The 144179-nt window shown below is 38.5% G+C and overlaps 2 protein-coding genes across 4 annotated transcripts; both read left to right on the top strand.

The window, feature by feature from the left end:
• The first annotated feature begins 27389 nt into the window (after positions 1-27389).
• On the top strand, positions 27390-36877 carry fst.L (follistatin L homeolog). 3 transcript variants are annotated; one of them, XM_041576408.1, is made up of 6 exons: positions 27390-27849; positions 29830-30021; positions 31430-31648; positions 32582-32806; positions 34846-35076; positions 35183-36877. In XM_041576408.1, exons 1-6 carry the CDS (start codon positions 27765-27767, stop codon positions 35200-35202), a joined length of 972 nt encoding a protein of 323 aa, XP_041432342.1. In that variant the 5' UTR covers positions 27390-27764; the 3' UTR covers positions 35203-36877.
• Positions 36878-61563: 24686 nt separating this feature from the next.
• ndufs4.L (NADH:ubiquinone oxidoreductase subunit S4 L homeolog) lies at positions 61564-130473 on the top strand. The gene is made up of 5 exons (XM_018266156.2): positions 61564-61712; positions 76118-76196; positions 126764-126936; positions 129741-129814; positions 130259-130473. Exons 1-5 carry the CDS (start codon positions 61633-61635, stop codon positions 130360-130362), a joined length of 510 nt encoding a protein of 169 aa, XP_018121645.1. The 5' UTR covers positions 61564-61632; the 3' UTR covers positions 130363-130473.
• Positions 130474-144179: the final 13706 nt, after the last annotated feature.

Below are 144179 nucleotides of genomic sequence, written 5' to 3'. Positions count from 1 at the left end.
CTTGTATCACTATATTTTATTTAACATTTACTGAAAAGTGAAAAGATTGTAAGGCCAACTAAAATATGTTATAATTTAATTAAGTGTATGTGGTTTTCCTGTGTATCCACTAGAGGTCACTATAATGTTATGTATATAAAGGTGAAATGCAGGTGCTACTATGTAGCTTAAAAAAAAAAATAACCTTACTGCCTTCTATATACTGCACCAGGTACTTTCCTTTTCTATTTAGTGCTGAACTAAAATAACTTAAACAGTGAAGGGGGGAAATGCTTAGATACAAACTAATAAGATAATATTGAGTAAGGTCAACTGGCAATGTTCAAGATGGTACAAATCTCTTCTCCAGTGGACAAAACTTTAAGTGTTTACTTGTTAATGAACAGAATGAACAGAATGAACAGAATGTAGCTGCTGCTTTCTTCAACCTCCCTTATCAACTCCTGCAAGTGAGGTCCAATTAAAAAAATGAAAGGTCTGAGGCATTGTCTACATTAGCAGATGTGAAAAAATAAGCACTTCAACCTATTCACCTAATATCTAATATAAGTAATTCTAAAACAACTGGACGTGCTGAGTAATCATTGAAGACGTGTCACTACTCATGCGAGCAGCTTCTTCAGTTCAACTGATGTTGTACAACTTTTGTCGCTACATAAAGAAAAGCAGAGAAACTGGGATCTGATTAGTAAACAAAAGTGGTCAAAAGGACTGAGTGCTAATATATGATATTTGAGCTGATTTATTAAAATATGAGATTGCATTTTTTCCACATTTCAATGAAAAAAATTGCAATTTATTAAAGAAAAAAAAATTTGAATGCAACACCTTTGCAGTGTCGGACTGGGACACCAGGGGCCCACCAAAAAACTTAGACCAGGGGCCCACCAAAAGTTTTTAGACCAGGGGCCACTCTCAGTACTATTTTCTTCCTCTCCTCACTCAACCTCTATTCTACTAGTCTCTTTTCTTTACATACTATAATCTATTATTGCACCTATTTAGCCACTTTGTTCTCATATAAATAGGGAATGGCCATGAAATAAGCCAAAAGTTTAGCAGCATGAGGGCCACTGACACCTGGGCCCACCGGGAGTTTTCCTGGTATCCCGATGGGCCAGTCCAACACTGCTGCTAAAAGCTGATGAATTTCGTTAGAAGTCAATGGGACAAATCTCATTGCAACTTTATTTTTTATTTTTTATCAAAACATTTGAGATTTCCCAGCACCGTTGATATTTCTGGAATTTAGGAATGCCAGCGTGCATCAATTACTCTCAGATCTTCAATGGACCTATAACATGTTGGTGTTGATGATTTGCAAAGCAATTGAATGGAAATCCACCTACAGGTGAAGATGTGGCCATTTCAAGTACAGCTATGGGATCCATCATCTGGAAACCCATTATCCAGAAAGCTCCAAATTACGGAAAGACCACATCTCATAGACTCCATTATAATCAAATAATCCAAATTATTAAAAATGTTTCCTTTTTCTCTGTAATAATAAAACAGTACTTTGTACTTGATCCCAACTAAGATATAATTAATCCTTATTGGAAGTAAACCAGCTTAGTGGATTTATTTAATGTTTATATCATTTTCTAGTAGACTTAAGGTATGGAGATCTAAACTACAGAAAGACCCATTATTCTGAAAACCCCAGGTCCAGAGCATTCTGAATAACGGGTCCCATATCTGTACCTTGTAATGCCATGCGGGCCTTGCAATATACCAGCCACATAACAATAAAGTTTAAAGACTTTCTGCATCACTTTGTTATTGTGTTTCATGGTATTCTCAGTTCTCTTCAACCGTGGATGAGCAAAGCTCTAGATCTTTTCCAGGACACAAACTCCTAGATAGAATGCCAAATCTAACAAATGTGGATTCAAAAACGCTCCCTCCTGACAATAACTCACCAAGAAACTTAAGGGGCCTATTTATAAAGCTGTGTAAAATATTTTACGTCAAAGAAAGGTCAAAGGTTGAAGTTTACACCACCTTGTAAATATAAGGTGTATTTATAAACTGGTGTAAAATGTTTAGTAAATAGAGGCAGCACGCAACATTGAATTTCCCATAGCTTTTCTCTAGCTAAGTTTTATGTGCAAAGTTTTGTGCTTGTCTAAACATCCACATAGAATTTTTACACCGCTTTTACCATGGCGCTGTCTGTGATTTTGTACATTGGAAAGCCTGTTTTATAACATACCCTACTTCTATATAAGGTGATAGGAATTGATGGAAACAGTGGCGGAACTACCAGGGGTGCTATCACACCAGAGCCCGCATCCCCTCAGACACGCCGGTAGTTCACGGGAACGCAAATCCGCCAAAAATATCTCTTTCAGAACCTGCACCCAGGCCCCTCTAGTTACGTTACTGGATGGAAACCATTGCAGGGGTTTCCAAAATTCCACAAACCTAAAAAAATCTAGGTGGAGCATTTTCTTATAAAACTATGAGGCTCATCAATAGGATGACGATAACGTTGTTACGTTGTTATTTTTTGTTTTCAGCTGCAGTGCATTTAAACCCCTGTCACCAGAATATACTTCCAGTTTCCATCAACACCTTTGTAAGGTAAGAGAAGAAGAAGGGTTCTTCCTATAGTCCAGCTTTTGTGCTGGACTATATTTACATTGTTCGGATATGTTTCCAATACACACTAGAGTTCAAGTGAAGCCCAGAAAAAAAGGGTTGTGTTTAAATTGTCTTCCACCTAAAGTTCTAGTTAAATAAAACGATAGGATCTTCCAGGATGCACACCTTGATATGGTTTCTATTTAGACAAGCTGCATCACTATGAAATACATTGATTTGATATCCTTGCTACAATGCACTTGACTAAACAATACAGTAGTTGATGGCTCTACAGACAGACAGATATATTTGATAGATAGATAGATAGATAGATAGATAGATAGATAGATAGATAGATAGATAGATAGATAGATGATAGATAGATAGATAGATAGATAGATAGATAGATAGATAGATAGATAGATAGATGATAGATAGATAGATAGATAGATGATAGATAGATAGATAGATAGATAGATAGATAGATAGATAGATAGATAGATGATAGATAGATAGATAGATATTCCCCAGAAGCAATTGTTCTTCATAGTCCCTTTACACCATGCCATGATAATCCAGTCCATCACCTACTGCTCTCCTAAATGGAGCCTATATCTGGGGACATTGCTCATCTAACAAGTCAGACAAATAGATCAGATAAACAGTTTCTAATTATGTTACTTTATTGTTCGGAGACAAATTGAGACAGGATCCAGGACATTACCTTACTACAATAAGAACACTAAGGCAAAATGGGAGAAAGAAGGCGAAGCATGACTGCAAATCACAACTTGGGTTGTCAAAATGGATCACTGTTGGACTGCCATCACCAAAACAACATTGTGTTTTATAAAGCAAAGGCGAGAACTCAGAAAGTGGTCTTTTGATCAAAATTGACATCTCTGTTGTCTAACTGCTTTACTCTCATGCTTGGCAATCTATTTTGTTGTCAAAATGATTTGTGGGCAAGCAACAAAATACTGGTATTTACTCCTCAATCATCCTGGTGCCAAATTTTTGAACAATAATCCAAATTTCTATTTTTGCTAATATTTGGTAATAAAAACCGTTTTGTTTTTTTGGAGGTAATGGCAGCAAGAGGGGACAAGCATCATTTTCATACTTTGATAAAAAGTACCTTCACGCTAGTCCATAAACTGATTATGTTTGTGTCATTTGTTTACAGCATACAAATGACCTTCATGAATACCCAACCATGTCCATCAAATATACAACAGCTTCAAATATAAGCATGTGATACCATGCAAATATATATTCTAGGGCTTCTGCTGCTAATTAAAATAATAGTTCTGCTCCCTTCTGCTTCAATGAAACCATATCTCATTTCTGTAGGATCTATTCTAGTGCAGATCACAGATAAAATTGCCTCCTGAAAAAGAAGTGTTGTTATCAATACTGTATTGAAATACCATCATTTCTAAGCAAGACCAAAAATGGTAGAACCCCTACAGCATATGATGTTGGTGGCATGTGTGTTCCATGATATGGCTGCTGTGATTATTGCAAACCCTTTTCTAACAGCACTCTTCATTTCAACCTGGACCGGATAAAGCCTTGACTAAAGGAAAGAGCTTTTCTTTATCTTCACTAATCAGCTTATCTATCTCAGCTTTCAAAGGCCCAATACTCTGGTGTATCCCACCAATATTTATTTGAGGTACTTCTTAGTATATCACCTACTCTTTTTTAAATGACAGTTGCTCAACACAATTATTTGAAATGTCAGTTTGTGTTGTTTTTGGAGGGGGATTCCAGTAAATGCTTAGTTAAGTATTTTTTTAAACAGCGTTTCAATAATATTGACAATGGAGTTATTTTTGTTTGGCTACTCTTCTCATGCAATGACATATAATAAAGAGAAAACATGATTTATTTCAAAGAAACTCTAAGCAGAGGATGTTAGTATTATTTACGATCAAGTAATAAAAATTGTTTTAATTCGATAATGTTTAAGCTCAGTAAAAAAAAGACAATCTCAAACAAAAAATCATCATTATTCCATTCAATTTAATTTAATAAGGCTCCAGCTGCTTTAAAAATCTAAAAAAAAAAAAAAATGTAATTCAAAGTTGTTGCAACATTTTGTTTAATAATTTCCAAAAATTTAAGCTGGAAAGAATTTGCAATACTAGTATAAATTCAAGATTGCATTTTGTTGCAGATACTTTCTTGAATTTTGGAAAAAACGCAATCACGAATTTTAATACATTTGCCTCATGGTTTTAAAAATCACCCTGATCTTGTAGGCAATGATGAATATTATATGGTATCTCACTACTAGCTGCTAACCTCCTCACTTACTAACTTTCAGTGTGAGCAGAGAATTATAGACGAAAACAGACCTGATGGATGAACAGTTCACTTTATGCTGCTTCCTCTGCCAATAAAAAATAAATCTATATAATATAAGAATAGTAGAAGACATCTTGGCTTTCTGGGACTTAAAAGCATTTCACCTGCCACAAGTTCAGTTGTGGTAGCACAACTTTAGCCACACTTGTTGCGTGATTATCCAAGTTCTTGCATCTCAGAGACATGGCAGCCTTCTTCCTCATGTTGCAGATTGTGGGCAAGTGTGCCTATTGATGCAGGAGAACCCTGGTAGCTCCAGGGTTCCCAAAGTGGCCTGCATAAATTGAGGCAGTGTACTGGCTATTATACAATCAGGTGCAGTCATCATATTGATGCCAAATTCTGAAAAATTACATCAACAGGATTAACGCATCAGCCGCAATTGCATCAGAAGCACTGCCATCAACGACAACCCTTTATGAAAAGAAAATGTATTAATGTAATATAAATAACTGAGTGGTTGTCAGGAACTGCAGGTTTAGGATTGGCTGGCTTAAGCCCATATGATGGAACTGTAGTATAAAGTTGCAGTTGTTATACTAGTTTGAAAGTATTGTGAGTATTAGCTAACAACTGAACCTGACATTGAGCATAGAAACTATTGTCATAACTCAAAATGAAACAGGTCAATGGTCAGGGTAGTAGAGGTCAAGACAAGCAGCAGTCAATAGGCAAATGCCAAAGGCCAGGGGCAGGTGGGAGGAAGATGCAGAATATGGAGAACAATGTCTGAACCAGGTAATCCACAGAATAAATGCAAGGACCAGGGAAGGAACTCAGGACCAGGTTAAGGGCCAAATTTACTAAAGGCAGAATTTTCGCTCAGGAAACATTGCCAAATTCGTCGGAAATTATTTGGCAGCGAATACGCATATTTTTCAATAAGCAAAGTTTTGTCTCTGCAGATGAACGTTGGAGAAGTTTTGCTTGCGGAGATTCCACCAATCCTGCCTAGGGCGGAAGGATTTTATTTGTTCAGAAACACTGGGAAGGCAAAGGAGATACGATAGTTTTTAAAATCTCCTGTACACCAATCCCCATTGCTCTGGTCCCAATTAGTGATGGGCAAATTTGTGCAGCGAAATTCGCAAATAAATTCGCAAAATGGCAAAAAATTCGCGAAACGGCGCCGGCGTCAAAAACGAGCCCGTTTTTGGCGCCGGCACCCGTTTTTGGCGCCCGTTTTTTTCAAAAAAATTTTTTGACGCCGGCGGATTTTTTTCGGGCGGATTTTTTTCAGGCAAATATTTGCGGGCATTTCACAAATTTATTCGCTGGTGGCAAATTGCGCAAATTTGCCGCAAATTCACGCCTGGCGAATAAATTCGCCCATCACTAGTCCCAATGATGAAAATTTCATTGAATAAAAGGGAGGGGACTGGGTGGCGAACAACAGCGGTCCTAGGGGCGTCTGCTATGTAAATCCGGCCTTGCTGGCGACACATAGTCAGCATGAACATTTCTAACCACTTCTAAAGATTTTTTTTGGCATACAGGATATGATGTCACTGACTATAATTGTATGTAGAGGATGCTTTATCTGATCAATTCGCCAGGTATAACCTGGCAAAACAAACTCATGCGAAAAGGGTAACGGATTGGAAAGTTCGCACTTTGAAAAATCTGAAGAGTAATTATTGTTCACCTGCGCAAAAATTTACCTGGCGAGACAGCGTGAAAGCTCTCTAGTGCTGAGCTTTTTTGCTAGCGAATTGTTTGCTTCGCCTTTCAGTAAATTGACAATGTCCCTGAGAATTGTCATTTTGGCAAATTATCGTTAAAAATGCCCACTTCTCCCATTAGTAAATCTGCCCCAAAGTCTTGCTTGCTAATCCTGCTGTTCTTAATGGGATTGCAAGTGTGTGGGGATTGTTTCCATAGAATAGTATCTCTCAAAATGTGAGGCTGAAGCCTGGTGGAGGAGGCAGCCTCAAGACCTCAGTTGTAGGGGTAAGATTGGTGGAGAAAGCTTACTGGCTCTCCAAGATACTCCTGGAAGCCCTGCTTAAAAAGCAGTGAGGACAAGATTTGGTGCCCTTTACATTCTTGGAACTGTTGCTGTATGTTTGAAAGACACCCTCCTGTTATGAATAGTGATGGGTGAATGAATTCGCCTGGCACGAATTTGCGGCGAATTCCCGCGTTTCGCCACCGGTGAATAAATTTGTGAATCTCCCGCGAAAATTAGCCAGTGAAAATTCATCAATTTCTGATTTTCACCATTTTTTTTGTGAAAACTTTCAAATTGCTAGATTTTTTTCGTGAAAAGGTTCGAATTGCTCTATTTTCGTGAAAACGTTCGAATTTCTTGATTTTATAGTGAAAATGTTCGAATTGCTCTAATTTTTAGTGAAACATTCAAATTGCTCAATTTTTTTTGTGAAAACTTTAGAATTCCACTATTTTTCCGTAAAAAAGTTTGAAATTCATGATTTTTTTGTGAACTTTCTGATTTCACGCTTTTCGCAAATTGTTTGACGTTTTGTGAATTTTGTGTGAAATTCATGAATTTTTCGGCGAAACAGGAGAAGTTCACTAGTTATGAACATGCAAATGGTAACTTGCTATTTACTATTCATTCTGCAATGCCACTGCTCTATATATTCAGCTAGGCCCCACATTTTATGATGTGTTATCCTTAGTTTCCAGGTAGGCATAATCAATTCAGCTCTCCTTAATCAGACCAAAAGTGCTCCGACTTAGCAATCTGCCTGCCAATAAAATCATCAGTTTTGAGCTCAATCATTGCCTGTTGTAGGTAAAGTTATCTTGTTCCTAGATTGCTCCTGCTGTGTCTTGCTTCCCTAGTCTAGTCCCTTGTGTAGACTTCTTGGTTATGTTTATATTGTGTTTTTGAGTTGCCTCATGACTCCACGGCCTGTTGAATGATTCTAGTTTTGTCCTTTCTGACTCCTTCTCTGAGTTTACGTTTGGCTCCCTTGCTTGCCCCTATGGGAGTCCATTGCTCCTATGGGAGTCCCCTGGGGATTAGGTTTGCCTTACGAGACAGATACCTAAAACTCATCCTTACTTTTAAAAAATTAAAAATTAATATAAGCTTCTGCATACTGAAGTAAGAAACTTTCTAAATACGATAAATTAAAAAGTAATCATTGTTTCTGTTATATTCACTATTCCTCTCTAAGTATTTGTTTCTCCTCATTCTGTCTTCATGCAGCAGTTGGGTGTCAGATGAATGATCCAATATATGTTATGGGGTGGGCTTCCTTTCCTAGCATATATATTAGAGCTCACTCAAATAACCGATTCCAGTACAAACAAAATCTAACAAAATAACTGCCTTTTGCACAAATTCTGCATGTAGAGAGACATGATGTCTGGTGACTTTAATAGAGTGAGCTCTAATACATCTTCTAGGCAAAAGGAACTCCCCTATAAGATATATTGGATCATTCATCTGACACCCAACTCCTGAATGAAGACAGAATGAGGAGAAACAGATGCTGAGAGAGGAATAATGAAGATAAACTTGATTATTTCAGAAACAGTACAGAATTTTTAATTGATTGTATTTAGAAATATATATACAATATTTTATATATAGCAGTGGGTTTTGATTTGTTTATTACTGTGCCACGTCAGTCTAAGAACCAGCAAACAGTAGTTATTGATTAGTAATTAGCAAACAGATGTTGTGTTTAGTTATGATGATTGTTGGATCAACTGAGTAAGATAGAGAGACCAAGGAGCTATAAATTATGTACCTTTGGCATTTCTATTGGTAAACGGTAGACATCAAAAAATGAAAGTGTTTTAAAGGATAGACAATATAGGAGGTTATTTATCAAAAAAACTTGACTTGGTATTTAATATAAGAAAATGCTCGAATGGGAAAAACCCGATTCTGTGAGGTCGAACCCTGAAACCCGAAAACATTTTTAAAAATGTTTTGAGTTTTCAGGCTGTTAACATCTTCAAATGGTTCAAGGGATCTCTGCCATTGACTCCTACATGACCTTAACATACTTTAGATGGTGTATTTACGGATTCTAATTATTTCCATGGTCGGGGTATAATAAATCTTGAAAAATTCACGTTTTTTTCTTTATGTAGTTTGCTGCAGAAAAACAACTATAGTTTATATAAACAAGCTGCTGTGTAGCCATGGGGGCAGCCATTCAAGCACAGGATAGACAGTAGATAACCAATAAATTCTGAAGAATCCCATTGTATACTACAGAGCTTATTTGTTAGATGTTGTGTAACCTGTGACTTTTCTCCTTTTTCAACTTTGAATGGCTGCCTCCATTGCTACACAGCTGCTTGTTTATATAAACTATAGTTGTATTTCTGAGACTAACACACCAGTTTTACAAGTGCAGCACAACAGTACCTTATATTTACATTAATTTAGGATACTTTTAATTTTTGGTGTTACCGTTCCTTTAATTTCGTTGTACCCAATGTTGACTTGCAAACTAGTCCATTGTTTACATAGTGAAATAGAACATTTAAATGGCTCAACATGAAAAAATGTGCTAATATTTAGTTCCTAAACTCTTCATTTCTTTATCTGGAAACAGTATTTCGGGAACAGAGATTTCTAGTTTCCGAAAAAGCTCGGTGACAAAACTGATGTTCCTTTGTTAAACTGGGGATTTTGTACTACTGGAAAGCTACAGTATGTCATGTTCAGTTGATAATATTTCCGGTTAACGTGAAACTGGACTTTTAGTTTTTTAAGCCAGTGAAATAAATCAGAAGCTAAGAAATTCTTCAATTTTGAAACACACACAATGATTTAGCTTATTTCATTTGTGGATCCCCCATGTTATTTCTCTGCACATGGGGCTTTTTTTAAATACACGGCAATTCTTATTTTGGCAACATGTTTCAAGTTAGCTTCAGATTCAGCAGCCTACCCACTCAGCATTTTAGTTCTTTTACTGTTGTGTAAGCACCACTTCTAATCACATTCTCATCTGTGTGTCTGCAACTTTTAAGTGGACAGAGCTAGACCTAATCTGTAAGCATTCAAGTTTGTACATCTTACACCTTGTCAACTTTCTGCTCCTTCAGACACATCAACAGCATGTGAAGTAGAGACTGTCCTTAGCAACAGTTCAACATTTTCCACTACTTTATTTAATCATCCTAAATCATGAGGAAAATTTAGTGTGTGTGACTAAACTGAGCAAAACATTTAACCCAACAATTGGTAAAAGGGCAGGTTGATCATAGACAACAACAAGGTATATAGACAAACCTGGTTGACACGTGGGCATACTAGTTTTTGAGTGAGTTACTCAGATCAGTAAAAGAGAATTAAACTGTATCATCTAGGACTTCCTTATTGGAACTGTTTCTATGCCATAATTTAGTAGTATCCCAATAGTTAAATGGAAGTGTCTAATACTATCCGTTACCCATACAAATAAACATGGACTCTTAGGGGGTTATTAATTAAATTTTTAATTTTTTTGGTCAGGCTTTTTGGGGCAAAACTGACATTTTTCAAGGGAAAAAAACCTGAATTTTTTAAAATGTATTATACCCCAATGCTGCAAAAAGTCTGAATCTGAAAATCCGCCTTCTCAGACCTGTCTAGGTATTGTATAAGTCAATGGGAGAGGCACCTATCCCAAATTGAAGCTATGGTGGTCTTCGAGTTTTTTACCAATCCGATTAAATCGAGTTGATTTATTAATAAATACACCAAAATCAGGCATGGGAGTTCAGTTGCACTTTTCTAAATGGAACAATGAGATAAATTTGGATTTTAGTAAATAACCTCCTTAAACTTTGGGGTGAGCCCCTGCGGACTAAGTGGAGAGTGTAGCACAATTTCAACACTTAGGTTGATTAAATCAATTATATGCCAGTGGTTCTTAGAACAAATTATAACTCTTTATTTACAGAAATATAGCACAACCTCCAAAAGGATAGTACACAGCAAAAAACACAGCCAGTGTTTTACTCATCAGGGTAAGTGAGCTCAGACATGTTCAATACCAAGTATCAAGCCCTTCAAGTGGAACCCAAGCAAACTACAGTAGTCAATAAGTCTATACAATTGAATCCCTACTGATTCGTCTAGGTGGAGCTTCAGGCTGCTCACTAGATAACCTGAACCTATCCCTTTACTCTTGGAGTAAGTTATTATGAAACTAACCTCAAGCTATTTACACGGGTCTACCTCCACCCAGACACTGGAGGCAGAACACATGTTGACTTCTACTTTTATAAAATAGAACTATGACATCTACTGGCCAGTTACTGAACTGCCAGGAAAATACTCTAACCCCGGATGAGGAAACAGCTTCCCTTCCCAAAAGTAAATGATGACTCACTTAGCTGGCCAATCTTTAGGGGACTGTCTGAATAAATCTTCAGTTCCCTAAATTGTTAAGGACCTTCCGTTACACATATGTGGGTTCCTCTGCATTTTAGTTGTGGCACTACTTGCGACTTTTCACAAATTACAATTTGCTACTAAAATATCACCGTAACAGTATTAGTCTTGGAATGCTGCACATGGTAGTATCGTCTGATATATTAAAAGTCTTTTTACTGAGGCAAACTTTCACTCTGGAGACCTCCAGATATTTTTGTCTTGGAGACAAAAGGGCGTGACTTTTCCATAGCATCAAATCGTTGTACCTTTTTACTGCAGAAGCAGCAGATGAACAGTGGGATTTGTAGCCTTGGAGTGCAAGATAAGGATTCACACTGTTTTTGGCTTCATTGCACTTTTAAGGATTTGCCACATCAAGCTTTCCACTAATATCTGCTTGCATATGCTGCAATTTCTCTCTCTCTCCCTCCTGTGTAACATACATAGAAGCCAGATGAAGAGAAATATTTAAATGACAAAAACAGGCCTTTTTGAGGAACTATGTCCAAAATGATGAGGTCAATCTGTACACAGAGAAAAAGACATAAAACTTTAAAAAAATGGCAATAATGTAGTGCCCTAATATTTAAAAAATGTGCATCTTGCATTCTGTTGGAATCATAAAACAGGACAAATCCAAATCTCAGAGAATTGGTTGGATCTTATCTCTGCAAGAAGAGGGTGCTTAGTTTTTATTTCTGTAAGGATCTGGGATGCTATTATTAAATTACTACCTACTTATTATAATACCTGTATTAAAGCTTATACTTTGGTTTGTTATTTCTTTAAATAAAAGACCCAGTTTTCATATATGCGTTATGTTTATTTTCAGTGGTTTTGTTTGCACTGTTTCAGCCTCCTTCCATTATTCTCAATTTTTTGTACAAGACATGCAACTCTTGAGCTTGTGCGACCATAACACATGGCGATTTGCGCAATTGTTTTAGCTGTTTGACCCTTACACCATTTTAATAAATTAGACTTAGGGGCAGATTTATTAAGGGTTGAGTTGTGTTTTCCTTGAAAAATTCGAGTCTTCCAGGTTATATTTTGGTGTTAAAAAAAAAAACTAGTATATTTCTAGATTTATATACCCCAAACATAGAAATAGCTTGAATCTGAAAATACACCATCTAAAACCTGACGAGGTCATGTAGAAGTCAATAGCAGAGGTCCCTTGAACTTGATTCAAGTTTTTCCATTTGAGTTTTTTCTTAAATTATAAACTATTCGAGTTGTGAGATCATTCGAGTTCATCGAGTTTTAAAAAAGTTTACATAACTCTACAGTTCGACCTTTGATAAATAACCCCCTTCGTGTAAAATAGCAAATTATTACATTTGGTTTTTTTTTTTTTGCAACTAATTAATTTGTTTTCTAGGGGGTTGCAAAGGGGGTGTAATGCTTGCTCCTTCCAAAACCTGTTCCAACACTAGTAACATATAAGAAAACTGTTGTAGCATCTACTGAGTAGAACAACACAATGTAGGCAAAATCTCAAGATCTGGTTTGCTTTCATATATGATGTATTTCTGACCTGAGTAGGCCAACCTGATCTGTTACTAACTTTTACACCTAATATCATAATGTCAATGATCCACACAAATGAGTATATATGAATTGATGGTCTATATTGGAGGCCAGCAGCCTCCAGGGTCCTGCTGAATGTTAATAGATATCCCAGTGAGGCAATAAGTCAAAACAATTATAAAATGATTCACCAAGGAAACTTTCCTATAAACTGAGACAGGTACCAAGGGTTATAAAAGGCTGATTTACAGTTCTTTCCAGAAGGCTAATCTTATTGAGCAAGAAGCAGAAACAAGTTAAGACTGAGAACTAAAATATTCCCAATTAAATATAGCAGCTATTGGCAGCTAAACTAACTGGGCCAGCACTAGCCCCTTCTAATAAAGTACGCAAACACTCATAGTTACATTTGTCACAGAAAGATCCTAAAGAAATATTTGTTATCTTTGGGGGAAAGAAAAACAGTAACTGAAACAAGCAGTCTATACATGGACAAATCATTTGCCACATTACTATAAAAATGATTTACCAGTTAAGAGAGGCCCACATAGAGCCCTGTGATACATTCGATGTGATGTTTATTCTTTTTCAGAGGCTTTCCAAATTGTTAGGTTGTTTGAGTACAGCTCTGTCGATGAGCTTTAACACCCACACAAATGAATTGACTTCAACTGTTCAAAGCTGTCAAATTAATTCCGATGATTTGGCACATTTAAAAAATACAAAATGTCAGGTTCTTATAACACTTTCCAAACTGTCAGCAATTTTTTCTTAAAGGAAATTGTTAATAGATTTGATTAATTGGACCAGTGTTGTTAGTGGAGTACTGCAGGGATCTGTCTTTGGTCTTTTTATTTATAATTTGTTGATTAATGACCTCGAGGTGGACATTTTAAGCACTGTCTCTATTTTTGTTAATGATACTAAATTGTGTAAATCTATAAGTTCCGTGCAGATGCTGCCCCTTAGCAGAAAGATTTGACTGCCTTGGAGAACTGGGGAGCACATTGACAAATGAGGTTCAGTGTTGACAATTGCAAGGTTATGTGGGAAAAATAATATAAATGCTAGTTATATACTAAATAGTATTGTGCTGGAGGCCTCCATCATTTAGAAGTATTTGGGTATGTTTGTGGATAACACACTGTATCATTATAGGTAGGGTCACTGAGTGACTATAAAAGCAAAGAAAGTACTGTCTTGAATAAAATTTAGTCAAGAGATAAAAACACAATTTTGCCTCTTTATATGTCCTTGAGTATGCATTCCAGTTTTGGAATAATAATAATGGAAGGATAATAATGAGCTGTAACGAGCATATAGACGTGCAACTAAGCTGGTAAGAGGAATGGAAGAATTAAACTATGAGAGAAGGTTGGGGTTGTTTCTCTGAAGAAAAGGAACTTGCAAGGAGATATAATTACTCTTTACAAGTGTAGACAGATAACTGGTGATCTTTTTTTCCATAGAAAAGAACCAGAGGCCATCCCTGTAGACTAGAGGAACAGAACTTTCAGTTGAAGCAGGTGGATCTTCTAGGTGAGGAAAGCGAGGTTAGGGAATGCCCTGCCGGGTGTTGTTGTGGCGGCAGATTCTGTTAATGCCTTTAAAGGAGAATTCAATCCCCATATAATAAAACCCACTACCCCCTACCCCACATAGTCCCCCCTCCCTGCTCCCGCCCGCACAGGTGATAACTCCAGCAATTGCCCCTAATCCTGTAATTACCCCTTGTTGCAGAGTAAGTGTAGCAGAGCTCACGGGCGCCATCTTCTTCTCTTCAGTAATCTTTTGGTCTTCTTCCTTCCCTTCGGCTATTTCCGTCACTTTCGGCGCATGCTGGTCCTGAAAGAGGTGTAATAACAGGATTGGGGCAATTACTGGAGTTATCACCTGTGTGGGCGGGAGCAGGGAGGGACTATTGGGGAATGAAATAAAAGTAGGTAACAGAAAAACTATTCACAATGCAAAAAATGATGCCTTTGTGCCAACAAATTTGCCTTTGCGTGAATTTTATATAACTGTATAGCGACCACTTCCGACGTGGGAAGAAGGTTTGCAAATTTTATAATTTGTACCAGTGTTCAGTGAACGTAATAACATTTTTTACTGAAAAAGTTGTGTAGGGGAGAAGAGAAATCCTTCCCCTGCTTTTCTGTCTGTGACATCATTCAGCCCAGTAACAGGCTGGAGAGCGACCTGATTGGCTGGAGACCGCAGTGCATCCTGGGAGGAGAGGGTGTGCCCGACTGTGAAGCTGTGTGTGTAGGCCCTGCTGGATCTGTGAGGTGTGTAGGAGTGCAGAAAGAGGCTGTCTGACCCTGCCACGCTGCTAAAGCTTCAGAGGAGGAAAGTGCCATTGGTGAGAGTGATTCTGGAGAAGAGTTATTTGTGATTCCAATGTGATTTGCCTCTGAGAGAAAGCGCTGAGTAAATCCCTTGAAGAGAGGATTTGCCACAGGAAGACAGGCCTTGTGTAATTTTGCCTGCTACGTGGGAAGCTGCTATTTTCCAAGGGAAAAGGTACTCTGGGAAAGGTAGCGCTACCAGGGGAATAAGAGCTCTGGGGAAAGGGACATTGCAATTTGAACTGTGTGCTTTTAACCCTTCCAGACAAGTGGGACTGTGATACTATAAGAACTGTGTTGAACAGATAGTTAAAACCTAATAAGGATTTAGGTGGTGTCCCTTATATTCCCATACAGGCGTGACTTTTGTATTAGTTACTACTTTACAGTTTATATAAAGTTAAATATTGTTATCCGCAAAGTGTGTGTTTATTATTTCCTAGGGGATTCCTCTGAGGTAAGTTCCTCAGTGCTCCCTAGGTGGAGGCACTGCGCTGTGATTCCTAGTTCCCAGTACTTTTCGACTTGCAAAAGGGACTCAGGGCCCCTGAATTGCCAAGGAAGCTATTATTTAAAGGGACAGTAACCAAAATAGCGTTACAGTTGTTATGTTTGCTCCAAAAGATTACGACACCTTCAAGCTCTTCTTAAAAGTGGGCAATGTGCTATTAAAATTCGCAATGCAATAAAAGTTTAGGAAGAGTATTACATTGCGAAATGTGAATTTTTATTCTTATTTGTGCAAATTGATTTGGTCTTTGCGACTTTTATTACATTCCCCCAAATGTAAGGTTATTACATTCCCCCATAAGTAATTAGGGGGTAGAGGGTTTTATTATATGGGGGTTTAGTTCTCTTGTAAGCATGGCTTGGATGATTTCTTGAACAAGCATGTTATCCAAGGCTATAGTGATCTCAAGATTTACAGTTAGTTTTGTATAAGTACGTTTATATATAATTTATATATGTGACTGTATTGATAGGTCTGTATTGATTTATGTTTATATATCCACTGGTGGTCATTTGGAGGGGTTGAATTTGTATATATGAGCCCAAATGTTTTCATTTCTTTGATGCCATTTAAGTGTTATATTGTCATATTGTCTCTTTTTCTGTACAGGATGTTTCATTTGAATTTTGAATTTGAATGTAAACATTTCCTATTCACTTATGCAACTACAAATATACAAGAAAGGAATATGTACAAACATAATGACCACCCCAATCATACTTGACTGTTTAAGAGAAACATTTAGCCCTAATTACAATAGAACATATCTTTATAATATGGCTAGCAGGTACAAAAAAATTTACGTAAAAATCTGGGCCATATACAATGTGGTTTTCAACCTGCATACGCTAATAAGACAGCAACTGTAAATGATGTTCAGGTGGCAAAAGCAAATGGTGTAGACCAATGCTATGCAACTTTTACATATAGTGCAGTGTTGGACTGGCCAACTGGGATACCATTAAAACTCAAATGTATCTAATTATTTTAAAAGGATAATGTCATGGGGAAAAAAATTTTTCAAAATGAATCAGTTAATAGTGCTGCTCCAGCAGAATTCTGCACTGAAATCCATTTCTCAAAAGAGCAAACAGATTTTTTTATATTCAATTTTGAAATCTGACATGGGGCTAGACATATTGTCAGTTTCCCAGCTGCCCCAAGTCATGTGACTTGTGCTCTGATAAACTTCAATCACTCTTTACTGCTGTACTGCAAGTTGGAGTGATATCACCCCCTCCCTTTTTCCCCCTAGCAGCCAAACAAAAGAACAATGGGAAGGTAACCAGATAGCAGCTCCCTAACACAAGATAACAGCTTCCTGGTAGATCTAAGAACAACACTCAATAGTAAAAACCCATGTCCCACTGAGACACATTCAGTTACATTGAGAAGGAAAATCAGCAGCCTGCCAGAAAGCATTTCTCTCCTAAAGTGCAGGCACAAGTCACATGACTTGGGGCAGCTGGGAAATTGACAAAATGTCTAGCCCCATGTCAGATTTTAAAATTGGATATAAGAAAATCTGTTTGCTCTTTTGAAAAATGGATTTCAGTGCAGAATTCTGCTGGAGCAGAACTATTAACTGATTCATTTTGGGAAAAAAATTTTTTCCCATGACAGTATCCCTTTAAATATATAAATTCAGCCTAACTCCCTACCATGATTTGGTTTAATTTACTAAGAAATCTGAACGAAAATGTTATGATAAAATCTTTCGACAATTCAAATTGTATGACTTTTACGATTTGTCATCCAAAAACCACAAATTTTTATGATTTTCTAATGAAAACCAGCATCAAAAATGCCCTTGAAGATCATGAAGACAAGAAACATCTTCCAATTGTTAAAGGTTCATCTGCCAGTGACTTCTACATGATGAGTTTTAGCTGGAGTATTTTCAGATTCAGATTTTTAGCAGTTTTGGAGCATAAGAAATCTTTAAAAAAAATTCTGTTTTTTTTCAGATTTTTCCTCTAAAAATTCAGTTTTCCCCTTAAAAACTATACCAGAAAAATAATAATAATAATTAAAATAGTGCTATGTAGTATAAGATAGAGTATGAAGGAGGTTCCTGCCCCACAGATCTTACAAATTTTAGTGGGATTACATGAGTGCTAAATTGGCCAAGCGCAGTAATCTATATCAACCAAACAGAACTTTGTTTTCATTTTCTAACATGTAGTAGTTTGATATTTAAAAAAAAGTATTATGAATTATTTTAAAAAAATCATTTGTGTTTTCTGTGCTTACAGGAAAGAGTAAAATAAGGTTACCAGACAACAGGAACATTCAGAAACACCTCTAATAAATGCCTGTTGCAGGACTGCATTTATTAAATTGCAATCAATGCTGCCCTTAAAGGGGTTGTTCACTTTCCAACACATTTTCAGTTCAGTTGGTTTCAGATAGTTCACAAGAATAAAGACATATTTCAGTTACATTCTATTTGATATTTGTAACCATTTTTCAAATATTGAAGTGTGTCATTTTTTACCTTCTTAAGCAGATCTTGGAGAGGGGTCGCCGACTCTGTAAAACAGTTCTAAATTGATATTTTTAGTTGATACATTTCTTATCTTTGTCCCTGCTGAGCAGAATCTCTGGGGTTCATTAAAAGCAGCTGTTAGAATTGATACAATAGTTGCTAATATTCTACAGAAGCTGCTGAGAAATGCAGCAAAATGGAGCAACTTGTAACAGTTCAGAATCTGCACCAGGATTACTGAGCTGCCAGACTCAAACACCAGAGATACGGACATTCAACTTTAAACTTAGATTTTGTGAAACCAGTCAAAAATGAAAAATGGAAAGAAATTGAAAAAAGTCTTTATTTCTGGCGAACAATCTGAAAACTTTAAAGGGGACCCGTCAGCCAAAATTTTTTTTCAAAATCCTATTTTATCACATAAGTCAAGCAAAATGATCTTTAATTGCACTGTATACATTTTTTGAATCTTGTTACCTTCTGTCTGGGAATTCATAATTACAGCAAGCAGGCAGGAGCCATTTTGTGGACACTGTTATTAAGACAAGCCTTGTATCATCTCAGAATCTTGTTTGTGCACCAGAATGGGGGACCTGATGTCCATCCCCATGTCCTGGCTACACAATTAAATGGTGAAGAGAATGGGGGAATGTGGGGAGAGCAGCGACATCTAGGAAGTGCTGAATGGAAAGTGAAAGTAATTGTCTAAGTGATCCCCAACCAGTAGCTCGTGAGCAACATGTTGCTCTCCAACCCCTTGCATGTTGCTCCCAGTGCCCTCAAAACTTATAAGCTTCAGGAGCTTATTTTTGAATTCCAGGCTTGAGGTAAGATTTGGTTGCATAAAACCAGTTGTTCTGCCATACAGAGTCTCAATGGAGTTTGACAATCCACATTGCGGCTATCAAATGGCCAATCACAGCACTTATTTTTCATGCAAGTGTTGCTCTCCAACTCCTTTTACTTCTGAATGTTGCTCACGGGTTCAAAAGGTTGGGGATCCCTGGTCTAAGGCATAGAGGAGGGGCAGACAATATTTGATTGACAGCTGAGATTTTTAAATGAGCTTACAATAGCTATGAATGCTTTAATAAAAAATAGAAATTGGATTTCATGTTTAATTTGTAAAGGACTTTTATTATACAGATTTTTGTGTCTGGGTGAAGGGTCCACTTTAAAGTATAGTAACTCTGCAAACTGGAAAAGCAATAATCATGAGAGTGTATTAAAGGTTGTGCTTCATATTTAAGTATTTAACTTTTAGTATGTTAGGGAATGGCCAATTATAAGCAACTTTTTAGTTGGCCTTCATTATTTATTTTTTATAGTTTTTTAATTATTTGTCTTCTGACTCTTTCCAGCTTTCAAATGATCCCATCAAAAATAAAGGCTCTGTTGTTGCTACTTTTTATTACTCATCTTTATATTCAGGTCCTCTCCTGTTCATATTCCAATCTCTCCTTCAAATCAATGCATGGTTGCTAGGGTAATTTGGACCCTTGCAACCCGATTGCTGAAATGACAAACTGGAGAGCTGCTAAATAAAAAGCTAAATAACTCAAAAACCACAAATAATAAAAAATGAAAACTTATTGCAAATTGTCTCAGAAAATCACTCTCTGCATCATACTAAAAGTTAACGCAAATATGAACAGCCCCTTTAAGATCTAAATGTATAAATACATGACAATCATTGCAAATATTCAATTCAACCAATGAACAGCAGCCCAGAGTAGTATCCACCGCTGAAATCTATTCCATACCAACAGGGCCTGAAATGTATTTGAGCTGTGGATATTGCTCTCGGGCCCAGATTTGTGGGAAGGCCACATTGGGTGGCATGATTTTAGGGGCAACATGCCTCCCAGTCGAATTCTAATTTTTTAGAGAGCACTCAGCTCTTTAAATCTCCTGTGAGCCCAATACCCAGTGCTCTGGAAGGGACCTGTGCATGCTCGTGCTCAAGTTCGGGAGGGGAAGGTGGGTGAATGCGATGAGTGTAATGGGCGAATATGACTCATTCCACCAAAATGCATTTTTTAAAGTACATTTTTTCACCCATTGGAGTATATGGGTGTCATTTTCTTGGCTAAACTTGTTGAAAAATTTTGCTCATCACTAGCGAGGATCCTCTGGTCTAGGGGCAGCTAAATTAGAAATCCTGCAAATCAGCTCTGTTAAGCATATGCCTGGGAATTGTTGTGTGTGTTTTTGTCTCCATATTCGCACTTTGCTCTTGTGATCATAAATGAGACTTCTGATGAACTTTAGTACCTTCAAGTGAAAGCATTAATGCAAGAGTATTACTGTCAGCCTGGAGATGGCAGTTATTTCTTGGTTTCCTTAGAAATTGCATCATTAGGCACTACTGACTTGTGCCAAGTAAATCCAATTCTGTGCAAATTGTGTCCATTGCAACTTGCGAGCGTCTTGCAATGGAAGTGATTTAGTTCATAGTTATAGTTACATAGTTAAACTGGGTTGAAAAAAGACAAAGTCCATCAAGTTCAACCCCTCCAAATGAAAACCCAGCATCCATACACACACCCCTCCCTACTTTTAATTAAATTCTATATATCCATACCTATACTAACTATAGAGTTTAGTATCACAATAGCCTTTGATATTATGTCTGTCCAAAAAATCATGAAATTCTGGGGGGTAACCAAACATGGTGATCTTGTGGGACCAAAATAACACTGGAATTCACTCAATAGCAAAAAAATAAATCCTCTTACTGTGCCTCATTTTAAATGAACTGCAATGCCAATTTTAACACAGCTCAATAAAATAAAGAAAAAAATAGATGTTATTATTTCTTTAGACATGTTTGTAAACAATAAAAATGTGTCAATAGAAAAAGTGCAGTAGGAGTGAAGAGACAGTAGGAGACAGATACATATCACTCATAATGAATTGGAAACATAGCTCTAAGGTTTCCAAGTGTTCCCAAGTGCTGCAATCTGTGAGTACAGCTTGGTGGGAGTAGAGCAGCTTAAATGCAGACAGGGGACAGACTGAGAGTTAGCATTCACTTTACTGTCAGTGAAATGTCATTGATGAATTGTATGTAAATGGCGGCTATATTTAGTTTAGATGCCTTGGAGTTGCTTGTTATTATCTTTCCACTGTATCTAGGTCAGCCATTTTGAGGACTTTCAAGGTTAGAGTGAAAAATTACATGTGAGTTTTTCTTATATTGGAAGAGGAAACATTTTCTCTATTGGGGCTTGCATTTTAGAAGAGAAAATGGGTGGCATCCGGCTCCTCGTCCCCATAGAAAATACTGGTATTGAGGATCATGAATAAATAGCCAGGGTGGAGAGAAATAGATTTCCATACCGCTAGGTAGGATAACATAAGCTAAATATGTTCTCCGGGCCAGGCTTACAAAGTTAAATGCATAAAGATATAATATGTCATTCTACACAGTTTTCCAATATTCATGCACTAAAAATGGTTCTATGGTTATTTGTCAATGTAAATACTACAGTAAACAGTATCCCTCTGCCCCTTGCTATTCACAGCACTGCTGGTTCTAACTTTTGACACAGTTGAGCAGAAGGCAGATGATTAACAGACCTGTCTTGGTTACAGAAATTGTTTTAATAGTCAGAACAAGGAGTGCAGACAGGGCCAGACAAATATTGCTTTCAGTGGCGTTATTAAAGTGCACTGGAAAGTTGCTTAGAATTAAGGGGCAAATTCACTAAAGGGTGAATTTTCACCTCGGAAGGCTTCGCCACACTTCATGCCACTTTGTCAGATGTTCATTCTCAGTACACATACTAATTCATCAAAATGCTAAGTTACATCTTGGCAGCTACATTCGTCAGCGCGAGCATTTCATATCAATCTTTCACTAATGTTCATTTCTGCCAAGCGAAACTTCATCAGTACACTTATGCTTAGGTCCAAGGCCAGAACTAGGGAAAGGCAGAAGAGGCAGCTACCTAGGGCGTAATCAGGGCAGCCATCAGGGGGGGACAGGGGGGAGAGTTGTAGGGGGCCCCGTGGGCCACGTCGCACTTTCTTGATTAGCCGGGCCCCCCTGCTTTCTAAGAGCTACTGACTGCGGGAAGGCAGTGCGGGAGCACAAGGGGAGGTATTTTCTGTCCATTACTTCCCTTATTGGTAACTGAGTTTAAGTCCCGGTTGAGTTGCTCAGGGATTGGATAGCTGAGGTTTGAACTTCTCCTCCAGCTCATCCAATCACCATGCAGCATTACTAGGACTTGAAATTCTGTGACTAATATGGGAAGAAAATGCTGTCACTGGAAGAAGATGCAGCCACCTCCTCCCTTCTGTAGTTGGCAGCTCACTGACAGCAGGTGGGCCACACTAATGAAGTAAGTGTAACATAGCAGGCCCCCCTAAAGGTAACCCTTTGTGGTCCCTGCTGTGTGGTGGGGCCCTGGGCACCAAATTTTTTTTAAACTTCTGGGGGGGCAAGTTTTTTTCATGGACGTTTAAGGGGGGCCCTAGCCACCAATTTTCTTATAACGTGGGGGGGCCTGGCCGCCATTTTTTTTCCCCATGTGGTCCTAGCCAACAATATTTTTTAATGGGGGGCCCTGACCACAAATGTTTTTTTTCAATGGGGGGGCCCTGACCACCAATATTTTTTTATTAACATGTGGGAACCATAGCCACCAAGGTTTTTGTTTTTTTTTAGTGTGTGGTGGGGGGTGCACCTCGGGGGTGGGCGGACCTGGGCGTAATGATAGGGGACATTGGGCAGCTACCTCTAAAATAATCTTCGTCTACCCCTAGTCTGTGTTTGCACCCCTCAGTCATACTCCCCTCTGTCACCCACCCCTCCGTCGTTCTCCTCTCTCTCCTGTCACCCTCCCCTCCATTGCTAATCCCTCCCTCCCCTCCATCATCCCTCTCCTCCGTCGCTCTTGCGGAGTTAGGGCAAGGGCACACAAAGCTACTGGGTGAGATTAGTAGCCCAGCGACAAACCTTCTTCAGACAACTAATCTCCCCAAACTGCCTCTCCTCTGGCTAGAATCTAAACTGCTGGCGGCAGGCCCGGGCCAAGTCAGCCGGGCACCCAAGGCAACCGGGGCAACTAATCTCCCCGAACTGCCTTCCCCTCCCCAGGGTTGTACTGGTAGGCCTGGGGCCCACGGGGGCTGCTGTTCAGGGCCCCCCTGCCATGCAATCTCCCCGCTACATGCCTGTGCACAAACGAGCACTCTGTATTACAGTCCGCCGTGCATGTGCGCTTGTGCGCAGGCATGCACACACACTATATTTTTCAGACATTTGAGGCAGGAAGAAGAAGCAAATTGAACAGTCGGGGTGTGGATCTGGGCTGGTGCGGCCCACAAGAGCCGGGGGCCCACCGTGTTTTTTCCCGGTGTCCCACTGGCCCAGTCTGACCTTGCCCCTGCCTTCCTGTCAGAGGCGGGCCATGCCGGCCGGGCGCCCTAGGCAACCCAGCCGGTCAGCTCGCCCCCTCCTTCTCCTGTGGATCATGGCGCGGTGACATTCGACAACTCCTTCTCCTGTGGCTCGGTGACATTGCACGCGTATGGGCTGTAACATTTTATGCGCAGTGACGTCACACGCGTGTGCTCGAAAGGGGAGCAGGCAAGCTGGGTGTAAGGTGCGTCCGATCTAGGGGTAGGCAGAAGAGGCAGCTGCTCAGCGCCCCTCAATGGTTGCGCCCTAGGCAGCTGCCTCTTCTGCCTACCCCTAGTTCCGGCCCTGCTTCCTGTCGGCTAGAATGTAAATCGCCAGCGGGATGGCACTGGGAGCGCTTTATTTTCTGAAGTCATCTGAATTTTCTTTGTGAGACAACTTCGGGAAAACAAAGTTCTCCATGTGTCATCCCGCTGGCGATTTACATTCTAGCTGGTGGGAAGGCAGTGGAAGGCAGTTCGAGGAGATTAGTTGCCCCAGAGAAGACAAGTTTTGTTGCCTGGTGACTAATCTCCCCGGATCTGACTGTGTGTCTCTGCCCTTACCCTTGCCTGAGCGAAAATTCATCTGGAGAAAGGACGAGGAATTTTGTTAGCAGATAAAGGTGACTGGCCTGTGTTCTTTTGCTCTGTACAAACATTCCTCGGTGGAGGAGGCAGGATCCCCTGATAGTGAATAAGAAGAGATGAATGAAGTCACGTTGCTGTGCGAGATGACAAGACAGGTTTAGCAGTGCGACTGATGTGACTAATCGCTGGAGATGAGAGCATTTGCTTTGCAATGTTACAGAGCAGGTGCGATGGCCAAGACTCGTGTTATTGCTCTGACCTTGCGGCGGCTGGAATGTTAGTGGTGGCAACGTGTTACTAGTACACTGGGCTCACTCGCCCCCTTCACAACAAACCCAAACAAAGAGGAAATGTTCCACCACTGAAGCACATGGCATGTGTACAAATGGCACCGAATCAGTTAGAAAGAATAAGAATAAAAAGTCCCAGGATAAATAGGCACCTAACCCTTTGCAGGATTTATTCCAAAGGGATGTGCTGGTGACAAGAACCAATTCCTCTTCCCCACATTGCCCTGCCAGTGACCCCAACCCTGACCTGCAGAGGCCACTCTCTCATGGGGTGACAAGCAATGCAGTCTGCTACCCCCTTAATGATGTGTGAGTGCGAGTTTTATGATGTGACACTGGGCTACTGTCCGCTGGGGCCCGAGCACACGCCACAAATTTTCATTTCACATGAGACAGATTTGAAGAACGCGGGTGAAAGGGCAGTGCTTTTTGGCCATAAGTCAGTCCTGCTTCTTGTGAATGGAATGAGAACAGGAAGGCAAGTGTGTGAAACGTTCCAGAGCTGTGACCCTTCACTTCCTAATCACAAATGGGTGACAACAATAAACCCCAAGTTGCTGCACATTTCCCTCTTGGCTGCGCGCTTGATGATTGCCAAACGCATTGAGTTGGGGTCATTTATCAACACTGGGCAAATTTGCCCATGGGCAGTAACCCATAGCAACCAATCAAATTGCTGCATTCATTGTTCTACTTGCAGCTGGCTTTAGGGTCAGGGCACACAGGCAGATTCAGGGAGATTAGTCTCCTGGCGACAAATCTCCTCTTCTTCGGGGTGACTAATCTCCCCGAACTGCCTCCCGCCAGCTAGAATGTAAATCACCGGTGGATGGCACTCGGAGCGATTTGTTTTCCGAAGTCGCCCGAAATTGCCTCACAAGGAAACTTTGGGCGATTTCGGAAAACGAACAGCCCTGAGTGCCATCCCGTCTGCGATTTTCATTATAGCCGGCAGGAAGGCAGGGGAGGCAGTTCGGGAGATTAGTTGCCACGATGAAGAGGAGATTTGTCGCTGGGTGACTAATCTCCCCGAATCTGTCTGTGTGTCCTGACCCTTAAAAAGCGAATCACTTATTGGATCAGTGTCGGACTGGCCCATCGGGATGCCAGGAAAACTTCCGGTATGTCCAGATGTCAGTGGGCCTTTTGCTTCCAACCATTTGGCCCAGTATAGTACTGGGCCGGCGGGATCCTGGAAAAAAACCTGGTGGGCCCCAGGATTTTGTGGGCCCTGCCGGCCCAGATCTTAGTGGCACCACCCCTCTTTGTCAGGGTTCGTGATGAAATAACAATTTGCGCATGCGCACTGACGGCGCTCCCTGTGCGTACGTACGTACGTACGTACGTACGTACTTACATAGCTGGCACTGCGCGGGTATGGACATACGCAACGCCGTGCTCCGGAGCAGCAAGGGGGGGAAGGGGGGCCCCTGGGGAAGTAGCCCCAGTGGGCCCCAAGCCCCCCTGTCCAACCCTGATTTGGCCTATTTCATGTTCATTACCTATCTGTTTATGGGAAGAAAGAGGTTTAATAATGGAAGAATAGAGTATAGTATGTAGACAATATAGACTAGGGGAATAAAGAGTTTGAGTGAGGAAAGGAGGTATAATCATCTGGAAAGTGGGCCCTCAGGATAAGATTTTCTGGTGGGCCCCTGGCATCCCAGTCCGACATTGATTACTATAGGTAACTGGCCATTGGCAAATTTGCCCAGTGTAAATAAATGAGCCCCAGCTGTCTCACTGTTTATGTTTGGACTGGAGATTACACAAACAGGAGGATTTTGAAATGAGGAAAGGAACTATGAAATGAGGAAGGAATTGTCTCATTGTTGCTATTAATTAAAGATGTTGTCTGCCATTAGAGGGCACTAAACAACCTTGTATTTATCCTGAAAATAGGAGGGGTGGAGAAAGTTAAAGGGAAGGGAGCTTTGTGAAGTGAGCAAAATGCCCCAGATGTAGAAAGGGCGACAACAAGGGAATGTAGCGGGTCAATCATTTACCAGTGCGCTTTAATGTGCGCTTTAATGTGCGCCTGCAGGTGGTGCCCCAGACCTTTTGTACTCGCCCCACAGAGAAGCCTAATGAGAACAGGAGACTGAGGGGCCCAAACAACTGTCTTCTAATATTAGCACGCCTGTATTTCTGCATCTATTATAGTCCTATCCCATTGTAATGGGATCTTTTATTAAAAGATTAGTACTATCTCCTGCAGTTGCTGGAAAACAATCTGTTATCGCTGAGTTATTTGCAGTCCAAGTCTGCGGCGATACAACTGCGAGCGACCTGCCAGTGTCCAGGAATGCAGTCTGCATACTTCTCTGTCTGTTCTCCTCTGGGCTCGGGGGGAAAAAAGAATAGAAAATGTAGAGGGAGAGAGAGAGAAAAAAGAGGCTTTTGAACCAACAATGCCATTTTTCCCGTGAAGTATAAAAAAAAAGGAAATATCGCCTACTCGCTTTCATTCAGCTGTGCCAAAAAAATGTTAGAAATGAGCGGCCGCCAAGACTGGGCTTCATAATAAAGGGGCCCTATACAACAAGTTCATTATCGCATGGGGCATTATTATATGAAAGGAGACCGCCTGCCTCGCCCCTGATACTCCAGACACTACTGAGACAGTCACTAGTTGTAACAAGGGATGAAGAGGAGGAGGAGGGGGACTTTAGGTATTAAACCTGTATGTGACTCTCAGCTGCTGGTACTTTATTTGTATTCTAAAAGACACTTGGGTGAGGGAAAGTCCTCTGTAGGTATTGAGTGTCTGTTCTGAGAAGGTGAAGTGGCCAATATTATGGATATTATCCTGCTCACTCCTCCAACAAGGCAGCGACTGGGAGAGGTCACGTCATTGTCCTGAACTTCCCACTTACTCTGCGCTTCCCACTTACTCTGCTGCTTCACTTCCCCACCAGCTCCTGCACTAGTTTCACTCTCTCTCTATCTCTCTCTCTATCTCTCTCAATCTCTCTCTCTCTACACTCCTCTCTCCATTGTATCCAGGACCTACCTACCCCCCTCTTGTTCATTGGGAAAGGTTTTCCAGAAGGTGGAAAATGTCACCTGATTCACTCTGAAACATTTTTTGTTTCCCCACCCCCAAACACACACACACACATTAGGAGACCGCCCACCGCAGACAGCTAAGACCCCCTTATAGATTTAAAGAGAGACTGCATGAGAGGCTGCTGTTCATTCAATAGAGTCCGGACTTGTGCCTGGTCCATTATCCCATCTCTCTCCACTTGAGACTCTGCTCGTCCCACTCCCAGCACTGAGGATGTTAAATGAAAGGATCCAGCCGGGCATGATTTTCCTCCTGACTGTCTCCCTGTGCCATTTCATGGAATATCGCGCAGTCCAAGGTAAGAACCTTCTTCAGGACTTTTATCCTCTTTTTGGATTTTTGTTTATTTTTTTTTCATATCAGGACAGAATTCATGAATGGCAGGAGAACTGTGCTGGATTAGGGCTACTACTTGGCATCCTTATTCATTAATGAACGATATATATATAAATGTATATTATTATTATTATTATTGTTACTTGATATCAGTGGCTACAGTTATGTAACAAAAGTCAGAGCAAGTGGGGCTAGTTACAATGTATTCAGTATCTGTTTCTTACTACACTACTTGTGCTCCAGTTTTATTGGTAGCCAGATCCCTAGAATATGTATGTCGCTAAAGGCGCATTCTGACGCAGACAATTGACGCAATGTGCCCTGTGCTTAATGCTGACTACTTGCAGTGTATTTCCAAGCTGGACTGGTTGTAGTGGGTTGTCTAGTCCTCATTGGCATTCCTAGATATGACTGGGCTCCACTGCAAATTATTTTTCAAGCCACCCAAAATGTCTAGAAGTTTTACCAATATTTATTGAAATAGTATATGAATTAGGGGCCCTATTCCTCCTGCAGCCGCAGTGTCTGCTCCCTCTGTAGTTACCCCTGTAGCCCTTTTACTTTAGAGCTTCTCTGTCCTCTTAACTTAAAAAAAAAGGAAGGAAAATCAGCGTGGGAGTGGGTAGAAAACACGTTTCGAAATGGATTAGTGTTGCTTTGAGCTGTTCTGAGAGTGGCTGGATTGCAACATGGGCTTGGAAGTCATTCTGGATAACTGACGCACTTGATACTGTAATACTGTAATACATAACTGGAGCAGGCTTTTATGCGCTGCTCATCTGAAAGGGGTTGTTCACCTTTAAATTAACTTTTAGTATGGTGTAGAGAGGGATATTTTAAGACAAGTTGGGATTGATTTTCGGTTTTTTTTTTTCATTATTTGTGGTTTTTGGGTTATTTAGCCTTTTATTCAGCAGCTCTCTAGTTTGCAATATCAATAATCTGATTGCTAGGGTCTGAATGAGCCTAGCAACCATGCATTGATTTGAAAAAGTGGCCGGGATCTGAATAGAAATAGGAGTTATAAAAATATACATTTGTAGCTTTACAGAATCTTTGTTTTTTGATGGGGTCGGTGACCCACATTTGAAAGCTGGAAAGAGTTGTGGCCATACACAGAGGGAATACTAGTTGTGGCCATACACAGAGGGAATACTAGTTGTGGCCATACACAGGGGGAAGACTAGTTGTGGCCATACACAGATGGAATATTAGTTGTGGCCATACACAAGGGGAATACTAGTTGTGGCCATACACAGAGGGAATACTAGTTGTGGCCATACACAAGAGGAATACTAGTTGTGGCCATACACAGGGGGAATACTAGTTGTGGCCATACACAGGGGGAATACTAGTTGTGGCCATACACACAAGGAATACTAGTTGTGGCCATACACAGGGGGAATACTAGTTGTTGCCATACACAGGGGGAATACTAGTTGTGGCCATACACAAGAGGAATACTAGTTGTGGCCATACACAGGGGGGAATACTAGTTGTGGCCATACACAAGAGGAATACTAGTTGTGTCCAGCATTGAAAGCTGGAAAGAGTCAGAAGAAAGATACAGATCGTTCAGAAACTATAAATAAAAAAGTCCAGTTGAAAATGTGCTTATAATAGGCCATTCTATAACATACTGAAAGTTAACTTAAAGGTGAACCACCCCATGTAACATCTGTGAGTGGGAGGTTGTTTAACTGTATGGTCCCTTAACCCCTTGGTGTATCCTGAGTGTGTGGAAGCTCGGTGGCAAGCTCTGGAAGGGTTAACGTTACAAGTGTGAGCAGCCAGGCTGGGGAGAGACTGTTGTTACTAGAGCAGGTTATGAAAGAGGACAAATAAAAGTAAACAGTCTAGTGGAAGTGAGGGCAGAGCACACGTGTTGTGTCTGGGTCACTGCTAAGTGACACTGATATGGTTGGGCCGCTGTGTTTTACAGCTGGGAATTGCTGGCTGCAGCAGTCGAAGAATGGCCGATGTCAGGTTCTGTACAGGACTGAACTGAGCAAAGAGGAATGCTGCAAGACTGGCAGACTGGGCACCTCATGGACAGAAGAAGATGTACCCAACAGCACCCTCTTCAAATGGATGATATTTCATGGAGGGGCCCCACATTGCATCCCCTGCAAAGGTACCTGATTTGACATTTGCGCCTGATCTTTCAACTCACTTAGAGGGTTAAATCCCTTCCTCTCTTACACTAAAAGTTGTTTCTAGGGCTTTAACATGACACGTTGTAGGAATACACCGCTGTGTATATTTCATATGACCTGTGCTTCCATCAAACCATATGTATGAAGCTGCCATATGTATTTATATAGGCGCAGACTTTACATAAATATCCTAAACTGCTTTTGCCATTATTTTTGTATAGGAGTCTCATATGTGTGCATAAGTATATCTGTGTGTGTGCAACAATAATCTCACCCAGCTCAGTCTGCAGGAGACTCTGCTAGTAGATTCTGGCCACCTACACTTGCTTATTAAGTGTTATTTTTCACGGAGGGATTTATTAAAGTGAAGGGGGACATCTGCACTCAATTTTGAGTTCCCTTTCTGGAGGAACTTTTGTTCTCTCTCTCCATAGATACTGTGTGCTGTTTTAGCTATTAAGCACAGAGGGGAAATAATTTTTCTTGTGCAAGTAAGTTCCCAGTGTCAGGAGCCTGGATGAATATTGTGCAGATATGGATAGATAGATAGATAGATAGATAGATAGATAGATAGATAGATAGATAGATAGATGCACTTATATATAGATATATATATATCTGATAAAGGTCCCAGAGGTGGATCGAAACGTCGATTAAATAAAAACAGACTCTGAAGAAAAAAGCCCTGTGTGCACCAGTATCTATCTATCTCTCTCTCTCTCTCTCTCTTTCTCTCTCTCTCTCTATTAATTTCTCATCTGTCTTCCTCTTTCTCTCTCTCTCTCTCTCTCTCTCTCTCTCTCTCTCTCTATTAATTTCTAATCTGTCTTCCTCTTTATCTCTCTCTCTCTCTCTCTCTCTCTCTCTTTCTCTATATATTATCTATCTTTCTATCTATCATCTATCTATCTATCTATCTATCTATCTATCTATCTATCTATCTATCTTCTCTCTCTCTCTCTCTCACTCTCACTCTCTCTCTCACTCTCTCTCACTCTCTCTCTATCTATCTATCTATCTATCTATCTATCTATCTATCTATCTATCTATTATCTATCTATCTATCTATCATCTATCTATCTATCTATCTATCTATCTATCATCTCTCTCTCTCTCTCTCTCTCTCTCTCTCTCTCTCTTTATCTATCTATTATCTATTTATCTATCTACCTATCATCTATCTATCTATCTATCTATCTATCTATCTATCTATCAATCTATCTATCTATCTATCTATCTATAGAATTTTCATGGAATGGCACAGGCACATGTGTCCCTGAAAGTCTAGACGTGCTGCTGAGATGTGGGGCTATTTTCTCACATTCCTAGTAATAATATTTCTTGAGTACTTTGCCCACTGGCTAATTAAACTTGTTGCACTTACAGAAACATGTGAGAACGTAGACTGTGGCCCTGGGAAGAAATGTAAAATGAACAAGAAGAACAAGCCGAGGTGTGTCTGCGCTCCGGATTGTTCCAACATTACTTGGAAAGGTTCAGTGTGCGGAATTGATGGCAAAACCTATAAGGATGAGTGCGCTTTGCTCAAAGCCAAATGTAAAGGGGTCCCGGAGCTGGATGTGCAGTACCAAGGAAAATGCAAAAGTAGGTTGAACAGTGGGGGGCGTTAGGGATCCTCCATTAGATTATTGGGATGTTACCTAAACCTGATGGGTGGGCAGCATGGGGAGAGGGATCTCAATGGGTGGCTTTTTAGTGGCCTCAAAGCTTTTTTTTTTGGTATTCAGTGGCTAGACGGTATACCGGGTAACAGTGTGCCAGAAATGTATATACAAAATACAAGTAGAGTATATGGAACTAATATGGCAATTGATAATGATCTTGTAGTGATATCAGTCTCTTGGTCGTGCTGTTAATGTTAACCACCGAAAAGAAGGGGGATAAAAAATATGGTGATGGCTCACCACGTGGAACAGGTGGTCCAGGTGCCCCAGACCTTGAGCTTAGGCAGCGGATAAACCAGCAGAGAGGGGTATCAGGCACTCAAAAAGACTCCACAAGGGACGCCAAAAAGAAAGTCAAAAATGTGATATTTATTATAGATTCGTTAAAGAAAAGGAACAGCATCTCAACTGGCTCATGACTAAGTGCCCTGTAAGGGGGGCAATGGAGATACTGTTCCTTTTTTAACGAATCTGCAAAAAATATCACTTTTATTTTTAGATACATTTTTATTTTTTATTTTTTTCAAGCAAACAGCAAACAATTTGCAAAGAAAATAGCATTCAGCGGTTTTATACATTTCCAACAAGAACACAACTTTTTTGTGCATGACATCGGGATTTACATCTCATTGGTACTGGCTGGTCACCATAACTTTGCTCCCCCATGAAGACTCCAGTCAAAAAGACTCCATTTGTAACTTTATTTTTGGAAGCTCTTTTTCAGTGTCCGATACTCCTTTTCTTGAACTTTGCGTGCTGTTAATGTATCATTCATAGCTTCTTATACTAATGGCTGTGCGCTCTTGCGCCTTATACTAATGGCTGTGCGCTTTTGCGCATCTTTCTTTTTCAGAGACTTGCAGGGACGTGCTGTGTCCAGGGAGCTCCTCGTGTGTGGTGGATCAGACCAATAACGCCTACTGTGTGACATGTAATCGGATTTGCCCGGAGCCTACCTCCCCTGACCAATATCTGTGTGGGAATGATGGAATAACCTATGGAAGTGCGTGCCACCTGAGGAAGGCTACCTGCCTGCTGGGCAGATCCATTGGATTAGCCTACGAGGGGAAATGCATAAGTAAGTGTGTGGTATCTGATTTACCCCACGAGAAAGTCCATTCTGGGTAGCATTCTTTTTCCAAACTGCTTTGATGAGAAGAAGACACTCATCACTATGGTGCAAAAGAAGAAACTTATAATTAGGGTTGGTACAAAATGATTTCGGTCAGTTTGAAGCTTGCTATAAGTTTCCTCCTGGCCCAAGCAGGACAGAGTTACCCAGTAAAAGTGTTTTTATTTATACTTATTTAATTATGGCGTTTGGCTTTTGTTTTACAAGAGGAAGTGGTTTTGATCCAAAACTGGAGAAGGCTGATTTTATCCTGGCCTCTAGATTTCGGGTTTACGCAGTGAAATTAAAATGAACTATAAAATATATCAATAATTCTCTGCTGACAATAGGAGGTTCATGGCATTTTTGGCATCTCAGATGTATGGGCTATATCTATGTCTTATGAAGCCTATTTCCACTCCAGCTGCTGATACATCTGTGGCTATGGCACATATCTGTACCCTGTATATATACATGATCTGCTGATATGTCTCAGTAGAAGGTTATATGCATTTCCACCTATGATGAATACGTTAATATGACAAATACTAGCTCTTTTGACATTATATTTTGATATTAGCGCAATTTGCTCCCTCACTTTTGCCAGTATGCTGGATATTAGCACCCTACCAATGGTACATCTGTTAGAATAAACTTGATTGCCCCTTAACAGTGGTGTATATGCCAGTATGATAAGGATTAGCACCCTGTCATTGGTGTAGTTAGGTTATTATGATGCTATTGTAGCTTTGCCTGTTTCTATAGCTAACAGTACGAAGGCTATTGTAGCCTTGCTCATTCTATATCTAACAGTCTGAATACTATTGCAGCCTTGCCTATTTCTTTATCTAAAAGTATAAGCTCTTGTAGCCTTGCCTGTTCTATATCTAACAGTGTGAAGACTATTGTAGACTTGTCTAACATATGTAACAGTATGAAGACCATTGTAGCCTTGCCTATTCTATATCTAACATATCTAACAGTATGAAGGCTATTGTAGCCTTGCCTATTCTATATATAACAATATGAAGACTATTGTAGCCTTGTTTTTTCTATGTCTAACAGTATGAAGACTATTGTAGACTTGCCTATTCTATATCTAACATATCTAACAGTATGAAGACTATTGTAGCCTTGCCTATTCTATATCTAACATATCTAACAGTATGAAGGCTATTGTAGCCTTGCCTATTCTATATATAACAACATGAAGACTATTGTAGTCATGTCTATTCGATATCTAACAGTATGAAGACTATTGTAGCCTTGCCTATTCTATATCTAACAGTATAAAGGCTATGGTAGCCTTAACCATTCTATATCTACTAGTATAAAGGCTATTACAGTCTTGCCTATTCTATATCTAACAGTATGAAGGCTATTGTAGCCTTACCTATTCTATATATAACAATATGAAGACTATTGTAGCCTTGCCTATTCTATATCTAACAGTATGAAGACTATTGTAGCTTTGCCTATTCTATATCTAACATATCTAACAGTATGAAGGCTATTGTAGCCTTGCCTATTATGAAACTGTGTATTATCATATTTATTGTATGGTGACTTAATAAACCCCTGGTATATAATCTTTTTTACACTCATTCCTGGTGTTACTTTTGTATCCTTTAAATGTGATGTATTGGTCTGCTAGTAGGAAGGTCGTTTATACTATGAGCTGTAGCTTGCCTGTTAAAAGGGGTTTATTTTCACTCTTGCCCATGAATACGTTAACAGGAGGTCTATCTTCACCCTGTTAGTAGGAGAGCTAACTTAAACCTAAATAATTACAGAGAATAAACAGATTATGATTTTCTTTCCAGATAGACATAAATCTCATTACAGATGATAAATCTATGCGTTTACGTTTTTACGATTAGTTGCTGTTTTGGCATCTGTGTTCTTTGCTTTGTACTGACATGTCATGCCCTGCTGAGAGTAAGATAAAGAGCGATCACTGACTGATAACTTTATATGTTAAAAGCCCTGGCTCTTTTCCCTTGCAGAAGCCAAGTCTTGTGAAGATATTCAGTGCAGCGCTGGAAAGAAATGCCTGTGGGACAGTAGAGTGGGTAGAGGTCGCTGTGCGCTGTGCGATGATCTGTGCGGAGAGAGCAAGTCAGACGATACAGTGTGCGCCAGCGACAACACGACTTACCCGAGCGAGTGCGCCATGAAACAGGCAGCCTGCTCCACGGGGATTCTTTTGGAAGTGAAACACAGTGGATCTTGCAACTGTAAGTGAATTACCGCAACGCAGAGTAAGATTTCTAAAGGCAACCCCTCGGTAATGAAGACTTTAAAGCAAAATACTTTTTTTTTTTTTTTTTTTTTTTTTCTAAGGGAATTCCAGCACTATTTGATAATAAATGTACAACTTTCCAGTGGCCTCAGTTAAAGCTGCCTGCAAGATTTTGGCATTTTTTGCAGGAAAAAAAAGCCAAGCTATTTACAAGGGGGTTGCCTGAGAATATCTTTCCTTCTATTTCTCTAATTTGCTTCTATGTGCTTCGCTGATTGCTTCATTAACGCTTTGAGTGACCTAACTCCATCCAAGTACCACTAGTAGCTTTGGGTTCTGTCCCCGGGCAGAAGCCTCTACTAACTCTGAGGACACAAGCAGTACACCTAGAACACGAGCGCTTTTTGTCTGATTACAGGAATCTGCAATAACAGCCTGATCCATTGGTTCTTCAGAACTTTAAGACTTCATAGATTATGTATAAAAAAAACAAAAAAATAAAAATAAAGTATTATTTATCAGGTGATGCCAAGCAGCATCCCCTGCGAGTCACATGCAATGCAACGCTGTATTATGGCTGGTCAGAGGGCTTTGAGAAACATGCACTGAGCTTCTGCGCTGTTGTTGTCCTTATTTAAACAACAGCTCCCCTATATTCCCCCATATAGCCATTGTTGAAGATACAGAGGAGGAAGAAGAGGAAGAGGAACCGGACTACAGTTTTGTCATATCTTCATGGTAACAGCTCCCAAAACTGTTGGAACAGCCTCTGGGCAAGAACACATGTCCATACTGTAAATAGGTGTATGCTTATTTATTTTGGGAAAGAAGAAAAAAAAAACAAAAAAAACAAAAACAAAGTATACATATAGTTGAGTCTGGTAGACATTTATTTATACTGTCATGTTTTATAATTTATACATAAAATGTCTGGTTTTTGACTGTACACCTTGTTTTGAAGAAATATATTCGTCAAAGGAAGAGCAGTGTTATTTATTGTGAAATATCTTCTTCGCTTGTAAAGTCCAGCTTTTCTTGTAAGTCCATTCCTTAGAGGTGATTGACGGTACTACTGTCCACTCTGAACCCCTTGAGTAATGGAGGAATGCGCGGTGCCAAGAGAGTCGGTGGCGCGTTACGCATAGTTATCGCGTTACGCATGGCGCGCAGGGGGTTCGGCGCTTTTCTTTCCATGAACCCTGCATGTCAGTTTCTAAATGTTTATTTATTGGATTCTCTCCTTTAGTGCTGTACATACATCCTTCGGGTTTTGTTTACAAGGAATCTTGACTGACCAAAAGAGGCTGCAACATAACGTAAAAACAGAAAATATACATAAAAAAAATATATATATATATATATATATATATATATATATATATATATATATATATATATATATATATATATATATATCAAAAAAATGGTTGAAGTGGCTGTGTTTCAGGAAATGTCCCAGTTTCCACTATTCTGTCATACTGGATGGATAATTTCCCAAAAGACTTTTTGTGGTTCCTTCCCACCTATTTGATACAAATACTTATCATTTCCATCGTGCCAATTCAGTGTATTTCGACTTTTTATCAGTCCAAGTTTCTTGCGTTTTTTCATAATACACTTTTTTTTTTTTCCTCCTGATTTCTATTTTATATTTTCAAACATGGCAAGTTAAATATAAATTCATTTAAATATATAGTTTTGTACTTTTTTTACCATGTAAATGTGTAATGTATATAAAAGTTATAATGTGTATTTGTAAATAAATTATGGGTGAACAATAAAATAAATGGAATTTGCTTTATGCATTTCTCTTGTGTGTTATGTAATGAGGTGCTGTTCAAATGGATGCTTAGTGAAGGCACTCAAGTTATACTGATTGATGGCAAACAACACCTCCAGTTCATAGAATGAAAATACAGTATATGCCCTGGCACTTTATACCGAAACCGCCAAATGTTTGCTTAGTATACAGATCAATTCCATTTGCTATTTCCTTCTAGCATCTCTCAGGAGACAAACCCCCCTTCCCTCTTGCTCCCTGTCTGGCACTCTTCGCCTTTCCCAGTCTTATCTAGTTATCACAACAAGCAGCTCTTCAGAAGTGACAAACCCAAACATCACAACTATATCTAATTACTCTGCCAAATTTAAGGGTGAAACTTAAGAAATAATCAAGTCATAGCAAAAAAAAAAAAACAATCTGACAGACGATTTTTAATTGCAATATTCAGGTGTCAGCCTTGTTGCTTGTATATCCCCAGTTCATTTTAAATATCAAGACCTTATATGTTGGAACTTTTTTGCGTGAGTGCTTTAAGTGAATTTAAGAGCTAAGTGATTTGATTGTACCCATGAACATTTAGATATGTAGTTTAGCATAGCTGCCCTTATGTTTGTATATTGAAACTGAGAAATGCATGTTAGGACTCTTACTCACTTAGCTTATGTGCTGAAGTGAGTGCATAGATAAGTCTATATAGTTATTTGCATATAGGTGCACTGGGGTCCCTTTGAAGTGGCTTTACTTGCTGAACCTTGGTCCAAACCCAAATTAACTATACCTAACATGGCAACTTGTCTTCCCAAGTGTTGGCTGTTTTTACTGTTTTAAGGCAAACTGGGGACTGTACCCACAAAGCACATTTACTTAAAAATAAAATTGTGAAAATGGCAGCTGTTACAGTAGAACCCCCATTTAACATTTTTTCAGGGGACCAGGGAAAAATGATGCAAAATCAGGGAAATGTGTTAAAGTAACTTTCTTCAAGTACTGAAAGGATATAAGCACAGGAGTCTGTTTTACTTTGAGATACAATATTTATTGTGTTAAAGAAAAACTATACTCCCAAAATGCAACAGATAGTTTATATCATATTATGTGGCATATTAAAGAATCTTACCAAACTGGACTATATATTTAAGTAAATATTGACCTTTTACATCTCTTGCCATTTTGTGATGGTCTGTGTGTTGCCTCAGAGATCACATGACCAGAAATACTGCAGCTCTAACTGTAACAGGAAGAAGTGTTGAAGCAAAAGACACAATTCTGTCTGTTAATTGGCTCATGTGACCTAAGAAGTATAGTTTGTTTGGTTTGTTTGTGTGCACAAGTGATTGGTGCAGGACTGTATAAGGGGCAGGCTAATTGCAATTGACCATTTACAGGCAGAACCATGGCAAAATATACATCTGGTTAGTATTTTAAACCTCTTTATTTCAGAAATAATAACATTCATAGAGGGGAAAAAAAGCAGTTTTTGGGTACATCAGGACAAAATTTTGATGTAAAATCCTGGAAAACATTACTTAAAATCAGGGAAATGCATTTTAAATGGTGGGACCACAAATAGAAAATGTAATATGCGGGAAAACGTTAAATCAGGGGACTTAAAATTGAGGTTTCACTGTATCTGCTTTGTGGCTTTCCAACTGCTGCTTTTGCACTACAAATTTCCATCAACCCACAACAGCCTATGGCTGGGATACTGAGAGTCTGGCCTCACACCAGTTATAGACCCACTATCTGAAATCTGTTATCATTAGAGTAAAGCAGATGATCCCTAAGTGTAGACCTAGTAGTTGATATAGAGATATGGTATTGTTACAGAAAATCAGTTGACCCCTGAGTGGAGTTGTTGCTCCTGCTGGAAAGAGCTTTCAATTCTCAGACAACCTCTGCATTCCTGTAGTGATGGGAGGAGTACGGGCTGAAATATACAACCCCCCAAGCTCTAAGCATCACCAGATATGGAGTTTCCACACAGTCCCTGATGTATAACTACAGAGGGAGGCCAACCATCAGGGGATAACAGGATAATGTTTAGAGAGTTACAAAGTTTCACCTACCCCCAGAGGACTAGAGATTTCCCTTCCAAGAACTGCTGTGCATTAGTAGTGATCCCTCTAAACCCAATGCCATGGAGTCATGAAACTGGCCAATCTGCAGCCTTTCACACCAAGTGATAACCCACAAGGCTTATTTGTTTAATCATTAACTTTCTGCAGTAAAGGCAAGTGGTAGTTCTGTGTTTGCCTACCCTGGTGTTAAGTAATCAACATAAAACATCCAATCAATTGCCTATTCTCTTTGTAAGTGTAATGGGGTGTAAACACAACTGATTTCAGTAATGGGATTGTTTACACTTAATTACTGGTAATTGTCATCTGAAATATGAGAACCCCCCCCCCACACACACACACAGGTGAGATAGCCAAACACATTGCTCTTTGGGATGTATATTTTCTGTAAAAATGCAACTTTTGCTGGATCCCCATGCTGTGGTCCAGGCAACACAAAGCTAACAGACACATGACCTGATGTGCGTGAGGGAACATGGGGTGCTTTTGAAGGCTCAGAGTCTCAGTACCCTAATAGGGGCAGATTTAAGGGTTGAATTTAAAATTCGAGTTTTTTTAAAAAAAAATTATGGTCAAAACGCTCAAATTCAAATTGCGAATTATCCAAACTGGATTTGAGTTTTAATTCGTTTTAAAAATTATCATGCTCTGGCCCTTTAAGAACTCAAATTTGACTATTCTCCACCTAAAACCTGCTGAGTTCATGTACAAGTCAACAGGAGAGGTCCAGGGACCTATTTGGATATATTAGTAGCCTTTCTGACATTCAAGTTTTTTTCGGAGGAAAAAACTGGAATTGAATAATCTAATTTGATTAGAGTTTTTGAGTCAGTATAATTCGTCAGCGTTTTAGATATTTGATTTATTTTATAAATAACCCCCCAGTCGAATTTCGAGTATATTAGAGTTTAATAGTATTTTTAAAAAACACATGAATTTGAAATTCAACCTTTAATAAATGTGCCTACTCAGAGAAGAATTCCAAGTAGGTTTACATAAATTCATTTTTGGGGATTAGATCCTCTTTAATAGATACAGTGAAAAGGAGGACCCTGCCCCCCAATCTAATCTCCAATCTAAATCAGTAATCCCAATGGACTGTCTGTAGAACAACATATTGCTGAGCACCCCATTTGATGTTGATCACAGTGGCAAAGCTTAATTTTGAATTTCTGCCTTGTAGGTAAGTTTTAGAGGCAGAAAAACAAGTTTTCTGCCAAACAAAGCTCCCTGCAGGCTGGTAGTCCACAAGCTGCTACCAAATAGCCAATCATAACTCCTATTTAGCAATACCGGGAACATTTTATATGCTTGTGCAGCTCCCCAACACTTTTTAACTTTGAATATGGCTCACAAGTGAAAAATGATGGGGAACCTTAATCTAAGCGGGTTATTTACTAAAATCCGAATTTATCTCGTCCCAATAAAAAAAAGCTTGACCAAACTCCCATTCCCAAGTTTGCATTATTTATTAATAAATTAACTCAATTTAATTTAAAAAATGTAAAAAAAATCAAGCAAAAACCAGAATCGTATGATTTTTTTCGGACTTTTCTTCTGAAAATCTCGATTTTCGGAGTAAAACTAGCACAGACCACGATAACGTCAATTTGTGATAGGTTTCCTCTCCCATTGACTTATACGGGACCTCCACAGGTCTGAGATTCGGGTTTTTTGCAGCATCTGGATGTAAGTTTTTGCCTCAAAAAGCTTGATCAGCAAAATTCAATGTTAAGTAAATAACCCCCTAAGTGATTGTAACAGGTATACAATTATTTCCATGTCTATGTTAGAGCATAAAACAACACAGCTGACAAAATACTGATATCGGAAGTTAGTTAGCTAATCTTTGTTTACACCCTTTAAAGGGGAAGGAAAGTCTGTTTTACCTGAAACCCCGGGCCGGTGCTCCTATCGGCAATAAACTGCACCGGATCGGGTTTATACCAGTGAGCACCATGGAGAGATTTTCTTCCTGCTTCCTCTTTCTTCGCGCGGTTGCGCATGCGAAGTAGAGCGAAAACCCGAACTTTAACTAAAAAGTCGGCTATCTCGTTCTACTGCGCATGCGTTTGCCCCGGGAAATTTGAAGAAAGAAGAAGCCGGAAGATAATCTCTCCGTGGTGCTCGCTAGAAAAACCCTTCAGGTAAGTCAATACAATCACTTGGGGGTGCCTAACTTTTCTTCTCCTTTAAAGTATATATATATAATAGCAGAAACTGGAAGCACAAACGGCATAGAAAATAGTAGATTTATTGAAACTTTACATGGTCCCCCACAAACATGTTTCGCTTCTCCTTGAACTGTCGTCAGGATCCTGAAGATGGTTTAAGGAGAACTAAAACCCATCGATGTGGGGGACCATGTGAAGTTTCAATAAATCTACTATTATTCTATGCCCGTGAGTGCTTCAAGTTTCTGCTATTGTCTGATTTAGTTTGGGAAAGCTGTCGCGACAGCTGAAACATTAGTGATGGATTCTCAATAAATTATTAGTTGTCCTATAAGTCCTGTGAGTGCGGCTTCTTCAAGCAGGTGTATTAATTTCGGATGGTGGTGTGCACCCAGGAATGAAACAAGACTCTAATTGTGAGTGCTGATTCTTTGGAGTATATATATATATATATATATATATATATATATATATATATATATATATATATAAATATATATATATGGGTGTCTGGATGCCGGCACAACTCATGTAGAGGTGTAAGTTGCCTGGGTGCAAATAAAGCCCAAAAAGATAAGTATATACAATAAGGAGGCTCACACTCAAAGGTCTTACAAAGAAATAACGTTGTTTATTAGTCAAAAATAAGAACTAACGTTTCGGTTAGCACTCTAGCCTTTCTCACAAAGTGAAAGGCTAGAGTGCTAGCCGAAACATTAGTTCTTATTTTTGACTAATAAACACTGTTATTTCTTTGTAAGACCTGTGAGTGTGAGCCTCCTTCTGGTATATATATATATATATATATATATATATATATATATATATATATATATATAGATATAGATATAGATAGATAGATAGATAGATAGATAGATTTATAGATTTATAGATACATATATAAAATGTCCCACAGTGCCTGCACTCAAACTTGGTTGAAGCAAACAGATGAAAACCCAAAGAAACTTTTAAGGAAATGTGCTTAGTGCTCTACTTTTTATTTTTTTTGCTTAAATTGTATATTTTTAACCATTCACTCCACCTATCAGACACTTATTGCATTGAACACTGCAGAAACAGCACCCAGGGGTTAATATATAACTAAGGGGCTTCCCACTCAGAAGTCTTTGTGCAGTCCTCTGGTATTGTTATTGTGTCTGGTTAGGTTGGGACAAAGCAGCTTCCCCCAGACTCACACAGCACATGCAGAGCTTTAAAAGTCCTATAGCTGCTGGTATGTTTTACAGGATCTTTCTGAGATTAATGTGTCCATGCAACAAGACATGTTGTAAGAAAGTGGGATGGGGAGTTTGCTGCAGCTGTGTGAGGACTGTGCTTGCTGCTTTAGGGCTCTTACTGAGGAGCGGTTGAAGCTGCGCTCCCCTGAGTTCCGTTTTTATGCATTCAGCCGCAGGGGAGCGCAGGAATAGACGCATTTAGCTTTTTTCAATGGGGCTGTACTCATACAGGCAAGGGTAGGTGCCGAACGCAGGTTGAGGCGCAACATGTTGCATTTTTCCTGCGTTCGGCGCCTATACGCACCTGTGTGAGTACAGCCCCTGCGGCTGAACGCAGAAAAACGGAACGCAGGGGAGTGCAGCTTCTACCTCTTGTCAGTAAAATCCCATAAAGGGGTTGTTCACCTATAAATTAACTTTTAGGGGCAAATTCACTATAGCGTAAAGCGGCTAATGCTAGTGCAAATTCACCAGCGTGATGTAATTTCGTTACTTTGCCGATTTACTAACGGGGGCTGGCGTAAATTTGCAAGAGAAGTGGACCTACTCTAGCGCTACTTCGCACCCTTACGCCAGGCAAAGTTGAGCTATGGCGAAGAGACCTAACTACGCTAATTCACTAACTTGAGTAGATAGGGCTTGCTTCAAAAAAAGTTGACATTTTTTCTATGTCCCAAAAAATGCTGGTGTCTTTTCGTTTTTTAATTTAAGGGTGATAGGTTGAAAAAGATCGTAAATTATTTGGGGGGTGTTCTCCTTCCCCCCTACATTTCCTAACATATGGCACATAAACTATACAGTGGGCAAATGTATAGGGTAAAATAACTATATTTTATTTTATGAAGCTTTCCCAGGCTTGTGTAGTGTAATGTATTTGCTGCTACATATACGTCCATTTTACTTTAACTTGGCGTCTTATGCAAATTAGGCATCGCTAGCGTAACTTCACTTTGATTGACGAATTAATGCTAGCGCAACTTCGCTACCTTTCGCCTCCCTGAGTGCAACTTAGGATTTTAGTGAATTAGCGGCGCCCTGGCGAAGTGTGGCAAAGTGCGGCGAATGCGTCGCTAGCGTATTTTCGGCGCTTAGTGAATTTGCCCCATATGTATGATGTATAGAGTGATATTCTGAGACAATTTGCAATTGGTTTTCATTTTTTATTATTTGTGGTTTTTGAGTTATTTTGCTTTTTATTCAGCAGCTCTCCAGTTTGCAATTTCAGCAATCAGATTGCTAGGACCCAAATTACCCTAGCAACCACCCACTGATTTGAATAAGAGACTGGAATATGAATAGGAGAGGCCTGAATAGAAAGATGAGCAATACAAATAGCTATAACAATACATTCGTAGCCTTACAGAGAATTTGTTTTTTTGATGGGGTCAGTGACCTACATCTGAAAGTTGGAAAGAGTCAGAAGAAGAAGGCAAATCATTCAAAAACTATAAAAAAAAGAAAAAATGAAGACCAATTGAAATGTTGCTTAGAATTGTCCATTCTATAACATACTTACAGTGAATGTAAAAGTGAAGCACCCCTTTAAAATGCCTCTTCCCTTCCAGCCCCAGCTAGTATTATCGGGAAACTCAGTAGCTTATAAAACTGTAACGTGTGAAATAACTGTCACTATTTAATGCCTTATACAGTACAACTTCAATCTAGACATTTTAATTTTAAGAAAGTCTGAATGATTTGTGATGTCGTGTGGATGATGTATGGCTACATAACTCTTTTATGTGTTTGTGCTCAGAATCACACTGGTGAATTGGTCTAAGTAGGTTATTATTTTTCTTAACAAAGGACTGTACGGATTTTACGTCTTGGCTCATTCCACGTGGCCCCAGGAGGTACCTTTTGATTTCCCTGATTTAGAAACCAGAGGCAACTTTCATTTCACATACAGTGCAGCATTTATCAGACTTTAGGTCACTCTGCGTATGCCCTTAGTTTTGCTACTTCAGCTTTGTGTGCTGACATACACACATTTGCTAATAATGTATATGTTTATTACGTGTCAACATTTTGGGAAACGGATGGTTTATTACAAAGTGTATTGACAAAAATCCAATACACAGGATATGAGATAAAGTTTTTCCCCTATGTTGTACTTTAAGTTTACCTTGTGTGGATTCTGTGTTGTGCCTTCCAATGAGGACATACAGTATATACACTGCCTAGCAAACTGCCATCATCAGAAGAAACATGTTATTTGTGATTCTGGTTCACTCAGTGCTCACTACATATTTTCAGAAAATGGGGTGCAGCCATGTGCATAAATACTTTCATGCTATCACCAGATTCTCAGAAATGTATTTCACTGATCACACCATGAATTTGTATATTTCTTAGCAATTCATACATAAATAGCTTAGTTTGTTTCCTATAAGCTTGCACTTTGCCTAGTAATTAAAGGGGTGATTCACCTTCAGGCTAACTTTTACTATGTTCTAGAATGACCAATTCTAAGCAACTTTGGTCAAATTGTCTTCATTATTCATTTTCTATAGTTTATGAATTATTTGCCTTCTTCTTATGACTCTTTCTAGCTTTCAAAATGCTGTGTAAAGCTACATATTTATTGTTATTGCTACTTTTTATAACTCATCTTTCTGTTCTGACCCTCCCCTATTAATATTCCATATTCTCATTCAATTAAATGCACGGTTACTATGGTAATTTGGACCATAGCAACCAGGTTGCTGACACTGCAAACTGGAGAGCTGCTGAATAAAAATCAAAATAACTCAAAAACCGCAAATTATAAAAAATGAAAACCTGTCGGGCTTATGTAGAAGTCAATGGCAGGGGTCCCTTGGACCATTTGAAGCCTTCATGATGTTCAAGTTTTTTCTGTGGGTTTTGCTCGAAAACTTGATTAATTCAAACGATTTTTTGCTGAAAACCCGATCAATTCGAGTATTCAAGTTTTTCACCCCAACTACACCGATTCAAGTTTTTCACATTTGAGTTTTTTCATGCATCGGAAACCATTCCAGTTTATTCAAGGTATAAAAAAACCTCACAAACCGCTAAAACTCAATCTCTGATAAATACCTCCCTAAATGTACACAACAATCAGCATTACAAGTTATAAAATAGCATTTCTTTTTTATTATATCAGTGTGTCTGGGTTACGCATGTAATAATAATGTAGCAAGTCACCAACCATAACACCCCTTCTCCTTGACTGTACATCTTTTATAACATGAAGCACAGTAGCTGTATAACAGTCTCTGGCTCACTTCTATACCATGGCCTCATGTTATAAAAACACTCTAACTTCTGCACAATACCTTCATGTTATAAACACCTCACTTCTGCACAACTGCTTCATGTTATAAAAACATCTCTCTCACTTGTAAAAAATGGTTTAATGTTAGGACTATCACATATGGGATGGTTTGATTATCATTAATTCATCACAGGTTAGGGAGATCTGTGATGCTTCTAACTGATGTCCACGGGAAGGGATCTACAGCACACAGAGGGTGGTCTGTGTACCATGTATACTATTGACCTAAACGAATGCTCTGCACTAGTACTTTTTCATCTTAAAGGAGAACTAAACCGTAAAAATGAATATGGCTAAAACTGTCATATTTTATGTAATGACCTTATTGCACCAGCCTAAAGTTTCAGCTTGTCAATAGCAGCAATGATCCAGGACTTCAAACTTGTCACAGGGGGTCACCATCTTGGAAAGTATCTGTGACACTCACATGCTCAGTGGGCTCTGAACAGCTGTTGAGAAGCTAAGCTTAGGGGTCGTCACTAATTATCCAGCAGAAAATGAGGTTGGTCTATAATATAAGCTGATGCTACAGGGCTGATTATTAAATTCTGATGCTAGTTGCACTGGTTTCTGTTCTGCCATGTAATAATTATCTGTATTAATTACTAATCAGCCTTATAATACGACATTTCTATTCTATGTGTACTGTATATTGTGAGTGGGTCCCTAAGCTCAGTAAGTGACAGCAGCACAGAGCATGTGCAGCAAATCAGCAGATAAGAAAATGGGGAGCTACTGGGGCATCTTTGGAGACACAGATCTTCACTACTAAAGAGCTGACGAAGGGGGAACTGCCCCCGAAACGTTGTGTTGACTAATAAACACGTAAGGGGCTAGTCCCCTACTTGAATTCGCCCTGTGTGCCAGTACCTGTTTTCTTTGTTCCTGGCTGTGTTGAGGAAGTGCCGACTAGGGTCCAAGCTCCGGGGGTAAGTATTCCATAGGGCTCGGGTGTGCACGTGACTGTTTGCTTGAGTTGCCTTGGGCTGGTACAGAAACACAAAACATGTTCAACATTTCTAGCTACTTCTTTATTCAAGCTTTAGTTCTCCTTTAACATCTTACCCTCACTAAATATAACTCGCCTTCATTTCTATGCTAAGGCTTCATGTTTATCGAAATTATTACAACTACTTATTTGCTTATCTCAAAATTGTTACAAAAGTATCTTAGTTGCACCTGGTGGCTGTTCTGGGTTATCTGCCAAAAGCCTCAAAGAATCAATGATTTTGTAAGAAGATTTATACCCATTTCACTATCACATATTTATAATAAGGTGAACATTTATCACAGATTAAGGTTAATTCTAGAGATTTGTGTTTAATAAAGCTGGTGAAAGCTGATAAACTTTCCTCCTGATCTATTTGCCAATTTACATCATGTAATTTGAGTTTTCACAAATATAACAAACTCAATAGGAATATTTATCCAGCTCAGGTCTAGCAAGATACCATATAAATCAATGGAAATTGGATATTCTAATAGATAAATGTTTTTTTCTTGTTTCTCGATAACTTCCTTATGGTTGAGTGATCTCAAATGACCCAGAACTTATAGCAAATGTGCAAGTCATTGAACCCCTGGGTAATAGTGACCATAATGTTATATCTTTTAATGTCTGGTGCAAAAAACAAAAATATACTGGGGCAACAAAAACCATGAATTTTGCCAAAGCTAATTTTAGTGCCTTGAGGGCTGCCCTACAGAGCATTGATTGGGGCATTAGGTTTTCAGCTAAAAACACAGAACAGAAATGGTTGTCCTTTAAAATGATATTAAATCATTACTGTTCTCAATTTATTCCCTTAAGGACTAAACGTAGAAGCTCTAAGAATCATCCTGTGTGGCTTAATACAGAGGTAAAGATGTTAATGGGAAAGAAGAGAAAGGCATTTAAAAACTACAAATCTGTAGGGACAGAAGCTGCATTTAATGAATATAAACACTGTAATAAATGTTGTAAATCAGCAATCCGGAAGGCTAAGAAAAGAAATGAAGAGTTAATTGCGGTGGAGGTGAAAACTAACCCTAAAAAGTTTTTTAAATATATTAATAGTAAAAAGATGCAGGTTGAGAGTGTTGCTCCATTAAATAATGGTACCAGTATGGTTGTAACAGATACAGATAAGGCAAATGTGTTAAATCAGTTCTTTTCTTCAGTGTATACAATAGAGGAGTCTGGGTTCACAGGCTCACTTAATAACTGCACGAATGGTTCAGCTCAATCTAGTCAGTGGCTGACTCAGGATATGATTCAAAAAGCTTTAATACAAATTAATGTAAACAAGGCTCCAGGGCCTGATGGATTCTAAGAGAGCTTAGTTCAGTTTTAGACCAGCCCTTATTTCTGATTTTCTCAGATTCACTGTCATCTGGTATGGTGCCTATGGATTGGAGAAAAGCTGATGTTATTCCAATATTTAAAAAGGGATTACGATCTCAGCCTGGCAATTATAGGCCAGTAAGCTTGACATCTGTGGTGGGCAAATTATTTGAAGGCTTGTTAAGGGATCGCATTCAAAATTTTGTCCTAATGAATGGCATTATGAGCAACAATCAGCATGGCTTTATGAAGGATAGGTCATGTCAGACGAATTTGATTGCATTTTATGATGTGGTAAGTAAGATTCTGGATAGTGGGGGGGCAGTAGATGTGATCTATTTGGATTTTGCCAAAGCGTTTAATACTGTGCCCCACAAACGACTGCTTTCTAAACTAAGGTCTGTTGGGCTTAATGAAGTCGTTTGCACATGGATAGGAAACTGGCTACAGGATCGGGTACAGAGGGTGGTTGTTAATGGGACATTCTCTACTTGGAGTAAGGTTCTTAGTGGGGTCCCCCAGGGCTCAGTATTGGGTCCACTTTTATTTAACTTGTTCATTAATGACTTAGGGGAGGGTGTTGTAAGTAATGTATCAGTGTTTGCAGATGACACAAAATTATCCAGCCCAATTCATTCCATCCAGGATGTGGCATCCTTGCAACAGGATCTTGACAAACTGGCAATCTGGGCAGCTAAGTGGCAAATGAGATTCAATGTTGATAAATGTAAAGTCATGCACCTGGGATGTAAAAATATCCAAGCCACTTATACCCTTAATGGGACTGCACTAGGCAAATCCATTATGGAAAAGGACCTTGGAGTCCTTGTAGATGATAAACTTGGCTGTAGCAAGCAATGCCAGTCAGCAGCATCAAGGGCAAATAAGGTCTTGAGCTGTATTAAAAGGGGCATAGAGTCACGGGAGGAGGGGGTCATTCTTCCACTGTATAGAGCACTTGTAAGGCCCCATCTAGAATATGCCGTACAGTTTTGGTCTCCATCACTCAAACAGGACATTATTGTATTAGAGAGGGTACAGAGAAGGGCAACTAAGCTGGTAAAAGGTATTGAAAATCTTAGCTATGAGGAAAGACTGGCCAAATTGGGGATGTTCACGCTGGAGAAGAGGCGCTTAAGGGGTGATATGATGACTATGTATAAATATATAAGGGGATCATATAACAATCTCTCTAATGCTTTATTTACCAGTAGGTCTTTCCAGCTGAAGCGAGGTCACCCATTCCGATTAGAAGAAAAGAGGTTCCGCCTAAATATTCGGAAGGGGTTTTTTACAGTGAGAGCTGTGAAGATGTGGAATTCTCTCCCTGAATCAGTTGTACAGGCTGATACATTAGATAGCTTTAAGAAGGGGTTGGATGGCTTTTTAGCAAGTAAGGGAATACAGGGTTATGGGAAATAGCTCATAGTCCAAGTTGATCCAGGGACTAGTCCGATTGCCATTTTGGAGTCAGGAAGGAATTTTTCCCCCTCTAAGGCAAATTGGAGAGGCTTCAGATGGGTTTTTTGCCTTCAACCTTACTTACTATGTTACTATGTTACTATGTTACTATGTTACAATGATTGCGGAGATTCAAGAAAATTACAGTGAATATTCAAATGTACATTTTGTTAACCCCTTCAAGATATTTCCCAAATACAGTCAGATTAAAGGAAATTGTGTTTAGTTTATCAATCGGCACAATAGACATTACTTAAGATTGTGTGAGATAATTAAACAATTTTTGATAAATCTGCCCCTACAATATCTGAACCTCGAATAATTCATAGTTTTCCGCTCTCCGGGTCTTGTATAAGTCAATTGGGAATGTCCCAGTGTCTGCGCTGATGTCCGTACCAATATCCAATGAGTTTGTGGTTTCTGCGCAAAAAAACTCCAAAAACGATGAGGTTTTTGTGCAGAAACCACAAAAATTCGGAGTTTTCTGGGAAAGCTCCGAAGTTTGCCCGACCCTATTTTTGGGCTGTTTTCTTCATAAATAAGGTCCATTCGGGCAATCGGAGTTGCTCGGAATTTCTAACTTAAATCCAGACATTGATAAATACTATGTACCCTATCTAGTAGAATTAATTCAAAGGCAGCTGGATATTTAGGGGTTTATTTACTAAACCTTATTTTTTTCTGGTTGAGGGTTTTTGGGCAAAAACTCTAATTTTTCAAGATTTATTATACCCTGAAGCTGCTAAAAGTCTGAACCAGAATATCCGCCATCTCAGACCTGCCGAGGTCATGTAGATGTCAACGGCAGATGTCCCTTTTATATTGAAGATATTGTGATCTGCGCTGGGTTTTATCCGATAATCCAAAAAGTTGAGGTTTTCGAGCGATAACCAGAAAAAATTGTGCGATTTGGGCATGAAATCTGAAAAATGTGAACGATTCGAGTTTTTGCTTGATTTTATCAAGTCTTTTCCCGATCCGACTTTTTCTAGTTATGTTATTAATAAATAAGATAAAATCATGGATGCGAGTTTGGTCAACCTCACTTTAATAAAAAGATTAGATAAATTTGAGTTATAGTAAATAACCCCCTAAACGTCCAGTTGCCTTTGATTTGATTCTACTAGATACTTTATATTGAGTCCTGCTCGTAACCAATTTGTTAACCCCGACCCGCGACCCGCACACGGACCTGCAACCCGCATACTTACCCGATTGGACCCACTACCCGACCTGCAAGTACCTTATCCGTATCAGTGACATCATTAGAAGGCGTGATCAGAAAAAAAAGCTGTAAAACAGGAAGTGATGTCATTGTAAACCGGAAGTGACATCGTTAGACGTAGGCGTGATCAGAAAAAAAGGAGTAAAACTCGCTATTGAGAAGACCCGCGACCCGCAAACCCGGAGAACTGACTACCCGCGTCTATACCCGCTCCCGAAATTTCTACCTGCAACCCGCAGGGTACCGCAGGTTTTTGCGGGTACCCAAACCGCTGCAGTACTGTACTGTAGATCATGAGCTGGATAAATGGGAATCTTCATAGACCTATCATTACTCTAAGGAGTTTCTTTTCCATCTGCTATCAGAAAACAGTTACATTAACCTTGCCAGACTTTTGTTTGGTTTTTGTGTATCTTACAGATATTAATCAAACACATAACATTCCCAAAAAGGAAATTTCATACCATTTTTTTGTCCCATAAAAATGTATTGTAACAGGTTCCTGTCTTTTTACTGCACAAATTCTCTAAACTATAAGCTAAGCCCACACACCCACACTTCTATAAATGTTACAGATGTTAGTCTAATATAATTCACAGATGTGTAAAAGGCTTTCGCTGATAAACAGAGCAATATATACTTGAAGGTTAAGTAAAAGACATGCAGGCTTCCTTATTGTTTGTCAAAAATAATAACAAGGAATAATCAGCAGAAATTAGTTTATATGCAGCACGGTACATTTTTAAAATACTACAGATGGGGAACATTCAATGCAATAGATTAAATGTATACTGTACATCAGTTTAGGGGCCCAGCCCATTTATTAAACCTCGATTTTTTCTGGTCAGGATTTTAAGAGGGAAAGCCCGAATTTTTTTGTGGGAAAAATCATAACTTTTTTAGAGATTTATTATACTCCAAAGCTGCTAAAAAACCCAAATCTGAAAATAGGCCATCTCAAACCTGTCGAGGTCGTGTAGAAGTCATTTGGATAATCCAAAAAAGTTGAATTTTCGCAGAGGGTAATTCAATAACTCGTACAATATGAATTGATGCGCAATTTTGTTGTTCCGATTTTTTTCGAGAAAAAATATTGACAAATAAGTTCAATTTATGGAAGGGAGTTTGGTTGGCTTTGTTGTCATTTTAGTAAATATGTGCCACACTAAACACAAAGGAGGAAGGAGGTCCCTACCCCATAGATATTTGTAATCCTAAACATATATTATTGTATATGATTATAATTTTACGATTTCATCTTCTAAAGCGAAAAGCTGTGTTTTGCACTGTGCATGCTTTGGCATGGGGTCTTTGAAGAATGACAGAATATAATTGCTCCACGGTGCTTATGGAATTACCTTGAGTCGGTGCAATTGTCAGCAAACAGCTGTGGAATCAGGTAAGCAATTATTAGGACTATTAATTGACCCCTCCAGTGATTATAACTGTACTTCCCCTTTAAAGATGAGGGATCTGTCATTGATGGGGTGCTGGGCAATTTCCACTTTTGATCATTTATTAAAGCACTTCTGTGCATTTCTATATGTGCATTTACGTCCGTAGAAAATGTTACACTTGCCAAAAAAGCCCCCAAATAACATTTAACATCAGATTAATTCTTACATTATTTATAGTCAAACTAGATGATGTGCTATAAAATGACTGCAAGGGGCAGATTTATCAAGGGTCGAATTGAAAATTTGAATTTTTAAATTCGAATTTCAAGTTTATTTTAGGAGCAGATTTATCAATGGTCGAGGTGAATTTTCGAATGAAAAAAATTCGAATTTTGAGCTATTTTTCGTGAACTTCGACTAGGGAATAGTCCAAGATTCTAATTTAAAAAAAATCGAAATTCGAATTTTGAAATTTATCTGTACTGTCCCTTTAAGAATTAGAATTCGACTATTCGCCATCTAAAACCTGCCAAATTGGTGTTTTAGCCTATTGGGGGGCCTCTTATATTTGGTGGACTTTTGAAAAAAAAAATTTTTCCAAACAAAATTTTTTTTTGGGTTAAAAACCTCGAATCGAATTTGATCGAATTTGAATTGAATTTGCAGTTCGATCTTATTCACCCATCTTTAAAAATTAGATTTTTCTAATGAATTTCGATTGGTCGTTTTTTTCTCTTGAAATTTCGAGTTTAGAATCTCCCATAAACTCAAAAATTCGACCTTTGATAAATCTGCCCCCAAGAATCAGCTCCAATAAAAGAAACTTGCCAGAAGTTGCACTGAAGTTCCAAAGGCTGAACTGAAGTAAAAAAAAACAGTATTTATTTAAATATCACATCAAATCAATCCACACCCTGAGAAAAGATTTCAAAATGTTATGTGTACATGTGCAAGATATTACTATACCTACATACAGTATGGCTGAATAGTTTTCACATAGCTAAATGTGTATGTAATAGTGAACATAATGTTTTACACAATATCCTTAAGCTTATTTCCCAAAAGAAAATGAACCCCCCACCCTGACATCTTGCATTATTAATGCATTTTCTGGATACATGACTGAAAGAACTGGCAAACCACTAAGAATTCTTTTTTTTTTTTTTTTTTACAAGGGATGCTTTCTTTTGTAAAATATTTGCTTGGCCGGTTATATAAATTGTGAGTGATAGTGCATAGATAGAATTAGATGGTTATTATAATCTGTTCAGCGTTATTTATATTGCTTCACACAAAAACATAATTATAGCTAAACAGATTTATTTCTTTGCACTTTTAAGCAAGCCACACACTGAGGGGCATATTTATCAAGGGTCGAATTTTGAATTGAAAAAACGTTGAAATTCGGATTAAAAAAAGACCAAGCAAAGTTTTTTTTTTGGTCGAATAGGTCCGTTTTCAATCGAATAGGTCCGTATTCAGCCAAATTAGAATCGTACGAATCGAAGGAATATCGCATTCGATCGAATTCACAAAAAAAATCTTTGACTCCGAATAGGTTCTAGGAAGTCCCCCATAGACTAAAACAGCAATTCGGCAGGTTTTAGATGGCAAATGGTCGAAGTAAATTTTTAAAGAGACAGTACATTTCGATATTCAGTTTTTTGATTTTTTTTCAAATTCGAATCGAATTTGGACTTTTCCCTAGTCAAAGTACACAAAATATAGCTCAAAATTTGATTTCTTTTTTCATTTGAAAATTCACCTTGACTTTTGATAAATCTAAGTCAACATTTCAAAAAAGTGAGTATCCCCCAAAATAATGTATCAATCAATTAAAAAATTGAAAAATGTATTAGGACATCAGAGCAAGACCTTATAAATCTACCCCCAAATGTTGGTGTACAGAAAAAACTGTATGCACATAAACAACATAAAACAAATTATATCACATGCATTTTAGAAAGATAATTCCATATTATAAGCAAATTGCATAAAACTTAGATCCACTCACCTCATTCCAAGAACGTGGTTTCCAAGAAATTTTCTAAAACATTAAATGGCAGATCTAGCCTTTTCCATAACAACACCTTAAGCAGAACAGCCTGGCAGAGGGAAAAGTAATTGACCCTAAATTAATATTCTCAGTACACTTTACACATAATGGGCCAGATTAAATTCAGTGACAAAAAGGTTTATCACGTGAAAACTCGTGGACGAGATTCAATTTGAGATGCAATTCAATTCAGAAAAAACTTATGTTGTGGTTTATCACATGAAATCTCTATTGAAGTCTATGGGGAAAAACTGGAACTGAATTCGGAGAAACATTTTTTCTCTCCTCAAATTGAATCTTGTCCATGAGTTTTCAAGTGATAAAATGGGATATAACCTTTTTCTCGCTGAATTGAATCTGGCCCAATGTTTAAATTACAGTGATAAAAAAGGTAAAAATTATAATCCATCATATAAAATGCACAAATACACAGAGAGGCAGATTTATCAAGGGTCAAATTTTAAATTTGAGCGAGTTTTTTTAATTTAAAATTCGAATTGTGGAAGATTTATTAAAACAAATTGAATTGTTAAAACTCGGACAAATTTTACCGATCCATAAACTCAAATTGAATTTGAATTATACAAAACTCGATTCAAGGTTTTTTGTTTTGTTTTTTTAAAAAAAACCTCGAGTGTCAGGAAGGCTACACACATCTCCAAAATGATCACTGGACCTCCCCATTGACTTTTACATGAATTCGGCAGGTTTTAAGTGGAAAATAGTTGAGGGCCAGAGAATGATAAATCTCAAAAATCGTATTCCACTTTTTTAATAAACTCTAGAGTTTGGATAATTCCCTAGTCAAATTTGAAAGTTATGACCATTAAAAAAAATTGGAAAATTTAAATTAGAATTTTCAATTCGACCCTTAATAAATCTGCCCCATAATAAAACCTACCAGTACTTAACGTAGTTAGATTGTACTTACATCTACTTTAGAAATAGTGCTCACTACCACTGAGCATATTAACACATAGGAGCATATTTATCAAGGGTCGAATTTTGAATTTGAAAAACGTCAAACTTCAAATTCAAAAAGACCAACCGAAATTAAGTCGAGGTTTTTTTTGGCCGAATCAAAGTAATAGCACATTCGATCAAATTCGATATTCAAATTTTCTTCAAATTCAAATAGAATTTGGACTATTCCCTAGTCGAGGTACACAAAAATAGCTTGAAATTCAAACTTTTTTAATTCAAAAATTCACCTCGACCTTTGATAAATCTGCCCCTATGTGGGGCCTCCTAGAACCTATTTGGAGTCAATTGGTGGACTTTGAAATATCAAAGGGTTTTCTTTGGAAAAACTTTGATTTGATCAAATAGGTCTAATGTGCTATTACTTAGATTCGTACGATTCTAATTTGGCCGAATGTGGACCTATTTGATCACAAACTGATCTATTCGGCCAAAAAAAAAAACTTTGTTGGTCTTTTTGAATTCGAATTTCGAAGTTTTTCAAATTCAAAATTCGACCCTTGATAAAGCTGCCCCATACTGTACATGCATACTTGTATCCTAAGCAAGCTTGTAACATATCTAATAATAAAACAAACGCTAGTAGTTATCATGGTTTGCTAAATCAGCTAACTGAATGCTAATGAAGGCTTTTTCTAGACTGTTTTTCAGTGGCATGTCATAATAGCTAATCTTTTGCTTTTACTTTTTGGATGTTTTTGCTTTCCTTTTGTCAGCATGTCTTTGCTTTTTAAACCCTTATCATTTGCCTGAGCTGTCATTCAAAAAGGGAAATGTTCATTTCAGGGAGATTATCTTTAGCTTCATGGGGGAAGGAAAAACAGGTTCGAATGAAGGAAACTTCATCAAAGAGTCTTGTAATCCCTATTGTGTCTGCAGAGCCTTCCCAGAATGTGCTGAAAGTATTTTAGCCACTCTCTGCACCTAGTAAGGGCCCTGAGCACAATTTGTTTTATTCACACAAATCTCTTTTTAAAGGGTTATAACAACTTTGCCATTATTTTATGTTCAATTTCAAAACCACCAACTTAAAAACAAGCACAGTTCTAAATCTAATTTTTTTTCACCGCCCGAAAAAAATTCCTTTACATGTCACATCCAATTTCATGTGCTCAAACAGATATTCATTCCTGCCTTAAGACATTCACAACCATTAGACAGCCGCCTTTTTCCTGTTGACAGATCTTAACCTCTTTGCGACCACCCGCTGCTTATAGTCAAGTGCTATTAGGCTGGGTATATTTTTTACACAGGCCAATATTTTATGCAATTATAAAGGGGTTAAAAGGCATTAAGGATTTTTTTAAAAAAAACACTGCAGGAAAATGCCCTCAGCCCCTTGCTTATTAATAATAATCTAAAGTTGTTTTATTCTATCTGTTCAGAATCATTTGCATAATAAGTTACACATGCTTAGTTTTTGCAGACATCCTGTGCCAGACAGCCATCTGAATCCGTGGGGAGGATTTCCCTCTCCTCCCATGGGAACTTTTGGGAACGGTTGTCATGGGGATTTTTTTAAGGCTGAGTCTGTAGACCTTCCTATCTCTATTTGTATAAAAAAAAAATGAATAACACATCTTTAGATGAACAGCATTTCCCTGAAGGTGTGGGTATCACTCTAAGGGTCAGGCCAATTGGGTGTTTTGGGGAGATTTGGTGCCTGGCGACTAATCTCCTTGTTTTTGCGGCGACCAATCTCCCCAAACGCCTTCCCTCACTCCGGCTAAAATGAAAAACGTCTGCGCTAATCACACGGAGCGATTTGTTTCCGAAGTCGCCCGAAGTTTCCTCATGAGGCAACTTCCCAGCCATCGCAACACTTCGCCAGGCGTAAATTTGCCAGGACACCGATAATTCCCTAAAATGCGAAGTTGCGTCCAGGGCGCCGAACGCTGGCGAAGTTGCGCTAGCATTACTTCGGCAAGCAAAGCGAAGTTGCGCTAGTGTTTGCTAATTTGCATACGGCTGGAAGTCAAAGTTTAATGGAGGTATATGTTGCAGCAAATACATTACATTACACAAGTCCAGGGAAACTTAATAAAACAAAATAGAGTTGTTATATTGCCCTACACGTATGCCCAGTGTATAGTTTATGTGCCATATGTGCAAATGTAGGGGGGAACCCGGTTACCCAAATAAAATTACGATCTTTTGCAGCCTATCACCCTGAAAAAAGTAAAAGATGCCAGCGTTTTGGTCCCTTTTCCAGAGCGAAAATTCATCTAGCGATAGAGTGCGAATGATCGCTAGCATGTGTCTCTTTCGCTAGCAAAGTTACGTCTGCGCCTGTTAGGGAATTGGCAAAGTACCAAAATGACTTCATGCGGGTAAATTTTTACCAGTGTTAGTCACTTCGCCCTTTAGAGAATCTGCACCTAAATGAGATGTGTGCTGCAGACTAATTGGCCACTGAATATATTGTTTTATTAGGCTTGGTTACAATGAAAATGCAAGTGCAAAGCTTGAAATATTGCATGTTATATTCTTGGGGTTATATATTAAAGGTTGAGTTTGTGAGGTTTGTGAGGTTTTTTCTACCTCGAATAAACTCACCACTCGAATGTTTTGCTTATTTATGAAAAAAAACACAAAGTTAAAACTCGATTGAATGCCAAAAATTGAATAACTCGAATTTATCGAGTTTTTGAGCGCAAACCATCGTAAAACCATGAAGGCAAAAACCATCTTTAAATGGTTAAAGGGACCTCTGGCTTCAGACTTTTAGCAGCTTTGGGGCACAATAAATCGCAAAATTGAGTTTTTTGTAGGGATGCACCGAATCCAGGATTCAGCCTTTTTCAGCAGGAATCGAATTCGGCCGAATCCTTCTGCCCAGCCGATCAGAATACGAATCCTAATATGCATATGCAAAAAAGGGGCATGGAGGGAAATTGCATGACTTTTTGTCACAAATCAAGGAAGTAAAAAATGTTTTCCCATCCCTAATTTATATATGCAAATTAGGATTCCGATTGGGTTCAGTGTTCAGCCGAATCTTTCGAGAAGGATTCAGGGGTTTGGCCGAATCCAAAATAGTGGAATCGTTGCATCCTTAGTTTTTTGTGTTTTTTGCGTGCATTTAAATGCCTAGAGCATTGGATTTGTATTTGTAAGAGGATGAGTTGGTGGGGGGCACATGTAAGGAACAGGCATGGCACTGACCTCTGCATTTCAAAGAGCCACCATGATCATCTCAAAAACCTCTTGTCCTGCTAGAGACAATATACTACAATTACAAGATCTTTAAAAAACACGATAAAATCAAACAAAAATGTTGTCTTTGTTGTCTACCATATGGGATGACAGTTTCAGAGTGCCTATATGGTGGGCTGAGCATCAACATGGGGTTGGATGGCTCGGCAGACCAGTAGCAAGGAATAGATTCCATTGTCTTGAACTGTATTGGTATGACTCTGTTAAAACCCTAGGTGGGGAAAGCACATTTCTCTCTCTCTCCTATCTATCCAACCTTCTATCCTTACTATCTCTTGTTAAATCGAAAATCAAATAAAGAAAAACTTACAAAAAAACAAAACAAAACATGAGGCTGGATAAAGGTCAGGATTTCTCCATTACAATTTAGAAAGGCCTCACTGGACTCTGAAACACCAGGCAGTAAGTCTCAGCTGACTGTTTTAAGCAAATCTATGCTGCAGAGCAATGTTTGAGTCTATCACCACGACAATCAAAAAAGGGATAAAAGAATAGGATCAGAGAATGGATTTGTTGGAAACTAAAGTGGACAATATCATCTATCACAAAGCAGCTCAGGACACGAGCATCACCTCACTTCAGAAGCGATTGATGAAAGTGCAGAAACTTCTGGAGGATGAAGACAAAGTTCAATAATCGGAGAAATAGAAGCTCCCTGCATAATATATCTAACCTTTTAAAAATATTTCTTAGCCAGTCATCGTAGCTAGCTAACCAATGGAATGTCCTAGTTCCAAACTTAAGATGGATTTTAAAACATGCCAGAGCTTAGGAGTCAAACCTCATTTTTACACAAGTATTCACTGCATAAAAATAGCTAAAACTAATTTCTGCCCATGTAACAGTGTTAGGATGGTAACCCAGCCACACGCCATGGGTTAGAAAGAGAATTCTCTTGAAAGATTCCAGGGGTTTGGGCAGGATTTTAGGATTTGACTAGAAGGGCAACACTATGGAATTCTTAAACAAAACATCAGTTTAGGGTAAATTTAACATCATACAAAATCATAATATAGGGGAGTGGAATATTCATCACCATCACTGTATTATTTTAAAGATATGATCCAGGAATAACTGCTGTACCTGTATATATTGTTGTTTCATTGCATTTTGTCCCCATTATGGGATTTAAGGTGGCCATAGACATAACAATTACGATCTTTCTTGGAAAAGATCTTTCCAAGAAAGATCGTTCGTTTCACCACACGTGTAGAGCAGAATCGTCAGATATACAGGTAGAAATACACAGGACCGCCATCAGAAATCACAGGGCCCCATACGACAAAATTTCCTGGACCCCCTGGGCTGCGCCCACTGCAAGCCCCATCTACAGGTCTGCACTCCACAGTTCCGCCCCCACCACACAGTAAAAAAACAAAAAAAATATTGATGGCTACGGTTCCCACATGTTAATAAACAATAAAAAGATATTGGTGGTCAGGGCCCCCCATAAAAAAACATTTTTGGCCAGGGCCCCCCATTAAAAAATATTGGTGGCTAGGACCCCACATGAGAAAAAAAAATTGGTGGCCAGGGCCCCCCCCACATTATAAGAAAATTGGTGGCCAGGCCCCCTTAAACGTTCATACCTTCCCAAAGCCAGCAGCGCTCAGAAAGATGGGGGTCCCGGCTAATCAAGTAAGTGTTGCGTGGCCTCCCTTACCCCTCGGGCCCCCTACAACTCTCCCCCCTGTCCCCCTCTGATGGCTGGCCTGGATATACAGTTAGAAACAATAGAATTCTACCTGCATCTGACGATTCACCCCTAAAGCTGGCCATAGACGCACTTGGGCGGAGTATCGGTTGGTCTGTATGCCTACTTTTTTAATATTTATGATGAATAAAAAGTGATTTTTTAACTTAGAGAATTGACTGGAAATATATCTTTGAATTTCTGAATTGAGTGCCCTTTGGAGTTGGGGGCTATATTCCAGCACTTGGCCCTTTTTGACAGGCCTATATAGACTGCAGCAGTTGAGTAGTAAAGTTTTTTCATAGACGCACAGATCCTATCGTACAAATCCTCGATTCATACGATAGGATCTGTGCGTCTATGTCTAGCTTTCGGATCGCGTGTGGAGAGTGCCGACATCTTTCGCCCAGCGGAGATCGGTCATTTGGTCGATCGGACAGGTTTGATTTTGACCCGACCGATCCCACCGGAGCCCATTGTGCATCGTAATCGGATCCTTCGGCCATATGGCCGAACGTTCAGATTACCCCCGATATAGCTCGTTAATGCTCATTAATGGCATATCGGGGAGAGATCCACTCGTTTGCCAATGTCGCCAAACAAGCGGATCTTTGCGTCTATGACCACCTTAACAATGGCTGATGTTTGGGTGGCTTCAAAGGCACCCGATCAAAATCCTCCGTCCAGCCTGATCGACAAGCCGACCGATATCCAAGTCTTCTGCCGATATCGGTCGACTCTTTTTCCACCATACTCGCACTGAATATCGTACGAAAATTTGTTTTGTACGATATTAGCTATGCGTCTATGGCCACCTTTAGAGGTAAGAGAGACCACGGCATCTCTTAACTCTTCTAAAGAGCTTTCATTTAAATGGGCGGTTCATATTTGGGTAGACTTTTAGTATGATGCAGATTGTGATATTCTAAGACGGGCGGGTTCGGGCCGACTCCTGCACCAAATCTTTCGGTCCTGGTCGAGTTCTTCTCCTGCTCTCCCCGCCCACGACCTAGCACTTCCGACTCCTAAATTTATAGACTCAAGGCCACTTCGTCCCTTTTGTGATGTTACTGCGGGCGGTTTGGGCCCAGTCTATAAATATGGGGCAACAGCGTGCCGGGCACAGATTGGGAGGGGATTTTTCGACCAGCACATGACTAGTCTGGGGAGTGTAAAATGGGTATATAGGGAGTGGCCAATTTTCTTTTTTTTTTTTAAATCTTTTTTTGTCCCTCTTTCCATTTTTCAAATGTCGGGAGGTAATACTAAAGGGTTAAAGGTGTGCCTAATAGAAATGAAACAGATGGATCAAATTTTATTTCAACAGTATGCCGTTTCCTGTGAAAACATAAAGAACGTTTCTGACTGTGCTGATAATATTACAAAGTTAAGTAGAATATTTTTGTTCGAGGTTAAAACTATATTGACACGTTTTGTGTAATACAACAGCCTCATCTATGGCAGGACAACCCGACGTAAACACTGCCGAGCCGATTGTTTCCCCCCAATCCCCTCACACATTGAGCTTCCCGCGCCGGCTGTTCACGTGACTCTGGCTGTGACGTCTACACATTCGCTCTTGCGATGTTTCAGTTTTGTCCCTGGTGCGGCTTCCGTTCAATGAGAGTGTCATGGCGTCTTCAATGTCACCAGCGTTGAGGCAGCTGCTATGGGGAAGCCGAACGGCTGGGGCTGTAATAAACTCGCACAGGTAAAGTGTGCCGTTGTTTTTGTGGTACGAAGTCTTCCTTAGACGTGTCTGTTGAGACTCATGGGAAAGTGAAATGTACGTGGTGCTCTGGTGCCTGATTGACAGCTGTGGAACCCACCAGTGTATGACTTTGGAATGGCTTAGTAAATGGGACATAAAGTTGCTGTATTACAGGGTCGCTTTGTTTTGTCACATGCATCTATGTTAGCTAACTGACATAATGTGAGGGTAGGGCAGAGAGGGTATTGCCCTGTGCTCTTTCTCTGGGGGTAAGGTAGGAAGATAAATGTAAATATTTCTCTGTATATACAATCTTCAGCCCTTTAACTCCCAGTGTCTTACCCTGGAGGATTCTGGGAGTTGTAGTAAAACAACACATTGCTGCAGTCTGGCTTTTCCTGATCAAGGTGATCCCTTTGCCCTTATGGATGTGTGCTAATAAGTTGGGCACCAAATCTGTCATTATTTTCTATTATCCAGATCTTACACAAGGGAAATAGACCAATCTGTATGTTCAATATCGAAATACAATCATTTATGGGCCCTTGTAACTAGGGATGCACCGAATCCAGGATTCGGTTTGGTATTCGGCCTTTTTCAGCAGGATTCGGATTTAGCCAGATCCTTCTGCCCAGCCGAACCGAATCCTAATACTAATTTGCATATGCAAATTAGGGGTGGGGAGGGAAATTGCGGGACTTTTTGTCAAAACAAGGAAGTAAAAAATGTTTTCCCCTTCCCACCCCTAATTTGCATATGCAAATTAGGGTTAGGTATTTGGCCAAATCTTTAGCAAAGGATTCGGGGGTCGGCCGAATCCAAAATAGTGGATTCGGTGCATCCCTACTTGTAACTCCCATATCAGTCAGTTTTTGCATGTTATCTGTATGCTTCGTGTATCCAACCTTCTATTGCTGCACAGAACTGCCAAATCTAAAGGTGCTGCTTAAAGGGGGAACTCCACAAAAACATAACATAAGCTTTTTGAAAAGTAAACATCGTTTCAAGCAACTTTGCAATATACATCAATTAAAAAATATGCAGACTTTTCATGATATTTAATAGTTTCTGACAGTTCCCTAAGCCTAGCCCCCTCTCCCGGTGATCTTTCTGACTATGCTGAGCTGGCTGACTACTGTTATTTTGTATCTGCAGCCATCTGTCCTCAGCCTGCATCCTCCAAACCCCATAATTCTCTGCACCTGTGATTTCAATAAGGAAAGGAACATCATAGTGCAATGCATTGTGGGTTAAGTAGTTCCTGCATGCTGTCTGTAAGCTGTGGAGAAGTTGTTACTATTTGTAATATCAGTGTTTAGTCCCTCCTTCCCTGCCAGGATTTCAAATGATTCAGAAAGAGAAGAGCTATTAAACAGCTGAATTTCAGCATAGAAAATTGTATTTATTCATACTTTTTAAAGAAATGGGTAACTGATATATTTGGGGTTTCTGTGTTATGTGGGCCTCTTTATCAAATTTTGGTTTGGAAGTCCCTTTAAATAATAATTATTATTAATAATAATAATAATAATGCATCATTGGTCAATAACAGTTTTCATACTTTTATGATATCACGGGATATAAAAGGTTTCGATTCAGTGCAATTTTACTAATAGGTGCAAATAAAATATACTTAACAGCAAATTAGACAATGAAAGCAACAATCTGATGAATTGCCAGTGTGTCCATAACTCGCTGCTTACTCTTTCTTTGTTGTAACCACAAGCAGAGTCTATGAAGTGATACCAGCAGTTGTCCTGCAATTACCAGTGTTAGAGCCAAAGGTCTCTTGTCCCTTCTTTGCAAACAGCATTCTACACCACATATAGACAGTTCTCAGATCTATCCTTGTGATCGTCTAATGCAGCGATATCCAACATTTCTGTGCAGTTGACCTAATATATACTACCCCTTTGTAACTGCACCACCGGTGTATGCAGTTCTTTGCAAGGTGTAAACAGGTATAGTTATTAATATGTAGTTATAAAGCGGCAACATATTCTACAGCGCTGCCTAGTTATTTTAAAGTGGATGGTAAGGGCTAATGTGTAGGTTCTAGGATTTTCAATAAACAGGGAGGAAGTCCTTGTCCTGAAGAGCTTACAGTCTGTGAAGAAAAGGAAACAAGCAAAATGGGGTGAGAAACGTGCATATTTTGTCTTGTATGTTCTATTTCAATGCTTTCTCTGGAAAGTAATTCTTAAAGGGGTTCTTCACCTTCAAAACACTTTTTTTTCAGTTCAGTTGTTTTCAGATTATAAAGACATTTGTCAAGTACTTTCCTTTTTTTTCTTATTTTTTACTGTTTTTCCAAAATCTAAGTTCCTGTCACTGGTGTTTCAATGTTTCTACTCAGTAATTCAGCCGCAGACTCTAAACTGTTACAATTTTGCAACATTTACTTGATACATTTCTCAGCAGCAACTTTGAAGTATTAGAAATTATTGTATCAATTCTAACAGCTGCCTGTAATGAAACGCAGAGTTTTTGCAATATTCCTAAGCAAGAAATGGCATCTCCTGTTGAGGGATCCAGTGTGCATTGAAAATTTGTGATAGAGGACTAAATTGACAACCAGGCACCTGCCTTGGGTGCAGGGTAATTTTGTTGACTGTATGTATATACTTGACAATATGTATAGAAAGGAGGGGGCTGGTTTAGGTGGAAATATGAGTAGTTTAGTCTTGCCCGTATTTATTTTCTCTTTGAGAGCATCCATCCATGCTATGCTATAGCACCAAGGCATTTTGTGGTGTTAGGCTGAACAGGCTATATATTAATGTTGTTCATCAAACTTAGCAGAAGCCTTGAGTTGCTTGGGGCCATAAAATCTCATACCTGTACAGTATTTGTCTCCCTATAATCCTGGCCTAAAATCTTTTTTTATTATAGAAAAAAGCAAACAATTCAAGATTGAAAATGATCTTGTGTTTATAGGACACTAAGAAAATAGATAAAGAGAACTCTATATAAAAAAGCGTCCAATCTTTAGTATTGGTACACTATTTAAGTCTTTTACTTTGCAAACCCTGCTCCAACTTCCTAATTTTCTTTTGTATAACCTAGATGTTTAGTTTAACTTAGCAAGAGTGTAATATCTTTACCTAGTGAATAAAAAAAAGATTCCTGCTACTTCTCAAAAAGTTTAGATGAAATCCCTCTTCTTGGTCCCAGGCTGCAAACCTAATACAGTTACAGGCAGTTCCCAGGTTACATACGAGATTCTGAGGTTCTGTAGTTTTGTTCCTTAGTTGCATTTATATGTAAGCTGGAACAAGTACATTTATGTATTAAATCCAGTTTAACAGGAGGAGCGTCGGAACAGTTTGAATGAAGGTATGACCCAGCAAGAGAGGGATGGGGAGCACTCGGCAGTAGACAACACACGCCAGATTCGGTTGGGGCGGTTAGTTTATTAAAGCTAAATTCTAATAAAGACTATGCAAACCACAGTACTTTACTTTAATAGCCTCTGGTTATACTGTAATAGCCTCCGTTCGTAAGTGTTAGTTGTATGTAAGATAGATGTTTGTAACTCAAGGACTACTGTTTAATCTATTATCGAAAGGTTTTGGTATCTGGGATTTTTGTCCAAGATAGGGGACTTACATTCATGATGAACACATTTCCAAAAGGCTCCTCTAAACATAAAGACTGTCCAGCTAAAATGACTCATTAGTCATTTTGGTTCTTTAGGCTCAGATAGATTAGCAGATAAAGGAAAAGTCCTCCAAAAAAATATAGTCAAGCGATTTGCCCATTAAAACATTCTTCTGCCTAGAACACATGGCCAATTTTCATAATTAACACTTTTCTTCCATATCCTTCATTTCAGTCTATGGTTCTGATCACTCCCATGTGGTGGCAAGTCAATATTCTTCCTACTCCTCTCCTCAGTTGTATCTATCTTAACCTTCAATGAAAGTACTCTTTGGTGTTCTCCAAAAAAAAAATACAAACAAATGCTTGCTCTGATTTTTTTTTTTCTGATTTGCTCATTGGGTTGCATTTTGTTACCGTACCTGAAACACAACTTGGAGAGAGTGGGAGGGGGACCACCACAAAACAAGCCCCTGAGATTGAGAGACCTCTGCACAAGAATGTCTGAAAAAGATTATGCAGACCTTAAAGGACATGTAAAGCCTACATTTTCCTACCATGTATATACATTAGGCATATCTTCCCCACCCAAACCACATCATAAGCCTGTATATCCCCCCTCCATTTGCCAGCACCATCACATTTTCCTAAAACAAATGGCAGCTTTCACCCGGCGGCCATTTTCCCTTTGAAACATCATTAGTAACATTGACATCTGCAAACAGGACATGTATGCTGTGGGGATACCCCAGTTAAAACAATCTTTTCAGAGCAACCAAATGAGCACATTTTAATACAAGCCATTCATAGCAAGAGTACAAACTATGGGTCTTGAACTGAGAAAGGAAGGACACCTTAAACCAGACTTCTTAGAGTGACCAAGGAAACCGTCTTAAAATGTTTTCTTCCAAAGCAAGTGAGAGTATAAACCTCCCATTGCTGCTTCTCTTGTACTGTATATATTTGAGGATCACAAAGACCAAAGTAAGTTGTAGGGTCATTAGAAGACTAAAGCTTTCGGCTTAGTCCTCCACCATTTGTGATCTTTTGTTGCTAGGTGTCCTGTGTAAGGTTTCATAGATCAGTAAAATTGTGAAATTGAAATCAGATGCATCTTTATTGCTTTCATAGGTAAGAAATTTGAATTTAACATTGCATATATTGTAAAGTATTTTTCTTAAGTTCTGCATTCCATAACACAGATAAAATACCCTTTTGTTGAAGACCTTGTAATATCTCTAAGATGCTTCATTTTTCTCAATGTATATGTTTATTATGGTATGTCTTCTAAGGCAACTTTCAGCTACATATTGATATGTTCATATTTGTTTTACTGATTGTTTGACACCATGAAGTTTATGCTGATGTTCTGCAGTTTTATTATTGTTTTCTAGCAGCCAACACATTCCAGAGGTATTGTGTTATGGGAGATAAAAGGCAGTAACATAATGTTCTGCGTGCTTCTCGTATCTGGATTCTCACAAAATCTAGTTCTTAGGTGTCGTTTGTATTCCTTTCAAATGGTTTGGTTCTGTTTTGAATAATCTGCTTGACTCATATCGACCTGACAAATTAATAAGCCACGATGATTTACGGACTTTCATTCTAATAGAGTCATTAAAATGGATGCATATGTTCTACTTGTGGTTAATAAACAGAAAAACATTTTATGCTATAAGGGGTTTTGTGGGAACTTTTAGCTCATAGGCATCTCAAACACAAGAGAGCGCAAATAAAAGCAAGCATTTTTAGTTGCAAGTATAGGTACAGCCACAGCATGGATATGGTCCACCTGTAGTTATACCAGGGCATCTCCTGGTGGATTTGCAGATAAATATGCCTAGTATTCTGGGCAATGCTTTATCAATTAACTCAATGGCTGCCCTAATCCAAACTGACCATCTAAACTGGATGGCCAGTAAAAAATATTGTCATTGCATTATACACCTCTAAAAATAGAAAGAAAACGCTATTAAGGGACAGATTTATTAAGTTTAGTTTTTTCGAAAAAAATTCGGGTTTTCGAGTTGTATTTTTTGGTCATACCCCGACCCTGGAAATAGCTCAAATCCGAAAATACACCATCTAAAACATGTTGAGGTAATGTAGGAGTCAATGGCAGATGCCCCTTGAACCATTTGAAAATTTTAGCAGCCTGCGTGATGATCGAGTTTTTTTCTGAGGGTTTTGCCCAAAAACTCAAATAATTCGAGCAATTCGAGTTTTTTTTTCAGTGTAAAACTCCATTAATTTAAGTTTTCCGGTTTCGGGACTCGAACTCACAGATTCTGGTTTTTCCTATTCAAGTTTTTTTTTGTTTTTTTTGTTTTTTTTTAAAAAAGATACCATTCGTGTTGTAAATTCATTCGAGGTATAAAAAACTCTTAACACTCGACCTTTGATAAGTAACCCCCCTCAATGGTATATTTTGTGCTGCATTGAACCAGTAACCCTCAAATCAACTATTCCACTTCTTGTCAGTACTTTCCCAGGCTCTGTAGGAGAGCTGGCTTTACTTAAAGGAAAACTATACCCCCAAACAATGTAGGTCTCTATTAAAAGATACTGAGTAAAACAGCTCATGTGTAAAACCCTGCTTCATGTAAATGAACCATTATCATAATAATATACTTTTCTAGTAGTATGTGCCATTGGGTAATCATAAATAGAAAATTGCCATTTTAAAAAATAAGGGCCGCCCCCTGGGATCATACGATTCACTGTGTACACATACAAACCACATGTTAGGTCACATGAGCCAATTAACAGACAGAGTTCTGCCTTTTGCTTCCTCACTTCTTCCTGTTACAGTTAGTGTTGTAGTATTTCTGGTCAGGTGATCTCTGAGGCAGCACAGATAGAGTCACGAAATGGTGGTTCAAGGCAAGAGATGTAAAAGGGCAATATTTATGTAAATATATATTCCAGTTTGGTAAGATTCTTTAATATGTCATTCAATTTGATATAAACTATCTGTTGCTTAAGTAATCATTTTGGGGGTATAGTTTTCCTTTAACAGTATATCTTTCACGCCATACAGACTAGAGAGGATCTATTGGTATCCACTCAAGGTATAACTTTTAAAGTTTGTGGTCGATCACCCTTTACAAATTAACATTAACTATGTGATTAAGATAGTTTCAAAAAATGCAATATGTCGCAGCGCTCCAGGTTAAGTTTAAATAAACCATTTTACATGCTTTCCCTATGATCCTAGAAGTCTTCACTGTAACCCAAGGGGCTGTTTTAGACACACTGTAACTTTTGAAAGTCATTATTCATGCCTTATTTGAAGCTCTTATGTTGAATGAATCCAGGGTCGGTATGTGATAAACATTCCCATCTGGATGGATAGTATGAATTCAATTTATCCGGCACGTAATTCTCTGTAAAGTTTAGTGTCACTTTTAGTTGTACAGGTATGGGACTTGTTATCCAGAATGCTCTTGACCTGGGGTTTACCGGATAATGGATCTTTCCATAATTTGGGTCTTCGTAACTTAAGTCTACTAGGAAATCATATAAACATTAAACATTATAATGTTTATTATTATTAATATAAACATTAAGGGGGTTATTTATCAAGGTCCGAATTTATCTCGGTATTTCTAATATCAAACTGAGCAACTCTGAATTCTAGAATGGACCTTATTTATGAACAAAAAAAAAAAAAAAAAGGGTCGGGCAAATTTCGGAGCTTTCCCCGAAAACTTTGAATTGTTATATATACAGGAACAGTGCCGGGGTTTCGGATTCTGACTTTTTAGACCATCCGACTTTTCCAGTCTTGGGGCATACTATACATAAGCGTATTTCAGCCAGCAAAAACCTGGCCAAATAGGTGCCTTTTAACTATTATTGCAGTATAAATAGTGTTCATGTGGGTTTTGATGTAGGTATAGTATTACTTTATTTATCAAGTGTCTTACTCTCATCCATAATATAATCCTGTTTGACAGGTGTGCTCAAAAAGTGACATCACTGCAATGTGACATCTGGGAAGAAATTTTTTTCCCATTACCAGTATTGCTAAGCAACTGTTTACAGCAGCAAAGTGACATCACTTGGCCTTATATGCCTGCATGATTTTTGTTGTACTTTGGTTGTAGCAACAGTGTGCGAAACCCAATAAATTCTGGAAATTCGAATTTCAGAAATAAAATGTTATATGGTTCCCAAGCATATTTGTTATTTTGTGCTCTGATGTTGTGTGTATCACATAAAAAATTGGCGCATATGGGGCTACATAACAAGGGCAGATTGTAGAGTAAGGAAGGACAGTTTGTCAACTCCACAATGTTACACAGCGGTTGTCTATAAAATCATATTTAACCACTTCAAACTCTTCATTATATCTGTTTTCAAAGTAGAAATACAATTCGTAGGTTACTTAAATGATAGGGTATGTGAAACAAGCTGTTTGTTTTGTTTGAAGGAACCATAGCATCCTTCAGGAAAAATATAATACACTATTAATAATTTGGAGTTCCTACATGCAATGTACTTTAGGTAATCATATACATATGCGCTATCAAACAGCCTGTGGCATTCGTATTGTTAATGTTTTGTTTTTCTATCATAGAGCACGGATGAAAATAGACTCTAGAGTTCTTTTTATGAAAGATATAAAACCCTACTAATTTTAGCATTGCATTATGGTTGGGGTTTTTCATGCGCAAAGACTTAAGGTGGCCATACACGGGCCGATAAAAGCTGCCGACAGACCGAGTCGGCAGCTTATTGGCCCGTGTATGGGGGCCCCCGACGGGCTTCCCCGATCGAGATCTGGCCGAAAGTTGGCCAGATCGAGATCGGATGGGTTTTAAAAATCCGTCGGATCGCGGCCCGATCTATTCGTTGAATGGCGTCCCGCGATCCGACCGCCCGTTTTGCGAACGTGAAGGATCCGATCGTTTGGGCCCTAGGGCCCACGATCGGATTCAGCCCGATATTGCCCACCTCAAGGTGGGCATATCGGAGGGAGATCGCTCGTTTGGCGACATCGCCAAACGAGCGGATCTATCCGTGTATGGCCCCTTTTAAATTTTTAAAATGGTGAATACTTTGAAAACTGTAGTTTTAAATCATTTTAGGGGTATTCTCTTATTACAAGTTGTAATGATTGCAACTGCTCATATAAAGATCCAGTTCTTTTTCCTGTTTGAGTATTTTTCCAAACTTTTTCTTTTTTTACTAAAATGCTTTTGGGGTATTTTTTTTACCTGCATGAAATTTTGCATAAGGATCTCATTTTCTGGGACTGAACACTGGCACCAATGAAAAATTAATTTGTTTATCCATATAAAACTCAGGTATTTTATATATCTACTTGTCTTTAACGCTTTCCTTGACTAATCTTTAAAGGGATACTGTCATGGGAAAAAATTTTTTTTCAAAATGAATCAGTTAATAGTGCTGCTCCAGCAGAATTCTGCACTGAAATCCCATTTCTCAAAAGAGCAAAAAGTTTTTTTTTTAAATTCAATTTTGAAAATCTGACATGGGCGACATTTTGTCAATTTCCCAGCTGCCCAAGTCATGTGCTTGTGCTCTGATAAACTTCAATACTCTTTTGCTGTACTGCAAGTTGGAGTGATATCACCCCCTCCCTTTCCCCCCAGAAGCCAACAAGACAATGGGAGGTAACCAGATAAAGCTCCCTAACACAAGATAACAGCTGCCTGGTAATTAAGAAAACATCAATGTAAAACCCCATGTCTCACGGAGACACATTCAGTTACATTGAGACGGAAAAACAGCAGCCTGCCAGAAAGCATTTCTCTCCTAAAGTGCAGGCACAAGTCACATGACCAGGGACAGCTGGGAAATTGACAAGATGTCTAGCGGCGCCCCATGTCAGATTTCAAAATTGAATATAAAAAAATCTGTTTGCTCTTTTGAGAAATGGATTTCAGTGCAGAATTCTGCTGGAGTAGCACTATTAACTGGTGCGTTTTGAAAAAAACATGTTTTCCGATGACAGGATCCCTTTAAAAATCTGTCCCATGGTTATAAGGGGCTACCTTACTATTAGGTGCTTATTGTGATACAAAGCACAGACTCATGCTGATTAATAGACATGAGTGCTCAATTACAGCAAGTATTTTTTACTGTATAGTACATGTTGGAAAAATGCAACAAATCTCCTCTTCCTCGCGGCGCTTCGTTTTCTGAAGTCGCCCAAAGTTGCCTCACGAGGAAACTTCGGGCGACTTCGGAAAATGAAGCGCAGTGCATACCATCCAGCTGGCGATTTTTTCATTGTAGCCAGTGGGAAGGCAGATTGGGGAGATTAGTTGCCCGAAGAAGAGGAGATTTGTCGTCGGGGCGACTAATCTCCCCGAATCTGTCCGTGTGCCCTTACCCTAAATGCACATCATTTTCAGTTAAGCAAATGAAAAACGTTGCTTTGTAAAGGCTGGTTTTCTCCCTGTTTTCTGTTAAACGGTTATCTTTTTGCATGACTTTTTTGTTTTTTTTTGCATTTCATCGCAATGTATTTAGATGGTTTACATTGTAGTGGCCTCGCTTGTTACTTTCTAATTAAGGACTAATGCTGTGTTACAAACCTATCGTGATAACAAATGATTGCCCTCTGGTCTAAACAAGCAAATTCTGCAGTGCAGACACTTGAGATCCATTGAAGTTACTCCCACACAATCATTCTGTCTTTCCTATGAAATATATCTTTATAAGTTATGATGGTTTAACAACTGCATAGTTGCATACCCTGTAGGTAGAGGATAGAAAATGTGGCTATTCAAGAGGACAGGGCTTGCTTAATGTACCACCATTTTCCACTGTCAGCAAAACTAAATTTAGTACAAGTATGGGATCTATTACCTGAATGCTTTCAGTAATTTGGGCCACCACAAAAAAACATTTAAACAGGGACATAGGACCACCATGGGGCTAGTCTGCCGTTACAGCATTTAGTGGGTCAGGAACACGCTTCATACTTCCAGATCCGGGCACGGAGCCATTATTATGGGGGATGAAGGGCACCCCTAAGCTGGACACTTTTGACTTCTGCATAGGTAATTTAGGTAATTAACCCCTGGGGTGCCGGCAGGATCTTTATTTTTTTTTAAATTTTTTTAAAGCCCTTTTCCTTAAAAGAAATACATGAAATAAATAAATAACAGATGTGTTCAGTGGTGCAGTATATACATATTTACTTTTATCCTAGAATCTACTGCACCATCAGAAATTATCCTCGCGGGTAGAGAACTGACCCGTGCTATGTTGTTTCAAGATACATGTACACAGAAAAAAGTGTTCAAAAGAACAGGAGAGATACAAACTGCTTTCCAGAGCAGTTAGATTTACAAACCATTTCTGAAATGACTGCAAATTTGAATTACTATACAGGTATGCAATCTGTTCTCTAGAATGCTCTGCACCTGGGGTTTTCTGGATTTCTGTAATTTGGCTCTTCATAGCATAAGTCTACTAGAAAATCATTAAATAAACCCAATAGGCTGGTTTTGCTTCCAATAAGGATTAATTATATAGTACAAGGTATTGTTTTATTACTACAGAAAAAATAATTTTAAAAAATTTGGATTATTTGATTATAATAAGGGATGCACCGAATCCAGGATTCTTTTCAGGATTCGGCCTTCTTCAGCAGGATTAGGCTGAATCCTTCTGCTGGACTGAACTGAATCCAAAGCCTAATTTGCATATACAAATTAGGGGCGGGGAGGGAAATCACATGACTTTTTGTCACAAAACAAGGTAAAGTAAAAAATGTTTTACCTTCCACCCTTAATTTGCATATGCAAATTAGGATTCAGTTCGGTATTCGGCCAAATCGTTCGCAAAGGATTCGGGGGTTCGGCCGAGTCCAAAATAGTGGATTTAGTGCTTCCCTAATTATAATGGAGTCTATGGGAGACAGATATTCTGTAATTCTGGGCTTTCTGGACAATAGGTTTTTGGATAACGGATCCCATACCTGTATATTGAAAACATGCTTAGAATTATATTTTCTTTCATTAAGCAAAATGTTATTTCAATTGTAATTTTCTGATGACGTTACTGTGCACTTGTAATATGTGACACAATGCTTAGATTCAAGGATTTTGTGGGTGGAGAATGTACAAAAATTTTGCAAGAATTTGGACGCCATATTTAAAATACGCAGCGTATTTACGTAAAGTGTGGTTTCAAACTTGCAGATCCCATAGAGTCTATTGGTTTGGTAGTTTCTTGACGTATTGGCGTTTCTACTAAAAAACACCGATACTGACGTCCCCGTGCCCGATTTAAGCTTGCAAGCACCCTGTGAGAATTGCCATAGTGCGTTTTCCATTAGTTTCAGTGGTGGTAGTGCAGTTTATGCGTGTTTACACCCGACGGAGCTTTTTTAAAAAAAAGCAATGTAAAAACGCCAAGCCTGGCCTTGCCCTTACTGTATGGAAGTCTGGACAGGCATTTTTCACCCTGGCAGCCCTTCCAAAAACCGGGTTGTCCAGGTGAAATCTTCATAGAGCAACTTGTGTGTTAGGCGCATTCCCCTATAGGCCCTTTTTCGTGCAAGCTTGCGTCTGGCAGGGAAAAGGGGTAGCAGGCTGAGTATGTGATCACTGGCCTAGGGGTGAATAACTTTGAAATCTATCCCTGCTTATACTTCTTTAGACACCCTGGTCCAGATTCTTCATCAACACCTGTGTTTTGGATTACTTGGAAACAAAAGCCTCCTAGTTGGTTTTAAATGTATGTAAGGCTGATGGCACAGGAGATAAATCTGCACTACCATGGGCAACTAATCTCCTGCAAATGCTTTCCCATACCAGTAATGTAAATCATTAGTGAAAACATAGTTGCTTCGGTTTTGCAAAGTAGCCTAAAGTTTCATCGCAAGGCATCTTAGATTATGTCTGTTAAAGGAACAGTAACACCAAAAAATGAAAGTGTTTTAAAGTAATAAAAATATTATGTAGTGTTGCCCTGTAAAACTGATGTGTTTGCTTCAGAAACACTACTATAGTTCATATAAACAAGCTGCAGTGTAGCAATGGCGGAAATTGAAAATAGGCTATATGGCACAGGTTAAATAGTGGATAACAGATAACACCATTATGTTCTACAGAGCTTATCTGTTATCTGCTGTGTAACCTGAGCCTTTTCTCCTTTGAATGGCTGCCCCCATTGCTTCACAACAGCTTGTTTATATGAACTATAGTAGTGTTTCTGAAGCAAAGACAGCAGTTTTACCAGTGCAGGGCAACACTGCATTATAATTTGTAATACTTTAAAACACTTTCATATTTGATGTTTCTTTAAAAAGGCAGAACGTACGTTACGTGGATCAACTAGCAGTTAGGCAGGTTAAAATAGAATTAAAAGGTTGAACTTGATGGTCGTGTGTCTTTTTTTCCAACCTAACTTGCTATGTTACTTCAAAGCTATGTCTGTGTGTTACTTACTCCACCATCAAGTGCATTTAGTTATAAGTAGGAAAAGCACTGAAAAGTGTCCTAAGTTGATGATAGTTGTATTGGAAGCAAACATTATGCTGTGAGAGGTTGCCTTTCTTGGCTGGCTGCCCTTCTAAAGAAAAAATTAGACATCTCCTTCATACCTGCCCTCTCCCCAAAATCTCTCCATGGTTGGAATATCTTTTTATTGACATCATTTCTTTAGGCTTTGCAGCGTTTAAAGAGGTTGTTCACCTTTAAGTTAACTTTTAGTATGATGTAGAGAGTGAAATTCTTAGACAATTTGCAATTGGTTTTCATTTTTTATTATTTGTGGTTTTTGAGTTGTTTAGCTTTTTATTCAGCAGCTCTTACAGTTTGCAATTTCAGCAATCTTGTTACTAGTGCTCGAAATACCATAGAAACCATGCATTGATTTGAATAAGAGAAGATGTGAATAGAAAAAGGAGTAATAAAAAGTAGCAATAACAATACATTTGCAGCCTTACAGAACTTTTGATTTTTTAGACGGGGTCAGTGACCCCCTATTTGAAACCTGGAAAGATTGGGAAGAAGAAAGCAAATAATTTAAAAAGGAATAATGAAGACCAATTGGAAAGTTGCTTAGATTGGGCCATTCTAGAAAATACTAAAAGTTTAACTTAAAGGTGAACCACCCCTTTAAGATCAGTTCTAATTTCCACATTATACACCACTGTTATTATTGCACTTTTTACTTTACACCCTAAATTATATATAGTCATTTATTGGTTCAGATCTTCATTTGTTTCCTGACTGTTAATATTATAAGCCTAAGGAAAATGTATGGATGGCAAGTGATTCATCAGTTTACAGTCTTAATTCTCTCAGTAGAGCGTTTAATTTTTATTAGATCCCAAATAAAGCACCACACCTTTGCAAATTCCACTACAGCTTTTCTCAATAAAATATATATATGTATTTGTTTTTTGCGTTTTGTAACTTTCTGTCTAGCCAAGCAGCAAACACAATTAAGCACATAGTCATGCCTCTGATCCCATCATTTTCGGATCTGAGTTTCGAGTTGTTGCAGCTCTGTCTATTCGTGACAAACCTGCTACTGTACATTCACATGGAGCAGTACAGTCTTTGCCACCGGCAGTCTCTCTGTGACATAAAGTGCAGCCTCTTGTGAACTTGTAAGTGGGAGTCTGCCAAAAACTCAGCAGACAGAACTAATTGGGGAGAAAAGGGATGTTTGTGCCTTCATCTCTCCCCCCTCATCATGTTTTTTTTTTTTTAAAGGACGGTTATTGTTAAAGTAACTTGTTTATGTAAGATTTGCCTGCCTCTATTTTCTCATTGCATGAATCATTTTTAACTTGAAGTCTTGCACCGCAGGTCACTGAGCACTTCCACATGGCGGCTGGCACAGACCCAAGCTCAAGACACGCAACTCATCACAGTTGATGAAAAAATGGTAAGGCTTTGTGCATGTGTGTGTCCAAAATCATCTTGGGCCACTTGTCGTGTAATAAGGGGCAGATTTATCAAGGGTGAAATTGAAATTTTGAATTCGAAATTAGAGCTTTTTCCCTATTTTATAGTCAAAACTTTCAAATTCAGTTGTTGAGATTTATCATACTCTGGCTCTTTAAGAACTCGAATTTGACTATTCGCTACCTAAAATCTGCTGAATTGATGTTTAAAGGTGGCCATAGACGTGCAGATTTCCTACAATGTCGGACGAACGGACGCCCCCCCATCTCCCGACCTACCACTAACCTTCAGTTTAAATAAAGTAGCAAATGAACAGATCAGACGATGTTCTGTCCTGATAGCAATCGTACGAATGTTATGTCCGATAAAGCTGGTGACAGTCTCCCACTGAAAATTGTACGATCGGCAATACATGCAGAGGTATTATCGGCAGCTGACAAAAATCTTTTAACCTGTCCGACTTGACCAAACGACCGATCTCCGTGGGATGAAAAATGTCGGGACTCTCCACACATGGTCCGAAAATCGTATGAATCGAGTTTTTAACATTGGAATCAAATTCGATTCAAGTTTTCGGGTCCATTCGATTCATCCGAGTTTACAAAATTCAGTTTTTTAAAATAATTTTAAATTGTTCAAATTTGAAATATATGGGAATTTAGGGGAGGTTTTAAAAACTCGCATGAATTTGAAATTCGACCTTTGATAAATGTGCCTCTAAGTGTCCAGTACAGCTCCATTCACTCTCCCTTTTTTCTCTGGAAACCAATATGTTAATTTGAATTGGAACATTGAAGAATAGGGGTAACAAACCCAAAGAAAATACAAACACCATCTTTGGGATAGATAATGGTTGGGGAGAAAATATGTCATCACGTGTGGAAACATTAAACAACACCATGAAACTATGCTGGCATACTAATTTTGTGTACAGCACTGCCATCCAACTGTAGCAGATTGTGTTCTGCATTTGACAGATGCAAATATATACATTTATATACTCTTGTGTCTTGATTAAGCATTTCTAAAAACACATTAAAAGCAATTCATTATGTCCAGGACAGACTTAAATTCATGGCTCATAGATCCTGCATAAACTTTCAGAAACTGGAGGAAAACCGAAAAAAAAAGAAAAAATATGTCTTTCCATCTTGCTTCATTTATAGTGGAATATACCATTTTGTGTGCAATACAGGAACAGGGCCGCCTTCAGAAGTCACAGGTCCCTGTATGGCAAAATTTTCTGGGCCCCGTGGTCCCTGCCCACCCCCAAGCCCTACCCCATGTGTCGCCCAGCCCACATCTTGCCAACCCCACATTAAAAAAGCCACACAGACATCAGAGCTAAAACAGTAACTGGTGGTCAGGCCCCCCCAAAATTAAAAAAAAAAATTGCTTGCCAGGGTCCCCCATAAGTTTGGCTCTTAAGGAGGTCCTGGCCATGCTTCACTTATTTGATTAGCTGGGCACCCCGTTGTCAACCTGCTGCAAGCTTTAGAAGAGAGGACCAGAGCTCCCGTCCTCTCAGCTAAAGCTTGCAGCAGGCTGACAGCAGGAGGGCCCAGCTAATCAAATAAGTGAAGCATGGCCGGGCTCCCCTAAGACACAAAAACCTGTGAGCCAGGGACAACTGTCCCCCCTGTGCACCCCTGATGGCGGCCCTGTACAGGACAGCAAGTATTTGAGTGTTCTCCCCAGGCGGTCTTAGGCGGCTGTATCACCCAGCTGATTTCCTCCTCTGCCTGGCATCTCTGTACCCCCTTCCCCACGTCACACATATAACTCTAGCATACATGTTAAAGCAGGAAGAACTGTGTTTAATAGAGCATGCAGATCGGCATATATAAAAACAAAAAAAGGTATTTAAGCACTGGGAGGGCGGGTTACCAGTCACATATTTATTTATTTATTTTTCCTCACCCAGCCATTTTTTTCCCTGCCCGGCATTTTTTTTTCCGGGGAGAACGCTGTATTATGTAGCTTGGAATAATATTTTTCTGTATACATGTCATCTAAATTCCCTTAAAGATGTTTAAGAATACATTTACAGATGGCTTAAATGCCGTATTAGTCTCAGACTTCTAGACAAATGCTTACATGTCTGGTATTCAGCTGGCTAGTTAGGCTATGTCTGCTTCTTCACAATCTTTAGATGATGTACCATATCCTGCTGTGTTCAAAAAATCTTCTAAGAACCCATTTAAGCTGTTAGTTTACAGCAAAGTCATCCCTGGCCAGTTCTGCACTCTCTTCCACATTAGTAATTCCATTATTTTGTTACACAGATCAACAAAATTTTACTTGCAACTTGCTTGCCGAGCAAGCTTGTGTCGGACGATACGGTTTACTTCTCCTATTGCTTGGAAATCCCTACTAGTCAGCTGCTAAGTCCTAAACTTGTACCCATAGTACCTGGGTGGGTTAAGTGTTCCCAATTGGCCCAGGGATATGTATGACTGCTTCCTGTAAACTTTGATATAGAATTTGAAAAGAGAGAGTTCTTCCACCTGTCGAGTAGCCTGGGACTTAGGTCCGAGTAAGGGAGGTAAGCCCTTGGTAAAGTTGGAGAAAGGGACCCCATAAATGAAGAGTATACAGTGGATGGGATACCCTGTTTTAGAACATAGAGTGTTAGATAGAGAAGAGAGAAGACTGTGCTCTACCAAATTTTGTATGGGATTGTTTCTCTGACGGCACCAAATGTAGGGGCTGAAGTGTGTAGGCACGCAAGGAGCAGTGAGGACCCAGCTGAGACAGAGAAGAGAGTCTGAATGTAACTGATACACCAAACAATTTTCCCAGCGTCACTTATTGGAATCTTAGGAATAATTCACACTACGGGTCCTATGGGAAATCAACAGGTACGGGAAGGCATTATAAATTTAACTTTCATATTTCCATTCAAAATGCCGATTCCAGCTCACCCTTAAGGATCGTTGGTCCGGGTGCACCGTGCCCCGGACCCCTCGCTAGTTCACTGGATACAATTCCCAAAAGGATTAGAAATGTGAGATCTTACCCGGACTCCGTTGTGACCCAGGTGCAGCCGCCCTGAGTCTGTCGCTAAGGGAGAACGCAAAGTTGCACACACAAAAGTTCTAGGCAACGCACTCTTCGGATCACCCAAGGAATCGCTCAGTCTTCAGATTGCTGGTAAAAAACTTTAGTTTTATTGAAGATTTAACATTTTAACAAACTGTGTAATCCTGCGCCATGAGGTCTGACGCGTTTCGTGTCACTGCACTTCATCAGAGAAGTGAAGTGAATGTAACTGATGCTCTACGCTATTTGAGCGGAACCTATTACTAGGTGGAAAACAAAAGTTATACTTGCCTTTTTTATTATTGGACCAGTACACAAATCTCACAAACTGTATAAACTGCTAGCAAAGGGAAAGTTGTTTATAAAGTGGGGTTGCAATGATGATGTTAATACCTAATTCATACACACACAAAAAAAGAAAAAGGCCCTCCCGTTTAAACTTTTAGCTGGAGTTTTAACATTGGCAAAGCAAGTTGCTTATAAAAATGCATAATAACATCCTGGCATTCTTGTTGATGAAAGTGAATGTAAGACTGGCCAGACCAAGGATGGACACTGCATTTGTCCAGCTTAAATAAATGCCAATAGAGACAAACTCTTTTGTTTAATGGGGGTGGGTTTGGGGCACCAACTCCAAATACTAATGGTGAGTCAAACAAAATGGAATCCTTAACTGTATGTAATGCATTTTTAGGGCAATCTGTCTGTGGGTTTAGTAGATAAAGTTATAGGGGAAGAGAAAAAGGCACAGTTGTGATGTTAGTCATAACTCTCTCACTATGTGGCTCCTGAAGAGCCAGGAATATTTGAAAGGGACATTAGCATAGCTGCAGTATAAGTGTTTGAATGTTAGGAAGCTGGAGTACATTCCAAAGATAGGCAAACATTTTGAGATATGCTGAGTCAGGTTATGATTTAGCTGCAGGGCTTTGATAGAAAGATCAGAGGAAGAGAGGTTAGTTTGAAAGTCATCAGAGCAGGGATGGTAATGAAATCCAGGAGTTTACTGATTTAGCAAGAGAATGTGTTCATCAATATAAGAGCAGAGATCCACATTTTAAAGTGAAAGACTAGAGGTGGTATTTTTCAGTGAAAGAGATGTTCGATAAGTTTGACATTAACAAAAATAAATATTTCATGGACCTTCTATGTATTGAATATAACTGTACAGTCAGCTTGCATAATAATTATTAAGGATGTACATTTTAACCAAATGACAATAAAAATGAGGCAAAGGTTTATAAGGAGCAAAATATGCTAGTAAATCAAGCTCCCTTTCTACTTCATACTGGTTCTCTATTTTCTGAATATTAGTATACAAATAAAAATTAACTGTAGGAAATGCTTTTGTACCGTCTTGTGGGTACCTATTGTTTTTGCACTTAAAGGAACAGTCACACCAAAAAATTAGAGCGTTTTAAAGTAATTCAAATATAATGTACTGTTGCCCTGCACTGGTAAAAGTTATGAGTTTGCTTCAGAAAAACGCCTATAGTTTTGTACAAATAAGCTGTTGTGTAGACATGGGGGCAACCATTCAAAGGAGAAAAGGCTCAGGTTACACAGCAGATAGCAGATAAGCTCTGTAATAGTATACAATGGTATATATAGATATATATATAGATATATATAGATATATAGATATAGATATAGATCAGTATGCAGTTTGGCTGCCCTAGTGCGGTATGACTGAATGGAAAAGAACCATGTTTCTGGTCGCAGTTGGTTACTTTAGCACGGTTAGTTTTCCAGTTTAAGCTTTCTTGTACAGGTATAGGATCCCTTATCCTAAAACCCGATATCCAGAGAGCTCCGAATTACGGAATGGGTGGCTCCCATAGACTCCATTTTATCCAAATAATCCAAATTTTTAAAAATGATTTCCTTTTTCTCTGTAATAATAAAACAGTAGCTTGTACTTGATCCCAACTAAGATATAATTAATCCTTATTGGAAGCAAAACCAGCCTATTGGGTTTATTTAATGTTTAAATGAATTTCTAGTACACTTAAGGCATGAAGACCCAAATTACAGAAAGATCCATTATCCAGAAAACCCCAGGTCCAGAGCATTCGGGATAACAGGTCCCATACCTGTAGTGTAAAGGAAGAGTCAGAACCAGGCACCTAGCATGGTCTTTAGATCTGTGGAATAAAGGTTAAAACATAGAGCAAATGTTGTATTGCCAAGATTAAAGGGCAAATGAAGTGAATAAATAAAAGGTCTTCCTAAATTGAAAGGATGAAAAAAAATTACATTATACATTGTTATATGTTTAGGCAGTATTACATGTTGAGAGCACTCGGCATGAAATGTGTCCTGTTGGAGCGAGTGTAGAAGAGTTAGGTTTTAACTTAGCAATTAGTATAATACTACAGTAATGCTGGACTGCACATTTTTCACAAGGTTCGGGATAGATTTTACAGATTGCTCTGTGAACCAAAGTACAGCTGCCAGGCCCAGACTGGGACATAGTCTTTCATTGGCTTGTTTAGGAGGTCATTGACATTACCCATGCTTTACATACAGTGGATAACAGTCAAACCCTTACACATTCAGAGGCCAGTTGGCTCACATAGGTATTGACTTGTGTTGCCATCCTAAGGTAGATGCCTTGGCCAGTAGGGCATTGTTATAAGTACAGGTATGTGACCTATTATCCAGAAAACTCAGGACCTGGGGTTTTCCAGATAACGGCTCTTTCCATTCTTTGGATCCTCATACCTTAAGTCTACTAAAAAATTATTTCTTGTTGGATAGGAAAGTGCCAACAGAATCCTGGCAGTTATGACCTCCAAATGCAGATTCTGTATAATGTAATTGTTGACTTGCTTTATTTTTATAAACAAAAAAAAAATGCAGTTCAGCCATGCCTTTAGCAAAGACTTGGCTATGTGACAAACCAAAGGAACTAAAAATAACGTAATCAAATCAAAAACAAGAAACCCATCCATCTTTGAATTTAATTTTTTTTAAAAAAATATTTTTTGTGCATCCTGAAGAATGAGCTTCAAATGCAATAAGTCGAATACAGACGTAGAGAGGGAGGTGTAATGTCTGTACAAGCAAGCAAAGATTCTCCCATCCCCCCCTCCTTTGCCTCTATGGGTAGACGACAATTAGAAAAAAAAATAGATGGCATTCTTGTTCTAATTAGTAGCAGATTACAGTTTTGGCAACTCTCTCTTTAAAGAGTTCTGCTATGTGTGGTCTGTTGTTTCATATGCAACCTGATATTTATGCTTACTTTTTCCAAGCACACATTTACTAAGGCCTCCAACTATCTGGTTATAGGTCACAGCAAATTCATATCTCTTATTCAGTTTGGAAAACTTCAGCGTGTGCCTGTTTTGTTTTTAGGTTTTTCCTCTTGCTCATTTGCCCAGTCAGGCACATTTTCTCACTAAATTGTAGGTAAATACAACAATAAGAAGTAAGAATCATAATACCCACCTGTAAAACTAATCTTCTCTGATGACCTAAAAAACGAAGATCTAACCCTGAAATGGGAAGATATTGATACAGTTCACTAGAGACCATTCCATTTGCCACTATCATTAGAAATTTGCAAGAAAAAGAAAGATACAAACTGCACAATGAAATTATGGGAGTATTCCACTAGGGCTTAGATTGATTTTTAGAGATTTGGATTCAGAAATTGTCTGACTCCATTTCTGTACACCTTATAAGTTATAAGGACTTAACTCCACTGTGCACCTTCTACCAATTCGACACGGTGAGATTGAGCGGATGCAACAAATATAATGTAAGTAATAGGAATTTTGAACCTGCAAGCCTCGTGCATCCACACAACACGACAGTCGTATGCAAACGCCAGACACGTTTCAGTCGTGTTGAATGCACGCAGCTTGTAGGTCTGACATTCCTATTACTTACATTATATTCATCGCATCTGCTTCTTCTCATAGTGACGGGTCGGTAGAAGGCGAGTGGTGGAGTTCATCCCTAAAGAACAAGACAATAGTAAAATATGACTCCTCAAAGCAGCCCAAGAAGAAGCTGACATATTAATGATTGGTTCCATGTTCCAGTTTAAAAGCAAAGCCTTAGTTCCAGCTGCAAACAAAGCAGTCCATTTGATGGAATTTAGCAATGTTTCTCAGACACCTATCATGGCTCACCCATTTGATGTTCCTCTCTTGCAATTACACATTCGATATCGGTATTAGCAAACACTGTTATATGAATTTTGAAATTTCATCCACATCAAAATGTATAAACCATAACAATTGGTATATCATGTTTTATCTTAGAAACAATTACATTTGAGCTCACTATTTTACTATATCTGAAAAGGAGTGGTTCACCTTTATGTTAATGTTTAGAATTCTAAGCAACTTTTCAATTGGCTATAATTTTTTCAGTGCAATAGTTTTTTAATTATTTGACAACCTCTTTTAAGTACTCATCTTTCTATTCAGGTCCTCTCCTATTCATATTCCAGTTTCTTATCCAAATCAATGCATGGTTACCATGGTAATTTGGACCCTAGCCACCAGATTGCTGAAATTGCAAATTGCTGAATAAAAAGCTAATGAACTCAAAAACCACAAATAATAAAAAATGAAATCCAATCCCAATATCACACTCTACATCATACTAAAAGTTAACTTAAACAACACCTTTAAATCGTGTGATATATATAAGGAGTTCACTTGGGGCAGAATTTCAAGCAAGCATCACAAGTTTGTCTTGAGCACACAAGTATGGCTTGACATTCGGGGACAGATGTATCAAGGGTCGAATAGTCAAATCGAATTTGAATTTTTGAGTTTAAAAATTCACACATTCAAATTTTAATCCCCTATTCGTATATAAATTTGAATGTGACATTTATCACACCTTGACCATGGAAACCGTCCTAATTCGAATATTGGCCACCTAAAACCTGCCGAGTTCATGTACAAGTCAATGGCAGAGGTTTGCTGCACCATTTGGAGATGTTAGTAGCCTTCGTGACATTTGTTTTTTTGTCTGGAGAAAAATTAGATTCGGACAAATCAAACACAAATCGAATACAATTCAAATTTTCAGGTCCGAACCGTTCAAATATCAGCCATTCAAATTTTTTTCTCAAATTTCTATAGTCCAGGGGTCCCCAACCTTTTTCACCCGTGAGCAACATTCAGATGTAAAAAGAGTTGGGGAGCAACACAAGCATGGGTAATGTTCCTGGGTGGTTCCAAATAAGGGTTGTGATTGGCTATTGGTAGCCCCTATGTGGACTGGCAATCTACAGGAGGATCTGGTTATTATGCAACCAAAACTTGCCTCTAAACCAGGAAATCAAAAATAAGTACCTGCTTTGAGGCCACTGGGAGCAACATCCAAGGGGTTTGAGAGCAACATGTTACTCATGAGCTACTGGTTGGAGATCACTGCTATAGTCCATGCAGCCTTAGCATTTGGCATACAAGCTTGTCCTGCAGGATGTACCTATTTTGTTTAATTTTACTGTTTGTAATTTAGCTCTTAAGACTAGGGCACACTATATTATGATAACTGGTACTGGGCTGTGGAGTTGTAAATACCAGGGATTATCAAAAGTCACTTTTCATTGACTGCCCTAAGCAGCAATTTCCCTCGATCCCAAGTTTAGTCATTAATTAATCCTAAAGCAGTGTTTTGGGTCATGAAACAGACTTTTGAAATTATTATGTGTCCCCCGAGTAATATGTTAAGAAACCCTGTCCTAAAGCAGTGGGTTTTAGCTTGTCCCCTCCCTCTCATAACTGTACAGACACTATGTCATTTGCCAGAAACTGATATATTATGTAGTTTTAGGTCTTTGGCATTGTTGCATAAAATTAAATTGCACAAAGGGGACCATTTTTTGCATATGGATAGACTACTGGTCTCCATGCTTTCAGGCTTAGCACCTAAATCAATAAGATCATGGCTTCTTAAATTAAATGACATAAGTAGCTATTATCTGCACCTCAAGTCATGGCCAGTTTTTTACCCAGTTGGGCTGCCAGTAAGAAGGAAGCAAACCACTGCTGTTGGAAATACATTAAATAGACCCAATAGGATGGCTTTGCTACCAATTTAGGTTCATGCAGCTTAGTCATCCTCAAGTAAAAGTCACTTTTATTACAGAGAGAGAATATCATTTTTAAAAATAAGAATTATTTCCTTAAAATAGACTTTCTGGGAGATGGTCAGATGGCCTTTCCGTAATTCTGAGCTTTTTGGACAATGGATTTCCAGATAAGTAATTCCATACCTGTACTCAAAACAAACCGATAGAGGCAATTTATATGAGCTCCCTTAACAAGTATATAACAAGATTTTTGTAATTCCATTTTTTTCCATAAACAAATGTTATTCCAATCTGATTTGGTGCATAACCCAATTAAGTGCAAGCACACATACATGTCCTCCATTTTATGTTTGCCTTTTTTATCAAGTTAGTAATGTGCTCAATTAAGTAGTGCATTTTTTCTGATGATATCATTAAATGTTAACGGTCAGGATTATGTCCTGTCTATATTTGAATATCATTACTGGCTATAATCAACAAGCCTGCCTCCAAAATTCTTTTGATTTATTATACTAAACCCTCTAGGCATAAACCTGAGGACAGGCTGTTTTTGAACAAACACTGTAACTCTGAATTGTTACAAGGGTTTACTGATCCCTCTTTGTTGTTGTTGTACTTGGAAATATCACTTCTGTTTTGCAGCTATAACATGTATGGTCATATACTTAAAGATCAGCTCGTTTGGCAAGGTCAGTTTCGGTATACCAGGAAAACTCCAGATGGGCCCAGGTGTCAGTGGGCCCTTATGCTGCTGATATTATCATTTAGCCTATTTTATGGCCATTCCATATTTTGATGAGAACAGACTAAGTAGATGGAAAAATAAATTGTTGTATTTAAAGAAAAGAGACTAGGAGAATAGAGTGAGTAAGGAGAGGAAGAATAATAGTACTGAGAGTGGGCCCTAGTCTAAAGTTTTTGGGTAGGCTCCTGGTGTCCCAGTCCGACACTGGGCAATCTTTCCCCAATATGCCCACCTTGAGGAGGGCTGATCCAATCGTTGGCCCTTGGATTATAACACTGGGAATGCAGGTGGTCTCAGTGAGGAACAGAGCAAAAAGGGGCATTTGACTGGGTTCTACTGTGTCTCTATTAACGACCCCTTCAATCCCCAGTAGTTTATCTTATTCTTACCCTGCCTACCTGTTGTCTGTCTCAGCTCACCAGTCCAAGTTTCTGCATCAGCTGCAGCTCGCAAGTCTTTATTTGCATCAATTAGATCCAGGGACCGTGATTGAAGTCTGGTGACCACAAGCCTGAAAAGGACGAGAGCAGAGAATATCCCATTATTACTAAATAATAGCCATTTCTGACTCACAGTCCTTACCTACGTGTGCCCCACATACACCTTCACTTGATCTACAATATGCCTAGCAATACACACAATAATGTTTTGTTAGTGGGTTTATAAATAAAATGGTAGGGTGCATGGGGTGTCAAATTGTCTGTGGAGAGTGCCTGGTGAGGCCTTAAGCCAACCAAAGCCTTAAAGGAATTGTTCAGGGTAAAAATAAAAACTGGGTAAATGGATAGGCTGTGCAAAATAAAAATTGTTCCTAATATAGTAAGCCAAAAAAGAAATGTATAAAGGCTGGAGTGACTGGATGTCTAAGAACAGAACACTACTTCCTGCTTTGCAGCTCACTTGGTTTCCACTGAACTGTTCCTCTAAAACTGTTCAGTTTGAAGGAGGTAAAATATGTTTTTATGCCAGGGTTCATTCCAGAATGAAACCTGCCATGAGTCTCCGCCCACTGGACCTGCAGGTCAATCCATTAGATACATTAACAGCTGACCCATCTATGGGCAATGAGTTTCAGTAAAGTATTTTTAATGCCTTTTACTGGAAGTGAACCTATGTGTAAACGTCACATGAAACATGAATATTTGTACAATTAGGTAAAGGAAACCTAAAAATTAGAAACATGATGACGGATAAGGGAATTGATAAGTCTGACCTTGACACAGCTCATGTTTCATGCAAGGCATGTCCTGTATTGCTGTGGGGGAGAAAGAGTATTGATGAAGGTATTGCATATATTTTGCATGTATGCTTTGATCAGAAGACTTGAAATGTCTGACCCTTTGTTATGTAAAGCTAAAGTCATACAAGGAATTTGGAACCACATCAACATGATGTTGCTGGTATTAACACCAGGCTTGGAGGTTTTCTCTAAGGATTAGCACCAGGAAACATTCTTTACAGTATACAAATTAGTCAACCCTGTGAATTCTGGAAAGTACATTGGAAATTCAGTTTTAAAGCTGTGTGGGGTATAACAACGGAGTGACCCACCTGCCGTTATACTTATTATTATTATTATTATTATTATTATTATTATTATTATTATTATTATTATTATTATTATGGTCTCAGTCCTGATGAACTCTGTGTATAGTATTGTGGAAACAAAACAAGGGTTTTGTGGTTGCACCTTCTCTTCATAGCATGCAGTGAACTGAAAGTGATACCAACCATCTCTTAACTGCTGGCAGCATTGGAGTCTCAACATAAAAATATCCCTAGGTTTTATAGTCAGAGATTTCTGTTTGTTTTCATCTCACCACAGAATTAACCACGGTGTCAAGGAGACAACGTCCATCTCACATACAGGGGCACCCTCAGCTTATTGAAATGACCCCAGTCTGCAGGCAGTGCACTAGATGATGTGTGGACCCCCTTCTTTACTGTGGAGAACACACAACACTGTAAGAAGGAGCGTTAGCTCTGTGGTGAAATCAACCTACTTTTATCTGCACAGCCTAGAAGTATTTTTTATCCCATTATTATTATGATTTATATAGTACCATCTACTGCAGTGCTTTAGAAAATAAATGCTAGGGAATCTTGTGTCATTACAGGTATGTGACCTGTTATCCAGAATGCTCGGGACGTGGGGTCTTCTGGATAACTGATCTTTCCGTAATTTGGATCTTCATACCTTAAGTCTACTAGAAAATCCTTTGAACATTAAGGGTCTGGCTACACGGGGAGATTAGTCGCCAGGCGACAAATCTCCTCTTCTTTGCAGCGACTAATCTCCCCGATCTGCCTTCCACTGGCTAAATTGTAAATCGACTGGGGGCAGGCACAGTGAACGCTTCGTTTTCTGAAGTTGCCCATAATTGCTTCACAAGGAAACTTCGGGGTTGACTCAAGACCAATGGCCTTCTTGCTTCATTTTTCCTGGAAAATGTAATATCCATATTGATTATAAAACAAAATATTATACATTCGGTTGATGTGTACCATGATCTGTGCCCTGAGAAGGACACTCAGATCCATATTCACCTGCTTCAAGTGAAATCTTTGACTGCCCGAATTCTGTTGTTTAGCAGTTTTCTTATTTCTTATTCCATCGTCATTCCCTGTCTGCAAGCCTTACAACTAAATCATTAAGTACATTGTGATATTTATAAGACCTTGATCTATAATTCAGAATCTGGAATGGATCTGTCAGGCAGAACCATGATGGTGAGAGACGGCCCCACCTTCAGCTTCGTCTGGTTGATTGCATTTAGCAGATGCTACCACTGTCGGAGGACTAAAGGAGAACTTAAATTCAGCAAAGAATTAGGCTAGTAATGTTAAGCCTTATGTCTTGCGCTTCTGTACCAGCCCAAGTGCCACAACCTTTTTAGCAGTGAAGATCTGTGTTTCCAAGGATGCCCCCAGTAGCTCCCTATCTTCTCAATGAAGCAGAGAAACTGACCTAGTAAGTTACTTTTTAGAAGATTTTACACTGCATAGATTCTCTGCTGAGTCTTAAAGGAGAAGAAAAGGCATCCTGCACTTGGGGGTTCCAAATGTTAGGCACACCCAAGTGATTGTATTGAATTACCTGAAACCCTGGGCCGGTTCTCCTATCGGCAGATAACTGCACTGGCCCAGGGTTATGATACTCCAATATGTAATAGAGCACCGCAGATGCAGGATACTTAGTTTAAAAAGCCTTTATTGGAACATATCACGACCTGTTACAGAGCAATGTTTCAGGCCTACTCTGTAACAGGTTGTGAGCCATATGTTCCAATAAAGGCTGTTCAAACTACGTATCCTGCATCTGCGGTGCTGTGTTACATATTTGAGTATCGTAATCTAGATGGGAAGTGGACCACAATACATGTGCACCTGCGACTATTGAATTGATATGTTGGTGAATGCTGACTGAACTACAAACTGGCCCAGGGTTATACCAGTGAGCACCACGGAGCGATTCTCTTCTGTCTTCCACTTTCTTCGCATGGCTGTGCATGCGCAGTAGAATGAAAAGCCAAACTTTAACTAAAAAGTTGACTATTTTGTTCAACTGCGCATGCGTTTGCTCCGGGAAATTTGAAGAAAGTAGAAGCCGGAAGATGATCGCTCTGTGGCGCTCACTGGTATACAGTAATCCTGGGCTGGTGCAGTTTTCTGCTGATAGGAGCACCGGCCCGGGGTTTCAGGTAAGTCAATACAATCACTTAGGGGTGCCTAATATTTGGCACCCCCAAGTGCAGGATGCCTTTCTTTCTCCGTTAAGGAGATCCATTTGATTGTCGATGTTATCAAACAAGCAGATCTCTCCACGACAACGACCAGCTTGAGGTGTCTGATATCTTCCTGATCCATTCGTAGGCTCCAGGGCCCAAAGATCGGTTCACGATGAGAAAAATCTGGGCAGTCGGGTCAAGCACCTCATCTATCTGTCAGAGGGTCAAATAAACTGGCGACTTAATCTGTCGACAGTTTATATCGGCTTGTGTATGGGGAACTTAAAGGATACTAGACCCCCTCACATACACACTCCAGAAAAATTCTGTTTTGCATGCTGGGCCGGGACGCCAGGGCTCCCCAGGCTGACACTGTTGGCATGCCTGTATTGAAACTGTTCATCTGTCCTTTTGGGCCCCTCCAGCAGTTACTGATTTGTTAAGCTTCTGTTCCTACTTCTCGCTTCAGGAAATCCTCCCAGAGGTACAGGTGAATCAGTAAGTGGGTGACTCACACTGACAGGTATCCCTGTGCTTCTGACTGCTTAATCTTCTCTGCATAAATGAAAATGTGAACTGTTGTAGCCGCCTTAGGACAGGTTTGGGAACCGTGAGTCTAAAGTTACTATTAATGCTATGAAGACGTCTACGGTGATTTCAAGAATCTCTGTTATTTGCCCTGTAGCCATTGTGTATGCAGAGTTTGCTGAATGCTTCCGAAATTTTTCTGAATGTCTCAGAAATTTCGACGTGTCTTAACGGTTTCTTTCCCTGAATTATTCCATATCACAAAGAGAAAATGAAGATACAAGAAGTATGCTCAGTCACACCGACAATACGCAGCAATGTGGCAAAGCAGCCACGAGAGGGACATCAAAGGCAGACGTCCAAGTGCTGCAGTGACTTGTCAGCCTCCCAGTCCACTGTACATTATGACCCATTGATGTTTCACATGCAGCTAATACACTGCTTGTAACTTCTGACTGGCATGTAACGCAGAGGATTAACATGTCATGTCGTTTCACAGCACACATGTCTCAGGCTTCCTGCGTGTACATCTATTCATTTTCCCAAAGCTGCCTTTCTCCATTAACACCTATTTTATGACATACTGGCTTGGGTAATCACCCAAACATGGTCTGGTGAGGCAAGAAATCTGTGCAGATTTTAAACTCTATGTTTGAGTAAATGACATTAATCTCCATCTCGCTGCTATTCTACAGAATTGTTTCACGCCCTTTTGCTGTTTGCTGTGCAACTGGAACGTGTCTGTAATCATTGTTCTAAAAATGCATTTATTTGTCAGCGCCAACATAATCTGTACAGTAGAAGGTTGTATTTACCAAATGTACAAACTACATATGAATACTGAGAGATACAGAAGGTAGAGATCACACTGATCCTGTGCTAATCCTACGAAATTTGAGATCTTATTTAAAAATATATATATTTTTATATAGAGAGAGAGAGAGAGAGAGAGAGAGATATGATCCATTATCCTTACAGCTCCAAGTTATGGGAAGGCCTGCTCCCATAAACTCCATTTTATCCAAATAATCCAAATTTTTAAAAATGATTCCCCTTTTCTCTTGTTAAACTTAAACAGTAGCTTGTACTTGATCCCAACTAAGATATACATAATCCTTATTAGACACAAAACCAGCCTATTGGGTTTATTTACTGTTTACATGATTTTCTAGTTGACTTAAGGTATGAAGATCCGAATTACGGAAAGATCTGTTATCCAGAAAACCCCAGGTCCCGAGCATTCTGGATAACAGATCCCATACCTGTATCTTTCTTGGGGACAGAATTTTGCCTTTAAAGTCATGTTTTTTCCTTACAGGGCAGTGTTTTGTTTGTTAACCAAGGAAACCTTCTAGCAAAAATAATTTTTTATAAAGTTATATAAGATAAAGCATTTTTATTTGAAGGAGTTAAACTCAACCTTAACCACTTTCCAAGAAAAAAACAAACAATGTTTGGTTTGGAAAAAAAAAAGGTAACTAAATGTTTACTTTTGCAAAAATAAATTTTATTGCTTTTAAAGTATGATTCAGCCATGGTACTATAATACAGGCTAGGTCTGTGAGAGTAATTGGCAGAACTGATGTTCAAAGTTAAACTTCAGTGAGATATTTCCCAAGAATTTGAGAAACATCTCACGGATTTCCAAAGAAGCCTCACGAGGAAACTTCGGAAAACCGAAGCAATTTGTAAGCCATCCGGCAGGAGATTCATATTCTTGCCGCCGTGAAGGCATTTGAAGGGAGATTAGTCACCTGCAGTCGAGAAGATTTGTCGCTAGATGACTAATCTCCCCATCTGCCCCTACCCTAAACTGTGAGTCTCCCAAGAGACCAGCTTATCTTAAATTTTTACAATTGTATCTTTGCTTATCTTAAATTGTTACAAATGTATAAAGTGCAGCTGCCACGTATTCTGGGCTCTCTGCCAAAAGCCTCTTATTTAATTAGTTTTAGAAACTTTGTATCTTATTCTGGCTGTTCAGTGCAGGAGATCAAAGATAAACAATTCGGGACTGTGGGTTGAGCTGTCAAAATCGGGACTGTCCCACGAAAAACGGTTGGGTGGCTTGGCCATACTAGGGCAACCACTTACTCTCTCTGCCCGACACACAGGACCAAACAGATCAAGGGACCACACACACCATATGGACACCTTGCTGCTGTTCCAATCCTTCACTGAAGCTTCTCTTCACTTTCCCATCTGACAATAAATTCTCTAACATTAGCAAATTAAGTTGTATAACCTGTCCCATTCCATAACCGAATACAGATTGAGCTCAGTAGGTTGCCATTAGGGATGCACTGAATCCACTATTTTGGATTCGGCGAACCCCCCGAATCCTTCGCTAAAGATAATAATACCGAATGTGAATCCTAATTTGCACATGCAAATTAGGGGTGGGAAGGGGAAACATTTTTTTTTCTTACTTGTTTTGTGACAAAGTCACGCTATTTCCCTCGCCACCCCTAATTTGTATATGCGGATTCGGTTCGGCCAGGCAGAAGGATTCAGCCGAATCCGAATCCTGCTGGAAAAGGCAGAATCCTTAGCTAATCCCAAACAAAAATCCTGGATTCACCACAGCTGAGATTTTGTGAATAAGAAGTTCTGTCCACCCACCGATATGTCACACATGAATGAAGAAGGCAGTGAGGGACTTGACAAAATGGAAGTCTAATCCCACAGCAATCAAATATGAAGCACAATTTCTCAGTGGATAGCATTGCTGCCTTATAGCACTGAGGGTCGTGTTCAGTTCAAAACAAGGAGTTTGTATATTTTCTTTGTGTCTATGTGGTTTTCTTCCCACACTCCAAAAACACAGTCAGGCAATTGTTTCCTTATGAAATTGTCCCTTGTGCACATGAGTGTGTGAATGCGATGGGGACCTTAGATTGTAAGCAGGGACACGCTGTGTAACATGTCAGCTCTTTATATAAATAAAATAGAAATAAAGGATGGTGATTACTCGGCAAGAACAGTTCTGATTGGTTACTATGGACCACTAACCTTGAGTAATGGCAGCTACAGGCCACAATATAAACATACACTTCAAATGATCTGTATCATTTTAAAATGTGTGTGCTATAAAAGGAAAAAGGTATCCAATACATATATACTGAATTATATTTTTCTCTAAAGCATATGGGAATGGGCTGTTCGGGAACCTTGTTTAGCTTCATATTTTTGCTAATGATTAGTTATTTGAGTTCTCCTCCATGTTTCTTCTTAAAGGGATTCTGTCATGATTTTTAAAGGAATTGTTCAGTGTAAAAATAAAAACTGGGTAAATAGGCTGTGCAAAATAAAAAATGTTTCTAATATAGTTAGTTAGCCAAAAATGTAATGTATAAAGGCTGGAGTGATTTGATCACTACTTCCTGCTTTTCAGCTCTCTTGGTTTACACTGACTGGTTACCCTGGCTACCAGGCAGTAACCAATCAGAGACTTGAGGGGGGGCCACATGGGTCATATCTGTTGCTTTTGAATCTGAGCTGAATGCTGAAGATCAATTACAAACGCACTGAACAGAAATGTACCATGTGGCCCCCCTTCAAGTCGCTGACTAACTCAGAGTTATAGAGCTGAAAAGCAGGAAGTTGGATTCTGGCTGTTTTATTAGACATCTGTTCACTCCAGCCTTTATATATTAAATTTTTGGCTAACTAACTATATTAGAAACATTTTTTATTTTGCACAGCCTATCTATTTACACAGTTTTTATTTTCACACTGAACTATTCCTTTAAGGTGTAGTTTTTATTTCTAAATTACTCTGTTTACGCTGCAAATAATTCACTCTTAACATATCAAATTTAATTCCTAAACCAACAAGTGTACTTTTTTAGTTGTAATATTGATGTGTAGGCAGCCATCTCGGGTCATTTTGCCTGGTCGTTTGCTTTCAGAAAGAGCCATTGCTGCACTATGGAAATGCTTTCTGGCAGACTGTTGTTTCTTCTACTCAATGTAATTGAAGGTGTCGCAGTGGGACCTGGATTTTTAATATTGAGTGCTGTTTTTAAGGTGGCCATAGACGTAGAGATCCGCTTGATGTCGCCAAACGAGCAGATCTCTCCTTGATATGCCCACATTGAAGTGAGCAATATCGGGCTGATCCGATCATGGGCCCTAGAGCCCAACAAGCAGAAATTGCCAGTCGGATCGCTTTTATCGGCCCGTGATTGAGAGCTTTTAGATCTACCAGGGAGCTGTTACCTTGAGTTAGGGAGCTGCTATCTGGTTACCTTTACATTGTTCTGTTGTTAGGCTGCTGGGGGGGGAGGTGATATCACTCCAACTTACAGTGCAGCAGTAAAGATTGACTGAAGTTTATCAGAGCACGAGCCACATGACTCGGGGCAGCTGGGAAACTGATATGTCTAGCCCCATGTTGGATTTCAAAATGAAATAGAAAACAATCTGTTTGCTCTTTTGAAAAACAAATTTTAGTGCAGAAGTCTGCTGGAGCAGCACTATTAACTGATGTGTTTTTTAAAAAAAAAAATAAAATAAACGGTATCCCTTTAAGGTTGAAGAGAAATGTTGCCTGTAGGCTGCTGTCAACCGTTGCCCACAGTAGACATATTAGGAATAATAGTAGTTGTTTGGCATGTCTGTGCCCGTGCCAAGTCTAGCCATGGATATTTTTCCTTTTTTTACTTCACAGCTGGTCTGTATAACATTCAGTACTGGGGAGATACTGCTTGGCTTCATGTTACCTACAATATTGTAGCAATGTAACAGATAAATGAAGACAAGATTTTTTGTTTATTTTTACAAAGCATTTTTTATTCTCAGGAAGGTGCGACACAAGTTCATGTGCAGCAAAGAGCCGTCTGCTTCCTTCAAAAGCCCACAGACAAACGGGAGAATACTTGCTATGCAAAACGAGCTAAATTTGTGGTTCTGCTAGCATTTCCTTTTGCTTAATTAGACATTTCTATAGTGTGGCCTAATGAGGTGCAAAGTAGATGCAAGAGCACAAGCACGCTTACAATAGCATCTGAAGCACATATGAACAGGTGCACTGGCTGAGCACTGGTGCTGCTAAGAGACAACTGCTTCTCAACACTGGTTTTGGTTTATTCTTCTTTATGTAGCACAGCCATATTATACATTCTCATCAAAAACCAGAGGATAACTATATAAGCTCGAGGAGAACATATAAATATCTAGCACTGACCAGAATCAAACCCAAACCTAGAACCTTAATGCTGACAGCCTTCCAGAGGCTATGGCCAAAAAAATCAAACCAAGCCACAATTTACACAAGAGACAAGGGTAACATATGGGACATGGTATCCAGAATGGTCGGGACCTGAGGTTTTCTGGATAATGGGTCTTTCCATAAATTGGATCTTCATACCTTGTCTACTAGAAAATCATGTAAACATTATCTAAACCCAATAGGCTGGTTTTGCTTCCAATAAGGATTCATTATATCTTAGCTGGGATCAAGTATAAAGTACTGTTTTATTATTACAGAGAAAAAGCCAATCATATTTAAAAATGTGAATTATTTGGATAAAATGGAGTCTGTGGGAGATGGCCTTTCCTTAATTCGGAGCTTTCTCAATAACAGGTTTCCGGATAACGGATTCCATACCTGTACATACCTAAGTAACATGTTATCTTGTATAGGTTACATGTAACCCAGAAATGCATATTCGAGAATGTGATCTATGGCGGCTTAAAGACATAAGTTGATAAGAACACAAAATAACTGATTAAAACACAAAATAACTGGGCTTCTTAATGGTTATTAGTTAACAAGGGCTTTGCTCCGAAGCAATACTTGCTCTTTACTCAAGATTGCAGCCTAGAAAAGGATTCCATTGTTGCTTATCGAATAAACCACAGAACTAATTGTAGTTCAGACTGGCACAATATGCAGCAAATATTCATATACAAGTTATACAGGTATGCGTGGCACAGTCCTGATTAAATATTGGGGAATGAACTACCTGAACTACAGAGAATGGTAAATCTCTGATCTCCAGAGGGTATAGTTCCCATATGCTCTGTTAAAACCTATGATCCTGATAGTTGGAACACACACAACTACTAGTGCATGGGGCCACGTTTATGGCTGTAGAGTCAGTACATAAATCATTCCACTCCGACTTCATTTTATGGTACAGGTATGGGACCTATTATGCAGAATTCTCAGGACCTAGGGCTTTCTGGATAACGGGTCTTTCTGTAATTTGGATCTTCATACCTTGACTACTAGAAAATCAAGTAAATATTAAATAAACCCAATAGGCTGGTTTTGCTTCCAATAAGGATTAATTATATCTTAGTTGGGATCAAGTACAAGCTACTGTTTTATTATTACAGAGAAAAAGGAAATAGTTTTTAAAAAATTGGATTATTTCATTATAATGGAGTCTATGGGAGATGGTCATTCCATAATTCGGAACTTTCTGGATAACGGGTTTCCGGATAACGGATCCCATACCTGTACCTCCAACTTCTTTGTTTTAAAAGGAACAGTAACACCAAAGTAAAATATAATGTTGTGTTGCTCTGCACTGGCAACAAGCTGCTGTGTAGAAAAGGCACAGGTTACATAGCAGATAACAGATAAAACACCATTGTATTGGACAGGGCTTATCTGTTATCTGCTGTGTAACCTGTGCCTTTGTTCTTTTTTTCCAGCAGCTTGAATGGCTGCCCCCCATGGCTACACAGCATCTTGTTTATATAAACTATAGTATTCGTTCTGAAGTAAACACACAACTTTTACCAGTGTATGCTCACAGTATATTATGTTATTTACCTGAAAAAGATTACATTTTTTGGTGTTACTATTCCTTTAATATTCTAATGTATTTTCAATGTTGATCGAAAGAAGTTAAGTACACAACATACACGGAATTTTATCACTGCCAAAGCTCAAAACTATAAACCTTTGGTAATTCTAAAGGAAAATCAAAGTTAAACTACATAAACCAAAAACAACTGGAAAACCTAAAACAACGTATATATTAATTGAACCTGGTATATAACTGTTAAATACAATCCAAAATTTACTAAAGTATTGTTCTTAGAAACAGAATTTCTTCTGCCGTGTCTTCCTTCACAGAAGCTCTTAAATCTGATTTGATTATTTTCACTGCTTGTATTTAAAGTTATTAGGAGTCAGTCGGTAAATTTTGGCGACTCCGACTCCAGATACCCAAATTACTTCCAACACAACAGCTCTGTTTGTAAAAACCTCATATAAGAGCCCTTAGCTTACCTTATCTGGAAACCCCTTATCCAGAAAGCTCTGAATTAAAGGAAAGCCATCTCCCATAGACTCCATTTCAAGAAAATAATTCTAATTTTTAAAAATGATTTATTTGTTCTCTTTGATGGCAACTAAGCTGCATGAATCCATACTGGTGGCAAAACAATCCTATTGGATTTATTTAATGTATAAATGATCCTTAGCAAACTTAAGGTATGAGGATTCAATTTACAGAAAGATCCCTTATCCAGAAAACCCCAGGTCCCAAGCTTTTTGGATAATAAATCCTGTACCTGTACTACCCTTTTTAATTACCAGGTTTATTTTTGCACTCATTTTTAATTTATTTATTTAATGACCAATGTCAGTAATGTAGGCTGCTATAGCACTTCATAATACAGGTGTGGGACCTGTTATCCAGAATACTTGGGGTTTTCTGGAAAAGGGATCTTTCTGTAATTTGGTTCACCATCTACTAAATAATCATTGGAACAGTAATTAAACCCTAGGATTATTTTGCTTCCAATATGGACCACTTATATGTAGTAAGAAGTACAATGTTCTGCTTTATTATTACAGAGAAAAGATAATTATTTTTTAAAACTGTTTATTTTATTAAAGGGGAACTATCGTGAAAATGAAATTTTAATATTAGCTTCAGCATACTGAAATGAGAAACTTTTTAAATACAATCATTAAAAAATTCTTTACCGTTTCTGAAATAATCAAGTTTATCTTCACTATTCCTCTCTCAGCATCAGTTTCTCCTCATTCTGTCTTCATTAAGGAGTTCGGTGTCAGATGAATGGTCCAATATATCTTATAGGGGGGCTTCTTTAGCCTAGAAGATGTATTAGAGCTCACTCTATTACAATCACCAGAAATCCTGTCTCTCTACATGCAGGATTTGTGTAAAAGGCAGTTATTTTGTTAGATTTGTTTTGTACTGGAATCAGTTATTTGAGTGAGCTCTAATACAAGAAAAGGAAAAGGAAGCCCCCGTATAAGGTATATTGGATCTAACTGTCAATGAACATCTTACACCCAATCTACTTAATGAAGACAGAATGAAGAGAAACAGATGCTAAGAGTGGAATAGTAAATATAAACTTGATTATTTCAGAAGCAATGCAGAATTTTAATTGATTGTATTTAGAACGTTTCTTCAGTATGAGGAAGCTTGTATTAAATTTTCATTTTCGCGATAGTTCCCCTTTGAAATGGAGTCTGAGAGATGGCCTTCCCATAATTCTGAGCTTTCCGGAAAACGGTTTTCTAGATAATGGATCCCACACATCCCACACAATAGTGTTTACAGTGTTAGTGGGAAACATTGGGAGCAAATCTGATCTTGCAGATAATTGTACTTCTCTACACATACCTTTTTGTCCTCTTTAATTACAGTAATGTATCTGTACCAAGTGAAATGTTTCTGTAACTAATGTTTGATTAAAGCTGCTGTAGGGTAAGCAAGTCGTACAGCCCCCCCAGTGTCTGCAGGCAGCAAGAAATCCACCACTTTTGTAGTTCTGTTGACAGACCATGTGAAGAAAATGGCAGATCCATTATCACTTGAAAAGCTTTTATAGCCCTTGTAAAGATTGGGATTTTTGTGAGCAGTCTTGACTAGGCGGTAGTATAATTTATAGTAATGTCTTATATTAATGAATTTATTATGAGTGAAGTGTAACACTTTTTTTTTTTCACCCTTTCTTGAAGCCTTTGTAGATTGTTGAGCTTTGGCCGATTCGTTCTGTCGTTCCTTGTGTGGATACACGGCAAAAAAAAAGGGGGGGGGGGCTGTCCGTACTTTGCAATGGCATAAACGTTGTTTCTGGCAACGTGATCCTTTATTGGGATTAGACTCACGTCCGTCACATTTTGCTGTGTTTTATGGTGAGGTGCTGCTATGAGTGTTAAATTATTGGAAGGAGTGTCTGAGATGTAGGATATGCCACTCCTCCGCCATCTCAAGTGTCTGTTTTGTCTGGACTCCCCTCACCAAGCATTCTTGTGCAAAAATTTCAAGGCTTCAGTCTGGAGCACTGGGTCAAAGAATATGTCTCTTTGAAGCGTAGACAGACTTGTTTTTTTTTTTTTATACGTTTTATTCACCAAGTAGCATTTCAATTCACATCAAAGAATAAGTGTCTTTAAGCGAAGCTGCATTGGCTGGGTAGTCCAATTTTATAATCGGGCATGTAAACACGGCATCAAGTTCTATTCTAAAGAATGCCGTGCTTGCAAACACTAGCCTGCCATTTCATAACAGCGCAGACAAACATTTCACTAGGGATATTAAAAATCCAGTTTAAAAGGAATATGTGTAATAACTGTAACAATAAATGAATGTCTGAAATAGATCAAACATTTTTTTTTTATAATTGCACTTGATTGCATTTTGGTTCAGCCGTGCTTGCATGCTGGAGTGTATGTTTTTTGTGTATGTTTTTTGTGTATGTTTGTTGTGTGGCCCGAGCACCCTACCAATGCATATGCACACGCAGGTCATTTTTAGGAGCGGATGGACCTGCCTATATCTTTTTGGATTGATGAAGGTAATCGGCACAGATATGGGAAGAGCACTACAGGAGCACTACTAGAAAATCCAGCTTTTGTGTTTCATTTAATTAATGTATTTCATTTAACCGCTACCAGTAGAGCCCAGCAGTTTATAAGAAGTGCCCCTGATTTTTCAGATGATCTGGTAACCTAAAATCAGTCTCCAAAGGGTGCACTACTAGAAAATCCAGCTTTTGTGTTTCATTTAATTAATGTATTTCATTTAACCGCTACCAGTAGAGCCCAGCAGTTTATAAGAAGTGCCCCTGATTTTTCAGATGATCTGGTAACCTAACATCAGTCTCCAGAAAGCAAATAGATCAGCACCTATGGCAACAGATAAATCAGAAACCAATTGAGTGTAATAAGTTCAGATATTCAGAAACACCCAGTGTTAGTTTGTTTCCCCTTTAAATTCTCTACTTCCAGCAGTGATATGCACAATTAATTCTTGATGTTCAGTCTGATACCACCACCGTTTGGCTAAATTTCCTACTCACAAGCTGAAAATGGATATATTGCCCGTAGTATTCTGTCAAGCCAATCACACTCTTCTAGTAGTTCCGCTTGTATGCTTCAAGAATAAGATACAAATCCAAATAGTGTAACACTATTTATTACATAAAAAGACTTTAAAATAAATTGCACTCACATTTAGTTTTTTAAAGTCAGTCACTCATATCCGTGTAAGTCTCCCAGGTTTTTAAATCCTAGAGGGGTACCCTGCTGGCGAGTATACCGCCCTCGTGTTCTACCTTCAATCGAGTGTGATGTCACTTCCTGTGTAAAGCCAATGACAGGCAGGTCCTGTTCTCCGCTGGCGTATTTACACCCATGGAGAAAAGCCAACCCGCTGCTTCTGCACCTCCTACATGTGTTCACTGAAAGGCTTGTATGGGAACACACTGAGCAGATCTTGGCATAAAAATGCATACTTGTGTTTCCACATATATGTTCTGTGCATTTCCTAACACCCAGGACAGGTTGATCCTGTATGAACACATGTAGGAGGTGTGGAATATGACCCTTCTGACATTAGCTTTACCCTAGTTCCATGGTTTTATTTTCCTCACTGCAAACTGCCCACTGTTCATATTATTAGGTTAGATGTGTCTCTTTAAATGAGAACGATAGCCCAACTAAAAAAGTAGCTAGAAAGGTTGTACATTTTATTTTGGGCTTCTGTACCAGCTCAAGGGAACCAACGCCCTTTAGCAGGGAAGATCTGTTTCTCCAAAGATTCCCCAGTAGCTCCCCATCTTCTTTTCTGCTGATTCTCTGTGCTGCTGTCAGGGGCCAAGTCACAAAATACTGTATATAAAGAATTTAAATTTCACAATATAAGGCTGATTAGGACATAATACATTTAATTACTACGTCAACTCAGAAACTAGTGCAATTAGCATCAGAAATGAATGATCAGCCCTGTATCATCAGGTTATATTACAGACAAACCTAATTTTCTGCTTGTAAATTTATGACGACCCCTAAGCTTAGCTTCTCAACAGCTGATCAGAGCCCACTGAGCATGTGAGTGTCACAGACACTTTCCAAGATGGCGACCCCCTGTGACAAGTTTGAAGTCCTGGATCATTGCTGCTATTGAGAAGCTGAAACTTTAGGCTGGTGCAATAAGCTCAATATTTAAAATATGGTATGTTTTAACCATTACCATATTCATTATTAGGGGTTAGTTCTCCTCTAAGCCTCTGCATCTCAAACTGTCACCCAACAAATCCCACCTGTAGGATACCTCACTGATATCAGTGAATTTGCACTTCTATTACCATGTAGCACAGTACAACCTAATTTTGGTAACGTTTACAATGTAATTTGGCTCCATCTGCCACGGAGAGATTAATTTACCTAGAACCTCAAGCAAATGACATGGGAATTGTTTCCAAAAATAAAACTCAGGTTTCTATTTACCATAAGTGTCTTAAAGGAGAAAAAAAACATAACCCCTACCCTACATAGACTGGTTGCTTATAGCCTATAAGTATATACACCCTTGGTCACTTGTCATCTGAAATGTGATTGGTTATTTATCCTTTAAAAAGTGTCTACAATTGGTTGTGAATCAAGCCAAAAATGTTGTGCCCCTAAGGCACAATATTCCTCATCAAATCCCTTTGGGATCCTATTTTTCTCAGCCACAAGAGGGAGGTCTGGCAGCCTATTATGTGTGGATATGGACTAGAGATTTGACATTTGAATGCCATTCCATTTGGTTGCATTGGCAGTTTCAAAAAATAAAAAAGACATTTGAAAGAGGTCTCCCATTTATATTGCTGGAAGTACAAAATTGTCGGGGTCATTACAGAGCACTGGGTACCTATTGCTGTAATCAGAAATAACATGATGTATGATTGTCATGTCAATATCTATTACTTATTCTATCAAACCTTTAGATAGCATTTTCTATTGGAGATGAAGTTTTGACTGTGACACACAGTGCATTCACTTGGCAGCTAAATGCTCGAGGGATACACATAATGGGGACCAGAAGTCATCAGGTGCCAAAACAGGGGCATGTGTTTGTCTTTGCCAGACTCACGGCTGCTTGTACTATATACACTAATAAAATTAAATGACTTGTACCTCGCAAACAGTCTGAGCAACCTGGTTGAGAAGTACCTGTGTCTTTTCAGTGCCACCTTCTTCAAACAGATCCTGTTTAGCTTTATAACTGTATGTTAGTGATACCCTCCACAGAGTTGGCAGCCTACTGGCCAGTGCATGTGCCAAGTCTAAGGCCTCTGATAGGGGCTCGTTAATATCTTAATTAGGCAGGCTGGAAAAATTCCTGTCGGCTGTGAAATGTATTCAACTGCAGTTTGTCTGCTTGGGTCCCCATATGATCAAATTACTGTCCCAGGTTAAACTCTATAAGAAAGTTAACTGTTGAGCCAGAAGTTATTCCTCTTAATGCATTGGGTGTTGGACTTTTTCAGTTCAACAATAAGTGATAATTGATCTTCAGGCAGTGCTTTCAGATGACAGCAGATACATTCTCCCCAAATTTTAATCAGATTAGCTTTTTGGTGGACCCCCCCACTGCCATTGCTCCTTGAGTGGGTTTGGGAACCAGTAGCTTAATGTTAATATGTTAAAGTTCCTAACAAGATAACATTGGTTTATTAGTCATTTGGCCTTTCTAAAGCTATATTGGACAATGAATGTGAATATCTCAAATCTCACCATAATTAACCCTGAAGCTGAGCTTTCAGTTGTATCGATGAGAGCAGACAGACATTCCCCCAAATTTCAAACTAGCTTTCTGGTGGAGCAACCCCTCCACCACCATTGTGTCAGACACTCCACCTTTTAAATGTTGTTGAATAAGTTTCATGTAGGCTTTCCTCTCTTTATAGATCTGAGCGGGAACTGCCAAGTTGCTTTCTCACAGATTAAAGTTCTACCTAAAAAACAGTGTCTGAATAACCTTAAGGCTAGGAACAGACAGGGCAGAAATCAGTCTGCTAAAATTTGCAGGCCAGTTTCAGCTCTTGACTGCTAGCCGAATCCTCTTCTCCCGTCTGAAAGCTTTACGTCTGCTCCGGTGTGAACAAACTCTGCGCCAAACGCAAGATTTTGCATTTCGTGTCTAAATCCATCTATAGAGGAGTAGGGGAGCAGTGCGACAGCCTGCGGAAAATCCGTGTCATCTGGTCCTAGCTTTATTGAGTAAAATGGTTAACCATTTCTCTAGAACTCCGCAAAGAAAATCAGACAGAAGCTTCTGTACTTAAGTCTAATTCGTTATGATAAACTGAGACCGATATCAGCTTTGATAAATGCATCAGTTCCTCAGCTTTTCTGACTTGATTGTAGATTCTCATCAGGTTGCTGCTAGTTTACTGCTTCTACCCCACAACAAATCTATTTTCCAGTAAAGGTATAGTGTGAACCTGCATAAAGTGACGTGTTGCCGGTGCTGTGCAAACAGGTTGGGGTACGGGTAAATACTCTCCACAGGGGGGTTGTTTAATGAATCCTGTATCTTGTTGTACTGTTAAGGCATGAACAGATACCTCTTAATTGGATGAACGCAGTGAAAGTTTAAACTGCAAATTGAGTGTTGCCAGCATGCACGGGATTTCGTTATGCTAACATTATCTGTGTATTGCCTAAGCCTTTTAACGAGGAGAAACCTTGGTGCTGCTTTCTTTGTATTTACTACCTGCTGTGAGGTGAGGTGAGGTTTGTTTTCTGCACTTTGGCTCTAACTTACTGCACTGAGAAGCTTAGCATTTCAGGTCGTGATTAGGTCAGACTTAGGACTTCATCAATTGCCAGCAATGTATTTATCATCTAACGGGAGATTCAAATCCTGTTCCATCGATCTATAGCCAAGTTTAAAATACAGCGATCTGATATATGTTTGAGCTTACCAACATTTCTTGCCTCCCCCCCCCCCCAAATGGCTTCATTCCACAGTTCATTAAGCATTCATCACTCAAATTCCACAGATATTTCAAGTATACTTGTTCTGGTTTCATTTATAATTGCTAGCCCGTACACTTATTGCATTCTTTTTCACATTCTGTCATTCTTTTAAAAAAAAAAGTGTCAATTTTTGTGCTTTACCTAAAGAATCATTTTCTCTGAATTTAAAATGTATTGTTCCCTCAAGACCAACTGTTATTTAATAACCAGGAATATGACTTCTTGGCCAATGGCATACACAGCACTTTTGGACTTTTCAGCAGACATTTTTCACAAATCCCCCTGTCATTCAGGATCCAAATGAAGTCAAATGCAAAGTAAAGAATATTTTGACACAGTTTTTAACTGAATGCACTGAAATGATTTTGTGGGGGGAAACCAAGGTTGGAAAGCATCTATATTGCAAAAATAAGAATTAACCACATAGCTGGATGGATTGATGCAGTGGATTGATTTTGCCAAAGACAACTCAGTCTCCCTATGGAAATACTTTTAGTCTTTATATCAGTTACCAGACTTTCTCCCTTTTATCTCCATGTGTCAATGTATTGGGTACTTCCCTAAAGAATGGATAGCCTTCTGCATTGTGATATTGTCTATGTGTGCAGAATGAAGACATTTTGATCTTCCCACAACTCATCTGTTAAAAAAAATAAAAGGAAAGTATCAGATAAGGTGCATGGCTCAATCTTGTCTCTTTTCCTCTTTTGCTGCCATTGGAGTGGAAAGGTTGCATCGTCTCGCCCTTTTCTGATATGTTATCTGGATCCAGCCAGAGGGCAACAAGTCACAGATTTGCATAGCTGATGGTTTGGAAGACTGTGGAGAAAGTGGTTGTCTCCTCAGACAGAAGCAAAGTGACAAATTATGAATGCACCATGTCATTTAAGCTGTCCTTTGAGCACACAACTTAGATAAAAATGACCAGAGAGGGTGGTCCCTTCAGGTCAGGACAAAGGTCGTTGAAAGGGCGGCGGGAAATAACTTCCCGGACTCATTTGTTTTTTTTTTTCCGTGCTGAAATGATTTAATTTGAATTCAGTAAAATTTATATATTGATGATGATAGTGATAGAAGAACGTGAAATGAACAAAGGTAGCCATTAAAGGTAAAAAAAGGGGGGGAAAAAGCCATAAAAAATTATCACAAAAGCAAAAATTTTTCGGTTTTGAGCAATAAACTGGGTTTTACTTTTTTTTTTTTTTTGGTTAGGAATATATGTTACCTCAGCTGATTAACTTTCATAATCACAGGTCTAGTTCATTAAATGTCATAACCAACTTACACTGTTGGAGATGGTGTCTCAGACTCAATGTTACATAATATTCCCAGCTACAATAGATTTTAGTCTATGAATGGCTAGCAATTATCAACTGCTGCAAAGACTAAAAAATACATTTCATTATGGCAGTTTGCAGAGGATATCTGAATTAGATCAGAACTAACTTGGTATTACATGTTGCTGTAGAGCAGTTATGCCCAACCAGTAGCTTGTGAGCAAAATGTTGCTCTCCAATCCATTGGATGTTGTTCCCAGTGGCCTCAAAGTAGGATCTTATTTTTGAATTCCAGGGAAGGAGGCATAAAAATCACATGTACTGCCAAATTGAACCTCCTGTAGGCTGCCAGTCCACATAGGGGCTACCAGTCACTAATCACAGCACTTATTTGCATCAGCCAGGAACATTTTTAAAGCTTGTGATGCTCCCCAACTCTTTTTACATTTTAAACTTTTGCCTTTCAAAAGTTCAAAATTTAGAACCATGTCAGCTAGTTAGCATATTCATGTAGAATTTTTGACATTAAAAAATAACATGTCATATGTAAGGGGGGGATATCTTTTTTTGGCCACTTAAAATGGTAACAATTAAAATTGTTATTCTCTAAAAACATGCTATGGTAGTTACCTTGGACTTCCTGTACACTGGATGGACCCCTTGTTTGGCGAGGTTAACAAATGATGGTATTAGATTTGATTATATTGAGTTTATGTAGACCCTTTGGCTAAAAACTATATCCATGGTGAAATCTAATCATCATCTCACTGTATAATCCATCTTTCCAGATTAACACCTAAACTACACAATACAGGTGTCGGGGGCGATAGGTAACACAATTGGTAAATGAGATCGTATGGAGGTGAAGCATGCATGTGGCCAGTATTTTTCATGTGGCCAGTATTTTTCAATTCAAAAAATGAGTTTAATTTCTTGAGAATTTTCCAACTCAGTTGAACGACAATGCTTAGAATCACCCCCATTGAATCCCGTGTGAATAGCCCTATGGTCAGGTGATTTATTAACCTGAAGTGATACATTAATTGGCAATAAATAAACCACTGAATAACGACAGTTATCCACTAACATCCCTAGGCAGAACAGTATTCACCCCAGAGCCACTGGGGGTCATTTATCAACACTGAGCTAATTTGCCCTTGGGCAACCATATCAGTGCCCATAGCAACCAATCAGTGATTAGCTTTTTCAAGCCAGCTGCAGGTAAAACAATGAATGCAACATTTTGATTGGTTGCCATGAGATACTGCCCAATGTTAATAATTGACCCCCAGTGTTGTACCCAAAAATGTACTTGTAGTAATCATGGATGGAAGGTTGGCCTCCATGCTGACTATTAAGGCTGCACTTCCAAGTGCCAATCTCTAGGCTTTATCTCTGCAAAGTAATAACCTGCCAATTTTTTAAAGGTGTGCGCCTTTCAACATATTTTTTGATGTAAAATGCTGTGTTATTGGTGATGCAAATATAATTTCTTGCCTTTAATGTCTCTTTTTGCCAGATGTATCACTCCGCTATACACTTTATTAATAAGCTTCATATATACACAAGGTTTTAACACTACCTTCTGTGGTAGAGAGATGATATCAATTGTATTTTAACGTCCCCTTTCTTCCACAGCTTTATAAATGTGCCTGCAAGTGTGTCACGGCCCTGTTGGGGTTAGCACTTCAGGAACTTCTCAGCAGGTCATTTACAAAATGTCCTTTGCAACCCCAAGAAACATTAATATTTGACATGTGTCTAAGCTCCCAGCATTTGTTTCCTTTATTAAGGTACATTCATTTTTCACTATTTCTAGTATAATTTTTTTTTTTGCTAAAATCAGCCAAACTCGACAAATGTATATATAATGTGTTAGCCAGCTGAGCACAAACAGAGGCTTTCTACTGTATACACAATAGACTTGTAAGTAGTGCCAGATGGATGACTCCTCGGAGCTGCGGGAAAGGCTTCTACACTATTATCTGTAGCCCCCTATGGAGTCATGCATACAAACAACTGTCAGCTGAGACAATTGTGAACCTTGATGCCGTCGGCTTCCTGGTGACCATTTCCTGTGACTAAGAGATCTGTTTAGAATATTGTCTGTTCCGGCTGTATTGCCGGGATGTTTGCAATGATGTTTTTAAGAATCAAATGCCTACACACTTACAGCCTCCACTCACCCCAACTAAGAAAGCTTAAGGAATCTGTTTACCCTCCGCCCGCCGAAACTTTTTATCTCATTAGTTTGCTCAGTTAATGATTGTTGCATGATAGGGTAGAGTGCTGTTTACATTTGTACTCTATACTGTATGTTTATTTTTATTTTATAAATGTACAATCCAAGGTCCCTACCACACTTAAGTCAATTTGATGGAACCAATTAACCCATCTGAGTATGGAAGCAAACCAGATCACTTGGAGGAACCTCGCTGTTTCTTTGGGGGGGGGGGCATTCGGCAAGTATCCTGGTCAACGATGTACCCTTGCTCTGCAAAAGAGCAAACTGATTTTTCAATATTTAATTTTAAAATCATGACATGTTGTCAGTTTTTCAGGTGCCCCAGCCATGTGATTTGAAATCTGATAAACAGCCACTCTTTACTGCTGCACTGCAGCCAATCAACAGAACAATGGGAAGGAAACCAGACGACCGCTTCCTGATGCCTGCATAGCTAAAATTATGCCCCACCTAGTGGTAGATATGAGAACAGCACTCCATAATTAAAATCCAAGTGACAACACCTTCAGTTACATTGAGTAGGAGAAACAATAGCTTATCTGAAAGTAATTCCATAGTGAAGTGCTGGCTCTTTCTGACACATGACCAGACACAATAGCCTAAGATGGCTGCCTGCACACCAATTTTACTACAAAAAAATATCATTTGGTTCAAGAATAACATTTTAAAAGGTAGAATGAATTATGTGCAATGTACACAATGTAATTTAATAATAAAAAACTAAACCATAACCCTTTAAATTTAGTTTGGAAGAAGGAGCTGTATGGCACAAACACATCTTTACAGAAAAAAGCATATTGTATTGAGAAAACAATTGGTGTTTTTTCTTTTTAAGACCTGTTATAATAACCTGTGGCATTTTAATACCTCTGGCCTTATGTACTACAGAAGAGTAGCCTAAGCTACAGCTGTTTCCTTGTTAATATTTGCATACAATTTACAAAGCACAATTAAGGCCTCGCTAGAATATGCCATGCAACTTTGGGATCTAGTGCTCAAATGGAATATTTTTGATTTAGGTATAGTCCATTAAAAGGCAGGCAAATAAACTGGTAAGCGATATGGAAAGTCTTAGTTTTGAAGAAACACTAAGTTGAAGAAAAGGCGCTTCAGATTGGATACAATAACTGTTATTTAAGGGACCATATAATAACCTCTATAGTGCTTTATTACCAGTAGATTCTTTATTAATTTTCAGCAAGGTTATATGACAGTGTGAAAAGCCTGAATCAATTGTGCTGGTAGATATATATATATATATATATATATATATATATATATATATATATATATATATATATATATATATATATATATATATATATATATATATATATATATATATATATATATATCTTCAAGAAGGGGTTGGATGGCCTGCTAGTAAATGAGAAAATACAGGGTTATTGAAATTAGCTTGATCCAGGGACTGGTCCGATTGCCATCTTGGAGTTAGTGGGGTCATTTATCAACACTGGGCAAATATGCCCATGGGCAGTAACCCATGGCAACCAATCAAATTGCTGCATTCATTGTTCTACTTGCAGCTGACTTCAAAAAGCTAATCACTGATTGGTTGCTATAGGTAACTGCCCATGGGCAAATTTGCCCAGTGTTGATAAATGAGCCCCAGTAAGTATTTTTCCCCTTCTTTAATAAAAATTGGAGAGACTTCATATGTGGTTTTCTTTCACTGTGATTGATTAGAGTTAATAGGATCTGTAGTCCAGAATGCTTGGGACCTGGGTTTCCCCTAATAAAAATCACCATGTCTCATGTTAAACATTAAATAACCCAACAGAATTGTTTCGCCACAAATATGGATTCATCCAGCTTAGTAACCATTAAGTGCAATGTACTGTTTTAATACCACGGAGAAACAGATAATTGTTAGAATTATTTGCTTATAATGGGAACATTCTGGATAATGGGTTCGCCGGATAAGGGATCCCATAATTGCTTTTGTCCATAAAAATATTTTTTCCTCAGTATTTTCATTTTGAGATCTCTACATGCTACAAATCAAACTGTTCAGAAGACCCCTGATATTGTCATATTTATGATGTTTCATCACTAGCTAAGAGCAGGCATGATAAAAGATACTGTAAACTGCAGTCTTTGTGGCAACTTTCCATAATTTTGTAACCACTTATAGTTTTCTGTTTTTAATTTACCAGAATAAAAAAATAGCTTTGTTTGTGCAGAATTATATATACTATTTTTTTTTTTTATGTAAAGAAAAAGGACAAAATGTTCAAAACTTTCCTCCCATTTAATGCAAATGAATTGCAAAACTTGGCGGCCACTGAAGCGGTTAGGCCTAAGAAGAAACTTAACACTATGTCATAAAATATTCACATATATTCACAGGTATGGGACCTGTCATCCAGAATGCACGGGACCGGGGTTTTCTGGATAACGGATCTTTCCATAATTTGGATCTCATATTTTATTAAGTCTATTATAAAATCATTTAAACATTAAATAAGCCCAATAGGCCGATTTATCTTCCCATAAAGATTAATTATACCTTAGTTGGGATTAATTACAAGGTAGTGTTGTATTATTACAGAGAAAAATTTGGATAAAATGGGGTCTATTGGAGTTGGCCTTCACATAATTTGGAGCCTTCTGAATAATGAGTTTCCGGATAACAAATCCCATACCTATAATGCTTTGTGATTCAAAAATAGGTTTATTTTCTATATTAAGTATTCGCTTTGACACTCCAGATTTGAATGTACAAATTCCATATTGCTTTCCTCAGCTTATGTTTAGATAACATGCCACATAAAACTATTTACCCATAAATCAATGTTTTTCTTTAAAATTGCACTCCCAATTATGGGAAAACCATTTCCCATAGACTTGATTTTATCCAAATAACCAAAAAATGTTCAAACAGATTTCCTTTTCTCTGTAGTAATAAAATAGTAGCTTGTACTTTATCCCAACTAAGATTTAATTAATCCTTATTGGAAGCAAAACCAGCTTATTGGGTTTACTTAATGTTTACATGATTTTCTAGTAGACTTAAGGTATGGAGATCCAAATTACGGAAAGATCCATTATCTGGAAAACCCCAGGTCCTGAGCATTCTGGTTACATGCAAAAATATCCACCCCTTCTAAATTCACAGTAGGAACACCCATTGCTCAACTAATTCTCATTTGTCTAGTGGAAAGCCTTTCTAGAATATTAGAGACTATTATAACCGCAAAGGGAGCGCCAACTTGATATCAGTACCCTTGGTTTCAGCATGAGATGTTGGACAGACAGGTATCCTGATATTTTAAAGGTGACCATACACGCTACAATTATGATCTTTCCCACGACCATTGGTTGTATGAAAAATCTTCTGTCCAATCTACTGACGCCATGAGCTGAATCAGACAAACAGACAAAAAAGAATTATTTAGCTCTATCTGACAATTCAGCAACAACATTGACGTTCAGGCACCTGCAAAGGTGCCTGATCAAAATTTTCAGTCCTGTCCGATCGACGGGTCGACCAATATCCAAGGTATTTTTATGATATCTGTGGCCTTGTCTCCCCCCACACATGCACAGAATATCAACATTAAGGAAAGATCCATTATCTGGAAACCAGGTCCTGAGCATTCTGGTTACATGCAAAAATATCCACCCCTTCTAAATTCACAGTAGGAACTCCCATTGCTCAACCGGAAGGTAAACTCCAACTGATTGTCCAATTTCACTAATGCTCCATTGTCTAGTTGAAAGCCTTTCTAGAAGATTAGAGACCTTCAAAGGTGCCTGATCCAAATTTGCAGTTCTGTCCGATCGACGAGACCACTAATATCCAAGGCTTTTTACCAATATCCGTTGATTTGTCTCCCACTACACATGCACAGATTATCGTACGAAAGATCTTTCGAACAATAAATATTGGTACGTGTATGGCCACCTTAACTCTCAGCATGCAGTGTCTTCCACTTGTAATTAAATGTGGTGTCTCTCTCCAGTAAGAAGTGTAGCAGCATACATGACTTGCCTTTAGCTTTTATCACCTATTTTACAGTGAAGGTGCGTAATGCTTGCAATGCGAGGTCATCTATTTGATGTAATGTGTTTAATGTATTACATGCTCATATTTTCAACTTTCTCTGTGCCCCCCCCTCTCCTAAGCAAACCCATATGCAAACACCACTCTTTATAGATGCAAACACATGTTCTGCAAAGATCTGGGTCTATGCAAGCTCAGTATACAAGTTCCTTGGATACACATAGTGACCCAGGCAGCGTCTGGAAATAATCTGTAGCAGTCAGATGAGGACTATCAGTTCTGCAGATCATCAGTGGAACAGCCCAGAGGCACTGACCCAATTGCTCAGTGTATAGTGAAGCCTGCGTCATGTGGGAAGTTCCGTCTCTGGAAACACAGCTCTGAAAGCCACAAGTTAAGGTTATAACTTTTAGAACATCTTATTAACACCACAAAAGCAGGACTGTTTAATGGGCCAGTGTACGTTCATTAAAAAAAAAAAAATGACTGCCAATGCGTAAGTACAGAGATTTTTATTTTCATCATACTTAATAAAAGTTTAATTCAGGTAATAGAACAGCATTGTTGAATAGAGTTTTGCATTTGTATGATGCTGATATCTTGTATTCCAATGTGGGAACTACCAAAAACATTGCTTTAATTTGCACCTTGTCTGTTCTCTGCATATATATCTGTGCTCAATAGTGTTATGGATCACCACTATTTATTTTAATATTCATCGGCCCAAGTTACAGGCAACCTGCACCACCCCTCAATTCTGTTCTAGGAAAACGATACCCCCCCCTCAAACAATGTCGGTCTCTATAAAAATATATTGCATAAAACAGATTGTGTGTTCAACCCTGCTTCATGTAAATAAACCATTTTCATAATAATATACCTTTTTAGTAGTACGTGTCATTGGGTAATCCTAAATAGAAAATTGCCATTTTAAAAAAATAAGGACCACCCCCTGGGATTGTAGGATTCACAGTGCACCCAAACCATACTAGGTCACATGAGCCAATTAACAGACACTTTGCTTCCACACTTCTTCCTGTTACAGTTAGAGTTGTAGAATTTCTGGTCAGCTGATCTCTGAGGCAGCACACGGACCATCAAGAAATGGTGGTTCAAGGCAAGAAATGTAAAAGGGCAATATTTACTTAAATATATATGTATTGCTTAAATATTTATTTTGGGGGTAAAGTATTCCTTTAAGCAAAAATGCATACTTATGGCCTTTGGCTGAATATACCAATGTTATATCATGCTGCAGCCTGGTCCACTCTTCCATCCTGTGAGTTGGTTGCATATAAAGAAAACAGCATCAGAATTACGCTTACGCCCTTCTAACTGATACTGATGGAGATCCTTCATCCAGATTACTTGCCCAAACCCAGGCCTACTTTTAGCCAAATCTGGAATAGTCTTTTTATATGCATGTTTTCTTTATTTTACATTTTTCTGTATGTTTTTGATAAAATCGCACATTTTTAGACTTTTTTTAATATTAGTACACATTACAGTTTCCAGTATTGTCTGCCTCATTTTTAAACCCTTCTCTAGGGAAACCCTATTTTTTCCGTCGTTTTTTCTAATAAAACTTTCAAGTTTTTATCCCCAACTTTGACAGGCCCTGTTGTTTTCAATCAATGTGATCGTATTGGATCATATAAACCCTATGGTATATATGGGATGGTTTCCCTCCCTCTTTTATGCCCTGGACCGTTAAATAGTCACTATCACTTCCAGGACCTGTTATCCAGTAGTGTATGTGGTTTAAAGGAAGGCAAAAGTGATTTCCTCATTGACACAGGGGCTGATTTAACAACTATTGTTACATTTTTGCAAGTGGTACGATTGCATTCTGTTTGGAAAAGAGAACATTTCAGATTTACCAGTGTAATAAGTTCAGAGCAGAAAATAATTATCGGAATCATTAAAGGGGTTGTTCACCTTCCAAACACTTTTCAATTCAGTTGTTTTTAGATTGTTCCCCAGAAATAAAGACTTTTTTCATATACTTTCCATTATTTATTTTTTACGTTTTTTCCAAAATCTAAGTGTAAAGGTGAATGTTTGTGTCTGTGGTGTTTGAGTCTGGCAGCTCAGTAATTCAGGCGCAGACTCTGAACTGTTACAATTTTGCAACATTGAGTTGATACATTTCTCAGCAGCATCTCTGGAGTATTAGCAACAATTGTATCAAGTCTAACAGCTGCCTGTAATGAAACCCAGAGATTCTGCTCAGCAGGGACAAAGATAAGAAATGGATCAACTAAATGTATCAATTTAGAACAGTTTACAGGATCGGCGACCCCCCCTCCCAGAAGGAGAGAAATGACAATTTACACTTCAATATTAGAAAAACCGTCACACATAGAAAATAGAAAGTCATTGGAAAAAGTCATTATTTCTGGTGATCTATCTGAAAACAACTAGTTGTTTGAAGGTGAACAACCCCTTTAATTCCCCTTGTGCAATTTACATTGGGAATTCGTGATTCTGGTAGGTGTTAGTACTCAACGATGTGTATTGATGCCCATTGACAATGAATGTGTTCGGTTGCTCAAAGCAATCCAATATATTCAGACAAACTGCCCCATCTCTCAGCTTTGGCTAATATTTTAATGCATTAACATTTTCGTGATAGGGTAAAGTGGTTTTTAAATCACAAAATTTAACTGCTGGGAATTATTTTGGTTTCTCCAGTGCCAGAACATATCAACAGATTGCAAAATACTTTATGAAACTGGTTATCCAAAATCATTATTTTGCTCTCTGTAAAGCAAGATTGAATATATGTTTTATGAGCAATTTGCTACTTTTATATGTAGGAGGTGAAATAATTTCTGGTTTGGAGACAGAAGGGGTTATTATTGGGCCATGTGTCTTCTTTGCTCATCAGTCTGAACAGTTATTTTCCCGTTTAAAGAGCATATAAGGTGCTGTTGCGTAGCTGACATGTTGCAAAAGATTTTGTAAAGACTTGGCACCTATCACACGCTTGACACATAAAGGGCAACTTTAATATTCTTATGCCTTACTAGCATACCCCAGACAAACAGATTTCTTCTACTTCCAAAATGTGTTACAGTGCACTATTGTGAGTGTTTTATCCACATTGCTTTTTTTTTTTTTTTTTGCTAGCGACAAAGGAACCTATCCGTTAAGTGGCAGTTCAATGGGTGACAGTTTTTGCTCTACTATTCCATGAAAACAGTTTGAACTCTTGAAAAGGACTATGTGGCACCAGGCTGAACTTTTCTCTGTGGGGGTCATTGAAAGATCTCTCTACAGACGCAAAGCTTTGATGGTTTCCTTGCAAAATAGGAAACAGAATTAAAGCATAGTTGCAAAAACAGCAGCTTTTATTGTGTTTGTTGCATTATACGCCTTGTCTGCCTTAAACAAAAGAGTTTCCAGCTCTAAAGTGTAGAAATAATAGCTCAGTAGGCTCCTACTCAGACACAGCCAGAGAGCAAGGGGGTCCTGGTTTGATTCGTGTGTCAGGTCCAACAGTTTAGGAGTCAGTAATTCAGACTTGCCAACCAAACAAGCGTAAAGTGTCTCCAATGTCTAAGCTTTCCCAAATCTTTTTTTGCGTTTATATTGCAACACCCTGGTAAAACATTGTCTGCCAGGTTCAGTTCCATGAGAAAAACCTATTGCATGAGTGCTATTGGGAAGTCTGGAATTGAATGAAAAGTCTTTAATGTAATCAAACTCAGTGTTTGCTAGAATTAGATGGATTTTATGATTGCATTTTCTTATTGTGGCTGTTATCTGTAGGCAAAGGCAAGCCTCAATGGTCTTTTGGCCATCCATTTTATTTTGTGCCTGGTTACAACTACAATATACAACCATATTGATCAGGCGCACTACAGACAGACTGTTCCTTGCTTCTAAGTGCAAACATGCTTACAACTAGCTCACTGCAATGAGCTTCCAATAACCCATCTCTAATGGTACCCATAAAAGGTCTTTTTAAGGTTCACAAGTATATGTTGTGGAGTAAAGAGAGGCAGAGACTTTACAAACAGTTTAAAGGCCCTCTGAAGCTGAAATATGAAATAATTCCTAAAATGGTAAAATATTTAATCTTAGACTTTGTTTGAATACTTGGTTTACTTTTGCCCCTGGGTGGGGCACAGTCAGCAGCTGTTCCTGTGTGGAGCTAATCATTGCTTTTCTTGGTTATTGAGGATTACAGATGGGTATGGAAAGATCATTGCAGTCAAACATATGTAAGAATGCATGCACTTGCAAGCAGGGGGTAGTCTATCTATAATGAACCAAATTGATATGGTTGCATTTTTTAATTGTAACAAGGCACAAAATAAGCTTGATGCCCAAACGATCTCTATTCCTTTTTTTGTGCCCTCCTGGGCAGTAGGGCAAGATTATTACTGTTTATTGACCTACTAAGTAAGCTCTGCCCAGCATTTGCACTGGTATCACAAGTAACATGTTTATCAAACTTTTTTTTTTTTTTTTTTTTTTTTAACCATTGGCATATGCCACGAGAAGACAGCAACCGTAGGATTGTGAGTTGTTTTTTTTATCCCATAAATGCTTGCCTTTGACCCTATCAGTGCTGTAAAAAGTTTATACTAACTAAACAAACTCTTTCTCCCAGGGTATTGTTAATGATCCTCTGCTTCAGGTTCAAAAATAAATTGTGGTGTTTGGCAAGTCACTGATCCCTCTTCTTTCTAAAAACCAAGCTGTTTTACTATGAGGCAAGGGCCCCACACACCCTGAAAAAAGTTTAATTAACAAGTTGCTTAACAGTATGCATTATTACATAATATGTTGTTGGCCTACAGGCCAAACAAATAAATCTTTTATCCTATATCATTTGCTACTGGACATACAGGGGGATATTTATCAAAGGTCCAGTGTTAGAGCTTTTTATATCTCAAATGAACTTGAATTAACTTGAAACTTGAATGGTATCTTATTTAAGAAAAAACGTTAACATCCTCATATGGTTCAAGGGACCTTTGCCATTGACTCCTACATGACCTCGACAGGTTTTAGATGGTGTATTTTCAGATTTAAGCTATTTCCGGGGTCGGGGTATAATTAATTGCGAATATTCAAGGTTTTTTTTAGAAAACAAAACTCAAATGATTATATTTTTTTTTTAACCCAAGTACAACTAAAAAACTAAAACAGCTCAAACCTTAATAAATCTGCCCCACTATGTGTGAAAATAATTTTTTAGTACAAACAAATCAAGCCAACCATGAATTTAAGACTCTAAAAACATTCGAAATATTTTCCACATTGATACCGAAATGGCACACCTTAATCATCATATGTTGATGAAATATATCATGGCAGGGTTTACCGCCTTCTTTAGAAACTTTTCTGCCATTTATACGATATTCACATTTCAGCTCTTTAATCCTCACACGCCAAACCTTTCTTTTTGGTTTTTTTTTTGTTTTTTTGTTCCTAGTAAAAACCATCAGGACAGAAAGCTATAAATGGTGTACTTTTACAAGAAAAGATTTGCGACCATACAGATAACACTTTAATATATCCCTCAAATTGCCTTCAAAAATAAAGGTTTTTCTCTCCTTTGTTTTAATAACTCAATGCTTTGTTGAGAAATAAGAACATTTATTTTTTTTTGTCCCATGACAGTAAAAAAATAGAAAGTCTATTCCTAACGCATGACCAAAAAGATAAACAACTGGGTATTTCCACAACTAGATTTACAAGGTGAAACAAAAATAGCCACGGCTCATTTCTAAAGGCATCCTGGTTGACAGCATTAAGACTTCCATAATAATAATACAGCAACCCCCGCATGTCCTCAGCTGTGGAAAGATTCTTTGCATTGTAGTTCCACAACAGTTTCAGGGCTGTGGTGTGGACATTAGTAACATTGGACTGTGTCATTTGTTTGTGCCTGGGGATTTTAGGTACCCCACATAAATATACAAAAAATGACATACCAAAACAATTTAATTGGGCTTCAAATGAAATCCCTGTAAGTGATTAAAATAGTTGTGCAGAGAAAATGATGGCTATGGCTGGGTTTTTCGTATTGATTAAAAAGGAAGCAGATTAAAGGACGTTGGAAGACAATATATTATAGGTACAGGTATGGGATCCATTATCCGGAAACCCATTATACAGAAAGCACCGAATTATGAAAATGTCGTCTCCCATAGACTCCATTTTATCCAAATAATCCAACTAATTTTATTACTAAATGTATTTTTCTCTGTAATAATAAAACAGTACCTTGTACTTGATCCCAACTGAGATATAATTAATCCTTAATGCAAGCAAAACCAGTCTATTGGGTTTATTTAATGTTTACATGATTTTCTAGTAGATTTAAGGTAAATTACAGAAAGTTCCATTATCCAGAAAACCCAAGGGCCTGAGCATTCTGGATAATAGGTCATAGATACCTGTACTTTTCTCTCTTCAAGTATATTTCTGGGTTAATATTCTTGGAGGAATTTAAAAACATTGAGGAAAAAACATTCATATCAATGTAATTTTATGAGCGATGGGCTTTGGCATTGTCTACAAAAAAGTATTATGTGCCACGATGCAATACATTTTATAGATTTGTCTTGTTTGAGTCCTGTAACTTTGTTATAATACAATATACCAGCAAAAAGCAATTTGTATTTAACCAAAACCATACATTCTACTCATGATTTATAGGGAAAGTAGTATTAAATCCAGGCTCATGAACCATTTACAGGTTTGGTTATTGCTGAAAAATTTATTGCCTCTAAAGCTGGGAAACCAATCTCAAGTGGCCAAGAACAGTGTATTTGCTTTCTCAATCTGCAGACCATTAGTTTAGACTAGATTTTGTCCATCTTACTTGAGCACCATCAGACTATAAAAATACCATTTATTGGCGCAATTGCATTCTAAAGTGCATCAGGCGTTCTCTATGGTTTTTGTAACTCTTTAAAAGCTGAAAGACCACTTAGTATTTAAGGGTTAAAATCTTAAACTGCCCAGCTCCATTCTCTAGATATCTGATTTTATGCTTAATCTATTTCTTTTGGCCTTTAACCAATGTCTACTGAAATATAAGTAGAAAGAGTCAATCGCATATGCTCTATCAGTGGGAGAGAAGTTGGACTGAAAATCATAGTTATATTGGGTTGAAAAAAGACAAAGTTCATCAAGTTCAACCCCTCCAAATGAAAACCCAGCATCCATACACACACCCCTCCATACTTTCACATAAATTATATATGTCCATATCTATACTAACTACAGAGTTTAGTATCACAATAGCCTTTGATATTATGTCTGTCCAAGAATCCATTAAGTTTGTCCCATAGCTTTACAGGAGAAGGAAATCTTAAAATTAAGCCAGCTTTACCAGAAAGGTCTATATAAATATTCCAAAAAACCCTCAAAGTAATGCTGCTCTGAGTCCTCTGTCAAAAGAAACAGCACATTTTATATTGTGTACACATGGGCTTCTGTATAAGACTTCCTGTTTCCTGCATAAACCTCCAGGGCTAGGGCTTGAGCATGCTCAGTTTGCTCCTCTCTCCATCTCCCCCTCCATTCCCCCCCTGCTGTAATCTGAGCCCAGAGCTATTAGTGAGCAGGGTGAGACTCGGGCAGGAAGTGATGTCATACAAACCTAATATGGCAGCTGCTATCCTAAACAAACAGACCTTCTAGAGCTGTTTGCTCGGGTATGGTAAAGCATTCTGCAGAATAAATAGTGTTATAGCTTGCACTATTGTGGCTTACCTATTGGCAATAAACTGCTTTGGTACCTTTCCTTCTCCTTTAAGACCATATACTGTATTTAAAATGACATTTTTTGGAGGCATGGACTGCTTGGTAAAAATGTACTGTAAAGAATTGAGCACTTAAAGGCAACATTTGACTTTTGTATGTAACTTTCTGCAAACAGGCTGTTTTATAATTATAATTTGGCAACAATGCTTAGGCACATATTTGTAAAGGTATGTAAAATTGTATGCCAAAAGAAGTGGTATACGTGAAATCGTGCCATGTATTGCAGCTGCGAAAATCTCCTAATAAAAAAAAAGATAATTGCAGTATTTATAAAACATTGTATTTTCTTACACTATTATTTTACACCACCTCAAACAGCAGTGAATTTCTCTAGTGAAAAGTGATGTAAAATATGTTCAAATCCAGGCGTTCTGATGGAAAACAATGTTTATTTAACTTATAAATATATTTTCAAATATAATTTAATATAATTAATATATACAAATATCACTGCCAGTAACTTCTCCACTTTCACACAGAGGATGTCTGACTTATGATTCGGTAGGCTCAAAATGCGTTAGACCAGGGGTAGGCAACCCGCGACTCAAGAGCCTCATGCGGCTCTTCATCCTGCTTGCTGCGGCTCGGTCTTGCGGCTTCTTGAGTGTGTGACCGCGGTAAGCTAATGGTTAGCTTGCCGCGGTCGCACACTCGGGAAGCCGCCAGCAGGTGCGAGGGCTGTATAGACGTGACAGGCAAGACGATTCATCATGGTCCTTACCGCAGTCACACACTCAAGACAAGAGAAGGAAGAAAAGAATGGAGCTTCAGAAACAGAAGTCACATTAAACAAATGAGAACACTAACATTTAATAGGGCTATTCAGTGTTTAATATATTTCAAAGTAGCCTACACACACGCACTGCACTTCTGTTTGTTGTATTCTGTTGTTGTAACAGTTAAAATTAAAAAAAGGTTAAAACTAAAAAACTTGCGGCTCCAGACTATTTTTCTTTAGTGGAAGACGGGTCAATATGGCTCTTTTGATATTAAAGGTTGCTGACCCTTGCGTTAGACCCTTCTGTAGACATGTTACTTGAATAAATACTTGATTAATTGAACATATACTTGCCCTGTACATTTGATTTTTTGAGAGTGCAAGTCCTGCTTTTGTTTTGTGATGTTCCACTCCTCTTAGTTTAAGATTTGGGACTTGGCACCCAAAACCAACATTTGTACCAGTGAACTATTGTTTTAAAGACATGGGGGGGGGAATATGTAAATACTGAATTTTAGAGCTTTGTGAGATTTTTTTACACCTCAAATGAACTTGAATGGTTTCTAGTTTTTTTATAAAACCTCGAATAGAATAAACTCGAGTCAGTGAATTCAGGGTGAAAAACCCAAAAACTTGAATGAATCGAGTTTTCAGTCAGAAAGAAACTCGAATTAATTGAGTTTTAAAGTGAAACCCACTGAAAAAACTCAAACATCATGAAGGCTTTTAACATCTTTACATGGTTCAAGGGACAGGTTTTTAGTAAATTCAAGGGTTTTTTTTTTTCTTGAGTTTTGACTAAAAAATACCCTCAAAACCTTGAATTTTCCGGGTAAAATACAACTCGACCTTTGATAAACAACCCCCCAAGTTTGCCCAGGAGCAGTAACTCAAAGCAACCAATCAGCAGGACACTTGTCCTTGTCACCTGTTTGAAAGCAAACATCTTATTGGTTGCTTCTGGGCAAACTTAATGACTTTTATTACATATGGGGGTTGGGGCTTCAAATTGCATATTTGACCTTTTGGCAAATAAAATATATATTTTAAATACATTTAGCTTTCCATATTGTACTGATCACGTTCATTGTCCCTATGTTCAAATTGTTGTATAAACATGGGGACATATGCAGTTGTGAAATAGCTTTTTCCCCCAATAGACACACTGATGGAGGTCCAGCCCTTTTATCTAGTTTAGCCAATTGAAATGTCTTGTATAGGTTTTATGATCTACTATAAGTAGAAATACCATGAACATACATGAGAGAAATTGATGGAAATTGTACTGTGGAACAAGTATTTCTTTTGAAGGATTTTTTTTAGTGATATCGCTTAAGGTGCAAAACTGTTGTTTTTAATGGGATCTATTTTTTTTCCATTTTACCTCAATTAAGCCGTTTAACATACACAAGCACATTGTGCAGCAATGTAGCAATGTCTTACTGGCCATATTTGCACCTGTTCTTAAAGTGTGCTTATTTATTGCTATCCAACTCTAGCCAACAAGCTGTTCTTAGTTAACAAGCGTCTTTGCTTTGTCAGCCCGCAGGGTGTTCTGTGAAAGTGTTTTTTTTTTTTCCATACAAAAGCACGAATGTCATCTGAAAATGCCAGTCTAGACAGTATTGCAGAGGACTTGGTTAGAATCTGGGTCATAGCCGGCTACGAGATGCTTTACTGCATTATAAGTAGCCAGCTGTCAACAAGAGCCTTCATTGACTAAATGCTATGGATGCATTTGTATTATACCATACCTCATAAACATATTCCTTGCATTACAACCACTAATATATTTACTCTTTGCTTTTGGTAATTCCAGTTTGTTATAAGCACATGACAAGATGAACTTCGTAGGGCAAAGTGAATATTCAGAATTTTCATCCAGCAACAAATATATTACGGCCAACTGAAGGATTAATGTGAAAATAAAATTGTAAGATATCTGTGTTCCAGAATCTTATCGATTAATATTAATAGGGTAAATATGAGCGAATGCTACTTATAGCGCAATCAAGTTGTTTGACCACACTCAAGAATAGGGAAAAAAAGTTGTTGGTGTGAAGTAGTTTTATAATCAACATATTATTGCAGCTAATGTCAGTGCTGGACTGGGCCACCAGGATACCAGGAAAACTCCTGATGGGCCCAGGTGTCAGTGGGTCCTCATGTTGCTAAGCATTTGGTCTATTTCATGGACATTCCCAATTTCTATAAGAACAAAGAAGTGAAATAAATTAAATAATAGATTATAATATGTAAAGAAAAGACACTCTGAGAATAGAGGTGGAGAGAGGAGAGGAAGAATAATAGTCCTGAGAGTGGACCCCTGGTCTAAGGTTTTTGGGTTGGCCCCTGGTCTAAGATTTTTGGGTGGGCCCTTGTTGTCCCAATAATGTTATTATTTTTGGGGCAGCGTGATAGCTCAGTGGTTAGCACTTCTTATTACAGTGATGGGTTCCTAAATTTGATTCTGGCATGAACACTGTCTTAGAGTAGCTTGTATGTTCTCCTTGGGGTGTATTTACAGGTATGGGATCTGTTTTACAGAAACCCGTTATCCAGAAAGCTCCAAATTACGGGAAGGCCATCTCCCATAGACTCTATTTTAATACTATAATTTAGATTTTTTAAATTGATTTCCAAACCTTTTTCTTGATCCAAAATAAGATATAATCCTTATTAGATGCAAAACAGTCATTTTGGGTGTATTTAATGTTATTTATTTTAAGCAGACAATGTATGGAGATCCAAATTATGGAAAGATCCGTTATCTGAAAAACTCCAGGTCCCAAGCATTCTGGAAAATAGGTCCCATCAGGTGCATAACTACAGAGGTAGCAGACCAGAGCTGCAGGGGTCCCCAGGAGGTATAGGGGCCCCAGGAAGCCCTCATTCATATACGATTTCAGTATATATTGGTAAAAAAGTTCAATCACTAGACATTTAGGGGGCCTTAAAAATGTTTTGCTGTGGGGCCCAGTAATATCTAGTTATGCCACTAGGTCCCATACCTGTACTAACATTCGGATTTCCTTTTCGCAAATCATATTTTTTCTATAAAAAATTTTTTTCTCTAAAATGCTATAGTCGAGGTTCCGATTAATTTTAAGCAGACTATTGATCCTATTGTACATTTTTGTAGCCATTCAGACTTTTACATGTTTTCAAAATATTTTTTTAATTGTCCAAAAAAACTTGAATTTTTAGAGGTTTTAGAGATATTCAGGGGGAGGGGTTTGTTGTTCATTCAGCACTTTTTTCCATCTGTACTTTTTGTATTCAGATCTTATACTGTAATAACTTTAATGGTTTTAGAGAAAACAAATTTAATGTTGTTTCAAAAAGCTCTAATACCACTAAAATTAGAACTCCCAGTGTCCACTTTCTCCCAGTTCAAAAACAACAGGTTTAATTGGCTCCTGATAAAATTTGGGATTGTGTTTCTCCCACCGTTCAAGGGAAAAGGAATTCAAATGTAGTTTTTAAAACTCAAATTTCGGAGACTTTTTAATGTATTATCTATCTATTATTTATCTGTTATCTATATAATTGTTATCTATTTATCTATATTCGTGATCTGCGCTTTAGTGTGATTGCAATTAACCTATTCAGGTTGCCTATGTGATGGAAACATTGATTTTGCACAATAAAAAGGATTTTTTAAGCAAATCCTGTGAGTGTTGAGTTATTGTTTTAGATGTTCAAGTTGTTATATGTGCTAATATGCTAGCATTGAAGACAATTGCTCGAGTGATTTTGTTTTTTTTTTGTTATCTCGAAATTTGGTAATGTGCCCTCCCAGTGATATATGAAAGTGATAGAGACCTTAGATTGTACTTACATAAACTTTGTGTGTATATTTATATATAAAATAATGTATAAAATATTTAATACACACAACTCAAATGTCCTCCCGGATAATTTTCTATTTGTGGAATTATGTTTTTGCAAGATTTAACAAGGTTATAAATAAATATGGGGGGCACTGAATATAATAAAAAAAAAAAATCAGCATGAAAAAGTTTACATAAAAACACCTGGAGCATATGTCTTCATTTTTCAACTTGTAGAGCTCGGTGAGCCGGTGCTGTTGTAAAATGTTGCCACGATTCTGGTAATAGCTATCTGGAATAAATGATTTCATGCCTATTAAATTAACTTATAATTCCCTGGTGGGACCTTAATTAAGAACGCATTTTCAATAAATCTTTTGCAGCGTGAATGTTTAATGAAAATAGGAAATGCAGTTTAAGGAAAAAAGAATTTGAGCAAATTGGGGCATGTTACTTTAACGATGAAAAACCCCACAGAATGGAGAAATAAAGAATAGTCTGAGTTGAGTATGGTTTCCTGTGCCTGTAGACCATAGGTGTTGGAACCATTGGGGGGAGGGCATGTCCCTCCCAGTATTTGAGATATTAGCATTTAAGTGTTATACTGCAAGACAGGCTTCAGTTCAACAGCTTTCTCTGAAGAATCCGATTGCATACTACAGCATTTATCTTCTGTGTATCTTGTGCCTTTCTCCCTTTTCAGCTTTGAATGGCTGCCCCCATGGTTACACAGCAGCAGTCTTTTTATATAAACTATATAAACAGAGTTTCTGAAGCAAACACACCTGTTGTAGCAGGGCAGCACAACAGTACAGTATGTTTTCGCTACTTTAAATTTAAACTTTAACCCCATTTAAAATTGAATCCCATTTAAGATCTCCCTTAAGCGATTCTCTAAATCAGAATGTGCTAAGAATCGGCCAGACGTCTTAAGCCGCCCATAGATTTAAAGATTTTTAAAAGATCTTTTCTTTATCGTAAGACGACGATTATCTCAATCGTTTAAATGTATGATAGTGTCCATCAACTAAAAGACCATTTCAGGCGATATTGCCAGCAAAACTGAGGGGAGCTGCCTGCAAACATAGATAGATTGCATTGTGACCGATAAAGATTTTTTAACCGGTCCGGTCAATGTCGGACGAAAAATCGTAAGATGTACGATCGTTCGAATCCCACTAACTTCATGATAATTTGACCGATTGGTCGGATTTTGCTAAAATCGGTTATTCGGCAAAGAAAAATCTTTGCGTCTATGGGGATCTTTAATATTATGATTATGGATCTTTATTCTATCAGTTGCAAGGACCCATTATCACGCTCTGGGAGGAAGAGTAGAAATAAATCAATATCCTCTCCTGCAGTTACAGAAGAGAAACATGGCTAAAAAGGTGAAAGTTTCATGTGTTTAGTTTAACAAAAAATTTGCAATAAATGTACTTTTTATTTTTATTGGGATGGTGTTAAAAATGTAATTTTACTGAAAACTCTGTTAAATTAGGCTATGCAGCCCATTCAGTACCATGATTTGTTGAATGGGGGAATGGCAGCTACAAACTTTTTACAAGTTTCAAAGGTATAAATAAGTGTAATTTTGGCATACACGCTTTTATATATAGATGCAAAGAGCTTCTTCATACAAAATTTATGTGCAAAGGAAAAACCTTTCCTACGTGCTTTCTATACATATGCAATTGATTGTTCTATTAACTTTCCATGCTTTTTTCTTGTGTAAAATTACGTTTATAGTTCCTGAGAATCTAAGAACAGAGTAGGAACATGTTCTCTTGTGATACTTGCTATGGCATGCAATTTTATGATGTTTTTAATAGAATAGAAGCATTTCTTTTATATTTTGTTTTTATAGTTTTGCAAAGTACAGGTATGGAATCCCTTATCCATAAACCTGTTATCCAGAAAGCTCCCAGTTACAGCATGACCATCTCCTTGAGAGTCCATTTTAAGCAAATAATTCTAATTTTTAAAAATAATTTCCTTTTCCCCTGTTACAAAAAAACAGTTACTTGTACTTGATTGTAACTAGGGTGCATGAATTCATTGGAGGCAAAACAATCATGTCGGGTAATTTATCAAAGGTCGACTTTTAGAGCTTTGTGAGGTTTTTATATACCTCTAATGAACTCTTTTCTCGAATGATTTTTAATTTAAGAAAAAACTCAAATGGAAAAAACTGAAAACAGTGAATTTGTGGTTAACAACCGCTTGAACTAATCAAGTTTTCAAGCGAATCTCACTGGAAAAAAACCCCAAACATCATGTTCTTTTTGTTCTTTTTAGGATATTACCTCCATAAGTGGTGTTCCAGAGGAGCACATCAAAACAAGAAAAGTCCACATTTTTGTTCCTGCACGGAATGCGATGCAGTCTGGTGTGCAGAACACAAAGAGATGGAAGATAGAATTTGACACTCGGGAGCGTTGGGAAAACCCTTTAATGGGATGGGCATCAACGTAGGTATCATACAAAGAATACTGCATTGCATGCTAACACCGCTAGATGATAGACCCTTGTGAGCAGGACTTTTATAACCTACTACATTGGTTTGTATTTTTGATTACTATCTAATGTTATGTACAGTGCTGTGTAAAATGTTGGCACACTCAGACGATGCAATTGTTAACATTTGCAACAAAGTGGCGGATAACATTCCTGGAAAAAATGTTCATGTGTGCAGCTCTTCATGCAATTCTAGTTATCCGCAGAGGCAAGTGTAAAGCAGCAATTTTCAGTTTTGTTTTACTTTTTCTTAATCTCCGTGGTATCATCCCTGAATGAGCCATTAAACTTGCATGCATGCAGATTGGTGGCCTCAGCTGACAGCTTTATAGACAGATTGAATAAGTCAGTGGACTCACAGCCAAGTAAAGTTGCCTCCTGATGTCCTACACACTGACAAATGGTGGGTCAGACCAGCCAAGATCTGATAAAATGACCATAGTACGCAATAAATGGTCACTGTAAATGTTCATCTATAATGACAGTATTATTATTGAACGTTCTCACAAAAATTTGCCGAAGAGTAGTTTATGTAGTATAAACTGGTCATTGGAGGAGGGAAGCTCCGTGTTTTTGAGCAATGCATTATGATTAGAACTTTAAATGGTCATTTAAAATTCCACTTGTACATAATATATACATATCTATCAAATGACTGGTTTGTTTGACCAGTAAACATGTTTTGCCCAATGAACAATTATGGATCTGCCATAATTGCTCAGTATTTATAAACTAAAGGGGGAGAGCAACTGTGGCCATATTTTGTATTCACCCTAGTACATGGCTTAAAACACTTGCAGTTGTCCTCCATTGACCCCAGTGAGGATCACTGGGAGGTGTACGTTATCAGTACTTGCTACTGGCAATGCCTATTTTGTGCTTTCAAACATTTGGCTTGTAGAAAGCAATTTTGACAACATTACGAAGAGGTTTGGTAGCTCTGGCTGACCTACCAGGAAATGCCCAAACTTAGATGACAATTACATCAGTTGAGGTCCTCTAGCTGTTAGCTCTCCAAACTATTCTTCTTCAATAGCTGGTAATCTTCAGGCTGATGGTATAAATATTTTGGGTAAGGAGAGACATCCTTATGCGTATGCAAGGCAGAAGGATTTTTTTTGAAGTCCAGGATCACACCAAAAATTTCCATTTACAGGAAATACCTTAGAGTCTGGGCCTCACCCACTAGTTTTTAAAGTTAAGCTTGGGCAGAATGTGTCACCCTATTTGGCTCTCGTCAGTGCAATGCAGCTTTTTCCAGTCAGCATATGTAGACCCAGGACAATTGGATCCTCTACACATTTTGGTTGAGGTGAACCACTCTCATTCTGGAAACAAAGCCCAGGATTGCTCCTAAAATTTCCATTTGCATGGAGGACCAACTGGGTTTTAAAGTGCAGCCAGGGAGTATAGTAGTCAGCTAATGCTTAATTTCTAATGGTTGATGTACCTTATGAAACTAAACCATAACAATTGTTGCAACTAAACACTTCACCAGGTAAATCCTAAATACTGACTGTGCATTATTGAACATATTCAAATGTACCTTCTTAAAACATTCCTTCCTATACTGTACATTTATACCAAGGACATTTTCTGGCAAAGGTGGCCTTCTTATGATGGGAGGTCCCTGGAAAAATACTCTCTCTCTGAGTTACTGTAAAAAGCCCAAGCCCTAATTTGACATTACACAAGGTCGCCAAACGAGCAAATCTTAACACAATATGCCCACTAATGGCAGGCCGATATTGGGTTAATCTGAACGTTCAGCCCTAGGGCTCAATGATCGGATTACAACAAAGAGTGGTCGCCAACGGATCGTAAGACCGCATTAACTAGCCAAATCGGTCCTCGATCAGAGGAAAAATCAAACCTGCCCGATTGATATCAGGATGATTTTTGGCCAGATATCGATCGGGTGGACCCATCGGAAGTCCCCCCACACAGGCAGATAAGATGCCGAATCGGTCTAAAGGACCATTATCTGCTGCTTTAATCTGCCAGTATATGGCCACCTTGAGTTTGTGCCTTCTCTGTTCTAGTAAAAAGTACAAAAGGAGGAGTTTACTGCTAGAGGTTTTTTTTACAAAGCAGTTTTAAAAAGAATGCACAATGACAATTTATGTCACTGCTTTTTACAAGTTTTAAAGGCATAAATATATAAATAATTTTGGCATACACACTTTTATTTATAGATGCAAAGAGCTTCTTCATACAAATTTTATGTGCAAAGGCAAAACCTTTCCTACATGCTTTCTAAACATATGCAATTAATTTTTCTATTATCTTTCCATGTCTTTTTTTCTTGAAGTAAAATTAACATGAGAGTTTATAGTTAGGCTCCTGAGAATCTAAACAATCCAGCCCCCATAAACTCTGCCATATTTCACTAAAGCCGTCACCTGTCTGATACGCTCTTTGTACAAACAGTGCGGTCACCTGGCTTTCTAATTTTTCTCTTTTGCTCTGTGCATATTCTGTCTAAAAACTAATGTATTTTGCTAACTTTGGGATCATATTTACCTAAGTTCAAAGTATATGTTTCTGGCAAATGCCTTTCTTTTGATTATGTTGTGTATTTTGGAGATAAACCTGGTACATATGGAAGTGGTGCTGGAGCAAGAACTCTGTTCCAGGAGATTAACTACGTAATTGCATTCCTTTAATAAACATAGGCATTGGTTGAGCCTCGCTCTCGTAATGTAACCGTAGAAAGCTCTAAACACACTTTTTTCTTCATTTCTCTATATTTTGGAAGGGCGGATCCCTTGTCTAATATGGTGCTGTCCTTCTCTTCCAAAGAAGATGCTATCTCTTTTGCTGAAAAGAATGGTAAGTAGTCCTTGTAGAGTAATAAAATGATAATGATCATCTCTAGTGCTTCTTGAGGTCTTTCATCTTTAAGGTACCAGGTCAAAGATGTAATTGGTGGGCTCCCACTGCCCCAAGAAATTTTTATAAGAACTACATTCCACTTCAATGGTCTGTTCTTGCCGAAGTGGACATGATCGCCGGGTGTGATGTCCTCAGCCATCAGCCATGGGAGCTAAAAAAGTCCTCCTTTGGATGATATCTTCTAATGTGATCTGGACCACAAACATGTACTATAGTGAAGAGCTATAATTAACTATGTAATTGTACAAGTGCTTTATTTTATCTGCAGCAAATGCACATAAAGTTGAAAACAGTCAAAGTGCTTCTTTCCCCTCGCCAAGCTTTTATTTTTAGACCAGCCATACCATTTTATATATAAATCCTATTTTACAATTATTTCAGGATGGAGCTATGAAGTTGACGAGAAGAGGATTCCAAAGCCAAAATCCAAGTCTTACGGAGCAAATTTTTCTTGGAACAAGCGAACCAGGGTATCCACAAAATGAATTGTTATTGGCTATCCATAAGTCCGACCGTGAGCTCCGTCAGCTGTGCTATATTTATAGAACAAATATAATACAACGCTTAATCTCCTAATAAATATGACCTTTAAACTACAAATGAATCTTGTGGAGTCTGTTGAAAATGTTTTTGAAGTTTTCAAATTGAGCCTTTGATAAACTTATCTATATATAGCAACCTCTAGGAAATTGCTGTGTGCATAGGCCAGTAATAGGGAGGTTTAAATGAGCTGCAGCATTCAGTATTGTGGCAGTGTTTTCATAGCCACGTTGTAATCCATCAAGCAGAATTCCTGCTTTGTAGTAGCTCTTACTTATAAGTGAGTCATCTGAAATTCCATTTACTGTATTACAAAGGCATTCTCTCTTTATTAAGAGCAAGAATCTGTATTCTACAACCGGACTCTAAATACATTTGATTTTTAGAATTAACACCATCAGACACTTTGCCACCATTGCTGTGCCACACTGTGGTTTTTTATCTATCTTGGTCATAGAGCACCTTCACCTGTTGAGGCCTGTCCTTACTGAGGTAGAGCTGGGGGTCAAAATTTGTGCTTTTTGACCAATAATTGGGATTACAGACACCCGCGCAGGTATTTCCACTGCTAACAGTGAGAAACAACCACTATTTTGATCACTGGGCACGCCTGGCCAATCATTTTAAATCTACCTGTTACTGAACAGTCTGCAAACGTCCCGATTAAAAGTGTAATTCTCAACACAAATCTTTAAAATATCATACAGACACTTTCAAGAGGAAAATCTGTAGTGCGACCGATCATTGACTTCCTTCCTACCTTGACTTCCTGTTCTGGAATGTGTAATTGCATTGGCAAATTCTGGTTTGGACAGTTTTTTTTTGCCATAGCCTTCAGGTACCTGTCACTTTTATTTCCAACATTTCAGTAAACTTGGAGCAGCATGGTGGTGCAATTGTTAGCACTTCTACTTTGCAGCATAAGATTTGATTCTAGATCTGCGAGGAGTAAGATATCAATGTGCTTGTGTGGGTTTCCTCCTACTTTCCAAGAACATGCATCCAGGTAAATTGGTTCCTGTGTGTGTGTGAATGTGATGGGGACCTTAGATTGTAAGCTCCAGTGGGACAGAGACTGATGTGATTGACTGCAGAATATCTGATCATTGTATAAACAAATAATAATAATGAAGAGCTCAGAGGCTTCTTTGATTCCTTTTGAGCTACACTTTATTGAATATACACTTAAAGCTGCATTGTACTTTTGGATATAATTCAGCTACCCATGTTTTATTTGGAAAAAGGAAAGTCCTTTCAAAACATCTATTTTATAAATCAATAATAAAGCATTAAAATATCCCTTTAAGGTTTTATATTTCTGTTCTTGTTGTCTTTCTTTCCCCATCAGTCCTAGACCCACATACTCTTTTTATAATCCAATGTATACACAAAGGGGCAGATTTATCAAGGTTCAAATTTTTTTTATGGCCAAAAACTGTCAAATTAGGGACACTTTAATTTTATGGTGTTACTGTTCTTTTAAACCTGCCGAATAGCTGCTTTTAGCTTATGGAAAAAAGTCCTGGGATGAATTTGGAGTTGTTTGCAGCCTTCCTGACAATTTTTTTTTTTTTTCAGAGAAAAAACTCGAATCAAGTTTTTAAAATTCGAATCGGATTTGATTCAAATTTGATTTGAGTTAGCGAGTCGATCCTATACACCCGACTTTGAAAGATTCAATTTTTTTTAAATAAATTTCGATTGGTCGAATTTGGAGCTCATGGGAGTTTTTTCAATAACTCCCATGAACTCAAAATTCGACCCTTGATAAATCTGCCCCAAAGTGTACTTGTATTTGTACTTTTCAGCTAATCTTTTGTCTCAGTCTTTCTAATGCTATTATTCCATTCTTTCATTGTTACCCATTCTCTATGCATTCTCTCTTCTTATAACTGCACAATGCATGCACTGGTACCAGACTACTGCAAGGGATATGGGATATCTGGCAACTGAGGGGCTAAATTTTCTAACATTCGGATTTCTCATTTTTTTCATAAACCGTATTTTTTCTCTTAAAATAGTTTTTCTTATTTCTCTAAAACATTAAAAAATTCAAGGTTTATTAAATGTAAAAACTCAAATACAAAACTGTGCCAGGTAAAAGTTGTTAAGGTCCCATAGATACTATTGGACCTTAGGCCTTTCAGAATTTTTGGAGTTTTTCTGATTCTTTTTTCCTTTAGAAAAACTAGAATTTTTAGAGGTTTTCACATTTTTTAGCATATCGTTCAGTGTTTTTTGTTTTTTTTTTCATTTGTACTTGTATTTGGATCTTTTAATAACTGTCATTGCATCTTTGCTTCTAGATCCCAAGAACCTATTCCCAGTTAATTTTCCTCCAAAGAAGAATGCTGACCCAGGATAAAAAGCAATTATATTCACTGGACCTAACAAATAAGCACCCCTGGTGAATTTGACTTTACTTGTCCTTTAATGACCTTTCTCTTTTCCCTGAAACATTACATTACTTAGGGGGTTATTTATCAAAGGTCGAATTTTACAATTATGGGAATTTATTTTTACTTTAATAAACTCGAATTTACTCTCAACTCGATTGGGAGCTTATTTATGAAAAAACTCTCACGTATAAAATTATATCGAATGTTAACGCCCAAATTTGTTCGCAATTCGAATTGTTTTCCTCTGGGAAAAAAAACTCAAATGTTAGAAATGCTATTAACATCTTCAAATGGGTCAACTAACCTCTGCCATTGACTTCTCAGCAGGTATTAGGTGGCGACCTATCGAATTTGAGTTGTTTCCAGGGTAAGGGGATGATAAATCTCAAATCGAATTTACCATTCAAACCTTATTAAATCTGCCCCATACTGTTAAATCAACTGAAAAGTTGCTTTATACTTCAATTTACTTTAATTCACTGCACAGAAATACCTCTTGCCCCACTTGTTTCCTACCAACTCAAATTCAAGATGGTGGTTTTAACCTTGAAATCATGACTTTTGACCAAAAAAACAACTTGAAAATTTGAATTTACCATTCGAACCTTAGTAAATTTGCCCTGTAATCATTGGATTACATATATTTTTAATCAGCTTTTTACAGTCTTATGTTACACTTGTATGTGTATATATGTCACATATGTAGAAAGAACAACTATATAATCTCTCCATCCCTTTATTATAGATTGTTCTTCACTGATGATCGACTATGTGCAACTCCTTCCAAATCTAAAAATGTTCCTCCTGGTGTGCCATCAAGGTGCAAGCATATTTTCCAGAATCAGCAGGTGCACCATTCTAATTATGTGCGTCTACAGTGCTCCTCTGCTTCTTAAATATAAATATGCTACGAGCAGGTGTTTTCCAGTTGTAAGCTATAATGAGAATTCCATGGTGCGCTTTACTTCAAGAGAGCAATTACAATTTAACCACTTAAGTGCTGGGAGGCACATGAAAGCTTTTTGGGCTGCCTACCAGGAAAGGATGAATATGGTTAAACCTGCATTGCAAACTGGGATTAAGGTATCAAGTGCAGTTTAAGTCGGTACAATAAGCATCTGTCTTGAGAATATTCAAAGTAGTTAAGTTTTTAGATCAGTGCTGATTAGTTCTGGCTACAATAAAGTCTGGCATAAAAGTGATTATAGAAAGAATTTCCGGGTGTGGCTTATAACTATTAAGTACAATATTTCAGTGTCACAGGGGAAGGAGACCCATATAATTGCCATTTAGTTTCAAGCAAGTCTCGTTCAAAATAGTTTATTTTCACTAAACTAAATATGATGACGAGAAACCCCAAACCCAGATCCACGGCGTAGGACTTTTAAGTTCCCTAAGTGAATGAAAATGTGGCCTTTCGACAAAACCAGACTTTTCAAGCATGGGCTATAAACACAAACACAAAGCCGCTTGCTGCAATTAGCAAGATTTATTTTTTCATTCGTCCATGCTAAAAATAAGTCCAAATATTGGATACCACAAGCTATTTTTTTCCAATCAGTTCTAGATCAGATCTAAATTTAAGTTCTTTTGTAGGACGCCTTCTGGTACTTCAAAGGGAAAGCAGTGTAATTACTGTTATGATTTATGTTTAAAGTAGTATTTAGCAGAGTAATGGAAGGGTTTATATACAGTACTCAATAGCAATATTGTCTCCGGCAGAAAGTCTAAAGGCTCCCATACATGGGCTGATAAAAGCTGCCGACAGGCCGAGTTGGCATCTTATTGGCCTGTGTGTGTGTGGGGCCCTCTAACGGGCTTCCCCGATCGATATGTAGCCGAAAGTCGGCCAGAAGTTGATTTTGGCAGGGTAAAAAATCCCGTTGCATCACGGCCTGTGTACTAGTATTTGTCATATGATGTTCCAACCTTTGGACCGATAGGGCTGCAATTTTTCACTTTTAACTAGGTATAGTTAAAAATTATACATTTTTTTCCCCAATGACAATAAATTATATTGATTATGATTATATTAAAAATCACCTCAGAGTTCCAGCAGTCTGCCTTGGCCTTTTTGTCGTTATGCCTTTCATGATTTGGTCATGGAACTTCTGCTATTTGCTCCTTAAAAACGTAAAAAAAAATAATAGAGTTTGTTAGATAGTTGGAAGTTTCGATTTTCCAAGCATAGGAAACCAAGAATGGTTCAGCTCAAAAGCTATGTGGATGAACAGTTGATCTGAAGTGCTGTAAATGCAGGTATAGATGTGAGTGTTTGTGCAAGGCAGACTGAATTAGGAAGAACCAAGAAATGGATTTCTTAATAAGGGCAAGTAGGTTCAGGGTTGGAGTGGAGAGTGGGCCATCATTTGTACTCTGAAAAGCCAGTACAGTATAGTTGGCCTGTGGCATTAACAAATACACCATATAGTCAAAATTATCCATAATCTACATATAAAATTATATGTCCTCAATTTTTAACACGTATTGCTAACATCTAAACTGTCTCTGCACTCAGTGTCAGCACAACAACTAGTCATAGGGAGTGTGGAGTGAACAGAAGAAACCTGACCACCACGTGTTGCTTAAGTGGTGTAAATGTCACTGCAATTGGTCTCACGAGCAGTGTACACACCTCTGATGTGATTACTCGCATTTCACCATCTGCCAGTCTGATGGAAAAGGTTGTGTTTGGCATATGCCACAAGAACCCCTGGTATGTGCCTCAATGCATAATGTTGACCGTAAAGCTTGGTGAAGGAGAAATAATGGTCTAGTTTTCATGAAACATGTTAGTGTATAAAGATTGTTTTCAGTCGCACTGTCCCTACTTTGTGGCATTAGTTTGAGAAGTTACTTTTTTTCAGCATAATAATTACCCAATATACAAAGTGGGGCTCATTTATAAACACTGGGCACATTTGCACTTTGCTTCATTCAGCCAGCTGCAAGTTGGATACTGAAAGCAATCGTCTGGTTGTCATGGGTTACTGCCCAGGTGCAAAATTGTCCAGTGTTTAAAATGAGCCCCACTGTGTGAAAGAGCTTGAACCCTAACCAACCAACTTAACACCTGTAAGCTTGTGTAGCAGCATCGAAGGAAACCCCACCAACTATGTTTAAACACCTTGTGGCAGTGCTTCCTAGATGGGTTTTGGAATGAAATGATGGACAGGCAAATGTCTACGTAAATTACTTTAGGCCATATAGTGTGTGTTTGGTGGGCTCATGCTGCTCCAGTACAATACTGGAAGGGTACAGGAATAAAAGTGGGGTACAGTGCTCTCTGGAGTTTTATGCTCCCAAAAGTTAGCACCTGCTTTCAGTATATTTGTGAAAGATGAGTGTGGAAATGCATTGTATGAAACTGGGTGAGGGCATGGTAAGAAGGATCAGAGGAGGTTTAATGGGATCTGGCTGCAATTAATACAGATAAAGGCTGGGAATTCCAAGTTGGGTTCCAGTCTGTCAAACCCTGTCGATGACGGTGAAAGAGGAAACACAACTCAGTTTTGAAAACTAAGGAGACAATATGTTGTAAAATGTATTTGGGCCTCCACCCAGTCTGATCTGGTGAAATAGATCCCGGAGTCTGGTGATGCATGCTTGGAAAAATTGGTGATGTATAAGCGTGGATTACAATATTTTAACACCCACATATACGGATTATAAAGAATGGCTTAGTTAGAATTTCCTGTGCCTGCACCCTGACATTGCTACACATAGAAAGCTCTGTTGGAAATATATCAGCAACGCCAGGAAATCTCTAATAAACCCTTCAGTTACAATGACATATGGCCACCAGTACTTAATGCTGCACACCTGGCAATAAAAGCTGAAGGCAAGGTCAAACAACTGCAAAGAGAATCTGCATAAAGGTATCTACAGGTAATTGAAGGCAGAATATATATACCTGGCACAATTCACACACCACTCCCTGTCTGCCCTTTTTCAAGGAAAGGCATGAGACGCCTTCAAACACACACAGTGCTTTCTAATCCAGAGGAAATTTCCTCTGCATTTTGGTTAACTCAGATGAAAAAGTCGGCATCAGCAGCAAAGTCCATAAAGGGGACAAGAACCTGCTCTCCAAACTCTAAAATTGTCTAGGATCAGGGTCTCCACAGTGTACAGGTAGATTAACAAATACTCGATCATTCTGGCCTTCCACAAAAAATCATAGGAAGTGAGAGGCAAGAACTCCTGCCTGGGACTTCAAAAGAGCAGAGCAAGTGAACCAGTTGATCTCAGGCAGCTGAATTGACCCCGTGGCATTTGTGTTCGTACTCGGTGTCAACTGGGTCATTGTTACAAAGGGGTACATCAACTTGATAGGCTTAAAAGTCTACCCTCATGCCTATACATTTGCAGAGTGGCTATGCATTATTTATTCACCCTTTCAAGCACCTTTTCCAGGCATAGTGTGACTACAAAATCTAGTAGATCATGGACCAGAAAGACTCCCCTCTTCCTGTACAGTCTTGAGCCTAAGTGAGATCACTTAGCTCGTTGTCTTGCTCATTATGACGTGCGTGAGGAATCTGCAGAATTTCTGTTTAGATAGAAGATTAATGTTTTCTATGCCATACTGATTGATGTTTGGGCTGAAATAAAAGAAAATTTAAAGACTTTTCCAGGGAGGATTTCAAGGATTTCATCAAAAACCAAATTCTAGATTTTCTCCTGTCAGTCTGATGGATCTGGACTCCTATGATGTTTGTCATACCAAACATTGTACCCTACATTCGGTTTTGTGCTTTTATATGGTCATGGAACTCCTCAGGGAAGTATACTATCCTCATATTTTACTGCAGGGGTATATTACTTTTTATAATTAACACATTTCAGTAAGTTCTATTACTCAACCATCCCATTTGCTGTCAGAAGACCAGATTCACCTGGTTGAAACTATGACACCAACGATGTTGAGAAAGAACAAACCATGAAAGCTTTGCATAATTATGTTGGTTTAAGCTGATAAATGTGATATTTAGAATATTGACAATTTACCCAAGAACTCCTGCGTGGGAGTTGAGCAACTGAACCAGTTGATCTCATGCAGCTGCATTAACCCCTTGGCATTTATGTTCTCACTCAAAGTCAGCTGGGTCATGGTTACAAAGGGGGTACATAAAGTTCATAGGCTTAAAATCTAACCTCATGCCTATACATTTGCAGAGTGACTATGCATCATTTATTCACCCTTTCAAGAACCTTCTTCTTTTTCATGCATAGTATGACTACAAAATGTAGTAGATCATGGACCAGAAAGACCCATCTCTTCCTGTACAGTCTTGAATGAGATCAGCTATAATCTTGAAGTCTTTACTAGGCAATGTGGCCCATTGCAAGTTCTTGGGCAGAAGTGCTCGCTTTCTTTAGGATAAGATGCATATAATGATCCACACTGGAAAAACTCTATGGACAGCTCCATTTTCCCCGGTGAGTATGCATATGACATAGGGCTTCAGGGAGCTCATCCTGCCTGGCACTTCCACCTTTGCTGACCATGTAAACTGTGCCAGAGGCTTTGCTTTATTATGGAGCTAGGTGTATCTATAGTTTCCCCCTTAACAGAATGTATATCCACAATCCATATCAGACAATTCATATGTGATATCACACACAGGTTTCTTGGGCCCTTCAACATTTCAGGCAATGAATGGTCTCTTTTCACTCTTTGTAACCACACCAAAGGACTTGGTCCCCAGAGATATGCTTCCTCTAATCTAAATCTTGCACTACTCCCCAGAATGCCTATAATGTCTATACACACACACCCCTGGTATAATCCTACTGCAATAGCTTCAGCTCAGATAACTTTGTTGAGATAGAATGGAGCCATTTGGAGGCCACAGTGGTAAGCTATGGAACAACAACCTTTGAGCTCACTGGTGGTAGGGTGTGCCTTTTGAAGGCATTGCAAAGAAGGGTGGTTAGGATAGAAGCCGTTGCTGAGTTGTGGTAGGCTACCATAGCTCCTCTGTGCTGCAAATTGTTGACTCGTGCTTGAATCAGCCAGTTAGAGCTGTTGGAATCTGTCAGAAACTCACAGCAGCAGTGTATGAGCCAACAAAAAATGCTAGATTGAGAACTCATTATTTATTAAAATTATTTATTAAATATCCATTACAGTATAGTGACTTTTTTATAGTGGTTCTGGTTCTCATGTAATGATCTCTTTTTGCCAGAGACGGGATTAAAGGAATATACCCCATGTGAGCTTTGGCAAAAAAGAGCACTCAGCAATTACATGAATTTCCATACATTTAGAGGGAAGATTGAAAGGGGGTTTAACAGAATGGTCTGTGTTTGAACTTCAGGCTAAAATGTAAATATGAAATACTAAATAAAACCATGTGGGGGGAGGGCAGGGAATTGGAATAGCTAAGTGCCTAAAACCTGATTTTGTATCCATAGAGTTGTATATATCAAAGGCAGAATAGTTTTCCCTGGTAAAATATTTTGTTTTTCCTACTGGTTGAATTTATTCAAATTTATGAAATATTTTGCCATCATTGTAAAGCTTTTTATAGCACACACAAGCAAAAATATGTTGCCACTCAAGAATTTAGCATTTTATTCACTTACCACTCAGTTTTTGGCAGTTCTGAGCAGTGTGTATATATATATATATATATATATATATATATATATATATATATATATATATATATATATATATATATATATATATATATATAAAACAAACAAGGGAAAGTTGTGCTCACCACTATTTTTTAAAACCATTAGGCGGGGGTGCAATGAGGGTGTGACCACAAAATACATATAGTCAACTACAAGAGTCCTCTGCACTCGACCCATTATCAATATATTTAAGACAGAGACATTTTGTGCATACTGCTACTAAAAAATGCCTTACCCTTTAAACAACACAGGGATTGTTTGTCCATGTATTGCAATATATTTAAGCTGGCCAACTACGTCAAAGTCATCCCATATCTGGCCAGTCCTATGCTCAATTTTATCTGATTCATTAAGAATTCTATTGCTTCATTATACATTTTACAAAGGGACTAAGTTTTACCTGCAACTTACTAGCTGCTTTCAAAGTAAAACTCCCAAACTTGGCTGCCCTTTTATTAGACACCAGTGGGATCACCTGACTATAGCTGGGAAGGGTGGGGGCTACAACATGGAGCTGGTCACTGCTCCTGTATAACTATAACAAACAAGGGAAAGTTGTGCTCACCACTATTTTTTAAAACCATTAGGCGGGGGTGCAATGAGGGTGTGACCACAAAATACATATAGTCAACTACAAGAGGTCCTCTGCACTCAACCCATTATCAATATATTTAAGACAGAGACATTTTGTGCATACTGCTACTGACAAATGCCTTACCCTTTAAACAACACAGGGATTGTTTGTCCATATATTGCAATATATTTAAGCTGGCCAACTACGTCAAAGTCATCCCATATCTGGCCAGTCCTACGCTTAATTTTCATCTGATTCATTAAGAATTCAATTGCTTAATTATAGGGCAGCCAAGTTTGGGAGTTTTACTTTGAAAGCAGCTAGTAAGTTGCAGGTAAAACTTAGTCCCTTTGTAAAATGTATAATGAAGCAATAGAATTCTTAATGAATCAGATGAAAATTAAGCGTAGGACTGGCCAGATATGGGATGACTTTGACGTAGTTGGCCAGCTTAAATATATTGCAATATATGGACAAACAATCCCTGTTTTGTTTAAAGGGTAAGGCATTTTTTAGTAGCAGTATGCACAAAATGTCTCTGTCTTAAATATATTGATAATGGGTTGAGTGCAGAGGACTCTTGTAGTTGACTATATGTATTTTGTGGTCACACCCTCATTGCACCCCCGCCTAATGGTTTTAAAAAATAGTGGTGAGCACAACTTTCCCTTGTTTGTTATAGTTATACAGGAGCAGTGACCAGCTCCATGTTGTAGCTCCCACCCTTCCCAGCTATAGTTAGGTGATCCCACTGGTGTCTAATAAAAGGGCAGCCAAGTTTGGGAGTTTTACTTTGAAAGCAGCGAGTAAGTTGCAGGTAAAACTTAGTCCCTTTGTAAAATGTATAATTAAGCAATTGAATTCTTAATGAATCAGATGAAAATTAAGCGTAGGACTGGCCAGATATGGGATGACTTTGACGTAGTTGGCCAGCTTAAATATATTGCAATATATGGACAAACAATCCCTGTGTTGTTTAAAGGGTAAGGCATTTTTTAGTAGCAGTATGCACAAAATGTCTCTGTCTTAAATATATTGATGATGGGTTGAGTGCAGAGGACCTCTTGTAGTTGACTATATATATAAATATATATATATATATATATCCTTATACACAGTGCTTCATGATGTCATCAGTTATTGGTACTGTTATTTGTCATATGATGTCATTATTATAAAAAATAATGTGCCCCCTGCTGTAAAATAGGGAGATATTATAATTCCCTGATGGGTTCCTGACGATATAAAAGCATGAGGTCAAATGTAAGGCTACACTATGTACCGGGTCGATTCGTCCTTAAATAGTGACACAGTTTTCAAAAAAATGTGGTGGAACAGGTAAGGTTGTCTACTTACATTTGCAGGTAGGTATGTTAAAGGGATACTGTCATGGGAAAAATTTTTTTTTTCAAAATGAATCAGTTAATAGTGCTGCTCCAGCAGAATTCTGCACTAAAATCCATTTCTCAAAAGAGCAAACAGATTTTTTTATATTCAATTTTGAAATCTGACATGGGGCTAGACATATTGTCAATTTCCCAGCTGCCCCAAGTCACGTGACTTGTGCTCTGATAAACTTCAATCACTCTTTACTGCTGTACTGCAAGTTGGAGTGATATCACCCCCCTCCCTTTTCCCCCCCAGCAGCCAAACCGAACAATGGGAAGGTAACCAGATAGCAGCTCCCTAACACAAGATAACAGCTGCCTGGTAGATCTAAGAACAACACTCAATAGTAAAAACCTATGTCCCACTGAGACACATTCAGTTACATTGAGAAGGAAAAACAGCAGCCTGCCAGAAAGCATTTCTCTCCTAAAGTGCAGGCACAAGTCACATGACTGGGGGCAGCTGGGAAATTGACAATATGTCTAGCCCCATGTCAGATTTCAAAATTGAATATAAAAAAATCTGTTTGTTCTTTTGAGAAATGGATTTCAGTGCAGAATTCGGCTGGAGCAGCACTATTAACTGATACATTTTGGAAAAAAAAATTTTTTTCCCATGACAGTTTCCCTTTAAGATATGCGACTGGTCTCTCATTTTTTGCATGTTCTTCCCATGTAACAAACTTTAGATGGACACCCAAAACATAACAACAAAAATGTTATCTGTATATTGTATAAACAATTACCCTTGTGTCTTTTTTTTTATTACATTTTATCACTAGATCATTCTGTTCTGCTGTGTTTTATGGATTATACCATAGTTAGAACAAACATCGTGGCAGCCCTGATCCATCAGACTGACCAGAGACAATCTAGAATTTGGTTTTTGGGGAAATCCTTAAGCCAAAAAATTGGCAAGCACCCCGTAGTCCACTCGTAGGGTAAAATCGTTCAAGTATATTTCAGCAGGTTAAAAACATCACAATCCTGACGCGTTTCGCATCAGAGATACGTAGTCATTGGGGAAATCCTCCCTGGAAAAGTCTTTACATTTTCTTTGATTTCGGCTCAAACATCAATCAAAAACATTAATCTTCTGTCTAAACAAAAACTTTCCTGCAGATTCCCCACGCATGTTTTCCATATCTTTGAAGACTTGATAACGAGCGAGATTACCTGATTTTTAATCCAGCTAGCAATGTTTATGGGGAAATTGTCAATACTCTAATGGCACATTCAGCAGCTTAAACCAACATACTTATCCAAACCTTTCAAGGTTTGTTCTTTCTCAACATTGTTGGTGTCATAGTTTCGACCAGGTGAATCTGGTCATCCGACAGCAAATGGGATGGTTGTGTTTCCTGCCTAAAGAGTTTTCTGTAAGAGGCCAGGAGCTACTAGTTCTGAACGCATTCCTTCCGTCTGAAAGGTGGCACGATGGAATCCAACTAAACACTTCAAAGAGATTTTCAACAGGCCAGAACATTGATACGGGTATAACCTGCAGTCAATGAAACCGAGTATAATTGCAGCTAAGCAGAAGACAAATATACACCCGACAAAGAGGTGTGTTTAGATTGCTGGCCAAGAATGTAGTTAACTTTCGCAATTCCCTCTATCCTATTTAGAAGGAGGGGGGGAAAAAAATCTCATACTATTAGTCTTCGTTTTTACAGAGTACTGATAAAGAAAATAGCTTTAAATTCAACGCAGAAGCTAATGTCTTAAAGGCACGGTTTTCCTGTTTAAGTTTAGGTAATGGATATAATTAAAGTAGATTGCACTATATAAAGAGGCTTTTAACAATCATCTTGTGAATGCGTTGAATAATGAGCAGTTTTCAGACATTCCTGCTCCCGCTACAAACTACTGTTGACCTCCTTTTTTTTTTTTTTAAGTGCATTCAATTTATCCACCTTGCAAGACAAGTCTCAAGTCTGAATGCCAGGTTTGCACAACTGCCGCGCAATTAAATATGTACAGACAGTTCGTAGGATGCCTTTCGTTAACAAATCGTTAGGCTGTGTCTGGCAAGCGAAAAGCAAATATTGATTCATTTCACAACAAATTTTGCCAAAGAAACATGCGTGTCGGATTTTTGTGAGGCAGGCTGCAAAAGTCAATCTTTTCCCTGAAGCCGTCTGTGGCTGGCTGCACGGATAACAAAGCTGCTTGAGCTTAAAACTTTATAAGGACAGTGTCAGGGAAAGCTTATTTTTGCCAAGTAGTTTGAATTTGCCACAGTGTTGGTTTTTATTTTTAGCCTGTGAGAGCCGATTATGTACATTTTTCATATCACCTTTCTTCTAATATTTTACAAGTTGGATCCGTTTGAATCAGGCCATGGCAGTCAAACCATGGGAATGAGGTATAAAAAGTTCCCAAAAGGCTTATAAGACATTCCATGCGCTAATTGTTCCTGTTTAAAGCTGGGTAACTAGCGGCATATCTGGCAGATCACTGGCCATATCCCTACACACACACTTGTAGCTGTCCAATCAGGAACTGCCTGGTTCCAAACAAAGTCCACATCGAATTGGGATCACGTTGGCCAGTTTGGCACAGATTTGACACACTGGCTGACATTCCTTCTGTGTTTGCCCAGATTAAGGCCTGTTTTGTAGCATTTAAAGGGGTTGTTCACCTTCAAACAACTAGTTGTTTTCAGATAGATCACCAGAAATAATGACTTTTTCCAATGACTTTCTATTTTCTATGTGTGACGGTTTTTCTAATATTGAAGTGTAAATTGT

Source organism: Xenopus laevis, chromosome 1L, assembly GCF_017654675.1.
Source record: "Xenopus laevis strain J_2021 chromosome 1L, Xenopus_laevis_v10.1, whole genome shotgun sequence".
NCBI classification, from domain to species: domain Eukaryota; kingdom Metazoa; phylum Chordata; class Amphibia; order Anura; family Pipidae; genus Xenopus; species Xenopus laevis.
Note: the sequence above shows the minus strand (reverse complement) of the source record. Positions and strands in the feature narration are given on the sequence as shown.

Bases quoted from the DNA above. Each gene is read 5' to 3' on its own strand.
- fst.L (XM_041576408.1), top strand. From the start codon at position 27,765: ATGTTAAATGAAAGGATCCAGCCGGGCATGATTTTCCTCCTGACTGTC. The intron at 32,807-34,845 runs GTAAGTGTGTGG...TTTCCCTTGCAG, and splicing joins CTACGAGGGGAAATGCATAA to AAGCCAAGTCTTGTGAAGAT. The intron at 35,077-35,182 runs GTAAGTGAATTA...TTTTTTTCTAAG, and splicing joins ACACAGTGGATCTTGCAACT to GGAATTCCAGCACTATTTGA.
- ndufs4.L (XM_018266156.2), top strand. From the start codon at position 61,633: ATGGCGTCTTCAATGTCACCAGCGTTGAGGCAGCTGCTATGGGGAAGC. The intron at 126,937-129,740 runs GTAGGTATCATA...ATATTTTGGAAG, and splicing joins TTAATGGGATGGGCATCAAC to GGCGGATCCCTTGTCTAATA. The intron at 129,815-130,258 runs GTAAGTAGTCCT...CAATTATTTCAG, and splicing joins CTCTTTTGCTGAAAAGAATG to GATGGAGCTATGAAGTTGAC.